The sequence below is a fragment of the Rhinopithecus roxellana genome, chromosome 15 (assembly GCF_007565055.1).
Source record: "Rhinopithecus roxellana isolate Shanxi Qingling chromosome 15, ASM756505v1, whole genome shotgun sequence".
In the NCBI taxonomy this organism is placed as follows: Eukaryota; Metazoa; Chordata; class Mammalia; order Primates; family Cercopithecidae; genus Rhinopithecus; species Rhinopithecus roxellana.
In genome coordinates this window covers 86,680,566-86,824,744 of record NC_044563.1, presented here as the reverse complement: position 1 = coordinate 86,824,744, position 144,179 = coordinate 86,680,566, and the positions used below count along the sequence as shown (strand labels likewise).

The 144,179-nt window shown below is 37.2% G+C and overlaps 3 protein-coding genes across 6 annotated transcripts; 1 reads left to right on the top strand and 2 right to left on the bottom strand.

The window, feature by feature from the left end:
- Positions 1 to 23,575: 23,575 nt before the first annotated feature.
- RBMXL2 (RBMX like 2) lies at positions 23,576 to 25,522 on the bottom strand. Its single transcript, XM_010361137.2, has one exon. The coding sequence runs from the start codon at positions 25,358 to 25,360 to the stop codon at positions 24,179 to 24,181; it is 1,182 nt and encodes a 393-aa protein (XP_010359439.1). The 5' UTR covers positions 25,361 to 25,522; the 3' UTR covers positions 23,576 to 24,178.
- A 16,764-nt stretch (positions 25,523 to 42,286) lies between these two features.
- Positions 42,287 to 94,557, bottom strand: NLRP14 (NLR family pyrin domain containing 14). Its single transcript, XM_030918828.1, has 12 exons — positions 94,287 to 94,557; positions 77,090 to 77,399; positions 76,211 to 76,279; positions 72,029 to 73,625; positions 69,185 to 69,349; positions 66,198 to 66,365; positions 56,336 to 56,506; positions 55,739 to 55,909; positions 54,109 to 54,279; positions 51,489 to 51,659; positions 43,352 to 43,522; positions 42,287 to 42,628 (listed from the first exon to the last, which is right to left on the bottom strand). Exons 2-12 carry the CDS (start codon positions 77,376 to 77,378, stop codon positions 42,493 to 42,495), a joined length of 3,279 nt encoding a protein of 1,092 aa, XP_030774688.1. The 5' UTR covers positions 77,379 to 77,399; positions 94,287 to 94,557; the 3' UTR covers positions 42,287 to 42,492.
- A 195-nt stretch (positions 94,558 to 94,752) lies between these two features.
- ZNF214 (zinc finger protein 214) lies at positions 94,753 to 116,318 on the top strand. Of its 4 annotated transcripts, none has more exons than XM_010364599.2 (5): positions 94,753 to 94,978; positions 95,353 to 95,415; positions 95,943 to 96,029; positions 113,049 to 113,195; positions 114,353 to 116,318. In XM_010364599.2, exons 4-5 carry the CDS (start codon positions 113,069 to 113,071, stop codon positions 116,044 to 116,046), a joined length of 1,821 nt encoding a protein of 606 aa, XP_010362901.2. In that variant the 5' UTR covers positions 94,753 to 94,978; positions 95,353 to 95,415; positions 95,943 to 96,029; positions 113,049 to 113,068; the 3' UTR covers positions 116,047 to 116,318. The 4 variants fall into 4 exon arrangements, with proteins under 4 accessions (XP_010362901.2, XP_030774790.1, XP_030774791.1 ...); XM_030918930.1 differs by having other exon boundaries at positions 113,034 to 113,195; XM_030918931.1 differs by lacking the exons at positions 94,753 to 94,978; positions 95,353 to 95,415; positions 95,943 to 96,029 and having other exon boundaries at positions 113,049 to 113,191.
- The last annotated feature ends 27,861 nt before the right edge of the window (positions 116,319 to 144,179 follow it).

Here is a 144,179-nt window from a genome sequence, read left to right as displayed (position 1 = left end):
AATATAAAAACTAAACTCCAGGTGCAGGGAATCAATCATACTCCACAGGTCACTGTCAGTCTGTGCAAGGCACTTCTCTTGTTATAGCTTAGTCCATTTTTTTTTCTCTTAATTTCCCATCCACCCTCCTATTCCATTTCCCTTCATGGGCACCCAGTTAAATGCATTCCATAAGGTCTTAAACATGTATATATTCATGAAAAATGGGAACATCTTATATATACTTTAGTGTTGTTTTGCAATATGCATTTTAAACTTACTTAAAGGATATTTTATTGTAGATTTCACTCTCTTATTTTTCAATCAATATTGTTTTAATTATCTTCCCATATTGCTCTGTGTATAACACATGCTTTGATTCTGAAAAGTAGGAGGATGAACCGATTTGGCAACACATTGTTTGCTGGTAGCACTAAGAATCTACTTAATATATATGACCACAAATTTAAAGTGATACCAGCCAGCAGTGTTTTGAAAATTTCCCTAACCATATTTAGCTCCCTTGGTACAGTTGTGAAGTGTGGGGAGTTAGATCTAACAGGGTTGGGGTTTTGCCAGGTGAAAAATGTCAGAGCAACAGAGAGACAAAGGAGTTACTGAAGTGATTAAGTTGAACCATAAAATGTAACCTAGGTAGGAAGGAAGTGAAGACATGAGAAAAGGAAGGTTTTATGAAAAATGGTAGGTTTAAATGAATTCCTGGTTGCAATAGAGATGGCACCTAAAAGATGAAGCATAAGGTGGTAGCTTCTTGTTTGAGAGAAAAAAGTAGGAACAGAGGTAATGGAGGGATTGCATTAAAATGCAATGACTAGTTTCAAAGTATGACAATGGGCTTACAATTTAATGTCCCCCACCCAAAATGCAGTGACATGTATTCTTTTACATTTCTCTTCATTAAACCCATGGGAGAGTCTCTTCAGTTAAGTTCCAAGGTCAGGATTGTTGGATTATAGAATATACACCTTTTTTAGAGAGAGAGAGGGCCTTACTCTGGCACTCAGGGTGGAGTGCAGTGGTGTGATCACAGCTCACTGCAGGCTCAACCTCTGAGGCTCAAGCAATTCTCCTACCTCAGCCTCCCTGGTAGCTGAGCCTACAGGTATACAACACTACACCTGGCTATTCCTTTTTTTTTTTTTTTTCTGGTAGAGACAGGGTTTCGCCATGTTACCAAGGCTGGACTCAAACTCCTGGGCTCAGTTGATCTGCCCGCCTCAGCCTCCAGAAGTGTTGGGATTTCAGATATGAGCCACCACGCCCAGCCTATACGGCCTTTTAATTTCCTCATATGCTGCCAGATTTCTCTCCAGAATAACGTACTAGTTTATATTCCCACCAGCGGAGCATAAAGGTTCTTGTTTACCACATTCGACCCCCCAATTTTTGTTAGTATAAGTATGGGTTGGCATTTCATGGTTTTCATTTGTATTTTTCTGTTTACAAGTGAAACTAAGCATCTCATCATATACTTGTTATCCATTCAGTGTTTCCTTTTTGTAAATAGCTCTCCTTTGCCCATTTCTTTCTATTTACTTTGATTTATACAGAATTCTACATATATTATAGATATTAATCCCTTGTCAACTAATTTCATAATTTAGCTGTTTACCTATTGGTCTTCAACTTACACGGTCTTAAATTTACCTTTAATTATGATATAAGACAGTGAGCTAATTCTATTTTTCTCAATAGAACAAGCCAGTTTCCCCAACAAAATCTATTGAACAATGATTTCCCTCACTGCTACTTGTATTATATGTGAAGTTACATACACACAAATCTATACCTATTTCTGGGCTTTGTACTCTGTTCCATTGTTCTTTTGTCATTCTCACCTTACTTGGCTATGTAATTGGTCTTAAAGTGTGGTAGAATGAGCTTTCCTTTTGTTCTTTTCCTATTATCTCATATATATTTTCTAATAGAAGAAAATATAGGTTAATATCCTTGTATCTTTGAAGTGGAAAAATACTTTTTAAATCAGACAATAAAGCACTGATGTCTTTCATAAAAAATAAGGATTACTTTTTAGTGAAAGTTATCACAGAAAAAGGACACAGATGAATTATCAATTGGAAGAAAATACCTGCAAAATCTAAAACTGAGACGACATTCATATATAGAGACTCTATATGTTGAGAAATATGTTTTTTCTCAAAAAATCTGCTAGATTTTTGTTCAAATTTTATTTTATGTATATGTTTACTTGAAGAAATTTGAACCTCTACAATCTTAAGTCAGTCTGTCTTTAAACATAGCATATGAAGTTTTCTTTAGATCCTCATATAGCTTTTAGTATTTAGTATTTTAGCATACAAAGTTTTCTTTAGATCTTCATGTAGCTTTAGTATTTTTCTATTTAAAGGTCTTAGAAAAACCTCATTAAGTTAGTTTCCATGTAATTTACACTTTTTGCCATTACTGTTATATTATCTCATTTTCTATTTTCTAGAAATAGTAATTGCCCATTTAGAGGAATGACATTTATTTTTATAAGTTAATATCTAGCAATTTTGCCTAATTCTCTCATTAATTCAAATACTATAGTTTTTCTGTTGGTTATCTGAGGTATTATAATGGAAATCATATTATCTTCAAGTAATGCACAGACTTACAGCAAAATAGTGACATTATACCAGGCTAATCTAACCCTAATAGCTAAACTAGAAAAGTAAAAGAAAAAACATAAACACAAACTACAGACTAATCTCAGTTATGACCACAGATGAAAAAAATATAAATCAATCTTAGAAAACTGAATCTAGTGCTACATTAAAAAATAATGCATCATGACTCCGTAGGGTTTATCTGAAGACATTTCTACATTGTTGGTTTAAAGGAAAACGTATAACCTGATTGAGAGACGTCCCATAAGCAGTTGTTAATGTTCAACAATTGAACATTGTTAACATTCCTGGTAAAAACAAACAAAAGCTCCAGTATTTTTAGTAAACTAGGAATAAAGTAAAATTCCCTTAACAAACCCCATAGTAAATAACATGCCTCATGTTAAATAGCAAAAGCAATCCCATTAAACAACAACCCCACTAATCAACTGTAAAGTTAATAAGGATTCTCATTATTACTGCTACTAATAAAAATGGGTATTTATTTATTTATTTATTTATTTATTTTGAGACAGAGCCTCACTCTGCCACCCAGGCTGGAGGGCAGTGGCAGGATCTAGCCTCACTGCAACCTCCACCTACCAGGTTCAGCAATTCTCCTGCCTCAGCCTTCCAAGTAGCTAGGATTACAGGCACATACCACCACAACCCACTAATTTTTGTATTTTTAGTAGACAGGGTTTCGCCATGTTGGCCAGACTGGTCTCAAACTCCTGGCCTCAAGTGATCCGCCCACCTTGGCCTCCCAAAGTGCTGAAATTACACGTGTAAGCCACTGTTCCTGGCTTACAAACAATATGATTGTCTCCCTAGAATATACAATACAATCAACTGAAAACTATTTGAAATTAAAAGTATTGAGTAAGTAGGTATTATGAGACATTTCTACGAAGATCAATAGCCTCCTTTATCAACCAGTAATGATAATTAGAAAAGACTGAGAGCCAAAATCATTAACTGCAGAAGGTAAATTATTCAATACCTTGGAATAAACCTTACAAGAAATGTGCAAAATCTCTATGAAGAAAGTGACTCAATTTTACCTAAGGACATAAAAGAAACTTGATTAAATGGGGAGACAAACTGCATTCTTAGATGTGAAAATCCAATATTTTAGAAATACCAGTTCATACATTTATCTATAATTTTGGTATATTCCCAATCAAAAGCTAAAATAATTTTTAAGAAACTTTACAAGCTGATTTCTGATTTTATAATACAGGGAAAACTTGACAAGACTTGAGACATAAAAAAATGGAGACAAATTTGGCTGTGAAGAGGGAGGGTCATAGGTGATAGCTAGAGAGGATGTGGAGGGTCATGAGAGTTTTAAATTTAAGAGATCTGAGCAAGTTTAAATGTTTATGGGGAAAAGTTAGTCAAAGGGGAGAAGCTGAAATAAAAAAAAAAAAAATTCCTAAATATCTGCTAAATACCTGAGGGGCATAGTAAATCCCAGAATAAAATTATAACAAAATGAACATTTATTGAAAGACAGTTTCAGGGTATACAAAATTTTTGCTTAGGATGGCATCACCAACATAATAGTTTAACACCTACATTCAATCCTTTCCAAATTGCCATTGAAAGGGCCAAAGGATTATAATGAATGGGGCGGGAAATCAATCAGTGAGCAGACTATGGAAAGTTGTATTTTACATGTCAGCTACATTGAGCATATATCAAAAAATATAATGAATACACGGAAGTAAAAAGGAACACCAAACTATAATACCGTTCATGAAGCAGGAAAGCCTGTCTGGGAATAAGTGGAAATCAATGCCAAGATAACTCCTAATTAATCAAAGCTGGCTCCATAGTCATCTTTGCTGTGCCTTTATCTGATGCTGAAGGGAGGGCTAGGACATTTTCAGGAAAAGAGGCCCACTGAAATACTACTGGAGAGAATAACCTGGCTCCCAGGAAGGAGAAAACAACAGCTAATTCCACTGCCTGCAACATCCTAGCTAATCAGAGGTCTTGAGTCTGTCCATGTGACCATTTCACTGCTATTATAATCAGCATTTGAGAAAGCCAGCACACTAAACATATCTACAACCAAGGACTCTCACAGAGTCTGCTTCATTCCCCTGCCACCTCCACAAGAGCAGGTGCTGGTATCCACAGCTGAGAGACCTGACGACAGATCACATCATAGGACTCTTTGCAGACACTCCCCTAGTAGCAGCCCAGAGCCTGGTAGCTCTGCTGGGTGGCAAGACCCAGAAGAGCAATAACAATCACTGCAGTCTGGCCCTTAGGAAACCCCATCCCTAGGGAAAAGGGGAGAGCACCAAATCAAGGGATCACCCCATGGGACAAAAGAATCTGAACGGCAAGCCTTGAATTGCAGACCCTTTCACTGAAATAGTCTGCCCAAATGAGAAGGAACCAGAAAAGTAATTCTGGTAATATGACAAAACAGAGTTCTATAACACCCCCAAAAGATCACACTACCTCCCCAGCAATGGATCCAAATCGAGAAGAAATCTCTGAATTGTCAAAGAATTCAGAAGGCTGATTAGTAAGCTACTTAAGGAGATACCAAAGAAAGGTAAAACTTACATAAAGAAATTTAAAAAATTAAGATATGAATGAGAAATTCTTCAGAGAAATAGATATCATAAAGAAAAAACAATCACAACTCCTAGTAATAAAATATACACTTAGAGAAATACAAAATGCACTGGAGAGTTTCCACAATAGGCTAGAACAAGTAGAAGAAAGAAGTTCAGAGCTGGAAGACAAGGCTTTCAAATTAACCCAATCAGAAAAAGACAAAGAAAAAAATAATTTTAAAAATGAACAAACCCTCCAAGAAATCTGAGATTATGTTTAATGGCCAGATCTAAGAATAATTGGTGCTCCTGAGGAAGAAGAGAAATCTAAAACTTTAGAAAACGTATTTGAGGGAATAACTGAGATAAACTTCCCTGAACTTGCTAGAGATCTAGACATCCAAATACAAGAAGCTCAAAGAATATCTGAGAAAATTATGACAAAAAGATCATCACCTAGACACAAAGTCATCAAGTAAAGTCAAGACAAAGGAAAGAATCTTAAGAGCTGTGAGACAAAAGCATCAGGTAAACCTATCAGATTAACAGTCTATTTCTCAGCAGAAACCTTACAAGCCAGAGGGATTGGGGTCCTATCTTTTGCCTCCTGAAACGAAATAATTGTCAGCCAAGAACTGTGTATCCAGTAAAACTAACAGAATTAGTCCAATAGAAAAATATCACAATCCTAAATATATGTGCACCTAACACTGGAACTCCCAGATTTATAAAACAATTACTATTAGACCTATAAAATGAGATTGAAAGCAACATAATAATAGTGGCGGAGTTTGATCCTCCACTGACAGCACTAGACAAGTCATCAAGGCAGAAAGTCAACACAAAAACAATGGACTTAAACTGTACCCTAAAACAAAAGGACTTAACAGATAAATCCTGCTGGCAAAATTGGCTAGCCATAAGTAGAAAGCTGAAACTGGATCTTTTCCTTACTCCTTATATGAAAATTAATTCAAGATGGATTAGAAACTTAAATGTTAGACCTAAAACCATAAAAACCCTAGAAGAAAACCTAGGTAATACCATTCAGGACATAGGCATGGGCAAGGACTTCATGTCTAAAACACCAAAAACAATGGCAACAAAAGCCATAATTGACAGATGTGATCTAATTAAACTAAAGAGCTTCTGCACAGCAAAAGAAACTACCATCAGAGTGAACAGGCAACCTACAGAATGAGAGAAAATTTTTGCAATCTACTCATCTGACAAAGGGCTAATATCCAGAACCTATAAAGAACTCAATCAAATTTACAAGAAAAAAAAAACAACCCCATCAAAAAGTGGGGAAAGGATATGAACAGACATTTCTCAAAAGAAGACATTCACACAGCCAACAGACACATGAAAAAATGCTCATCATCACTGGCCATCAGAGAAATGCAAATCAAAACCACAATGAGATACCATCTCACACCAGTTAGAATGGCAATCATTAAAAAATCAGGAAACAACAGGTGCTGGAGAGGATGTGGAGAAATAGGATCACTTCTACACTGTTGGTGGGATTGTAAACTAGTTCAACCATTGTGGAAAACACTGTGGCTATTCCTCAAGGATCTAGAGCTAGAGATACCATTTGACCCAGCCATCCCATTACTGGGGATATACCCAAAGGATTCTAAGTCATGCTGCTATAAAGACACATGTACATGCATGTTTACTGCGGCACAATTCACAATAGCAAAGACTTGGAATCAACCCAAATGTCCATCAGTGACAGACTGGATGAAGAAAATGTGGCACATATACACCATGGAATACTATGCAGCCATAGAGAAGGATGAGTTCATGTCCTTTGTAGGGACATGGATGCAGCTGGAAACCATCATTCTCAGCAAACTATCGCAAGAACAGAAGACCAAATACCGCATGTTCTCATTCATAGGTGGGAATTGAACAATGAGATCACTTGGACACAGGAAGGGGAACATCACACACTGGGGCCTATTGTGGGGAAGGGGTAGGGGGGAGGGATAGCATTAGGAGATATACCTAATGTAAATAATGAGTTAGTGGGTGCAGCACACCAACATGGCACATGTATACATATGTAACAAACCTGCACGTTGTGCACATGTACCCTAGAACTTAAAGTATATAAATAAAAAAGAAATAACAAAGATGAGACCAGAACTAAATGAAACTGAAACAAAAGCAGCAATACATATATATATGAATGAAACAAAATGTTGTTTCTTTGAAAAGATAAAATTGATAGACTATTTAGACTATTAGTGAGATTAACCAAAAAGGAAGAGAAGATACAAATAAGCTCAATTAGAAACAAAATGGAAGATATTACAACCAATACCACAGAAATACAAAAGATCATTAAACCAGAAAATCTAGAGGAGATGGATAAATTCCTGGAAATATACATCCCTCCTAGATTAAATCAGGAAGAAACAGAAACTCTGAACAGACTGATAACAAGTAGTGAGATTGAAACAGTAATAAAAAAAATTGCCAACAAAAAAAGTCAAGGATCATATGGATTCATAGCTGAATTCTTTCAGACATTCAAAGAAGAATTGGTACCAATCTTACTGAAACTACTCCAAAAGATACAGAAATGGGGAATCCTCACTAAATCATTTTATGTAGCCAGTACCACCCTAATACCAAAACCAGGAAAGGACATAGTAAAAAAAAAAGAAAGAAAGAAAACTACAGAGTAATATCCCCAGTGAACATATATGCAAAAATTCTCAACAAAATACTAGCTAACCGAATCCAACAGCATGTCAAAAAGATAATCCACCATGATCAAGTGGGTTTCACACAAGGGATGCAGGGATGGTTTAACATCCTCAAGTCAATGAATGTCATACACAACATAAACAGAATTAAAAACAAAAATTACATGATCATCTTAATAGACACAGAAAAAGCATTTTACAAAATCCTGTATCCCTTTGTGACTAAAACCTTCAAAAATCAACATAGAAGAGACATACCTTAATGTAATCAAAGCCATCTATGACAAACCCACAGCCAACATTATACTGAATGAGGAAAAGTTGAAAGCATTGCTTCTGAGAACTGGAACAAGACAAGGATGCTCACTTTCACCACCCTAGCTAGAACAATTAGACAAGAGAAAGAAATAAAGGCCATCCAAATTGGTAAAGAGGAAGTCAAACTGTTGCTGTCCGCTGATGATATAATAACATACCTAGAAAACCCTAAAGACTCATGCAAAAAGCTCCTAGACCTGATAAATGAATTCAGTAAAATTTCAAAATAAAAAATCAATGTACACAAATTGGTAGTACTGCTATCCACCAACAATGACCAAGCTGAGAATCAAATCAAGAACTCAATCCCTTTTACAACAGCTGCAAAAAAAATAAAATAAAATACTTAGGAATATACCTAACAAAGAAGGTAACAGATCTCTGTAAGAAAAACTACAAAACACTGCTGAAAGAAATCACTGATGACACAAACAAATGGAAACACATACATTCCATGCTCATAGATGGGCAGAATCAATATTGTGAAAATGATCATATCGCCAAAAGCAATCTACCAATTCAATGAAACTCCCATCCAAATACCATCATCATTCTTCACAGAACTAGAAATAAACAATCCTGAAATTCATATGGAACCTAAAAAGAGCCCACTTAGTCAATCAAGACTAAGCAAAAAGAACAATTCTGGAGGCATCACATTACTCAACTTGAAACTACAAGGCTATAATTAACCAAACATCATGGTACTGGTATAAAAACAGACATGTATCCCTGATGGACATTTGGGTTGGTTCCAAGGTTTTGTTATTGTGAATAGTGCTGCAAAATCATACGTGTACATGTGTGTTTATAGTAGCATGATTTATAATCCTTTGGGTATATGCCCAGTAATGGGATGGCTGGGTCAAATGGTATTTCTTGTTCTAGATCCTTGAGGAATCGCCACACAGTCTTCCACAATGGTTGAACGAGTTTACAGTCCCACCAACAGTGTAAAAGTGAACAATGAGAACACTTGGACACAGGATGGGGAACATCACACACTGGGACCTGTCGGGGGTAGCATTAGGAGATATACCTAATGTAAATTACAAGTTAATGGATGCAGCACACCAACATGGCACATGTACACATATGTAACAAACCTGCACATTGTGCACATGCACCCTAGAACTTAAAGTATAATAAAACAAATTAAAAAAAAAAAACAGGCATGTAGACCAATGGAACAGAATAGAGAACCCAGAAATAAAGTCAAACACTTATAGCTAACTAACCTTCAACAAAACAAACAAAAACATTAAGTGGGGAAAGGATACCTAATTCAACAAATGATACTGGAATAATTAGCAAGCCACATGTAGAATAATGAAACTGGATCCTCATCTCTCACCTTATATAAAAATCAACTCAAGATGGATGAAGTACTTAAATCTAAGACCTGAAACCATACAAATTCTAGAAGATAACAGGGGAAAAACTCTCTGGACATTGGCTTAGGCAAAGAGAAATGACCAAGAACCCAAAAGTAAATATAACAAAAACAAAAATAAATACATGGAACCTAATTAAACTAAAAAGCTTCTACACAGAAAAACAGATAATCAGTAGAGAGAACAGACAACCCAGAGTGGGAGAAAATATTCGCAAACTATGCATCTGACAAAGGATTAATATCCAGAATCCACAAGGAGCTCAAACAAATCAGCAAGAAAAACAACAATCTCATCAAAAAGTGGTCAAAGAATATGAATAGACAATTCTCAAAAGAAGATATGCAAATGGCCAACAAACATGAAAAAATGCTCAACATTACTAATTAGCAGAGAAATGCAAATTAAAATCACAGTGAGATACAACCTTACACCTGCAAAAACGGCCATAATTTAAAAAAAAAAAAAAAGATGTTGGCATGGATGTGGTGAAAAGGGAACACTTTTACACTACTGGTGGTAATGTAAAGTAGTACAACCAACCACTACGGAAAATAGTATGGAGATTCCTTAAAGAACTAAAAGTAGAACTACCATTCAATCCAGCAATCCCACTACTGGGTATCTACCCAGAGGAAAACAAATCATTATATGAAAAAGACACTTTATATACACATGCACATGCATGTTTATAGCAGCAAAATTTGTAATTGCAAAAATATGCAACCAGCCTAAATGTCCATCAACCAAATAAATGAAGAAAATGTGGTATATCTATGTCTGTCTGTGTGTGTGTGTGTGTGTGTATAACTGCATTTGCAGTAACCTGGATGGAGTTGGAGACCATTATTCTAAGCGAAGTATTAGGTTGGTGCAAAAGTAATTATGGTTTTCCATTGAAAATGAGGCAAAAACCACAATTACCTTTACACCAACTTAAATAACTCAAAAATGGAAAACAAAATATGGTACGTTCTTACTTATCAGTGGGACTAAGCTATGAGGACACAAAAGCATTAGAATATGACCAAGAACGCAAAAGTAAATGCAACAAAAACAAAAATAAATACATGGGACCTAATTAAGCTAAAAAGCTTCTGCACAGGAAAACAGATAATCAGTAGAGAGAACAGACAATCCACAGAGTGGGAGAAAATCTTCGCAAAAAAATATAATGAACTTTGGGGCCTCCGGGGGAAGGGCGGATGGGGGTGAGTGATAAAAGACTACACATTGGGTACAGTGTACCCTGCTCGTGTGACAGGTACACCAAAATCTCGAAAATGACCACTAAAGAACTCATCTATGTAACCAGAAACCACCTACTCCCCCAAAAACTATTGAACTAAATTTTTTTAAAAGTCAAAAAATAACAGATGTTGGTGAGATTGCAGAGAAAGGGGGATGCTTATACACCAATCAATTAACTTAGGGGAAATTACATTATCCAAAAAGTGTGGGCTTAAGAATATTTGGACCCACCCAATCTGCTCTGGAGACATTTCATAAAAACTCAAAAGACTGAACAAAAGACATAACAAAAAATGTTAAATGTATCAAAGATATGCCAAAATAGTAAGAAATTATCAGGTCAATATGTAAGTGAAGGAACTTTTGATAGGAGAGCATGTGCCAAGTCCTCTGAACTTTAACAGTAGTTTCCAAGGCTTGTTGTAGCTTGGAAGACAGAAGACCAAATCCAAGGTACACATTGGTGAGGATTCTGAAAGGAGACCTTCCTCTCATAGAGCTGGGAATCCAAAGAGCTGTGCCCTCAGTGTAAGAGCAAGACAGACATAAACTGCTTCACCTACTCACACAGCCTGGGGATTGCTTTGGCACTGAGCTGAACATTCACTAAACGGATTGGTAAGCGAACATGTGATGATATCAAGGGCTGGAAAGGGGGTGAAACAATAGATAGTTACAGCTAGGTGAATGGTATATTGAAATTATCACATTTGGAAAGCAGTTTAGCATTACTTAGCAATCACTCTAGGTACAGAAATGATGTACCTAGGCATTGTTGAGAGTGGCATTGTTTATAACTGTCCCAAACTAGAAATGATGCTGACATGTACAACCATAAAATGGAAAAATAAATTGTGTTATAGTCATGCAATGGAATACCAGATAGCAACAAAAATTTAAAAAAAAATTTTAAATTTTTAAAAAATCATTCAAAAAATAAATATCCCAAATAAAGTACTGATGTAAAGAAAAGGCATAAAAGCATACATAATTCCTTTCACATAAAATTATAAAATTCAGCAAAACTATATCATATTATTTAAGAATATAACTAGGTTATTAAAAAATAAAGAAAAGTAAGAACATGATTTTACAAAAGTCAGGAAAGTGGTTACTTCCAGGAGGGAGAGGAGTTACATTTGGGGAGAGGCAATGAAGAACTTCTTGTGTGCTGGCTTGATCTAGTTAGTGATTACACATGTGTTCACTTTACAGCTTTACTGTAAAGTGTACAAATAATTTTATGCTCTTGTATGCAGGTATGATACATCTTTCAATAAACATTAAATAGAAAACTAAGACAAAATAAATACTACTACTAGGATGAAGACGACAGTGGAGAAGGAGGAAGAAAAGGAGGAAAGATGAGGACACATAGCTCTCTAACTTGAATTGTCACAGTAATTGTGGAATCCTAGCTTTTGAGCACCAAGAGAATGTTCTCTGTGTTCGCTGCTTTTAGTGCTACAGTTTTAATTTTCCTTAAAGGCTTCTAGAATTTCTAAAATGGCAATGTAAACTTTGAGGAAATCTAAAATGTCTCCTTCTGTCAGTGTTTCAAGTATTTGAAAGGAACCAACACAGTCTCTGAAAAAGCCACCTTGATTTCCCACTGATAAAACAGAGACATCCCTCAGTAGATATAATGGAAAATAAAAAAAGATAATTGAACTATAAAAATGCTCAGCACTGAAAAAGAGCGATCAAGCTGAGAAATCCCAGCAATGTTTCACCCTCTGGCCACCCCAAGTAAACTGACTTGTTTCCTTGAAAGAAAAAATCATTGAAAAATCTACAATTCACACACTCAAAAAGATTTGGGGGGACATTATGATTTATGAAACTAAAATAGAAAATTATGAAAAAAGCACAATATGAGATCAGGAAATATTTTTTTCAAGATTTGAAAAGCATAGTAGCTGAATTATTTTAATGGAGTCAGCAAACAAGATTTGTCAGGAGAAAAAAATGAGATAATGAACTAGATATAGATACATTTTAATGAAAAACTAAACCTCAAGAGAAATAACTCGATATCACCCAATATAGACTTAACTGAGAATAGAAAATGTTAGCAACATGGAGGACAAATCAAGAACATGGAATATGCATGCAAAGAGCATCCCCAAAAGAGAAACCAACAGAAGAAAAGCAAAATCGATGAAATAAAAGACAAACACACCTGAAACTAAAAGACTGCTTGAATTTTGGGGGTGAAATGTCTAACTTTACTTGAAAGCAAATATACTTTTTAAGAGGGCATATTTTCATAAAAGTTGTGCATGTTAAGGATTAAAAAAATAAGTTCTCAGTAAAAAGAAAAGGTGAAAGAAAAAATAGTGTCCTCCTGGCCTCAGATTTCTGTTCCATAACAAAAAAACAAAACAAAACAAAACAAAAAAAAAAAACAATGCCAGTTTAGAATTGGCTAAAGAATCTTAAAAACAACAGACATACAGTATGAACATTTTCTATTTGATCAAGCACACATTCATTAGGAAATCCGCTGAAAGATATTATCAACTCAGAAATCTACCAATCACATTTCCATTCTTAAAAGTTATTACTGGTTACTTAAAAGTTACTACTTCAGCCAACTACAAAATCAACTGTTAACATTTTAACTTTATAAAAGGGAAGATGGTATTAAAACAATTGGTAGTAAGTATTGAAAACAAAATTTAATCTATGTAATTTTAAAATATCCAAATGGAATTGAATGTAATTTATCACTATTTTTGGCAGAGCATCTACAACATAAATTGTAAAAGTTTCAAATCCCAACGACTTCATTCAAAACTGCCAAAGGGAGATGGGAAAAAACTAGGAAACTGATACATTATAGTTTTCCTTTTAAAATATGGGGTGGGGGGCAAAAATACTTTCATTCTTGACATTGAAAGCATAGGTCCTTCCTCATTTTAAAAAGTTAAATGTAAATAATCATGTTGTCAGCAGATATATTTTAATATTATTTCTTCCTTTACTTCTCTTTGTAACTTGCTTTTATCCATTTTCTGACATTCTAGATCAATTGTAAATTTCTCATTTCCTACTTCAGATTCCTTCTTACTATTAAAATTTCTGTCAGCTGATACCTTGAGATTGATACATTTTGTCATATTCTATATTTGGTTTACCAAGAGTCTGTATCAAAAGTGGATATTGAATTTTTATTAATATTTCATGGGCATCTATGGAGATGCTCATGTGAGTTTTTTGGTCTACCAATATAAATTATTAATAAGTTTTAGAAAACTACATTCCTATTTGTTCATGATATTATTTAATATGTTGTGTGATTCAACTCTTACTATTATTTAGAATATTTTCTTACCTATATTCATGGGTAAAAAGTATTTATAATTTTCATGTTTTCATATCTGCCAGGTTTTGATGGCAAGTTTATACTGGCTTATAAAATGAACTTAAATTTTGTCTATATTTTAAAATATACTTCAGTGAGTTATATAGCAGGAAAATTATTTTATTTTACTTATTTGCAATCTAACCAAAATAAGCATGCTTTCAGAGAATTCTTTCACAGATTTAAAATTGCTTACATGGTTATTACCCTATTTATATATCCTACTTATCCTTGAGTCAATTTCTATGAATTATATTTTTCTATCAAAATTTCTATTTTTATGGAAATCAGGGAGGAGGAACTCAGGCAGAGCTTGGCTGATAACTGTAGCTGAGGATACAGAGATAACAGTTCAGAAGGGAAGAAAGGTGCTACCATTCGCAGGCCAGAGTAACAGAGAAAAGAGGCTTCACTAAGAAAAAACTCCAGACATCTCCAGAGGGTCCACCTAGAATATTTAGCCAAGTATTGATTCATGCAAATGTGTGAGGAGGCTATCTGAGGCTGGGGAAAGAGCAATCCAAAATGATTAGGAGGCACAGTACCTGACCCTCACATAGGGCCAAGAATAGTGCTTGTTGCCATAGTACTGGATTAGCCCTTGATTGAGTACTGCTCCACTGCTATTTTTAATTTGATAGTTATTGTTCTGGTTAGCCAGTACTTATATCCTTAGGAGCTGAGGACTGGTTAATTGCATCTCTTCTGGACATCTAGAAACATTTATAAAATCAAATGAGTGTTTCACAAAAGCACACCCCTCCCACAAGGATCCCAAATCTAGCTTTGTTGCTAATCCTTCCTAAAACAAATGAAGCACAGAGGAGTTAATCCAAATATATTAGTTATATGTGGACTGCTTACTCCATTGGAAATAATAAAAGTAAATAAAGCAGTGTTATTACTGAGGCCATAAAATCCATTCAGTGAAAACTAATATTACTGAGCAATTTTAGTATATCAAACATTCAAATATATTTATGACTTCCTTAAATCAGAGAAATGGTGTTTCTTCAACACTTCTAAAAAGAAATTTTTCAATTCAACGTTAAGTATTTTTGCAGTTCTACTGTCAAATATATTTCACTGGACATAAAAGAGAAAACATGTAACAGTTTATCCAGATCCTACTTCACTTCTGCCTTCTTTTCAGGTTCACTTGTAGTCTTCAATTTTGCTCCTATTCCAAAGCAGAAGTGTAATTTCTGCTTCCAGGATGAAGTGTTCTCATTTGTACTCATATGTGAGTTGGACTGCAATTTCTAGTTAGTGTTTTTCTTCCTCACGAGTCTGGGAAATAAATCCTCAAAGACAGAGATCATAATTAGTGTCTCATATTTGCATTTCTACCCTCCAGAACCATACTCAGCCAGCAGTATATACTGATCTGTACTAAATGAGTGAACAGAAGGCTGAGGACAGTGTCAAGCACTTAGCAGTTCCCTGTCATGAGCCTCTTCATTCCGCCTCAATGGGTGAACATTTTCGTGGAAACCAGTAAGCATCTGAAAAGTGGAACTGCATTTCCAGGCTGTCTAAATACCCAGAGTGATTACTTTCCCAAGAACATTTCCCCTAATTGAAAATATAAACATTATGGTTTGTTTTCCCAGATCCCTGATTTTCATAGGGACAAACATAATTGTAGCAACTGTAGAAGGTTTAGAATCTCATTCAAATACAGAATAAGGTCTACAAGAAAAGGCTTATAACAATTAAATTTCCAGATATAATGGAAGGCTAAAACCATATACACTGTCTATGTATTTGTGGCCACATAATAAGATAAAACACAAATGATAATAAGAACGTTATGATGATTAAGTTCCTCAGCATAAATTTGAGACTAGAGGTAAAGTCCTATTATGTATAATTTTCTGGTGTTACTGATAAAGATAGCTGATGGATAAAACAGAAAACAGTATCATCTTGTAATGGGGAAATCAGGACATCTTTCAGTTTACAATCTCATACCAGATAGGAGTCAATGAGTTGCTGCCTGTGAGGTAGTTGAAGGATTCAGGTGAGGGCATGATTAAACTGGGGAATGGAACACTGAGAATGTTTTCACCTCAAGTTATATCCTGACAACTGTCACTAGAAAGCAGCCATTATGAAGGAAGTATGCCCCAATATTCTGACAAAGCTGAGCTTAACTCTGGATTTGATACCAAACAACACTATAGACTTTTTTTTTTTTTTTAAAAAGCATACATATCTGTTCCATTCAAGATTCATTGTGAATCTTGAATTCTTAATTCAAAACAACTGTCAAGTTAAACGATCATATGCTAACTGTAAGGAAGCTAATGGTCAAAATAATTAAGAATCGTCAGTACCCAGCAAAGAACAACACAGCAAATACCCAGGATGTCCTCATGTCCTACCCATGTATCTTTTCCATGGAGGAAGTATGAAGTGGGAGTTATAAAAAGATATTAACATATTGGATGAAACTAGATCTTGTGTGGGCTTTATCTTTAAGTAATCTATATGCTAATTTTTAATGTATTTCTGCTTCTCATTACATATTTTTCTGTAATATGCATGCTTATTAAATAGAGAGTGAATACTCCTCATTTATAAATTTTTCCTAAGACTTTAGGCTGAGAACTGAGCTACTTCGATTGATATCAAAAAAGAGAGATCTGAGCTTTCATGCTATGGCTCACCTGGCACAGGTAACTTCGAGGCAGTATAACCTAGTGTGTAAAACCTTAGGCTCTAGAGGTCAGTTAATCAGATTATAGTTATTATTCTACCAAATTTCTATTTCTGTAATCTTGGTCATGTTACTTAATTTCTTTAGGCTTCAGTTTCCTCACCTGTAATGTGGCTATAAGAATGATATCTACTTCATAGAGTTGTTAAGAAGACCAAATGACGTAAATTATCTTGCAGGTAACAGCAGTGATACCTGCTGAGAGGAATCACTCAAAGATATTAGTTATTTCTATGACTATTATTAGAACCAGAAAGGTAACTTAGAGAACAGATATGTAAAAATTATTTTAACTTCTCTCAACCTCTAATTTTTAAATTTGAAGAATACTAGGCTAACAGACTAAATGACTGCATAATTTTCACTAATAGTCTATTCTTTATTCTAATTATACCAACTACTTTTTTCACTGTACAGCCTCTTTATAGCAATGCTTCAATGTGAATTTAGACTTTAAATGTGTTAAGAAATAAAATACATTAACATTGTAATCTATAGATTGAATTGATCTGTACTAAATGAGTGAACAGAAGGCTGAGGACAACGCCAAGTACAAAGTGGTTCCCTGTCATGAGCCTCTTCATTCCTCCTCAATAGGTGAACATTTTCGTGAATACCAGTAAGCATCTGAAAAGTGGAACTGCATTTCCAGGCTATCTAAATGCCCAGAGTGATTATTTTCCCAAGAACATTTCCTCCTAATTGAAAATATAAAAACGGTTTCTTTTTCCAGATCTCTGATATAATCTCTATATTATATAACAAAGCCCCACAAAACCTCTATTTTATTCAATATTTTAGTATCTTTTTTTTTTTCTTTTTATTTTAAACAGACAGGGTCTTGCTCTGTTGCCCAGAGAGTACAGCGGCACAATCATGACTCGCTGCAGCCTTGAACTCCTGGGCTCAAGGCATCCTCCTTCCACCGTAGCCTCCAATGTTCTAGTATCTTCTTAAAACTTGTATTGCACATTTCCTCCATGTTATAAACAAGCATGGGATGGCACTCCCTTAGTTAGATTATGCCATATGACAAAAAAGATTGTGTTGGTATGGTATATAAGAACTGCATTAGCAGATTGGACAGAGAGACTCTCTTGCTGCCTTTGAAGAAATAAACTGCCATATTGTGAAAGGATCTGTGAGAGGAGCACATGGCAAGGAATTGTGGGAGGTCCCTAGGAGCTGGTGGCAAGGAATTGTGGGAGGTCCCTAGGAACTGACAGCAGCTCCATTGCTGAAAACCAGCAAGTCCTATAACCACATGATAATGAATATATGATAAATTATTCATATATATAATAAATGAATAAACTTTGAGGCTTATTTAGATGTAAACACAATTTTAATCTTTAGGTAATAAAATTTATCAATATATAACTTGTGATACCTCCTTTACTGTTGAGTTTAGAAAAATTTTCCAAAACTCAATTATATCAAAACACAAATAGATCTTCTTCTAAACTTTTTATTGTTTCTATTTTTTACATTTAAAAAGTTAATCTGGCTGGGTGCAGTGGCTCACACCTGTAATCTCAGCACTTTGGGAGGCTGAAGCAGGCAGATCACGAGCCTGACCAACATGATGATACCCCGTCTCTACTAAAAATACAAAAATTAGCCAGGTGTGGTGGCACACGTCTGTAATTCAAGCTATTCAGGAGACAGGCAGGAGAACTGCTTGAACCCGGGAGGCGAAGGTTGCAGACAACCGAGATCACACCACCACACTCCAGCCTGGGTGACAGAGCAAAACTCCATCCCCCCCCCCAAAAAAGCACATTAATCCACAATTTTGCAAGATGAAGAGTTCTATGGAAGGATGGTAGTGATGGCAGCACAACCATGTGAATGTGCTTAATGCCACTAAACTTGTGCACTTAAAAATGGCTAAGATAGTAAATTTTGTTGTATTTTACCACATTTTAAAAAAAGTTTAAATTCTGTCTAAAAAAAGTTAATCCACCTGGAACTCATTTTGGTGTATGATGACCAAAATCATTAGGACTTTTTTCCAAAGTGGTTAGCCAATTAAATCAGCATCAGTTATTGAATTACTTTTCCCACCAATTTGAATGCTTATATATACTTGGATATACTTCTGCCCTTTTCAACTGTACATAATGTGCAGTATCTGATTATATGGGGATTTCCAGTTAAAAGCATAAGCAGCACCTCGCCTAAATCCACAGACCCTGGAGTCCAAGTTCCAGGGAGCAGGTTCAAGGAAGGAAACATAAAGCGCCAATCCTTGAGCTTTTGGTGACATCTAGTGGACTGTTATCATACGGTAACTTCTGTTCAGTGTCAGGAAGCACGTTTTCCTCCACTCAGCCACTTAATCAACTAGGGCAATTTTAAATACAAAACAAACAAACAAACAAAAAAAAAATGCAAGCCTTAGTATGTTTAGGATGGCTCTCTCCCTCCAGGCTTTTCTTCCGTCCATCTCTCAGGTGCCAAACTGCAGCTCAGATAATTACTCCCATCTTCAGAAGTTTCAATAGTTTCCATGTAGATTAGCAGAGATGGGATATAAAATCAACAAGATGAGGACACTCCTAAAATTAATTACAAATAGAAACACATGAACCTAGCTGCATTTAAAGCAGATAACATACACATACTAAAGAGGAGTTTCCCTGTTTCATGGAAAATCTTGAAATTTCACAACCTCTGGAAAGCCTTCTCCTAATCAGAATTAATTGGTTTGCTTAGTACATTGCTCACGCCTATTTGATAACATTCCTTGCTCTGTTTTGCATTTTAGGTAGTTTATGCAGAAAAATGTTACCCACACTAAACTCTGAGTGCCTGACGGATAAAGAGTGTCTGATTCATTTCAGATTCAAACAACCCTGATGCCTTTAAAAGCGACTTTCTCTGTGAACTTGGCTCTGAGACTTTAAAGGGGGTATCAGTAGTTATTCCCGGGGCATTAATCCAGCCAATCCTTGTCTTTTTGCCAACTTCTTCATTTTATCTGTTTTTTTTTTCTTACTAGTTTGACCTTGAACTGATCTCATATTATTTGCCTCTCTTATTTGTTAATTCACATTTTATGTTTCTCATTTTTCCTCTCCTGCAAATCAACCTCAAGATACGCTCTCTTAAATTTGTGTCTGTTACTAATTCATCTGCATTCCTTCACCTTTATTTATATAGCACAAACTCCCAGCAAAAAACTACTTTGATGTGAAAAGAGAATAGCTATAAGAAAATCAGTTTCCATTCATTGAGGGTTACTATGTGCTTCATGCTTTTTATATATTATCTCATTTAATTTTCATAGAAATTTAGCTCTTATATGTCCTTCACACCTTAGTTCAATTATCACTTAAGGATGCATTCTCTGGGTGTCCTACACTATAGTGGTCCCCAACCTTTTTGGCAGTTTTGTGGAAGACAACTTTTCCACGGACCAGGGAATATGGAGGAGATGGGTTTTCAGGAGTAATCGGAGAAAAGTACATGATAGAAAATATAAAGGTTTTTCACTGAGATACAAATTCCTTACATTTTACTCAGTGGGTGAGTTCTGGAAAACATGTGATAAGCTCTCTCTCTCTCTCATCACTATGAAAGTGATTATAAAGAGTTCTCAATTGACAAGACCTCTGGCATATTTTCCTACAAAGACAGCTCTAATAAATTAATTTCCAGTAAATACTGAGACTGTTGTATTATGAAAGCTCTACAACCTTTGTATGCTATAATCTCTTAAATTAACTCATTGAACTCCAGTGAGCCTTTATTTTCCTAATGTTAATACTTTGTTTTTATTAATAGTTTCAATATTCAGGAGATTACTCTTCAGAAACAGCTTATTTGTTGATTGGAAAATGTTTTTCATCGCTATTACACTTCAAAACAGACGACAGAGGGAAAAATTGCACCTTCCTCTAAGATCTGGTTCTCAGGTATTGCAGGTTCTACCCTTGAGATTATGGTAAACGAGCTGTGGGCACAGTCCAGAATAGAAAGGTTTTAAAAACTCATTAGAATAGAATAAGGCATCACCCATATTGATGAAAGAACAAAGCCAGGAGAAATAATGATTGCCAAGAGTGTTGCAGCTGAGTTTCAGCATATTAATAACAAATGTTTTTCAGTAGTTACATGCTTGGTGGTATGCTAAACTCTATTTTTTAATATTAAAATTTGTATTATAAAATATTTTGAACTTACAGAATAAGAGATGTCAATGTACAGATGACAGAAATTTAAGATGTTAAACTTGTCAGTTTTGCTTAAGAGCCATCACTTTTAAAGACATAAAACATTGAGCTAAAGTCCACTCCTCATCCCATCTTTTTCCTTTCCTCTTAACTCTAAATATCCTGACTTTTCATGCTATCATTCAAATTCTATTTTGTTTTTTCCTATACCCGTATTTATGCAATTTGCCTTTTCCACCAAATATTAATAATTTGATATTTACCCACAATGATACATGTAGACCTGGCTGATTAATATTGGCTTCTACCCTGAGCTTCATCATAAGAGTAAATCTCAGTTGATCCACTCCAGGTAGACTATTTTTGTTGTAAACATTCAAAGAGTGCCTTACTGACCAATCTTGTGCATATCTCCTTGTGAACATGCGCAAATTTCTCTAAGTCCATTCCTTGAAATGGAATTTCTGGGTCGTAAAGTATGCACCCTCCAACTTTACTAGGCATTACTAAAAGTATTTCCAAAATGATTGTATCAATTTACATCTATCAAAAATATAAGTCCTTTGTCCATTTTTTTCTTGGTATTTTTTTCTTCTTACTGATTTTTAAGCATTCTTTTGGAAGTCATTACAATGTAAATACATTCTTCCAATTTATGGCTTGAAATTTCACTTTGTTAATCGTCACTTTTATCATTAAAATACCTTAACAATAATGTGGAAAATGTTATCAATACTTTCCTTCTAAGTTTGTGCTTTTTGTCTTAAAATGGAATTCTCGACCCCAATGTGGTGAACACATTTCTTCATCTTCTTCTAGGTGTTTAAAAATTTCCTCTTCACATTTAAATCTTCAAACCATCTGAAATGTATTTTTGTGTATGCTGTTATGGAATCTCAGTTTATCTTTTAACAGATAGTCTTTTTTTTTGGTTTTTTTTTTTTTTAGAAGTTCATTTTGCCACCAATGACTTTTTAAAAATTACCTCTGTTGTATAATGTGACAGAAGTGGACTCATTTCTAAGATCACAGTTTTGGTCTATTGGTCTATCCTTGTTTGCTGATACCATACCATTAAATTGCTAGAGCTTTGTAATAAGTCTTGGTATCTGTAGGATGAGTCCTTCCTAACAACTGTTCATCTGAATTGATTTGGCTTTTCTTGTTGTTTATTCCACCATGCAAATTTGAGGATTAGCTATCTCTCCCAGTAGTGTCTCTTTTCTAAATACTTGTTTCTTAATAATTTGTTGGTGGTGAAATGAAGCTATTGATATTTTTTGTGGTTGGTTTACCAAATCTTTTATTATTCCATCATCGATCAACACAAATAAACGGTGTTATTAGGCAAGAGGGGAGGTGAGCTGTGTGAAAGAAATCATGAAGTGACTTCATTTAAAGTTGTATTGTTTTCCAAATTAATTTGATGAGGTTGAGAATAGTCATAATAAAGTCTTCCCAACCATGAGCATATCAATCTCTTATAGTTCTTCTTTTATGTCCTTTAATAACGATTTTTTCATAAAGATCTTTTTGCTAGATTAATTCCTGGATCATATTTTAGCTATTTCTTGCATTTGATCTTCTGAGCCACTAGTGTGTCCTCTCCTTTTATGCACCTACTTTATTATTTTGTCAAAAAAATCATGTTTTTAAAAGTTGTGTGTGTGTTGCATTCAGATCCCTTTAAGTACTTTTTGTTATTGTTCCCTTATCTGTTTCCTCCAGCAACTATTACACTGAACATGGGTCATACTCCTTAACCCGATTCTTCTTTCTCTTGTTGCTACAGTCCCTTGACTGTACAATTACCTTTCTCACAGATAAATTGGGGAATCCACAGGTGCTGAATGGAAAATATGTTTAAGAGGAAACTTACGTTCCTCCTGACATACCTTGGAGAAAGACCCTAATCTTTTTCGGTTGAAGCCCTTCTCCGTACCTTAGAACTAGGAGACAACCCATCCAACCCCTCGCCTTTTGTGGACAGGAAAACCAGCCCCTTCATGCCAGTTTGAGATCCTCTGAGGTTGAAACGCCAAGCACTTTCAGGGATTCTCTGACCTTTGCTCCCGAGCTCTGAAGCTGCTCACTTTTGATTCCTCCACCCCTAAGGGAAGAAGCTCAATCCTCTCCACAGGACTCAGGGGCTGGCTCTAGAGCCAAAGGCAAGTAGCTTGGAGTTAGGAATGGAAGCCATTATGGTCCCCAAATCCACCACTGGTTTATTTTCTACGTTTCTTAATTTGTTGGTGGTGAAAATGAACGCTATCAATTGAAGGATTTTGGGTTTGCTTGTTTTGTAGCTTTGTGGTTGGTTGGCCAAACCTTTCATATAGTATTCCACTATTGTTCAAAACATAAATAGTACTTTTGGGAGTGAGGGGACAGGTGATCCTGTAGATTCCCAAAGAAAAGGCAAAAAGGCAAAACATGGCCAACATTATCCATTTACTTTTCAGATTTACTGAGTGAATATAATTTTCTTTACATAAACATTTGATCTAAATCACTTTTGTTGTTGTTGTTGCTGGTTGTTTGGTTTTTAATACTGGAAACAGAGATTCAGTTTGAAAGATACCCTGAAATCTTAAGAGTAGCATACACCAATCCCTCCCACTCTCCACCCAAAATCTAGTTGGTTGAAATGAGCAGAATGATCCATTTTTCCATTTTAGGTGAGCAGATGTTTATGAAAGATCTTAGGACTGTTTGCCTCATTTATCAGGAAAATTTACAAGGGAAGAAGCCATGAATCGAATTTCTACTTGTAAATATAAGAAGACTAGTACTCAGGTTCATATACTTTTAACATGACCTTGTTGAAAGAAACGTTAACAATTCCAAAACTAAATTAAACGAATTTTAAGTTTTTTTTCTCCCAAAAGCATAAAAATGGAGACGATCTTAACAGGGAATTCTTAAAAGGTAAAAACAACTCTTCCTTGTACTAGTCCTTGGGTAGTTACCATACAACAGGTTCTTCTTTTTGTTAGTTTCTTTGAAAAGGGATTTTTGGTCCCAAGTCTGTTCCTGCTTAGTATCTGCTCTGGCCTCCTCCTCTCTCCATGCGGCCTCCTAGACGGCCTCCGCCCCTAGGCACCCTGCAGCCCGACCGGCTGTAAGAATCACGCCGGGGAGGGCAGCCCCTTTCCATGGACAGAGACAGCCCACGATCTGGTCTGCCCACCCGGTCTCGGCCCCTCGAGTAGCGGTCGCTCCGACCATAACTGCTGCTGTAACTGTCGCGGCCGCCGCTGTAGGCATCTGGTGAGCAGCCCCGGTACTCCTCGTAGCGGCCTCCTCCTCCGTAAGATGGCGGTGTCCCCCGTCCTGGGGCGCCGCCGCGCAGGTCTCCGTAGCTCTCAAAGGGCTCTCGGTAGGAACCTCTGCTGGGATGATCCCCGTAGTCACGGTCGCGACACCCGTAGCCGTCTCGGTCGCCGTAGCCTCTCAAGGGACAGTCGTCCCGGACACTGGAGTGGCTGTATTCGCGGTGGGTGTACTCTCTGGGCGAGGAGGCAAAACCCCGGGGTTCGCGGTAGTCTCGGCTCGAGTAGCTGTCTCTAGACGAGTAGCCCTCATCCCGCGGGCCCAGGTACGGGTCGCGGCGCGGGGGCGGCGGCTCTCGGCGAGGTGGGCCTGAGTAGCCGTCTCTCCCCCGCAGGGCCAGGGCCCTCCCGCGCATTCCACCGCCGCTGCTGCGGGCCGGACCCGACGGCGCGGCCCTCTTCGGGGGTGGGCCGGCCCTGCGCGGCGGCGGCGGCCCGCGCTTCATGGGCATCGGGGCCCTGGAGGGCCGCAGGTCGAAATCTCCCGCGTAGCCGCCGTCGTCATCGGGCCCGCCCCGGGAGGGGGAACGCCGCGGGCCGCCGCCACCCCCGCGGGTTCCGCGCAGGAACCTCGGGCGACCGCGGCTGCGGGGAGGCGGCGGGCCCCGCCGGCTGCTCTCGAACGCCGGTTTGGTGGCCTGGGCCACCTTGATGGCCTTACCATCCAGGGACTTGCCGTTCATGTCTCTGGCGGCGGCCTTGGCGTCTGCGGGGCTTTCGAAGGTGACGAACGCGAAGCCCCTCGACTTGTTGGTTTCTCGGTCTTTCATCAGAAGCACCTCGACGATGCGGCCATACTTGCCAAACTCGGCTTCGAGGGCTTTCTCGTCGGTTTCGAGGTTGAGGCCTCCAATGAACAGCTTCCCCGGGCGATCCGCTTCAACCATGTCTGCCGGTGGAACGGTCGGTCAGTGGCGGTGGAAGGCGATGAGGCGGCGCCAGTAGAGGCCTTCGAGCTCGCTCGTCGAGGGCGGCTCCTACCGGTCTGGCGGCGCGTAGTGGCTGAGTCCCTGGAACCGCTGCCTTAGCCCGCTGCAGGGCGCGCCCCTACTGCCTGTGATTGGTCGGCTGTCTCCGGAGGGCAGATTCGCCGTCGGGAAAGTCGGCAGTTTTGTGTCTCCTTTTTAGTCTTTAACTTCCTATTCACCTGACCCGGGCTTAACGGCTTTCATTAAAGCCTCCTGAAAGCTCAGGGAAAAGCCGTTAGGTGGAAAAAATTTTTTTCTTTTACTTTTAATGAGAACAATTATAATGATCCCAAACCTAAGCTACTCAAACCATTTTCAAACAGAAAAAAAAGTATGAATTTTAATTATTACTAAAATTATTAAGTTAAAAATCATTTTTCAGTTATTGAAAAATAGAGTAATAACAGTTTACAAGTTTAAATTTTATCTCACTGATCTTTTAAAAATAATCAGCTTTTAGCCGTTTTCGATCCTGTTTTGATTTTATTTGGTGCTATTGTCTTTATTCTTTCTACATTTACTGGATTTATTGTTTATATTATTCTCTTCTAATTTTTTAAATAAGGCACTTAGCACATTAAGAGTTTAAAAAATATTTCTTCTAATTGTTATATTTAAGGTTAAAACTTATTCTCTATGCACTGGTTAATATTATACCTTGAGCAGTTATATATGTTGTTTTCACTGTTGTTCAGTTCCTAATATTTTCTCATTTTTATTATTTCCTTTTTGGACCATGTATTAAAGAAGTATGTTTGTAAATTTTCAAACATATGTACCTGTTGGTTATTTTTTAATATGTTCAGTACGATATCCATTGTTTTTGAGACTTGCTTTGTGACCTAATATAGTGTAATTAATGTTCCATATATACTGAGCAGAAAGTGTATTCTCTAAATGTTTGACAAAGTTCTTTCTTATTTTGTGATATTTAAATCTTTCCTTTTCTAACTTATTTTTTATTTGATAGAATTGGCAAACACTAGCACTGTCTTAAAATTTACCATAATTGTGGATTTGTAAATTTCTCTTTGTTTTTATGTCTGGTTTTTCCTTCATGTAATTTAAGGTTATATTTTGAGATATATAAAAAATGAGAATTGCTACGTATTCTGGTGAATACCTTTTTTATGTAATGATCCTCATTATTCGTAAAAATCTTTTTTCCTTAGTCCATTTTGTGTGACGCTTATATCTTTCAGTACCTTTGCGATTTCTTCCTAAATCTTTGCTATCAGCCATGCCTTTCCCTCTTCCTTTTTTCCATCTTTCACGCCTTTTCTTGTAGTAAGTGATTTGTCTTTGTTTCTTTTTCCTCTACTATGGAAGAAGTTATGCCTTCTATTTCTACTTTTTTGAATGACTCCCCTTAATGTTTTTATTGACTGCTAATTTAAAAATGCTGTCTATAAATTTGCTTATAAAATCAATTTACTTTATAAGTAAATACTTTATAAGTTACTGCTTGATTAACTTTTACATATGTGTATATCCATGTAACCATGACCCACATTAAAATCTATAACATTTCCATCACTCCAGATGGTTCACTTGCGCCACTTATTAATCAAACCTGAGATATGCTCTCCTGGAACAATAAGACCAGATATCCACACCAAGGTGTGCAGCAGGAAAAAGGAGGGCATTTATTTGCAGGGCTCCAAGCAAGGAAGACCAGGCAGCTACTCTTAAATTCTGACCTCCCTGATGGCTTACAGGTAAAGATTTTTAAAGGAAAATGTAAATTTCAGGAAAACAGAAGTTACAGGCAAAATCATAAGTCAATACATGGAGGTTACACATTGGTATTGGCTCAAAAGAGAGATATCTCTTGAAGTGGGGGGGCTTACAGGTCATAGGTAGATTCAAAGATTTTCTGATTTGCAGTTGGTGAAGGAAGACAATTTGCAATCAGCAGAAGAGAATGAGCTTTGGCTCCTAAGTGTGACTCCATCCAGGCCCCTCAGGAAGATATTTAGAACAAAGAATGATTGTCAGAGTTTAGTCCTCAGTTCCCTCTTATCTGAGGTCTAACTGCCTGTGGAATTGTTTGGTGGGATCTGGGTTTCTGAAAGACAACTCAAGGACATATGTTAAGACATTATATTTAGTGTCTATAGGGGAACAAAAAATCTCCTGACTCTAACTTCTATGGTTATTGTTTTAGGTTCCTATTACTTTCTTGCTTATTAATTTCCTTATTCATTTAAGAAATGTGATGAAGTTCCTTCACTTCATTCCTCAGGGCTAGCTAGGTGCATGGAATTTCCCTTAAAGGAACTCCAGATTTTCCTTTATTTCCATATTTGTGGGGGAGGGGTTGCACAGGCCCCTAAAACAGGGTCTCTGCTCTGCAAAAAAATGATAGGATCAAGATCAAAGTTGGGGCAAAAATTGGAATGCTTACATGGGCTTTATGTGAGATGATTGTGTCTCTTTTACCTGAATGTATTTTGGGAATGGATATTGTGTCTGACTGGGGAATGCTTCCCTACCTAGTGTTATAAAACACAAGGCATATAAATTCCACCTTTAAGCAATATTGATTATATTTGCTAAATAGGAAGGAACAAGATTGTTCAAGCCCACACAGTGCAGAATAAAACCTGAAGTGCTAGGATGCACAAATTCTGTGTACAATGGACCCGTGTGGAGGGTAGATTAGGGCTTGTGGCAAAAGCCTGGAGGGCCTCCAACCAACAACTACAGGGACTTTGAAGTGGAGAATTTACATCTGAGTCGATTACTAGCTCAATTTCAGACATTAATTGAAACTGCCTCATGACTGAAGAAAATGTAATAATCTTATTATCTTATATAAATTAGGATAGTTATTGTCAAAAGCACAAAAAGAATAAGTGTTGGTAAGGATGTGGAGAAATTAGAAACCCTGTGTAGTGCTGGTGGGAATATAAAATGGTACAGCCACTATTAAAAATAGTATGACAGTTCTTCAAGAAATTAGGAATAGAATTACCATAGGATTCAACAACCCTATTTGTGGATATATAACCAAAAGATTTGAAAGCAGGTTCTTAGATATTTGTACACCCACACGTGTAGCAACAGTATTCACAATAGCCAAGTGTGAGCAATGAAAGTGTCCATTGACAGATTAATTAATTTAAAAATGTAGCATAGTCAGCCCTCCATATCTGTGGGTTCCGCATTTATGGATTCAACCACCTGAGGATCAAAAATATTTCACAAAACACTGTGTATGTACTGAACATATACAGACTTCATTTTCTTGTCACTGTTTCATAAACGATACCTTGTAAAAACATTTCTATAGCATTTACATTGTATTAGGTATTATCAGTAATCCAAAGATGATTTAAAGTATATGGGAGAATATGTCCAGGTTATATGCAAATACTACATCATTTTATATCAGGGACTTAGCACCCCTGGATTTTGGTTTCCTTGGTGGTCCTGGAACCAATTCCCCATACATACCAAGAAACTATTCTATATACACATAATGAAATATTATTTAGCCTTAAGGAAGGAAATTCTGACATATACTACAACATGGATGAACCTTAAGGACATTATGCCCTGGAAGCTCTCCAAAGCCAGCCTTTTCGGGATTTTTATGGAGGCTTCATGACACAGACACAACTGATTAAGTCAATCTATAGCTCATTTCCCCTGCCTGGAGGATGGGGTGTGAGGCTGAAAATTATCCATCTCTAATCATGGCTTGGTATTTCTGGTGACCAGTGGCCATCCCAAAGCTATCCAGGAGCCCGCCAAGAGTCACCTCAATAAAACAAAGGGTACTCATATCTCCCAGGAAGTTCCAAAGGTTTTAAGACCTCTGTGTCAGTAACTGTGAGCAGAAACAAAACATATTTCTTATGTCACAATAGGAATACACCACTAGGGGAGCAGGTAGATTCTTTTCCCCAGGACTGACTTTGGAATATTGTGAGGAGGTGTCAGATTCTGTACTATGGATAGTACCCTGTGAATAGTTCTCAAATGACCAGCAGAAGGTTGTTTGGTTTATAAATAGCAGTTTCAAGGTAAATGGACAGCACCCTATTTGGAAGACCACCTCTATGTTTGAAGAACATAAAAACAAACCAGTTTGATGGGAAACATTATGTGTTACTTTCCTTATAGTGATGGAAGAATTGAACAAAGATAAAAATCCCCTGCTTGAGTTTTTACTGCTTTGTGGATGGTGGCCAGTGGCCTGACCATATGGCCACACAGAAAGCAATGGAAAACTGCCTATTAAAGGCATACCCATAGGAAAACCAGCAAGGGAATTTGGGGAGGAGTGCATTAAGGTAGAACACATTGATACCCAACAGAAGAATACATTTGTAGGTTCAGCAGGTGACTTCAATCGACCAGTAGATATCCCAGTATGCTTGCTTGAAGTGGCCACCTGGGTCCATGAAATGAGGGGACACTGGGGGCCTGCAGCAATGTAGAGATGGATTAACTCTAGACATATTCCTCTTGCGCCTCTGAAGCACAAAATACCACTAAAAACTGTTTTGTCTTCCAAAAATAGGAGACAGACACTGCAGATGGCTGTGTGTCAACAGTTCCTGGGAGAAGACCTTGAACAAGCTGGTAGGTGGGATTGATGCTGGCTATGAGTGGGTCTTGACAGGAATAGACACTGGACTTGGCTTTCCTTACCCAGTGATAGATGCAAATGTTCAGAGAACAGTCAAAGAATCAGAATATAAGATATTGCATCAATTTGTACTACCAAGTAACATTTCTTCAGACTGAGAAGCACCTTTCACAATCTATAATTTCAAGAATGGGCAGAGAGATATTTTCCTCAGAGTAATATAATAATTCAATAGAGAATTGGAATGGGCATTTGAAACATTGGTTGCCTAAAATGGGAGAATATAAAAGCATGAAGAGCTGGCTTACACGCCTTTGCAAATGTGTGCTCACACTCAACAAGGAGACAAGAGTCTCCTAGATTCCTGGTTTTCTGGTAGATCAGCAGGATAGGGAGTGGGAGAAGATGCTGGTGTGACTATGCAATTTTTCCCACAGGAAAGGTGACTGATGACTATACTTTCTTCCCCATGTCACCTTAACTTTCTTTTTCCTACTTCATGGCCACAGGCTCAAGGCTGCAACTGCAAGTGCTGAAGGCAGTGATGATTCCTAAACAATAAAGTATAGCTGCATTCTAAACTTTATGTCAGAATTCCTATGGGCCTGATAGGGCAGATTGTGCCTTCACCTCATCTAGAAATAATGGGATTGACTGTGAACGCAATTATATTGTCTAATGGTAAAAATAGCCCATTTATATAATTATTTAACACTACCTATATGAATGGTAGTGGGCTGATGGAGAGGTACTTACTAGATTAGTATTGCTGCCTGCAATTAGACCAGCACAGTGGTTGAACCTAATGTCCCTTCCAAAGGTGGAAAATTTTGTATAAATGGAGAGAAGGAGAAATAGTAGATGAGGATAATGCAACAAATAAATGGGTTCTGTAATGAGGGAAACTCAGTATACTTTAACACCTTGAAAGAGGCTCAGAGCAAAAGATGTTATTATCTTTTACTCAGTTATATCTGATGCCTCGAAGGGTGAAACCATCTATTGCTGACACCACTCCTGCTATTAGAACTAGGCAGGATCAAATGAAACCCTGCAAACTGGAGTGACCTCATCCCAGGAGACATTTTCATGAAATATGATAATAGACTGAACTAATTATTAAGGACTGAATGGGACTCTACTAGTATGCCAGCATTTTTTGACTTTTTATTTTTTAGTTACATCTACCATAATGTAATATTGTTTTACACTTGCATTGTTGGTAAAAATGATAATACCAATATCGATAGTCAAATGAATTGGAAAAAATGAGTTAAAAGCCTCCTATTCCTATACCACACTCCTTCCTCAAAATGTTGCTCAGACAGGCGATCCTTTTGCTATAAAGAATCCATGGTCAAAGACCAAGGGGTATCCTGTGATATAATAAAAATATATATATTTGGTCTTTGTCCCGGTTCGTGGTACAGAGCTTCTAAAACCCTTGGAGACTCCTGAGTGGTAGGACTGTCTTTTGTTATCCATAAAGAGCCCCTTTGACCATAACTGAGTTTATGCTAATGAGGTGATTTACAGTCGGGGCCCTGGATTACTGTAGGATGGGGGCTGTTCACCAGAGAAACGAACTCTGTGAATGGAGGGTCAGAACTTTAGCCCTACCTCCCACCCTGACTTCTAGAGAGAGGAGAGGCGCTAGAGGTTGTGTTTAATCACTGATGGCTAATCATTTAATCAGTTATATCTATATAATGAGATCTCATACAAAAACTCCAAGCAGTGGGATTTAGGGAATTTTTAGGTTGATAAACGCATGGATGTGCTGGGAGGGTGGCATGACACAGAGAACATGGAAACTGTACACTTTTCCCCCTTCCCTGCCTTATGTACCTCCTCATCTGGATGTTCCCTCCTATGCTTTATAATAAACTGTAATCACAAGTGTATAGAGCACCCTTGACATAACTAACTCCATCTTAGAAAAAGACTCCACTTTATATTTCATAGGACACTTTGCCAACAAGGATGTTTTGTTTAATAAGCAAATTAAAAAAATAAAGATGGCATCCAATCACATAAAGACACAAACAAGAACTCTTCCACTATCAGTTCTCATCAAAGGACAATGTGACTATAAAAGATTAGCCCTTCAGCAGCTCAAAATGGCCATCTTGGGTGATACTATCTTGCAGTCAAAGACTCTGCCTTGGGTTGGGCATGGTGGCTCACGCCTGTAATCCCAGCACTTTGGGAGGCTGAGGCGGGTGGATCACCTGAGGCTGGGAGTTCGAGACCAGCCTGACCAACATGGAGAAACCCCGTCTCTACTAAAAATACAAAATTAGCTGGGCGTGGTGGCACATGCCTATAATCCCAGCTACCAGGGAGGCTGAGGCAGGAGAATCACTTGAACCTGGGAGGCAGAGGTTGTGGTGATCCAAGATCATGCCATTGTACTCCAGCCTGGGCAACAAGAGTGAAATTCCGTGTCAAAAAAAAAAAAAAAAGACTCTGCCTTGCAAGACCAACAGACCACCCAGACCACTTGGCTCAGACCAGGACTCTGTCTTCTTCACTTTCCCTGGACTGATTCATTAACCATATCTCCTATCTGACAGAGCAGGAGCATCACCATCTTGGACAAGGCCCTAATTCTAAAGTTCACCTTAAAAAAAAAAAAAAAAAAAAAAAAAAAAAAAAGCCTAAATCCAAAGGGCATCAGCCTAATGGCTAAGGTCAGCATGACCATAAACCACAAATAACATCTCCAACCAGAAACATTTCAAACTCCTCCCCAACCAAAGACATGCTAGCCCCTAGAAGATCCCTCTGACTAGGAAGATTCCAGCCTTGAGATAACCCCCCTCCGGGCCAGAAAGATTTCTGCCCCAAGACAACCTCCCCTCCTCCCTGAGAGATTCCAACACCGCCATAAACTTCTCCACACACATAAACATTCCAAGCTTGTGATAAGCCCCCTCATCCTAAAACCAATATATACTCTTAGTCTGTAAGAGAAAGTGCTCCTGACCACAATCGGCCAGGAGCACCTTTCATGTTTTAACTAAAGAAAATCTGTCTTTGACTGCCAAGCCATATTTCATGTTTCTTTCCTCTTTAACTCTTACATTTCTCTTTTTCCTCTTGGTGATAAATATTATTTTGCTTTTGTGAAATGTTTAACATATAACATTTAAATATTGGTTAAGCACACTACTATGTATGGTTTGCCATATTGACTGACTTGTGGAGTGACTTGAACCTGTGTGACCATAGCTCTGGCTAGGGAGTAAACAGGAAGTGCTATGGAGAATTGTCTCCGTGGAACTCCAGGTGGCATTTGTGATTGAAATAGCATCAATAAAAGTCTGACATTGTGGAAAGACACACACATGCATGGACCTGGTCATTTCTAACCTTGCATTGCTCATGACAAAATGTATAGTACTTTCTTGAGTTCTGTGAATGGTTCTAGTGAATTATTGAATCTGAGGGGATTGTAGGAGCCCCCAAGTTGGCTGGGAGACTACTGTAGTAATCAAGGGTAGATAGTATATCATTTTCCAACAGCAATTCTTAATTTTCCAACACCAACCATATGTCCTACAATTCTATTCTGACACTAAGTACCAGGAATTAGTGCAGACCTACACTTTAAGGGTTTAGTCCCAATAAGGCTGCCCTCACTTCAGATGCCAGCTGCAAATGGGGCCCCCAGGATACCTAAACAGTTGCCAAGTTGTTAGATACAGTAAGAAATTCTTCTTCAAAGGTTTAGCTTGCTGAAGTTTCCTTGTCCTTTGTTCCCTGCTTTCAAAGCCAGACTTCCTTACTCTCTGTGTTCCCCCTTCCCTGGTAAACAACCTTCCTGCCAGTCCTATTCTATAGAGCCCACGTTCCACATCTGCTACCCATGCTATGAATTACCCCTCCCATCGCAATGGCTTCTCACACTGACACTGATCTTCCTGCCTTCCCACCAGTGTAACTGCATTCCTGCACTTTTCAAATTAGCCAACTGGGTTCAGCTTAGATTGTGGGGTCCAACCCTAGCCAATAGGGGAAAGACACAGAAACAGAAGTTGCATTAGAGATAATAAAAACCCCTGCTTTCCTTTGTTCTATGTGCTCTCACCCTTGCTCTATACATGAGATACACCCTTCTGCAGAAGTAAATTTGCCTTGCTGAGAGACCCTTTGTCCTTTGTCTCAGTGCTAGTTCTTTGTGGCACTGAGCATTTGCTTCCAACACAAGTCAGCTGCAATGAAGAGGTTCTAACATATATGGGCTTCATAAATTCTAACACCCATGGTCTAGACCGCTTATTTTGAAAAATTGAATAATAATTTAATGTATACTTATAAATACTTGAAATTGCAAAAATATAATTGATGAATATTTTATGTGTTTACACACTGTTCTCTGTGTGACCATGACAAAGAATGACTATTTTTTATTCCTTTTACAACTAATGGCAGAGAATTGTGGTAGATATGAATGATGAGTGAAGGTGTGAATATCGGTGAACAAAGAAGAGTACACCAAAGGAACGAGAACCAGGCAAAGAGGGGGCATTCTCTACCGAGTATCTTAGTGGCTACATTGGCCTCAGTATCCTCCAAGAGAGTAACTGGAACAGGTAACTCTAGATGGGAATTTAGGGGGCAGAGAAGCTCCAAGATGAGGAAGATAAATGTATCCACCATAGAGAAAGAGGAATCACCTTCCCCTGGCCTCCCCCCAGAAAATCTGCATAGGGGTATGTCCTGACAAGGAAAAGTTGGAGAATGCAAAGAATTGTCTTGCAAATCCCTATCTCCTCAGGGTATAAGTCCCTAAGACAATTAAAGGAGACTCTTTCCAACTAGAAAGGTCAGGGAAATTTCCCTGCAGCAGAACCAAGTGCCTATGGCCTGGGACCCTTACTTTGTTTCCACTGTCTTCAGGGATTGAGTTCTGGTTCAATGGTCCAGACATGTGGAGCAACCCCATGGCTCTATACCACCCCACAATTCTTCAGTAGTAGGGAGGGGGACTCCCAATTTGGATACCTACTAGTTTTTAAAAGTTTTAATCTATTTTTTTTTTTGAGATGGAGTTTCACTCATCACCCAGGCTGGAGTGCAATGATGCGATCTTGGCTCACTGCAGCCTCTGCTTCCCGGGTTCAAGCAATTCTCCTGCTTCAGCCTCCCAAGTAGCTGGGATTACAAGCACCCACCACCATGCCTGGCTAACTTTTGTATTTTTAGTAGAGACAGGGTTTCACCATGCTAGCCAGGGTGGTCTCAAATACCTGACTTCAGGTGATCCACTTGCCTCGGCCTCCCAAAGTTCTGGGATTACAGGTGTGACCCACCATGCCCAGCCCTCTAATTTCTTTAAAATGTAATTTAATCACTCTTTCCTTTTTTTTTTTTTTTTTTTTTTTTTTTTTTTTGACAGTCTCACTCTTTTGCCCAGGCTGGAGTGCAGTGGCATGATCTCGGCTCACTGCAAGCTCCACCTCCTGGGTTCACACCATTCTCCTGCCTCAGCCTCCTGAGTAGCTGGGACTACAGATGCCCAACACCATGCCCGGCTAATTTTTTGTATTTTTAGTAGAGACAGGGTTTCACTGTGTTAGCCAGGATGGTCTCGATCTCCTGACCTCGTGATCTGCCTGCCTCAGCCTCCCAAAGTGCTGGGATTACAGGCGTGAGACACCACGCCTAGCCTAATTCAATTTTTAAACTTAATTTAATCTATTTTTTAAATTGTGGTAAAAACGCACATAAAATTTTCCATCTCATTTTTAGATGTATAGTCCAGTAAAGTACATTCACGTTGTTGTGCAAACACTCTAGAACTCTTTGTCTTGCAAAACTGAAACTCTATACCCATTAAACAACCCGTGTCCCCCCACCCCACCTCCAGACCCTGGCAACCACCATTCTTTTGTCTCTATGAATGTGACTACTGGGCACCCCCTCTGATATGGTTTAGCTGTGTCCCCACCCAAATCTCATCTTGAATTCTCACATGTTGTGGGAGGGACCCAGTGGGAGGTAACTGAATCACGTAGTCAGGTCTCTCCCATGCTATTCTCATGATAGTGAATAAGTCTCACAAGATCCAATGGTTTTAGAAAGAGGAGCTTTCCTGCACAAGCTCTCTTTTCTTTTCTGTAGCCATGTGAGACATGCCTTTCACCTTCTGCCATGATTGTGAGGCTTCCCCAGCCACATGGAACTGTAAGTCCATTAAACTTCTTTCTTTTGTAAATTGCTCAGTTTCAGGCACATCTTTATCAGCAGCGTGAAAACCGACTAATACACCCTCATTTATTCAAACAGTATGAACCAAAAGAGTGGTTGACTTTTAATTCACATATATTTATGTTACTTCAATGAATGGTAAGCATCCACTTTTCGGGAATTCATTTCTGTCTTTAGGAGAGTGGCTTCAGAGACTGGGACCTCGGCTCAGATTGGCGAAATTGCTCCCTGTGGGCAAGGAACTGAGAACTAAAAGGAGGAATGCTAGTGGTTGTGGGCTCTTGGCGCTGTCCAGCGTCCTGCTTTCTCTGGTGATGGAGAGCAGAATTGGGGTCACCTCCTTTCCAGCTGCATCCATGCCCCTACCAGGTGCCCCGCACTGAGTTTTGAGGGAGTCTGGCTCAGGGACACAGAAGGAGGAGTGGAAGGTCTGGGCCTGAGAGCCGATTCATCACACACAATTAAAGAAATGTAAAAAGACAACCAGAAACGTGGGGCACCCTGGGACAGAATCCCAGGACTTCCACCGGATGCGATTCTAGGGAGTCTCCAGAGAGCTAGGTGTCTCAGGCAGTGACTTCCCAGGCTGCTGGAGTCTGCGGGGCTTCCCATGATAACCAGATCACCTACTTCACCGAGTTGCTGGGAAGCTGGAAAATAATACAAGTGTTCCCTGGAAGAGTAGGATGGTTTTGCTTCTATTCATTCTTCATTCATTCATTCTTGAATCATAGCCCACATGTGCAAGAAGACACTGTGCTGTAGGCTGGAATAAAACAGTGAAGAAAAGGCCCATAGTTTCTGTTCTCATAGAACTTACATTGTGATGAGGGAGATAAGCGATGGGAAATAAAATAATTACATATCTGTGATAGTGGTAGAAAAAAAAAGAAACACGGTGCTTTGGTAGGAAAGGGGAGGGGGAGATGATGATATATAAGATGGAGTGTTCAACCTCTCTGAGGAGGTGACATTTCAACTGCTGTTTAAGGGATCATCCAGAGCCAGCTCTGTAAGGAGCAGGAAGAGGAGCTGAGTGGCCAGAGAGGATCAGCTATGCAAAGGGAAATTAATAGCCTTAATGCTTATAATAAAAGAGAGAAGGCTGGAAATCAGAAGAATCCAACTTAAGAAGTTAGTATATTAACAGAATAAATTTAAAGACAGCAGAAATAATGCAATAACAATTCACAAAATATTAAAAAGAAAACAAAGATAAAACATAAAGAATAAAAAAACTAAAGTTAGTTTTGAATATTTGCTTTTTTGACAATCCAATTCGACTCTGTTTACAATTGCAAACCCTTTCTTCCCCAGAGCTGATTTTAGCATGAGGGGAATGACTTGCCTGATGCACAAATTTAAGGAGATACAAAAAAAACTTAGTAATCAAAAGAAATACTGTTTTTGGAGATAAAAGTTAATGCAAAAATATCCATAATGATCAAAATATCAAAATTTTCATTTGACTTATTCTAACCATCACCACTGTTCTACAGCAGTGACACTGTTGTAGAACCCCAAAATTTAAGTTCATATATCTGATGTGCAGTAAGTAAAACACTGACACATCAGCACTTAGGAGCAGAGAAAAGTTTATTCAATTTGGCTAAAGTGAGAGGGCAGGAGAGATGAGTTCTCAAATCTGACCTGCCTTTGAACATAACTGTGGGCTTTTATGAGTAAGGTAGATGTGCAGGAGGGGAGATCCCCGATGATCAAAGCTATCTGCATCTCTAGGGTGATCAAACTTCTGGATGCCATCAAGGAGGTCTGCATGACCTAAGGATCGTTGTTCTTTAAAAGAAAAATGAGTTCATTAATCCTGCTGGTTGCCCCCAGAATTTAGGATATGAAGTTAAACAATTACTAGTGACTATATTCTCTCAAAATGACTCTATACTCCATGCTTGCTTGCATGGAGGAAGAAAAGAACAAAGACATAGTAAAATGAACACACAATGACTTTTATAACATAGGCTCAGTTATACCACCAGGCATGTTTTTAACATTTAAGTGCTAAGGCTTCTAAGTGTATTGCTATTAATTTAAGATAAACATTCCTCATGTTATGAAACTACCCCACAAAGAGATTGAATTTTATTACACACCTTTTCAACATAAATTGAGGTAACTGGTTTTTCTGCACCATCCAATTAATGTGATAAATTATAATATTCCTAACATCAGCCCACTCTTGCACTTCTAAGTCACATGAATCATAGTATATTTTAATTAAATGTTGAAATGTTTAAAAATTTTAATACTGGGTCTTTGCATAGTCATAAGTGACATTCATCTTTACATTTCTTGATAGTGTCATTAGGCTTGAGAAATAATAAAATCCAAAGCCCCCAACTGACTGAATGAACTCCCAGTTGGCCAAAGGAACCCTGGAAAAACCTCAGAAGCTGAGTTCCCATTCATGTCAGGAGAGATGGGAGGTCAGACACACCACATTATTCCCTTCCCTTAGCTAACATTAGGCTTTCTTCCCTACAGTTTAAACAGAAACCAGCCCTTTCAAAAGACTCCACACTGATAATGTCAATGACTAGTTTATCTTCCCAGGTACAACAAAAAGACATAGATTAATTATTCCTTCACTCCTGAGACATCTGCTTCCTGTATTCCTTTTTTCTTCAAATGTTTACCTTATATGAAATGTAGATTTACTGGGCACTAAAGTCTGAAAACTATATAATCATTAATCTCACTGCCACATCCCCCTTTTAAAGGAAAATATATAAATACTAAACCTTTTGAGACCTTCTAAAGAAAAAACAGCCACAGATGCACCTGTGACCCCTATTTTTCCCAGATTCATTCTCAAGCTGGCTCAATAAATCCTGAAGATTTGAGACTTATGCCTCAATCACTCATTTTGGTTGTCAGGCTCTATTATCAATAGTTTTCATCTTTAAAAAATCAATTAGAAAAGCTGTCTTCCTCTATAATGCCCTGAAATGGTTTCAGAAATATAAGAATTTTCCTTTTTCTGACAGTCTGGTAGAAATTATCTTAAGAAACATTTACCTTTGTTGGAATTTTCTTTGGGCAGCTTGGAAATCCTGTTGTCTGTGAAGGATGAGATGGTGACTACAGCCCAAGGCTATCATGTGAAAGAAGTCACCACTTTGGTGTATACTTTCTTTTCTGTGTTTGGTATAATAGCGCCGGTTAGCTTTCTCTAACTAGCAAGACTGTCCTCACTGGGAATCAATCTCAGTAAAGCCACCTCTCTATGTATCACCTATGCCAAATGTCAGCAGCAGTATTACTGTTCTGTGTGGATATCAGCACCAGTAACATTACTTGCAAATTTTTATGAAAACCATTTGCCCCCTCTGACTGCCAAGGTCTATTCTCCAGTCCTCCACATTGACCCATGGGATATTATACAGTGTGATTTCCTGGCCCCTTTCAAGGCACACAGGTTCCAAAACGTTGGGAATATTTGAAGCAATAAGTGTTTTTGTATGCTAATGAGATGGCTGGAGGCTCCTGGATAGTCTCAGGATGGGGGCTGGTTGCTAGGAGAACCAACCATGTGATTAAAGGGTTGGAACCTTCAGCACTCCCCATCCCGACCTCCAAAGAAGCAAGGGGGTGCTGAAGGTTGAGTTTATGACAATGGCCAGTGACTTAATCAATCATGCCTACCTAATGAAGCTTCCACAAAAAGATGGGATTCAGAGAGCTCCCTGGTTGCTAAACACATCCATGTGCTGAGAAGGTGGCACAAGCCAAATGCACAGGGATAGAACCTTCCGAACCTCGCCCTATGTGTCTCTTTCATATGGCTGTTCATTTGTATCATTTGAAATATTCTCTTATAATAAATGGGTAAACATAAGTAAAGTATCTCCCTGAGGTTTGTGAGCCATCCTAGCAAATTATGGAACCCAGGGAAAAGAGAGTTGTGGGAACCCTGACTTATGACCAGTTTGTCAGAAGTACAGGTCACAACCTGGAACTTGCAATTGGTACTTCAAATAGGGCAGAGTCTTGTGGGACTGAGATCCTCACCTGTGGGACATGATGCTACCTCCAGGATGATAATGTCAGAATGGAATTGAATTATAGGATACCCAGCTGGTGTTGGAAAATTGCTTGGTGTGGTAAAAACCCACATATTTTGGTGATCAGAACTGTGCAGGAATTGACAGTGTTATCAAAGAAAAAGTGTTGGTTTTTGCCTTACAATAAGCTAAGAGGCTTTATTTTCTCCCACAGACAAGGAGAAAAACATTAAGTTTGTGGTGAACTAAGGAAGGCCACAAATTCTTTGACACTACTCCCATCAACAATTGATTGCCCTAGAATCTGAGCTGGCCTGTACTACTTTCACCAATAGAGGATTATGGAAGTGACTTTATGCCAGTTCTGGGCCTAGCTTTTAAAATAACTGACAGCTTCCTCTTGGCCCTTTCAAATCCTGAATCCCTACCCTGCAGAAACCACATGGAGAGGTCCTAAGACTAGAGGCAATGTTAGAGTAGGTAGTTAGACAGATATGAGAGCAGGGCAGGAGAGAGGCCCCCCAGGAATGCCAAGCAATTTTTGAGCCATAGTCAAGCAATCATAAACCTTTTCCTCTGAGATAATGAACAGGACAAGGGAGGGTCCCCAGAAATGTCTGGCTTTCATCAGGTGAAGGACAGATGAGCATAAAACTATCCCTCTGAGACAGTAAGTGGCCACAACTGCCACCAGGAGGGAAAGGAGTCCTGCAACAGATAGAAAACATCTGGAGCCAGCGAACCACAATCCCTGATAAAGTTTCAAGTGTGTGCAAAGGGGAGCAAGATGGTGGACTTTGACCTGTATATGACCTCCCTGTATATGACCAGTAAGGAAAAGTCATCCCAAAGGAGCATGCATACAACTTCAGTAAACACACTGTGCACGGGACCCCTCACAAGTGCTGGCAGGCCACTGCACACGGGTAATCAAGCAACAACCTGCCCAAGGGAGGGATCAGCAGGGGAGAAGAGCCTGGAAGATGAGTCAATGTATAAAGTCTCAAACCAAGGATCAAGAGAGACACTTGAATCTCTCAAGTGGCCTGCTTGATTTCTTTAAAGTGTACTTTGCCTTCTTTAATAAACTTTGCTTCTGCTTTAAACCTACTTCTGCCTCTCAGTTGAATTCTTTCCTCTGAGGGGGCAAGGACCAAAACTGCTAAGAACCACTAGACTTCTGGCTGATAACAGGAAGAGGGGTCTGGCTCAACCCAGCCTTTCAGCCCTCCCTGCCAAGGCAGCAGACGTATAAAAGTTATCTAGGACCTCCAGAGCAATCTGATTGCCAGGTGAATACCACCAAGGGACCCCAAGTGATACCTTATGGAGTATAAGAAATGCTCAGCTGGGCCCTTTCTGAATTCCAATCCAAGTTATGAGATTTAATAAAATCATTATTGTTTTAAGCCACCAAGTTTTGGGATAGTTTGTTACACAACCAATAAATAGCCAGAACAGTCTTTCACACACAAAAAATTTTTATTGTGTCATGTTTTTGCCAAATGAAAGAATCTGTTTCTAGCTCTAGCCCAAATAACCTTATAATCCCTTAAAGGAAATTAATCCTCCTTATCTTTACAATAAGCTATAGAAAGTGTTCATTGTAGAAGTAGACTCCCATTTCTACTGAAATTAGTTATTCTCAACTATTAGTATACTTAATAATTTGCCTGGGAAATTATCAAAATGCTGGTTTCCAAGGACCCTTACCCAGACATTCTGATTTGGTAAGTCTAGTGTGGGGTTCAGGAATCTCCATTTTAAGACAGATACCCAAGTGATCTTGACACTGGTGATCCTAAGAACACACATGGAGACACATTTTAATAAAAGGTGCCAGAGACAGAGACAGTGGGGCTGTGAACTAAGCCATGTCAGTGAAAGTAAGGAAAAAATGAGGCATTTTAACTGATCTTCCCTGTCCGCGTCCTCCAACCTCATATCCAGGCTTCCCTTATCTGCATTCTTAAGCTCTGTATCCAATTAAAAACATATTATACTTTTCAGAGAGTTTTATGCTTTTTATTTTAGTCTCTCAACCACTGTGTGAAGTATAACAGACATTTTACAGAGAAGTGGGTATCTGACAGCTGCCAAGTACACAATTTCTGGGCATAGAGTATCTGAAGTTAAGCACCCAAGTCTGGGTATGTATCTATGTATGTATGTATTTATATTTATATTTTTAAAGGAATGTCAGTTTCTTCAAATCAGAAACACCGCCACCAAGACCCATCTTCTTCATTATGATAGTTACAATCCGGCTTAATGATTAAGTGTGGATTGCTAACTCCCACAGCTTCCAGCAGCTTCTGGGCTTCCTCATCAAATGCCTCTTTGCACAACCTGAGAAAACAAGGGAACATCTCTTTTCCTGCATTCAATTTCCCTACAGCCCTCCACTTTCTCTGTAAAGGATTCATTTCAGGAGAAAAAAAAAAACTGTTCTGTTAAAATAGAGAGAGAACATTATAACATGGGTGAGGAGTGGGGAAGAGAACTGAGAGAGATATAGTGAGGGAGATACAGCAGTTGAAGGAAGATAGGAGAAATTAACAGAAGAGAAAGAGAAACCAATTAAAATTAAAAAGGATCCTCCAAGAGCCTTTTCCTATCCAAGCAAAATTAATACTACTACTGATAATAATAATGAAAACAACTAACACATTTATTGTTTATTGTTATGCTAGGCACCATTCTAAGTACTTGGTCTATATTGACTCAGATGCTCATAATAACCTTACAGGTTGATTTTATCATTTCACCCATTTTACTGATAAGCAAATCAAAACAAAGAGCAATGGAGGACTAGCCTTAATTAAACATTTAGTAAGTGGTAGGGACAGAATTCAAACTCATCTAGGCTGGTTCCAGGGTGCTCAATATTCAACTACTGTGCTATATTGTGTCTCTCAAAATTCAGTGTTCTATGAGAGAAAAACAAATAAGTGTCTAGAAAATACACAAGGATACATAATTAGGTTGATTCTGAGACCTGTAGTAAATGAGTGGCTCCCCAAATCTCTCATTACAGGAAATGCTCCCCCTGAGAAACCAATGGAGACTTACCCTAGAACTTGTAGTTTACACTTAGGAGACTTCAAGACTTTATATAACTTCGTAATTCCTTCATACCCTAAGGTATTCTGTGTCAGATTCATTTTTATCAGGCTTTGGTTGCAGATAAGAGCAGAGGAGAGATCTTGACAGCAGAGAGATGTCAAACCACAGTATTCCAACCTGTAGAGAAGAGAGACAAAAGACAAAAATGAATTTATTCGATGACACAACAAAGCCCACAAGAGATCTGTGAACTCAGAATGGAGGATAATTCCAGAAACTTTAAAAAATTAGCACAGTATAAATTCAAGGACTATAAATACCTACAATATTCATTATTACCAGATGTTTCCAGGCTGAACTTATCCCTTCCAAAATCATGAATTACAAATTCATAATTATTAAGGAATAAATAAAACATGCACTCACGTTACAAAAATACTATGAAGAAGTTGAATCCTTGAACATCACTAAAAATACATCACTGCAACTAGATATAGGAATTTTGGTAGTGAGTGTTTAAAAAGCAAGGAATAGGCCAGGCATGATGGCTCATGCTTGTAATCCCAGCATTTTGGGAGGCTGAGGCAGGCAGATCACCTGGGGTCAGGAGTTCGACAAGGCCAACATGGTGAAGCCTCGTCTCTACTAAAGATACAAAAAGTAGCTGGGTGTGGTGGTATGAACTTGTAATCCCAGCTGCTTGGGAAGCTGAGGGAGGAGAGTTGCTTGAACCCAGGAGGTGGAGGTTGCAGTGAGCTAAGATCGCACCACTGCACTCCAGCCTGAGCTAGAGTGAGACTCAGTATCAAAAAAATAAAATAAAATAAAATAAGCAAGAAATATAATAAGGTCTCTAGCATCATGCCATTGATGCAAATAAAAATGCAATTCTATGGCATATTTTGAATACATTAGGTCAGCTGCCTATAGGTGGGAAAGGAAATGGCTAATTGAGATAAATTAACCAACCCACCTATCCATCAGTCAAGGGCCTCTGCACAAGCTGATAATAGTATATACATGAACTGAGGAAGCATGTCAAACTCAGCCTTCTGCACCTAACATTCTCCTAAACAATTTGAATCTAATTTTTACCTTATGCTTACCTGGCCATTGAACAACTGAGTGCCTATGTAGATGCTGAGCATACAAAACTTTTTTTTGTTAAGTGATAACATTTATGTGATGAAGAGATGGTCCCACTAATTACGAGACAGGATATGTAAATATCACACAAAATCTTCCTTAGTGGAAAAAGCATCATAAAACATAAAGTGTTATCATGAATTCATCAGGAAATATAATCATTTTATATTTTCAGTCACAAATTACAGTCTCAAAATATAGAAGACAGAAACGAACAGAACTGCAAAGTGAAAGACTCAAATCTAGAATTTTAATGAAAATTTTAACATTTTTCACAGTAACTGAGTTATCTGGGAAAAAGGTCATTAAAATTTAGATAGTTTAAACAGAATTAATAATCTTAATCAACTGATACAGAATACTGCAACTGCCCGGGCACAGTAGCTGGCACCTGTAATCCCAGCACTTTGGGAGGCCAAGGAAACAGAGTAGCTTGAGGCCAGAAATTCAAGACCAGCTTGGGTGACAGAGTAAGACCTCATCACTCCGCCCCCGCCCCCCACACCGGCCAAAAAAAGAAAAAAAAAATAGCCAGACATGACAGAAAAACCCCCTGTACTTAGAAAAACTAAAAACTAAATTAGAAATAACAATTTTTCATGTTCTTAAGTATGTTTAAAAAGTCGTATAGCAAATGACAACAAACTTCAAAGAACTGTACTCATGCACATTATGTTCTCAGACAACAATTTTACAGACTGAATATAAAAAGAAAAGCCTCGGCCGGGCACGGTGGCTCAAGCCTGTAATCCCAGCACTTTGGGAGGCCGAGACGGGCGGATCAGGAGGTCAGGAGATCGAGACCATCCTGGCTAACACGGTGAAACCCCATCTCTACTAAAAAAAAAATACAGAAAACTAGCCGGGCGAGGTGGCGGATGCCTGTAGTCCCAGCTACTCGGGAGGCTGAGGCAGGAGAATGGCGTAAACTGGGGAGGCGGAGCTTGCAGTGAGCTGAGATCCGGCCACTGCACTCCAGCCTGGGCGACAGAGCGAGACTCCGTCTCAAAAAAAAAAAAAAAAAGAAAACCCTCATGTTTGAAAATTAAGGAGTATGTCTAAAAATAACCTGTTAGTTGAAGAAAAAAGTTCTAGGGAAGTTTACAAATATTGTGGACTCAAAAATAACAAAAATACTGCATAAAATATCAAAATTTTATGATTAAGTTAATGCAGTCATTTGAAGGGAAGTTGTAACCTTAAATATCTTTGTTGGAGAAGAAGAAAGGGATTATGTATGTCTAAGCATCCAACTCAAGAATTTAGCAAATGGTAAAATAAACCCAACAAAAGTACAAGAAAAAATAAGATAAAAACAGAAATTAATGAAACAGAATGTAGATGTACAACAGAGTGGATCAATGTGTTCTTTGAATACAAAAATAAAGAAAGGGTCAAATTCAATATCAGAAATGAGAAAAAACATATCACTATAGATGATTAAGAAGTTAAGCAAATAATAAAATATTAGATGCTTGCCAATAAGTTTTAAAATTTAGATGAAATAGATAAAATCAACAATATATACTTAACAAAAGTACTCCATGAGAAAGAGAAAACCTAATTATTTAAAAAATTGAATCAGAAGTCAAAAATCCTACACACAAAGAAACTCCAGGTTAGACAGCTTTACCAGAAATTTTTACAAAATTCAAGGAAGAAGTAATTCCAATCTTACAAAAATCCTCTCAGGAAACTAAAAAATAAGGAACACTCCTGAACTCATGAAAATACGGTAATTTTGATGCAAAAACTTGATGAAGACTGCAAAAGAAATTATAACCTATGTCCATTATGAACAAAATGGTTAAGTGCTGTCAGTAATATTAACATTAATAAATTACACAATGTACATAGGAGGTATGTCCAAGTTGGTTTGATTCCAAAAATGCAAAGTTCATATAATGCATACATCAATGTGATTTATCACATTTGACAAAATTTTTCAGGGCTAAGCAACTTCAGCAAAGTCTCAGGATACAAAATCAATGTGCAAAAATCACAAGCATTCCTATACACCAATAACAGAGAGCCAAATCATGAGTGAACTCCCATTCACAATTGCTACAAAGAGAATAAAATACCTAGGAATACAACTTACAAGGGATATGAAGGACCTCTTCAAGGAGAACTACAAACCACTGCTCAAGGAAATAATAGATGACACAAACCAATGGAAAAACATTCCATGCTTATGGATAGGAAGAAAGAATATCATGAAAATGGCCATACTGCTCAAAGTAATTAATGGATTCAGTGCTATCCCCATCAAGTTACCATCAACTTTCTTCACAGAATTAGAAAAAACTACTTTACATTTCATGTGGAACCAAAAAAGAGCCCGTATAGTCAAGATGATCTTAAGCAAAAAGAACAAAGCTGGAGCCATCATGCTACCTGACTTCAAACTATACTACAAGGCTACAGTAACCAAAACAGCAAGGTACTGGTACCAAAACAGATATATAGACCAATGGAACAGAACAGAGGCCTCAGAAATATCACCACACACGTACAACAATCTGATCTTTGACAAATCTGACAACAACAAGCAATGGGGAAAGGATTCCCTATTAAATAAATGGTGTTGGGAAAACTGGCTCTGGACCCCTTCCTTACACATTATACAAAAATTAACTCAAGATGGATTAAAGACTTAAACGTAAAACCTAAAAACATCAAAATCCTACAAGAAAATCTAGGCAATCCATTCAGAACATAGGCATGGACAAAGACTTCAGGACTAAAACACGAAAAGCAATGGCAACAAAAGCCAAAATTGACAAATGGGATCTAATTAAACTAAAGAGCTTCTGTACAGCAAAAGAAACTGTCATCAGAGTGAACAGGCAACCTGCATAATGGGAGAAAGTTTATGCAATCTATCCATCTGACAAAGGGCTAATATTCAGAATCTACAAGGAATTTAAACAAATTGACAAGAAAAAAAAAATCCCATAAAAAAGTGGGCAAAGGATATGAACAGATATTTCTTAAAAGAAGACATTTATGTGACCAACAAACATATGAAAAAAAGCTCATTTTCACTGGCCATTAGAGAAATGCAAATCAAAACCACAGTGAGATACCATCTCATGCCAGTTAGAATGGTGATCATTAAAAAGTCAGGAAACAAAAGACATTGGAGAGGATGTGGAGAAACAGGAACACTTTTACACTGTTGGTCAGAGTGTAAATTTGTTCAACCACTGTGGAAGACAGTGTAGCGATTCCTCAATCATCTAGAACCAGAAATAACATTTGATCCAGCAATCCCATTACTGGGTATACACCCAAAGGATTAGAAATCATTCTACTGTAAAGACACATGCACACATACGTTTATTGCAGCACTATTCACAATATCCAAAACTTGGAACCAACTCAAATGTCCACCAATGATAGACTGGATAAAGGAAATGTGGCACATATACACCATGGAATACTATGCAGCCATAGAAAAGGATGAGTTAATGTCCTTTGCAGGGACGTGGATGAAGCTGGAAACCATCATTCTCAGCAAACTAACACAGGAACAGAAAATCCAACATCCCATCTTCTCACTTGTAAGTGGGAGTTCAACAATGAGACCACATGGATACATGGAGGGGAACATCACACAACAGGGCCTGTTGGGGGATGAGAGGCTAGGGGAGGGATAGCATTAGGAGAAATACCTAATATAGATGATGGGTGCAGCAAACCACCATGACACGTGTATACCTATGTAACAAACCTGCACAAATTCTGCACATGTATCCCAGAACTGAAAGTATAATTTAAAAAAAGAAAAAGAATACTCCTAGCAAACTAGGTGTAGAAGACAATTTCCTTAAATTGATAAATTGGTGAACCACTGAAATTGTGCTTTAAACATTGGGAACAACATATGAAAGTTCATTATCCCCAGACATGTTAACATTATATCACATATATTAACAGCTACTAAGGCATGTAAAAAAGGAAAAAAAGAATATAAGAACAGAAAAGGAAAAAATAACTACATTGTATTATTCCTAAATTATGTGATTGTATACCTAAAAAATACAAAAGTATCTACAAATTACAACTAGAATAAGCAAGAGAATGTGGCAGGCTTTGGATAAGAAACCAACTTTAAAAAAAATCCTATGTTTCTATGTATAAACACAATGAAAAAAATAACTAAAACAATCATTTACAACAGCATGAAATAGAGCAAGCACTTTGGAATAAAGTTAATCAGTAACAGAATACAAGACCACTCAAGAAAAAATTACTAAGCTTTATTGACAGACCTAAATAAATGAGATATGTCTTTTTGGTGTATCAGGAGACTCACTGATAGAATAAATGCAATTCGATTCAAGACACCAACATATAGGTAGGTTGGGGGGCAGTACATATGTATGTAACTTGATAAGTTGATATTTCCAATTTATTTGCCAATGTAAAGGGGAAGGAGAGCCAAAATTCTCTTTAAGAAGATGGGAAGACTTGCTGTAGTGGGTATCAGGGCTTATTATGGAGCTATATTAATTAAGACAGCATTGTTAGAACTGGGAATTACAAACAGGTCAGTGGAAGAGAAAACAGAACCCAGGAACAGATCCATGCACCAATGAAAATGTGGTTTATAACAAAGATGTCCCTACCAAGCAGAGGGGAGAAAAATTTCAATACTTTTTGCTGGGGAAAAAAATGAGTATATAGGAAAATTATAAAATAGAATGTTACATCTACCTATATTTTTAAAAGGTAGATTAGAGGCTGCAAAGCTTCATAATTTGCCTTTGATATTTCAGAGATAATAATAGAATTGGAATATAATGTATAAGATATAATGGGTTTCTGTAAATATTGTAAAGATGTTTTTCTCTCTCTCCCATTTGTATGATTCCTCCAGACCGAAGGTCTCCATGCAAGTAAAGGATAATTGGAGAATAGATGAAGTTCTAGCCACTAGGATGGGACAAACTGATTTCATTGGTGTAGGGGAAGAGCAGCAACAATATTTGGAATGGAACACCTTAGAACCTGGAGGTGTGGTGAGTGAGGAGAACAATTCATGCTCTATTTTTTCTCCTAGATCCAAAACTTCGGCCTGGCAAAATAATTATGTGGTCCATGGAGTCTACGCAGCAACTGCAGCTGGCAGACTGACCCACAGCCTGGTTTGTTATGCCTGTCTACACACTATGGAAACAGAAAATCTAATGTAGACATAGCAGGTCCTGAATTGCTTTGCTCTGCCTGATGCCATCAATAGCAGCCTCCTAATATGGAGCCTTATCATATGTATACAAATACAATCACGAGCACAACCTTGTTTCAATTTGATACAAATCTGCAAGCTTCTCTTGATGCCAGAACAGCCTTGGAATATACCATGTATGAGAATAAGGCAGCTACAACTACCAGTGAGACTGCTCACCTAGCTTAATCAAACTAATGCAATGGCTAACCAAATAAAATATAACAGTAAATCCAAAATTAGAGTGACCTCTACTCCTTTCAGTTACATGTTTGCTTGTGGGGAAGAGTGGACTGCTAACTGTCTCTTTACTGGGGAGGAGGACTGCTTTTGGCCCATCTTTATTTATTTATTGCCAGTGACATCAAAGAATGGCAGGTCATTTTAGACTCCCTTGTATGGGTTCTAATGCATAAAAGACCTAGTCCTTCCTGGAACTTACTCAGTTGACTAAGTCAGACCCCTGTGGGAATGTTTGAAATCAATACTACACATTGGCCTCATCCCATGCTTGGAGTTTTGTTATTAGCGGCCTTAATTAAATGGTAGATGAGATTAATTGAACAGATTTGGTCCCAATCTCTGTTAATCAGAGTGGCCAGTGGAGTAGCATATTTATGTGAAAATTCACCAGAAGCCAAGATTTTACTGTGTAGAAACAAGGGGTAGACATTTTGGGGAGATATTCTTCCATAGGTCTTTCTCTCCCCTACATGTTTGTTAACAAAAATAGAAGGCCCTGACAACTCTTTACCTGGGCCATTTTCCAGGGTTGCGTTTGTAATGAGCAACCTTGAGGGACAAAGAGCAGGCTTATTACTGCCTCCCGTAAAATCCCGGGTCTCTCAATCTCTATCTGGACCCTCTTCCATCTGGACCCTCTTCATCAGCCCTGTGAGACTTGGGGGACAAAAGGAACTGACACAGACATGCTAATACTCATGCTTTGCTCTGCTACAAGCAATAAAGTCCTTTGTCTCTGATAAGTCTTGTGAGTTTGGTTTTGTTTTTTGGCTAGCATCCATGAAACAATAACAGGTGAATTTATTAGGTTGTAAGTAGGATAAAATTAAATCTCAGACCTAACAGTTACATCATTGTCATTGCTATTATAAAAATATATAGTCAATGGAAATATAAAAGCTTCATTTTCTTGGAAGAGCCGGGGAGATTTCTCTGGAAGACTGTTAAATTTCTAAAGGATGATACATGTCATTATGTCTGAGCTTCCCACACCAGAGCACAATTCTTGACCCTGAGGTCAATAATTCATGTTGTATAAGTGAAAATGTACTAGCCAGTATCAGTTCAAAATTAAACAAAAATCTAAATACAGAATTGAACATAAGAAATGTCCACAACACAGAATGTGATTTTATTAGATTACAAGCTCCTTAAGAACACAGTCTTTTACAGATAGAAGATAATTAGTAAAAATCTTCAATTTAATAAAAAATTAATTCAAAGACAAGTGGACTATCTGAAGAATGATAGAACATGGAAGACCCAAACCAGGTACCACCTGAATACTAAGCATCTGTCCAAGGTACTAAAGGGGACACAAAGAAATGTGAAATATGGCTTCTATAGTAAAGAACATGCAGTACATTGATCCATTTATTTGAAATTTAGATTCTTTTTTCTGAGAGTAACTTACCTTCTAGCCCCATTTAGTTTGTATCCTCTCTCCATACACTAATTATCTTCTAGCTATACTAGCTACCAAATAGGCATCATTTTCTTAATGGAAAACTATGAACTCACCCGAGTCTCTGAATGCTACAGTTTGAATATCTCAAAGCGTCACATAGAATTTTCACTCCATCATCCTGCAAATTGTTGTTCCCAAGGTCCAGGCTCCTCAGGTTTGGGTTGTATACAATAACAGAAGCCAGATCCAGACAACATGCATTAGTGAGAACACAGCCCATCAATCTGTAAGAATTACAATAGGAAAAGTGAATCCTTCCATTGTGAGGCTTAATAAGTTTCCTCCTAGGAGATACACCCAGGTATTTGAACCTCTTTTCTATCTACAATCCAGGACATACATGGGAGGGTCTAATTTATCAGTAAAAACAGATGGGATTTCTTAATGAGCAGAAGAAACCAGCAGGTAAAACTGTTGTCTTCCACAAACAGGTTGTTATCTACAGAGCTTTAAAAATCAAGGGTATAAACATTTATTTTTACCAATACTTAAAAAAAATGAATATAAGCTTTCCCAAGGAATCAATAGATCTCTGTGCTTTCAGTTTTTAATATATCTTTAAGTGAAAAAAGTTTCCTGGAATCCATCTCAAAGTATTATCTTCAGAGAAGAAAGCTACATATAAAAAGATATTTATTCCAGGTCCTTTGCGTGGTATTCAAGCGCACTCACAATCTGACCTCAAGCTTTCTCTTTCCATACTTTGTCCCCACATTATTTTCTAACCACACACATGAATTTTTCTCCAACTAAACCATATTTGTTGTTGTTTCTCTTCTATTCTCTCTCCTTTCCTTCTGTTTAGCATATCCCCACATAACAGAATCTTCATCATTTTTCTAGCCTAAAGTAACTCTGTCTCCACTGAGAAGTCCCAACCTTAATCCCTGAGACTGTTGTCATATCCTTATAACACTGTATGGAATACATTGTAATTTGCTTTATATTTATTTCCCTGTAATCAGCATTTTACGTTATTTGGGGACAAAAGCATCACCTTACTGACTTTTAGTTTCCTTAGCATCTAGTTCATACTGGTTGAAAATATTGGTTAAGAGAATTGACATGGTCTGCACAGAGGCTTTGGAAGGTAACTAAGAAAGTACAGCTTTGTTCACAGCATTGCTAAGGAGAGAAAGTTGGCTAGCAAAGACCTTGAGTATATAGGTCACTTAGAAATTGTATCTCTGTAGTTAAATGAAGACATTGGATTTAACAACATCCATTAAGTAAATCTTTGTCTTCCAGTTGAATAATGATGAACAAAATTCCAGAGAATCACAAAATAACCCATATTATCTACACTTTCCTAAAGTAAGTAAAGGTATTGATTGGACTCTACAGTGTAATTGCCTTCGTGTTTATAGTTGTCACATTAAACTATTAAACTCATTTGGAAGTTTAGTTATCATGAGTCAGTCTGGTCACGACAAATACTTCTGGGTCTACCAAAGAGCTTGACTTTACAGATCTGAAAAACTATGCTGGGGTTAGACCCTTAATCGCTCACAAAAGTTACTGGTCACTTGGAAGGCCCTGGTAGGAAAGGGAGCTGAGATTGCTAAGTGATGCCTCTGTCTTGATTCACGCTGGCCAAAGTATTTATGCAATGAAATACAAAATACCATACAGTCATTAAAATAATCAAGAAGATAATTTGAAATAAGTATTTAAATGTATTTCTTCTTTATTCTCAGCATGCACACCTTGATAAATGTATTTCTGAAATACTATCAAGTGAAAAGGAAACCCCAAATCATATCCATACAGCAATCAAAATTATGTATACACATGCAATGCATATATATGTATACTTGCTCACAGACTGAGAAAACATAATATTAATGAAAATGGTTGGAGTTTAAAAATGTGTAGGACATTGTTAAAAATCCCCTTTCCATTTATTTGAAAGTTTGCTTAATTATAACCTGAGTTTAAATATAAATCTAAAAGGAAAACTAGTAGATTACAATTTCAGCTTCATGGATAAAAGTAGAAGACATACAGTAGATTCACTAGGGCACAACCAAGGAAAGAATAAAATGGCTACTGTTCAGCAATGGATTGTAGGATGTTGTAAAAATCCCCTTCCCAATTTCTTTGGAAGTTGACCTAATTATAAACTTGAGTTTAAATACAAATCTAAGAGAAAAACTAGTAGAGAACAATTTCAGCTTCTGGATTAAAAGTAGAGGACACACAGTAGATTCACTGGGGCACAACCAAGGAAAGAATAAAATGGCTGCTGTTCAGCAGTGGAATGTAGGATGTTGTAAAAATCCCCTTCCCAATTTATTTGGAAGTCGACCTAATTATAAAACTGAGTTTAAACATAAATGTAAGAGAAAAACTAGTAGAAAACAGTTTCAGCTTCTGGATTAAAAGTAGAAGACACACAGTAGATTCACTGGGGCACAACCAAGGAAAGAATAAAATGGCCACTGTTCAGCCTGATGCCTCTGGTCCTTATTACCTGAGGAAAGTTTATTAGAATTACTATGGTAATTATTTTCAAAAATCTGATGAGCAGACTTCCCCAGCTTGTCCCAGGCAGAGGGAAAATCAGCTGTATATTCTTTTCTCTGATAGATACTCAGTTCTCAGCCTTTCTTTCAGTATCTCCCCAGACACTGTTTTTGAAACTACACAAAAGGAAAGCAACAGAAAACCTACTCCAAGTCCTGAAGATTACAGCTTGGATGCCGAAAGACATCACACAGAAGCTTCACTCCATTGTCTTGTAGCCAGTTTGATCCTAGATCCAGATGTGTCAGGCTCTTGTTGTGTAGAAGGGAAGTTGACAGATATTCACTGCTAAGTGAAGTGAAATGGCAGTGCCTCAGCCTACAGGAAGGACAATGTGAAGAAAGATGGAATTACTGCTGTACTGTCCAGAGATTTCTCTCTTTGAAAAGATTTCATGATTTGATCCCTTATCTATTTGTCAACATTCCATTTCAGATGAAACACCCTCACTGCCAGCCTGTCTCACTTGGGAAACAGATTTACATCAAATTGGGCTACAAACTAGACTCATATTCTTCAGCATTTTTCTTACAATAAATCAAATGCTAACCTCATTACATTACACATATACATAGTTCTCTACTGCAGAAGTAGCTCCATGGACTAGAAGAACAGGTAGATGGAGTAGAATAAGAGTAGTCACAATAAAGTAAGTACTCTTTGTACGTAATAGAAGCGGCATTTTCAAACAGTAAGGAAAATCCATATTATGCCATTATTGCTTTGGTACAATAGATCTGATATATGGGGAAAAATAAGTTTAAGCCTTATAACAAAATAAATTTGGAATAATTTAACATGTAAATGTTAAAAGTAAACCATAAAGAGTATGAGATGATATATGTGTATTTTTTTTAAAAAAGAAAGGTATTTCCAATTACGACAAAACTTCTTGAAGTCATGAGGCAGAATTTGACATCACAAAAATTTTTAAATTTATCTATTCTAAAAATGACCATAAAGTTAGAAATAAAGCAACATGCTAAGAAAATTGTTTGCAATATATATAAAATAATAATGTATATGTGATATTAATAACTATAATATATAACATATATAATAGAAAACATCAGGAAAAAACAGCCTATGAAGAGGAAATTCCTAAATATAAAGGATCAAAAACACTTGAAAAGATGCTCAACATTTAAATTACTTTAAAAGTTACTTTTCAACTATTTAATTAATACAGGTCAAAAGATTATAGATGTCCAATGAGGGTGTTAAAGTGCAGGTCCCTAGACTGCTGCTGGAAATATAAACAATCTATCTGGAAGGCAACTTAACCATATTTAATCAAATTAAAACCTTGGCTTATTAATTCAATGTTTAGAAAATTATCTAACAAAAATGAATAGAATAATCACAATGTGATTCAGACATACAACAGAGTGCTGTATTTCTGTTCTGAGCTCAGATTATAGAGTAGGATAGGTGGTAGGCTTTAGTTCTGAATTCATCATTTTCTTGTGAGATATTAAGTAAGGTGCATTATCTTCCTAAGGCTCACATTCCTCATCTGTAGAAGGAGGCCCCTCAAAATAGGGTGGCCAATTTGACAGCATCAGATACTATTTTGCAGAATAAGCATGTTTAACACATGATCCAGGGTAGAGTTAGGACACAATAAATGTCAATTATTAATGTCATTTTCACCTTCTTCTTCATTAAGGATAACTGGGAAAAAGCAAGGAACAGACTGTGTTCATAACATTTTACTATTTTAAACATATTTCAAAATGTACAATATGTATTGAGGATAAAACTTGAAGACACTTACACAAGGCTCTGCAGAGTACACTGTGCATGTTGCAGGGCATCACTCATAAACTTTACTCCACCATCTCCTAAGACATTGTCTGCCAAGCACAAATGTGTCAGTCTTTTATTGCTGATGAGAGCCAAAGAAAGATCCTCGCAGCCAGCCTCTGTGAGACCACAGCTTTCTAAGCTGAAAAAGAAACAGAGATGAGAAGGGATCTGTCAATTCCCAAAGCTCATGCTTCTCTTCTCCTTCACAGGGAAATCAGTGGTGCTTGTAACCCCCATATCTTGACTATAAAATTAACCTCAACAAACCTATTTAAATTACGAATTCCATTGCAGCTGTTTGCAGGATATAAAACATGGAAGGGGAGAGGGGAAGCTTAGAAAAGAATGAAAGTAAAGAACTCAATCAGAAAAAAATGATAGGTCTAAAAGTGAAGTAAAAGAGAGGGAAGTAGAGGAAGAGAAGGGGGATACATGTAGAGCTTATTCAGGATTGACAAATGAGTCAGTTAGTGTCAAGACCCAAGCAGTTCCCCCATCAGATCATAATTAAGCTACACAGAACCAAGCAAAATGACTCTATGGAAAACAAAACAGAAACACTCACGACAGTCTCTCTAGATAACACTTTGGATGTCTTAAGCCCTCACACAAAAGCTGTACTCCATCATCCAACAGATTATTGGTTGACAGATTCAGAAATATCAGGCTCTGGCTTCTGATGAGAACATTAGATATACTTAGACAACAAAATACAGTTAGGTTGCAGGATTCCAACCTGGAAAACAACACAGAAAAACAAGAATGACCATTCCTTAGAGAAGAAGTACAACCAATACCCACCAAGCCCGAAGGTAGGAAGTTTCCTGATCTTTGGGATCTTGCCTGAAAATCCAACTTCTCTACATGGAAAAAAAGTTGTTTAACTAAAGCATAAGGCTCTGACAGAGTTAAGGAGGGAAGGGAAAGAGATTGTTTATCACATTCCCACCCCCTTAATTTCCTATAAAAATATATTTGAGAGCATTCAAAAATATCTTTAAAAGGTAATCGTTTTTAGTCTGGGAGGAATTTCCTCAAACTACAACTTAGAAGATATGGCTTGAAGGATGACTGTATTCTTCTATACTCTGACTTCTGAAACAGAACAGAAATAGACAGGAAGTTGGGAGCAAAAGCTGTGTCTCCCGTGAACTCATTTATCTATGAGCCCATGTTTTCTGAGGAATCCAGTCCTTAAGAGTGAAAAACAATAAGTAAATCACAAATAAAACAAAACCATTTCTAAAGATTAAGAGAAACAGAAAAAGCACATGTAGAGAGACTCATATTTAGAGACAATTTGTGCCTTGTACATGGTTGGGAGTAATACTAACCCATTGTAATGAGCCAGGCAGCAGCAGCAGCATTTCTGATATTTGGTATTTTTCTGGGTATTCCTTTTAATCAAGGACTTACCAACTTGAGTCACTCAAGAATTGTTTCTTTTCATCAAAATCAGGGTATATAGAGGAAGGGACAGGAGAAGCTTCCTCCTAAGCCCAGAATTAGATCTTAATAGAAGACCTAGAACATAGCCTAAGGCTGAAAAAGCTCAGCTTGCCCAAAACCACAATTACTTTTGCACCAACCCATAACTAATAATCGCCTTAAGTTAAAAACAGGCAATAGTACTTGGAAGTTTCTGGACATAAAGGTACAGAAAGAAAAATGAAAGAAAATATATCCCACTTATGAAGCAAAAATGGTACCGAAAACATTTTTAAAAGTTTCTAACTGTAGATACAAATATTAAATAGTTGGTAGTTCATTTTCTGTTATCCTTCCCATGAGTTATGAGTTTCTTGAGATTTTTTTTTTTTTGTATTAGTGCTAATAGAATTTCAGCTATGGGACTGCCTAACTCTTTATGTATGAAATCTTAGCCTCATTAAAACAAAATGTTCCCTCTTTCCCCTGCAGCTGCAAAGAAAAGCAGAGAGTATTACAAATCAGAAAATCTTTTATAAGGATAATTTTGTTTTATTATAATAATTAAATGTTATAAGAGACCTGGACTTTAGAAATTATTGCTATGCCTTGTGAAAACAACCCTTACCTACTATTAAGTCTGTACTTTTTATCAGTTGTCTTACTTTGTGTCACTGGTGTAATATTCACATTGATATTTCTGAATTCCTAAATTTTACAAATATTGAAAAGATTTTTTCAAATCAGAAAAAAATCATTAACACTCTCCTCTCACATATATAAAGTAATAAAAAATATAACTCTTTCCTAATTTTCTAGTTTGGAGGTTTTTTCTCACCTGTATTAATATGTAACATCAATCACCAGTGATTCAATCAAAAGGGAAGCCAAAAGCTGAGGATTATGGCTCCAAACTGACCCCTAAATATAAACCACCAAAACGGGAGACAAATTAGCTTATCACTTATATTTAGGTTCTTCTTAGGAGCCTGCACAACTTCCTCTTAATAGTGCTACCAGAATGACACCTTAGCTAAAAATTTCCAAAGCCCAAAGCTCCTTAAAAGTAAGCAAGTTATGAATGTTTTTGTTGTCCTTATTGCTTGCTGTCTGTAGCACTGACCGGCTGTTATTGGGTATAGGTCCGTAAGATGGTACAGATGCTGTCGACTTAGAGAACCCATGTTCCATCTACCTGGAATATGCTCTTGGTTTGAGAGTTGGTCAGGGTAGGATTTTAAATGATGCAAGACACTAGAGCTTTCTTTATGAGTTGAGACCTGTTGGAGTAAGTTCTCCTGTCCTGCTAGCAAACAAGAATCAGAAAACTGCCATTACCTGAAAAGGGGGCCACTCCTCAGTAAAGAGGAACTGCTACTCCTGAAGATGAACTCCCAGGAACTCAGAGACGCTGTGTAAATGTATTTTTCCCTTCTGAAAATGTTTGCTGTGTAATTTCCAGGTTGCTCAAGAACTTCATAATTTATTTTTGTTTTTTGAGTATGAGATTATTTTTCTGATATATATTAGAAATTAAGAGATAACAGGAGAGTTGTTGCTGAAGCTATATGGTTTCAGGACCTGTTTGTTTCTAAGGATCAATATAAATGTACTGCAGGTGACAGAGGAATGATATTTCCAAGAGAAGGAGCATTTCCACTAACAGGATAGGCTTCATGGGCCTGTTCTAAATCAAGGTGAATCATTAGATAAACTGATTGGCTCTGTAATTTGAGATTTTGATTTTACCACAATGAGAAATAAAAATACAACATGCAGAGATAAACCTACACATCTACAGTGGAGTCATTTTTGACAAAGGTGCCAAGAACATACATGGCAGAAAGGACAGTCTCTAGTAAATGGTGCTGGGAAAACTGGATATTCATATGTAAAAGAAGGAAACTAGACTATCTATCGACATATACAAAAATCAAACCAAAATAGATTGAAGACTTCAATCTAAGACTTCAAACTATTTAACTATTAAAATTAAACATAGGGGAAATGCTCCAGGACATTGGATTGGTCAATGATTTCTTAAGTAATACCCCACAAGCAGAGGCAACCAAAGCAAAAATGGACAAATGGGATAATATCAAGTTAAAAAGCTTCTGCACAGCAAAAGAAACAACCAACAAAGTGAACGGACAACCCACAAAATGGAAGAAAATATGTGCAAACTACCCATTTGACAAGGGGTTAATAACGAGAATATATTATATAAGGAGCTCAAACAACACTACAGGAAAAAAATCTAATTATCCAATTAAAAATGCACAAAAGATCTGAATCGACATTTCTCAAAAGAAGACATACAAATGGCATATGCGAAGGTGCTCACCATCATTAATCATCAGAGAAATGTAAATCAAAACTACAATGAGAAATTACCTCACTCCAGTAAAAATGACCTATCCAAAAGTCAGTCAATAACAAATACTGGTGAGGTTGTGGAGAAAAGGGAACCCTCTTACACTATTAGTAGCAGTGCAAATTAACACAGCTATTAAGGAGAACAATTTGGAGGTTCCTCAAAAAAAAAAAAAAAAAAAAAAAAAAAAAAAAAAAAACTAGAGCTACCGTATGATCCAACAATTCCACTGTGGAGTATATACCCAAAAGAAAGAAAATCAGTGTATTGAAGAGATATCTCCACTCCCATGTTTACTGCAGCACTATTCACAATAGCCAAGATTTGGAAGCAACCTAAATGTCCATCAAAAGGTGAATGGATAAAGAAAATGTGGTACATATACACAATGGAGTACTATTCAGCCATAAAAAAAGAATGAGATGCTGTCATTTGCAACAACGTGGATAGAACTGAAGATCATTATATTAAGCAAAATAAGCCAGGCACAGAAAGACAAACTTTCCATGTTCTTATTTGTGGGAGTGAAAAATGAAAATAATTGAACTCATGGAGACAGAGAGTAGAAGGGTGGTTATCAGAGGCTAGGAAGGGTAGTGGGGGAAAGAGGGGAAGAGGGGATGGTTAATGGGCACAAAAAATAGTTAGAAATAATGAATAAGACTGAGTATTTGCTAGGACAACAGGGTGACTATAGTAAAAAATAATTGTACATTTTAAAATAACTAAAAGAGTATACTTGGATTATTTAATACAAAGGATAAATGCTTGAGGTGATAGATACCCCATTTACCTTGATGTGATTATTATGCATTGCATCCTTGTATCAAAATATTGCATGTAACCCATAAGTATACACACCTACTATGTATCTACAAAAATTGAAAATACAAAAGTGAAAGTAAAAAAATGCAAAATCCTCTCAGAAGAAAATACAAATGATGGCTTTTGAGATCACAAAAGGTTCTATATTTAATGAGAAATCTAAATTAAAGCATTTCCTAAGTATCCTACAATTCTCCTGTATACATATTACTTACACTAATATTTTAAAGTATATATATATATATATTGCTATATATGTATATATTGCTATATATATTGCTATATATATATATAGCAATATATATATATATGTATATAGCAAGGGCTATAGATATAGATATAGATATAGATATGAGTTAAATGAATGACCAGCATCTTTATAAACCAGAAACTTATAAATCTGGGAATCAGCCAAGATTATAAATATTTTATACTATCTGGGTCAAGTTTTGAGGTATCACATTATTTGGCTATATTGTTAGTTATCAACAGTGGTTATATTATTCCTAATATTAACTTAAATACAATTTCCAAACTTGCTGATTTTGAAATGTTGAAGTAATATAGTATTTTAAAGATTAGTTCACAGTTTATCTAAATGTTTCTAAAGAGGTTTAATTTCAAAGTGGGAAAATAAATTTCAGTCTTACCACACAATTTGTTCTTTATATTAAAATAAAGACAGCAAAAATCAATATATTGCCTTATAATCCATATTATCTCTGTTCAAAAAGTTATGGTCTCAACCTTTAAAGGATATTTCACTTAAACTTTATTTGGTATGATTATGAAGCTGTGTATACCTATATATCATGGTTTATTAATGAATAAAAGAAACACTTTGAATGGAGAAGACTGGTAGTTTAATCTCTGCTTGCTGGGTAGTCTGCCCAGGTGGCAGAACCTCTGTTTTAAAGTGTGTATTCTCATTTCTCCAAATTCTGTTTACATTTATGACTCATTAGACACTTCATGATTATAAACAATTGTAATGAGTCACAAAGGTTCCTCACTCCTGAAGAAGCAAAAATTTCTATTGGTCCATATGCTATCTACCTGTTAAGTAATATTTCACTCTAGTTGATAATGAGACACAGCTGTGGATATTTGCCATTCTCAGGCAAGTTCCTCTTAGCCAGCTTATTTTTTTTTCTTTCTTCCTTCTTTTTGACATTTTTTAACACAGAGTCTTGCTCTGTTGCCCAGACTGGAGTGCAGTGGTGCCATCTTGGCTCACTACAACTTCCGCCTCCCAGGTTTCAAGGAATTCTCTTGTCTCAGCCTCCTGAGTAGCTGGGATTACAGGTGTGCATCATCATGACTGGCTAGTTTTTATAGTTTTAGTAGAGATGGGGTTTTGCCATGTTGGCCAGGCTGGTCTTGAACTCCTGGCCTCAAGTGATCCAAAGTGGCCAGCCTCCCAAAATGCTGGGATTACAGGCATGAGACCCCACACCTGGCCTTATCTAACTATTCTAGATGTCCCCCTTCTGAAATATTAGTCTTCTAATTCAAAGTATATGAAGATATAAAGAGTGCTCTGCATTTATATGCCATTTTGGTACCCTTCAGGTGGCTGTGCTGTGGAAGCAACAATCATTCCCTTACCTTGCTTATGAAGCCCCAGTGGCAGAGCATATGCAAACTAAGAAGAGATTCTGGTCACAATCAGAAATTATTGGACTATGCCAAAGTTTCTGTTTTTGTTTTTGGCCTCTCCTTGCTCAGCAAATTTTAAAAACTCACCTTAAAACATATTTTAAGACGCATTATAAGGCCTATACTGTGGAAAAATCTATCAAGACAAAGAGAATAGATCTTTCTCCTCTTCTTGAGGGAAGCCTTTGGTAAATATTGTAGTAAGGTATTCTCACGAAAATTAGTGATTATGGGTCAGGTGCGGTGGCTCACACCTGTAATCCCAGCACTTCGAGAGGCCAAGGCAGGCAGATCACAAGGTCAGGAGATTGAGACCATCCTGGCCAACATGATGAAACCCCATCTCTACTAAAAATACAAAAATTAGCCGGGCATGGTGGCGTGGGCCTGTAGTCCCAGCTACTCAGGAAGCTGAGGCAGGAGAATCGCTTGAACCCAGGAGGCAGAGGTGGAGGCTGCAGTGAGCAGAGATCGCACCACTGCACTCCAGCCTGGGTGACAGAACGAGACTCTGTCTCAAAAAAAAGAAAGAAGAAAATTAGCGATTATGTATCCTTTCAGTATGTTCATGTACAGGGGCTCATGTGAGCAATTTAAAGTTTTAAAAGATATTTTATTTATAAATTAGCCAAGTTCTAATAATAACTGGGGATCATATGTTGCAAGACAGGCTGGCAAAGTCCTACTGATGTATCAACACTACTGATGTATCAACACTACTGATGTATCAACACTACTTATATCATCTAGAAACAGAGAGAGTATAACACCAAAATGCAATTCTAGAAACTTGTGCATGGTCTATACACAAACCAAACTAATGAGGACATTCATACTACCTGTGACTCTTATAACATGAGATATGAAGCAAACAGAAAACTGGACCTTCTCCCACAGGAAATGTTAATAAGACCACTGATTACTCCTCAGTGGCCACCCACACTGGCGGAACATGCAGTCCCACATAATGGAGTATTAGATTATTACAAAGCTCTGATGACTTTTGCCAAAGCATTGTATTCACTGTTGCAAGGAGCCCTACTAGTTGACTCAGAAAGATGATTTTCTATTTGAAATCCTGGCAACCTGGTCTGTATCAAGGCTTACCAGCAGACAACCTTACTCAAACCTCAAATGGAAGGGATCTTATCAAATCCCACTGGTCTGTCAAGCGCCAAGCTTTTTTTTGTCTTGGATCCACAGCTCCCACTGTAAGAAAACATCTTTCCTCTTTTCCTCAATTTAACAGCTTTTTGCTACTAATACATTTTATTTTTAGACATAGGAATCAGTGACATACTTCTCACCTGAGTTTCAGACCAGAGATGTAGATTACAGAAAATTCCTCATAATATCTTAAAACTACTTAGTAGGTAAAACCTTTACTCTGACCTGCCCTGCTAACAACTGAACTCAATCTATGTTTGAGAATTATCCAACGACTTTCCAGATGTGCTGTAAGTGAATTCCATCTTACAAAAACTGATAAGAGTTTTAAAAATGTCAAAGAAAGTCTTATTCCAGACTTCACTTACTTTTCCTACACCTGGATTGTAATTTGCTTCCTACAAATACAGATCTACTTTGGCCCTTCATGCATCAAGCTTCAGTCTTGGCCACCTTGAACTGAGTCCAGGGCTTATAAAAACTTCTAATGTAAAACTTACTGTAACTATTTGTTTTGTCTGGTTTTGTCAGAAACCTATTTCATTGCCTTTCATTGGAAAATAAAATCTTTCTTAAAACCTGTCACACAATGTGGAGAACAGTATGATTGCTAATCCTCTCGCTTTCATCAGCCAAAGAAGAGTCACCACTAAGATCAATAGTGTGTGGTAGCCAGCAAGCACCTCGAAAGAGAACCATTTCCACGCTGTTCTTTCTCAGCCTTCTGGGCTGGTCACTGAGTTGCAGTTCTAAATTGAAGGGGAGTCACCATCAAAAATCAAATAAAAGTGAGTCTGTCCCCGCACTGCCCCCAATTACTTAAAGAACATCCCCCAGTGTGTTGTTTTCTATGAGAATTCAAAGATACAACAAATCTATTCCAGCACTTAAATATTAGAGGTGTTAAATGTTTTTTTTTTTTTTTTTTTTTTTTATTATACTTTAAGTTCTAGGGTACATGTGCATAATGTGCAGGTTTGTTACATATGTATACTTATGCCATGTTGGTGTGCTGCACCCATCAACTCGTCAGCACCCATCAATTCATCATTTATATCATGTATAACTCCCCAATGCAATCCCTCCCTCCTCCCCCCTCCCCCCTCCCCATGATAGGCCCCAGTGCGTGATGTTCCCCTTCCCGAGTCCATGTGATCTCATTGTTCAGTTCCCACCTATGAGTGAGAACATGCGGTGTTTGGTTTTCTGTTCTTGTGATAGTTTGCTAAGAATGATGGTTTCCAGCTGCATCCATGTCCCTACAAAGGACGCAAACTCATCCTTTTTTATGGCTGCATAGTATTCCATGGTGTATATGTGCCACATTTTCTTAATCCAGTCTGTCACAGATGGACATTTGGGTTGATTCCAAGTCTTTGCTATTGTGAATAGTGCCGCAATAAACATACGTGTGCATGTGTCTTTGTAGTAGAATAATTTATAATCCTTTGGGTATATACCCAGTAGTGGGATGGCTGGGTCATATGGTACATCTAGTTCTAGATCCTTGAGGAATTGCCATTACAATTGCTTCAAAGAGAATAAAATACCTAGGAATCCAGCTTACAAGGGATGTAAAGGACCTCTTCAAGGAGAACTACAAACCACTGCTCAGTGAAATCAAAGAGGACACAAACAAATGGAAGAACATACCATGCTTATGGATAGGAAGAATCAATATCGTGAAAATGGCCATACTGCCCAAGGTTATTTATAGATTCAATGCCATCCCCATCAAGCTACCAATGAGTTTCTTCACAGAATTGGAAAAAACTGCTTTAAAGTTCATATGGAACCAAAAAAGAGCCCGCATTGCCAAGACAATCCTAAGTCAAGAGGACAAAGCTGGAGGCGTCACGCTACCTGACTTCAAACTATACTACAAGGCTACAGTAACCAAAACAGCATGGTACTGGTACCAAAACAGAGCTATAGACCAATGGAACAGAACAGAGTCCTCAGAAATAATACCACACATCTACAACCATCTGATCTTTGACAAACCTGAGAGAAACAAGAAATGGGGAAAGGATTCCCTATTTAATAAATGGTGCTGGGAAAATTGGCTAGCCATAAGTAGAAAGCTGAAACTGGATCCTTTCCTTACCCCTTATACGAAGATTAATTCAAGATGGATTAGAGACTTAAATGTTAGACCTAATACCATAAAAACCCTAGAAGAAAATCTAGGTAGTACCATTCAGGACATAGGCATGGGCAAGGACTTCATGTCTAAAACACCAAAAGCAACGGCAGCAAAAGCCAAAATTGACAAATGGGATCTAATTAAACTAAAGAGCTTTTGCACAGCAAAAGAAACTACCATCAGAGTGAACAGGCAACCTACAGAATGGGAGAAAATTTTTGCAACCTACTCATCTGACAAAGGGCTAATATCCAGAATCTACAAAGAACTCAAACAAATATACAAGAAAAAAACAAACAACCCCATCAAAAAGTGGGGAAAGGATATGAACAGACATTTCTCAAAAGAAGATATTCATACAGCCAACAGACACATGAAAAAATGCTCATCGTCACTCGCCATCAGAGAAATACAAATCAAAACCACAATGAGATACCATCTCACACCAGTTAGAATGGCAATCATTAAGAAGTCAGGAAACAACAGGTGTTGGAGAGGATGTGGAGAAATAGGAACACTTTTACACTGTTGGTGGGATTGTAAACTAGTTAAATGTTTATAAATTCTGAATCTGCTCTTATTCCCTCCACCAGCAGATTTAGGAGACACAGAGAACCACACAATGAGAAATCTTCCTGGGGAGATTGGAGGAGTGAAAGTCCTACCAGAACAAAATCAGCTTGATTCCACTGATGCTTGCTACCCCATATCATGAAAGTAGATTTAAGCCAGTCCTATAAATAGCAAATCCAGGATATAAGAGTCTACTTGGATAGATAAAAACCTCAATTATAAAAACAAAACAAGAGAAAACAACTCAAAGCTTACCTGAGAGTCTGTAGTTTACACTCTGGGTGTTTCAAGGCTTCACATAATGACTTTACTCCATTATCCCCTATATCACTCCCTTTTAGGTCAAGATGCATCAGATTCTGGTTATGAATCAAAGAAGTAGAGATATCCTGACAACCATCAGGGAAAGTGATACATTTCAACCTTCAGAAGAAAAATTTGCAGGAGGTATTACAAAATCATTTCTCTCCTTGGTTACAGGATCTCTTTCTTTTCAATCTAATTCTTGGATATTACATGAATATTCTTTTATCTTATTTTCATCTAAAACAATTGGGTTATAACTTCAATTTCTATTTATGTCTTGATAATTGACACTTCCAAGTATTTTTTACCTTAAGGGAAAAGAAGGTGATAACATCATGAAAAGCAGAAGAGGAGCCTCTTAAACTTGTAATCCCAGGAATGACTATCAAAAATTATCAGGGCCATTCCAAGTACTAAAATAACATTAATTCACAATAGCCAAATCTTTAAATAATCCAAGGTTAATTCACAATTAGCATCAACTGTTTGATGTGCAGTAATAACAAAACACTGTTGCAAAACATACTGTGTCATCTTGGGGACTTTGCTAGTTGTAGGAGGCAGGTGTACAGAGGCAGCCCAAGCAAAATAATGAAGTTAAATCTGCCAATTTTTGTCCTACTTTCTACCTGCTAACTCAGTCAATGTCAGATATTTCTGATTCTTCTATAGTGTCTCTGCTAGTCCCCAATGCCCTTCTTTGTAACACCACCTTTCCTCCCTTCTGCCCACCACCCACCCTCCACCCTCACTCCCCTCACCCCAGGCAAGTACACACAGGAAAATAAGGATTTTACCCATTTACAGCACTAACCATCCTCATCTAGTAAAAGTGCCTAAGGCACTCAGTAAATATAAATGGCACCATCTCATTTATTAGGGAAAAGGGACCACAGTAAGACCACATTAAGGTGGCAGACTGAGAACAGTCATCATGGCATCCTCCCACTGATGCAACCCTGCCATTCTAAGAAAGGAAGTCAATTAACCCAGAAGGGATTGGCTATTGTGAAGATCTTAATTGATGACATCCTGTGAAGGGACAATATGGGGTAAATGTGTAGGGATGAGTGGAAAGGACTTCCAGGAACCCCTTAATCATAAAATACATCTAGTTGCCTTACTACATCTATATGGAATAACAGACCTATTCTAGATGCTTGAAATCCAATGTCAGAACTCACTAAAAATACTGAGATTGGGAGGAAAATATTTGGTGAGAAGCCTGTCCCCACCCCCTGCCCAAAATAACATCTATTTTTAGTACTAATGGAAACAAAGATCTATCATTTGTTCAGCATTCAGTTCATACTAAACGACAAATGTAACTTGCACACATTTACAGGCACAAAATACAGAGGAGATTAGGATCAGTTTCAGCTCCTAGTGGAGTCCTTACAGAAAAGGGTAAGAGACATGTGAACATTCAACATTTTAAAGTGATTGAGTATCTAGAATCAAATTAAGATAAAATTTTAAAAAGACTGACAGCAGCAAATGTTGGCAAAGATTATCCTTATTCTTAATAGGTTAAAAACTGGAAACCGCCAGGGGTCTATTAATAAGAGAATGAATAAACAAATTATAGTATTGTTATACAATGGAATACTAATCAGCAGTAAAAAAGAAACTACTGAAAGTTGCAACAACATGGATAAATTTTAGAAGACCTTTTGTTGAGCACAAGAAGATGGATATGGCCAGGTGTGGTGACTCATGCCTGTAATCCCAGCACTTTGGGAGGCCAAGGTGGGTAGATCATTGAGGTCAGAAGTTTGAGACCAGCTTGGCCAAGACGGTGAAACCCCATCTCTACTAAAAATACAAAAATTAGCCAGGTGTGGTGGCACGTGCCTGTAGTCCCACCTGCTTGGGAGGCTGAGGCAGGAGAATGGCTTGAACCTGGGAGGCGGAGGTTGCAGTGAGCTGAGATTGCACCACTACACTCCAGCCTGGCAACAGAGCAAGACTGTCACAAAAAAAAAAAAAAAAAAGAGAGAGAGAAAAGAAAAAGAAAGAAGATAAATTAAAAAAAAAATACATACTGTGGAATCAATCAAAATGATTCCAAAAAGACACAAAACTGATCTCTGGTGACAGAGATTAGAAAATGATTGTCTCTGGAACTGGATGGGGTGAGAAAATTGAACAGAAAGGGATAGGCTGGGCATCGCGGCTCATGTCTGTAATCCCAGCGCTTTAGGAGGCTGAGGCAGGAGGATCTCCTCAGCCCAGAAGTTTCAGACCAGCCTGGGCAACACAGTGAGATCCTATTTCTATGAAATAAAATTTAAAAAAAATAGCCTGGCATGGTGGTATATGCCTGTAATCCCAGTTACTTGGGAGGCTGAGGTGACAGGATTGCTTGAGCCCAGGAGTTCCAGCTGTGATGGCATTGTTGCATTCCAGCCTGGGCAACAGAGTAAGATCCTGTCTCAAGAAAAAAAAAGAAAAGGGGTATAAGGGAACTTTCTGAGATAAATGAAAATATTTTCTATCGTTTTGGATGTGTTGATTACAAAGATGTTTACATTTGTCAAAACTCAACAAACTGAACATTATTTCTGCACTTTATTAAATGCAAATTTTTCCTCAACAGAAAAAAATTTAAGAAGATAGTAAGTTCCAGAACATGTCCTTGAAAGTGCATTGGTGACCTGCCTAGAATGTTTTAGCTCTGTGCTCTTCACTTAGAAAGTTCCTAATCACGCCTGAAAAACCCATGTAAACAGCTCCTATGCCCTGTGGAATCACTCTGAGAACAAGTTAGTAATGATCTCATGTCCCCAGAGGATTCCATTGTTCCTGTTTGAGTATTTTACACAGTGGCTTGTAAGTATTTGTTAGCACTGGCTTCCCCTAACGAGTATGAGTGGAAGGTGAAACACAGAAAGAAATTAGAATTACTCCATTAAATTTTCTCATACCAGACTTACAGTAGCTTTTGTAGTTTACAGTTTGGGTGCCTTAGTTCTTGATGCAGGATATTCATTGCTGATTTATCAAGGTTGCTATGGTACAGGTCCAGTTCTCTCAAATGTTCATTTGTATGAAGCACAGAACAGAGATCTTGCCACCAGTGAGTAATGCTATCACCATCCCTTTGCATAAATAATTGAAAAAAGAAAAACAATGCTGATTTTATTTCAGCCTAGGCAACTCTCAGAAGATAGTATTGGGGTAAAAGTAAGTGTATTTTGGAAAGGCAAGAGCATACAGTGCAGCTCCACCGTGGGCACAGTCCACAAGGAAGTCTTCCTCTGGGCACTCTAGAGGCCTTGTTTGTCCAATAGCTCTCCCACTTCCCATCCACTCCCCTCAACACACACAAAATAAAAACCAGAGAGGCTTTACTTTAGATGAAGCAAATCAGGAGGGATAAGAGAGAAGTATTCAAATACTTGAAGAGCCAATATCAAAAAGAAAAATAAAATTTGGCCACAAAGAATATGATTAGGATTAGTGGGTAGACATTAGGTGTAAAGTGGTATAGATTAAAAACCACAAGCCTGAGGCCCAGGTCTACCACTTACTAGCCATATTATTTTAAGAGAGTTGCATCAATTCTTTAAGTTACAAGTTTTCATCATCTATAAAATGGAAATGTTGTCTCCTTTCACAGAGTTGTGGAAATTTAATAGTGCATTTTAAAGGGTACACAAAAGCACACTGTAAACTTTAAATACTTTATGATTTAATTATTAGAAATATTATCAATAAACTCATGAACAAATAAAGGGTAATACAACAGGGGACAACCTGGTGATTATAAGCTCAACAATGGAGCAGCTCTGAGTCCCAATTCAGCTCTGCCACTCACTGAACTGAGTTATTCTGGAAAATTTACTAACCCATGAGAGCCTCAGCTTCATCATCTTGATAAATGAAGATAACAGTATCTATATTTTAGGATTTACTGTGAAGATTCAGTAAGGCAATATATAGAAAATGCTTAGCAAATATCTCATGCTATAAGTGTTCCTAGTAATCAGTAACTGTTATATACATATATGTGTATATATTAAATATTATATTAAAATATATAAAAGTCTAGTATGTTGCCTTATATATAATAGCTACTCAATAAATATTCATTCCCATATCTTAAATTGGAATGAATGACAATTCATAGTGATGTTCTATATCACTTGAGGTCTTAAATTTATAAAAACAAGATAATAAATTATTCATTCAAGCATTCAAGTGTTTCCTCTGTGCGAACACTAGATAAAATGGTGAACCAAACAGAGCTCCTGCTCTCATAAAGCTTACAATGTAGTTATATTATAGAAGAGACTACAGCTTTTCTTTCAAAACTTTGGGTTCTCTGGCTCCTTATTTTAGCAACAATGCCAACTCTAGTACTGGATAACTCTACAACATAGGTAAGGAAAGCTAGCAGGAGAACTGGCAATCTAGTGGCCAGAATACTGTTCTAACATTTACTATTAGGCATAAAAGATGTTTTAATGCCCTGTTAAATCACATATTCTTTAAACAGAACTCTGAAGTCAGAATTAAGAAAATTGACTGAAGATTACTCACAATTTTCCAAGGTAGGTAAAGGTCATAGCATCAGGGCCCACAATTTCTACTCCCACAGTTTGCAAATAAATGAAATGTATGCTCTAATAAGAAAGGAGTGCTTCTGAATTGTATATAATGGTACTGAAACAGCTTGGATAAAGTTAGCAAACCAAGAAATTACAATCCGATGTGTGAATTCAGTCAAGTTATATGCCTTCTTGGTACCACAATTTTGTCCTAAGTAAAATGGAAATAATAGCACCTACCTAATAGGACTATCAGAAGACTAAATGAGATCAAGGACTTAGAAGACTGTCAGGTTATGTGACAAGCACTCAGCAACTTAATTATTATTTGATGTGTGCTCAAATCAAGAAATTTTCTAGGTATATGTCTCTGAGTTTTGTAATCTTAAAAATACATAGAGATGGTTGCCAACAACATTAAATTGGATATTATGTTAAATATCCAATTCACTATACAACTATATAGCACATGGGAAGTCCTCAATTAACTTCATATACATCTGGGAATGAATTCCATAGTTCAATTCTTTCCTCAGATTTAGACAGGTAGTCAGAAAAGGCAACTTGAGAAAGGAGGTAGAGTAGAATATACATAAAACACTTAAGGTTCATTTCTTTTTTCAAAAATGTTTATTTAGCACCTACTCTTTCTTACTAACCTCCAGTGTCTTCAGATAGGCATTAAAGGGCTGAGACCTTTCACAAACTACAAAACAAAGGCCAAAATTGTCTGGGCAATGGGGAAAGTAAGCTAGGTCAGTAGAGTGCAGAGGAATGTAATACAGAGAAATAACCTGTGTTTACCAGGTTCAGAAGGAAATTTCTGGTCCCTTATTATTCTGGATGACATTATCTTTAGAAATTAAACATACTTATTATCATGGATGCAAGTTTGTGCCATGCCACATTCCTCCTTGAAGACTGAAGTGCTCATTCCCCCTGAGTTGTTGGGATTGTCAACAATTGAGAGTCCTCAGCCCAGTCCCTCTCCTGGTATTGCCTTCAGGCCAAAAAAGCCATCTCAGGAAAGTTTTTGCCCACTCCTCACCAGTAGCCATGATTGGTCAATAAGGGGTTTAAATGCTTAGCCTCCCTGCCTCAAGATGGGACAACTCTGAAGGGTTATCTCAGCTCTGGGACTTCAGCTAAATAACTCCTCCCTCTGACAAAATCTACTTCTTCTCTGCCTTACAGGGCACTTCCAGGGAATGGCCCTAATACACTTACCAAGTGTTAGTTGGGAGGCTTGTTTTCAATGTCTTCTTCTCAAATACCGTAGTTACAGACAGCCTGATGGTCCGCAAACACCGGCAGTGCTTAAGGCAGAAGGAAGATACAAGCAAATGTATTTTCTCACAAATATTAATGGCAACCTTTGGGAAATATCTCATTGCCTGGCTTATAAATGCTTTATCTTGAGTCTCATACAGATAGTGAAACAACTCCAGAAACCCCAGCTGTGATGGAGAATAGTCACTGTTTCCTAATACTTCCATACACTGAAGTAACTTTGATTTTATCTTCAGTGACATTTTACAGTTAAAAGTCCTCTCCAGTTGTTTTACTCGATCTTCATTCAAAAGGCCAAACAAAAAGCACTTCATCTGTCTCAGTTGGGGGTCTTTATAACTTGTGCTTTGAAGTAATGACTTCAAGTCTTCAAAAGGCTGGCAGGAAGGGTTCCCAGCTTCCCAATTGCCTTTCAACATATAGAACATAGCTGCAAAAAACTCCTGAACATGAAGGTGGGTGAACACATAGCAGTTTTCATACTCTGTGTCCTTTTGAATAATATTGCTGCCCAGAAAACTTGAGACATCAGATTTAGTTAACCCAAACCTTCTGAGATTTTCTCTGTAAAACACGTAAGTCATAGTCCATATTCCTTTGGCAGCGACATGGCATAGCCTTCTCAGCTGGACTTGGTTGGGTAGTCTAGGAGAGCATCCATCTACTGGTGTGAACAAGCTAGAAATATAGGAGGTAAACAGAGCCGTGGTTGTTTGGCAGGTCGATGTGACATCACCACCCTTCTCCATTTGCTGCTTCAGACAAGTACAAGTGGCCCAGCACACTAGGGGGACTTGGCACATGCTAAACAGCATCTCATTGCTTTTTAGTGAACTAAATGCTTTCATGGCCCACCTCTTATCTTCAAAAAACTGGTAAATATACTCCTCTCTTGCACCCTCAGACATTCCTGGTAGCTCTACATAACGGTGATTCTTCAACAACTGCTTTAGTCTCTTAGAAGTTGTGAGTCTTGTTGTCACCAATAAGGATGCCTCAGGGAGCATCACTTTCCTTAACAAACTACTCATGAGGAAGGACACTGGGTGTTCTTGGGTCCAGTCTTCGCACAGTGCAAACTCAGGTTCTTCAAAGGCAAAGTTCAGTTCATCAAAACTGTCAATAATAAACAGGAGGCTACTTGGCTGGGATATGATCCCTTCAATGGGGCCTTCTGTGGTGGGCCAGTCCTTTGATATCAATTGGGCAAAGCTTCTCTCTTTCAGCTGGTTAATTTCTCTCCCATTGAGATAAAAAACATACATAAACCTCTGCTGGTAGAGATTGCCCTCTGCCCAATCTAACATTGCCTTTCTCACCAAGGTTGTTTTCCCAACTCCAGCAGCTCCCTGAAGCACCACGGTCTGTGGCTGTTCACCAGTTTTGACATCTACATCAAACAAGTATTCCAACAGTTTTCTATCTTTCTCCGCAATTCCATGATGGAAATCTTCAGGCTTTCCAGCCAAAGACTTCTTGTCCCAAGTGATGCAAAATTTTTCCTTTATTCTAATTCTGTATTCTGTTCCATCACCTAAGTCAGAATGGCAAAGGTAAAAACAAAACAAAAACAAAAACAAAAAAAACACATAATCAAAACAAATTCTATGAAATGTAATGTCAAGAATACCAAACTTGCAGTTAGGAACAAGAAAGAATGTAGGCTGAAATCAGAGCTGGTTTTGATTTTTTAAAAATAATATAAATCAAATAAAAATTTTCCTATAGATTTAAAACCTGTATTATATACTGTAATAAAAACCAGAATTGATGCAGAAAAATTAATTTGTGATGGGAAATAAAACCAGATATACTTTAGAAATATGTTTTTCTTCATTGTACTTTTCCTTCTACAGAGAAAAAAGATGACAGACGTGGAGAACAGAAGTGTCATCCAGATAAAAAAAGAGTAGAGGCAACCATTAGCAATAATAGGAAAGACCCCAAGACAGATCTGAATCTACAGATCAAAATAATTTTCTTTGTACAAGTAAAAAGTTAATAGAAATAAACATTGAATCATGGCTCAAATAATATTTTGAAAAAAAGAAAAACATCCTAAGTGAAATAGAATGAAAATATAATTAATCTTTACCTGTTTCAGTGTGATCTCTCTTTCAGATCTCTATTAAAAATATAGGATCTCGGGGAAGACCTCTCTGAACCTCATCACTAGAGTACTTCCCCTTTTTATATATTCTCAAAACAGTATATTTTTCATTCACAGTACATGTCACTAGCTATAATTACTTTATTGTTTAAATAAATGATGCACTTGGCTGGCGGCTTCATCATTGCATGTTCAGTGTCTAACACATCTCCTTGCACATAAGAAGTCTCAAATACATTTGTGCAATAAAAAATGAGAGAATACAATCATATAATTGAGTACTTTATAACTTTTGAATAAGGTATAATTATAGGTACTAATATCCCCCCAAATAATAACAAGAAAAGATATGAAGTTTCTAGGAATTATGTACAATATGATCCTCTCCTGGAAATAAAATGAACAAACTTTATGTATCTGAAAACCTATACCATATACACCAATATATTAATACTGATTATTTCTGAATAGTAAGACTGGGGATGGGGAGTGGGAAAGAGAAACTCACTTTATGTACTTTTAAAGCATTTGAATCTTTTTTTAAAAATAGCTCATTTTGCTTACATGAAGTTTAAAAACAAAGATAAAACATAAACAAATGATAATTTAAAAATTCCAAAAAGCAAAACTAATGATTGGCTAGGCAGAGAGAAGAAAAACACTCTTTACCCAAAACTAAAACCTACCATGAAACTATAGTAATTCAAACAGTATGTTGGTACACTCACAGAGAAAATAATCAGTAAATCATTGCTGTACTTCTTATTTTCTATTTTGTACTTACAGTATTTTCCAAAGTTCCTATAATGAATAGTTTACTTTTATCACAATTTCCAAATAATAATTTGAAGACATTTATTAGCTATCTGTGTGCAATTATCTGCACATAAGAGGGAAATAGCCATTAGGTTTGAAATAATAATAAAAAAAATTATTAGCCCATGAGTTTTTTTCTCATACCACAAAGATAAACTTCTTTATATTGAATCAGAAATGAAAGTCACAGTGGGAAGTTATATTCAAGTTCATTTAATATAACAAGCAATTTTTATATTTTAGTGCTTGGGATGAAGTTTTCAATTATTTCTTGAATGAAATAATGTGGCTTGTTAGAATGTGGCTGGGTTAAGAATAAAGGTTTCTCACTTGATCTAATTTTCTTTCTACTGTAATTCCATTTATATAAATTGGAATTAAATTGTGTAGAATTCAAAACCAAGTAGGGAAATGGTGTTAATAAGCCAGTGGTCTGAAATCCCCAACCTTTTGGGCACCAGGGGCCAGTTTCATGGAAGACAATTTTTCCGTGGATGTAGGGGGCAGGGGTGAATCAGGATGATTCAATTGCATTACATTTATCATTAGATTCTCATAAGGAGCATACAACCTAAATCCCTTGAATGCACAATTTACAATAGGGTTTGTGCTCCTATGAGACTCTAATGCAGCTGCTGATTTGACGGGAGGCAGAGCTCAGGTGGTAAGGCTCGCTTGGCCTACCATTCACCTCCTGCTATGTGACCTGGTTCCTGCGGGGCCGCCGACCAGTAGGGGTCTGTGGCCTAGGAGCTGGGGACCCCTGTGTTAACTATGACTGAGAAGACTCAGTTCTAGACATGAGTTTTTATATGAACCAGTTGGTCACCACTCCTAGAATTTAATTACAGTACCATCTTTAAAGAAAGTAGGTGTGACAAATGAAAAGTTTCCTGCCAACTCAGTGACTTTTAGTACATAAAATATAAACATTAATATACCTTCGTGCATCAGCCCTTCTTTTAGCAGGCATTCTAAACACTGTTCTCTTGAGGACCTGAATTAACAAGGCCCTGATTCTGACTTTGGCCAGAGAGTGTTTTGCTAATTCTTTTTAGGGGACATTCAGGGAACAGGTGGGGTATTAGAAGAAGTTAACAAGATTTGAACAAAAGTCCTCTGGGAGATAAATCCCCATCCTGTATCAAAACTTTGAATGCCTCCCAAATCTGATGAAAGGCCTAACTACTCACCCAGCACTGCCTCCTGGTCTTGTGTCTCTCCAACTTTGGCATCATCTGGTCCTATACTCTGGGCTGACCCTGCAACAGGTTCCAAAAGGATCATGATATTTAATGAAAACAAAGTGAGCTTTCACGATGGCTAGAACAAAGGTCAACATTCTCATCAGTGGTCCAATTCTATGACTATCTGAGTTTAAGAAAACTAAAGCTGCCAGAGCCTCAGACTCCATAAGCTTAGCTGAGAGAAGAAGCAATGTGATACAGACAACACTGAAGTAGGAGACCTCTTGCCATGGCCCCCACCCTGTAGCTCCAGGGCAAATAGTGTAGTGTAAGCCTCAGTTTCCTGAGATACACACACACACACACACACACACACACACACACACACACACACACACACACATATATAAAGCCTTGTATATGAGTAAGGAATTCTAGATGTCTATAATATTTCATACCTGAGAATGACTATAAATACTGGCTTGGATTATGTCCAATAATAATTTTCAGCCCATTCCTCATATTTCAGCAAATACATTAAATCATATTTGATTTCTCAAAATGTTGCCTAACTTATAACTTGTAGTTTAGGTGAAGGCACTTTATGGGACAATTCCTATCACTCAATTCCTTTGATCATTTCAACTGGTACAAGATGGATGAATTGCCCCCAATTAAGGAGCTAGGCTGAGTAACAGTACTCAAAACCCATCTGCCTTTCCTTCCTCAAATAATCCAACAAGCTCCCCATACACAAGACCACCATGGAGCTTATGTCCCCCATCATGGTTTAATCCCTAAATCCCTCTTACAGAAACATTCCATTGGACTCCAGGAAACACTTCCTTCCTGCCCAGCCCCAGATCTGCCCCTAGCATCACTCACAGTTGATCTCTTCTTTTGCTCTCTGACACAGATCCTTCAGGTTCATCTTGCCAAAGATTTTGAGAGTTACACTCCAGGCTTTCTCTCCTGGATAATATTTCTTCATCAAATTGGCCAGGTCATCCCGCCTGGCCTTCTTCACTTCATTCCAGGGTATCAGGCCATGCTCAGGTTCCATGGTCTCCTTTAGGAATAACTTGAATGTATTTAATTCCTCTTTGTTTAGCTCCTCCAAATACAATAGCAGCCCAAAATCAGGAAAGAAGGAAGATGATGATGAATCTGCCATCTTGTCCAAATATTCAGGCCTCTGTGGGGGAAACAAATAACCAAAAGCACATGGAATAAATGGGACACATGAAAAAGATTTGAAAATGAAATACTTATATAGATTAATTTAACAAACATTTGCAGAAGCCCACTGTATTAGGCTTGGTACTGACCTAGTGTCCTCTGTAATACATCTTCTTTCACAAAGCATTCCTCTAATATAGACCACTATACTGTATATTTATTCCATCTTCTTAGGATTTATTCCCAGTCCTACCACTTATGAGTGATATAAATAAAGGTAATTCCTCTCTTTGAACCTCAATTTACTCTTCTACTAAGTGGAGATAACAGAGCCAACCTCTAATTTTAGTGTGGATCAAATAAGGTAGGGTTCATATATCACTTGGCACAGAACTGGCTCTTCCTAAACATTGCTAACTGTCCTTCCTCATCCCTTCTATCCCCCACCAACATCTAATATACATCTCAGTCCATAAAACATTGTTATTGCTCCCCTGCCAACACATTATTATTCATCAAACACATGCAATAGAATATGCTACCATCTACCTCTTCTTGTCATATCATCTCTGGTCATAAATCCATACATAATTATTAATAGTCTTTCCTAGCACACAAGCTCCTTTTGTATACTTTTCCCAACACCACAGCTATTCTAGGTGAGTTCAGTGTTAAAGCTCATCCAAAACATCCTCATCTCATGTCTTTGACATCAACTCCCATGACCTTACTGCTCTCCAGCAGTTTACTCTGATGCTCTCACCCCAGGCTTTATCAATGACTACTCAAACTTTTAAATTGCAAACTCCTATAACCCATTTTCTATTAATATCTTCCAGTTAATTGAGTGGTTTCATGCCCTTACTCGGTGACAGTTCTTCAAACACCACCAAATCCTTTTGAGCCCTGTGTTTTCCCCTCATCAGCCATCTTAAGGGCCTTATTCAATTTCTTATTCAACATGGGTGCTCCAGTTAATCACTTAATCCATACTCTCCAAAGCACCATCAAGTTTTCTTAATCTCTTTTGGTGATTTGCCTGAAGAGATAGAGCTAGTAAGTGGTGCTGGAACTCAACTTAGATCTTTCACTAAAATTCCTGCCTTTTCCAGTCTTTCATAATGTCTCCCCCGATTCTTGCTAATATGATTGGAAAAGAAACATGGATGGGGGAAATAAAAGTAGATAGAAGGAGGAGTTTTCCTTTTAAACAGAAGGTGAATTATCTCCAAACTTATATAGTAAATCTGGATTTTATCCTACAGTAATTGGTGAGCTATCAGCTGTTTTAAGGTTGTTTGTTTAACTACATGGTACAAACATTCTAGATTACAGATAAATCTGACAAAAACAAGTCCTATAGTAATTTTTTAAAAAGCAAAAAGGAAAAGATTTGAGGAAACTTCAAAAAAGAACTCTGAAATTTCTCCAGTACATACAGAATATGGTAGGTGAGGGAAAGCAAGGCACAGAACACATCTTCTACTTCCTGTCTAGAAATCTACAGATATCACTGCATGTGGGTTCATTTTTATCTTTGTCTTTCCTGTAACAAATGAGGGGAGCTCTCTTCCCTTTTCTATAGCTTATTTCTCCACCTCTTATCTAAATCTCATAAGCAATTGTTCCCAAAGGGATTTAATCCATTAGAAATCTATCTTCTTGATCTTCAACTTCTCCCTGTCCACTAAGTCCTACTTATTAGTACTTAAATGCGCCCAAATTTAACTTAGTCTTTTACAAACTTTCCCTTTACTCCAAATCCCTTTCATCTTCATAGTCAAACTCCTTCAGTCTTCTATACTCTATCACCTATTATACCTCCTCAGTCCACTGTGATAGAACTTTTGCCACCACAATTCCACTGAAATAACTCATACCAATAACTTCCCTGTTACGAAATTCAAGGGGCATTTTGGGATTCAATTTTCCCATCTGTAAGCAGGAGTAGTAACAAGAGTACCCATCTCTGCAAGAACTGAAAAAGCTAATGCATGCACCTAACTTTAACAAGGTGCCATATGTTAATAATACTATTTTAACAAAGCCTTACATCTTGATATTTACTTGCCTCTTTGCTGTCGCAATCCCACACTTTTTTTGTTTTCCTCCTCCTTTCTGGGTGTCCCTTTGAGCCGAGATCTATACGAGTCTGAATCCTATTAGCTTTCTACTATATGATATCTACAATCATAATAGAGTACAATATACTGTAGTCTCCTTCCCAAGGGTTTTATGCTGTTCTTGAAGAAATTTGTTTTGTTTTGTTTTTACCTCTTTAGAAAAAGAACACACGTTTGGCACTGTTTCTCTTATAGGAAGGCATTCATTCATTCAAAAATGCCCTGAACTAAAATGGGAACCCATGGTCTACAAGGATTTCAATTTGCAAATTGATGTAAATTTTTGCCTATAACAAAGCATATTTGTTCAAAATAATTAGCTCATATTAATGACTATATTTGTGAGGACGTAGTGTGTATAGGTTCTTTATAAAAATTTTCTCTAGACTTTAAAACAGACCTGAATGTTTGATTTTATCCACATTTACAGATACAGAGTCTCAGAAATTAAGAAACTTGCCCAGGTCATAGAGTTGACAAATGGCCTATCATACTACAAAGCTCACTCTCTTTCTACTACATAGCATTGCCTTTTAATTTCACTTCAGTTTCCTAGGCACTGGAAATTCAGAGTTATACAAAATCTGTGTGGCCATGCTCTGTGAGAGCAGACCCTGTGCTGAACACGACTGGAAGAGGAAGACCTCTAAATACAGTATGACTATCACTTGGGTCTGAGTAGTTCTAGGAGAACACAAAGGGACAAGGGATTCTCACCTAGAGAGGGTAGAAATATGGAGGTCTCAGTGAAGTAAGATTTGACCTAGGAAGTCGGGTGTTTCCACCATTTTCATACAGTCTGGATTGATTTCCTTTCTCGGTCGCTCTAACTAAATCTCCTATAGCAGTTTCCCAACCTCAGTAATACTGAAATTTTAGGCTGGATACTTCCTTGGGGGACACTATATGTGCATTATATGATGTTGAGCAGCATTCATGGCTTCTACCTGTTCGATGCCAATTAGAACCCTGGATCTTCTACAGTTGTGACAAACAAGAAATGTCTCTATATATTGACAAATGACCCCAGGGCAGCAAACTGCCCCACAGTTGAAAAAAATTCAAGAGTCTAACCACTACTGCTAAGTGTACAACTTCTTTTTTTTTGGAGATGGAGTCTCGCTTTGTCACCCAGGCTGGAGTGTAGTGGTGGATCTCTGCTCACTACAACCTCTGCCTTCCCTCCTGGGTTCAAGCAATTCTCATGCCTCAGCCTCCCAAATAACTTGGACTTCAGGTGCCTGCCACCATGCCTGGCTAAATTTAATTAATTTATTTATTTATTTATTTATTTATTTATTTATTTATTTATTTTTGGGTTTTTAGTAGAGACAGGGTTTCACCATGTTGGCCACGCTGGTCTCCAACTCCTAACCTCAAGTGATCTGCCCACCTAGGCCTCCCAAAGTGCTGGGATTACAGTGACAGGCATGAACCATGGTGCCTGGCCTAAATGTACAAATGATTTAATTATGTCATAATAATTAAATCAAAGAAAAAGAGTAGACAGCCAAGAAAATACATTCTCATTGGATTTCAATATATCATAGAAGAGATACCATAACTGGGAGGAAAGAATTCAGTGTCGTTCATTAGGACAACTTGTAAACCATTTTGACAAGAATTAATTAGTATCCTCTTAAATCATCCCAGATATAATTATATCTGGAAAGCATCATTAATACTTCAAACCAGGGAGGAGAAAACAGCAAAGAACATTCATCACAACTTAGGAAGGATGGGACTTACCAGTTTGGACACAATAAGGGAACTGACCAAGAACCACGATGAATATTTGAAGACATATTGTTAACTATGCTGAAATTAAAACCTCTTGTCCTTAAAATTCAAACACAAATGGCCAACCAAAAACAGCAAAATGTTTACAGGGAATATGGCAAATAAGCAGCTGAAGTGTAAATTAATAAAACCACTTTAAAACTGTTTGTCTTAACTACTGAAATTGGAGATGTCCACCCAGGCCCAAATTTTGGCTTCTAACCCGTACTATTTGCCAGTAAAAGGAATCAGGGATCCTCTGAGAAACTGCTGATTCTAGGGCTAGGATAGGGAATAGATACGATGAGCTTACAACATCTCATAGTGCCAGAAATAAGGAAAGGAAAATAATGGGGTATGCAAAGAGACTGAAGATACAACCAGAAAGAGTTCCCAATGGCCAAAATAAACAACAGTATTGGATTATAGCCCAAAGTACAAAGCAAGTATCCATGAGTCCATACAGATATAGATAAATGTCCCAATATATGAGAGAAAAGAGACAAATCTCTCTGAGAGAAGATTTCCAAATACTTTATGTAGGATATGCTCCCCTCCAGGAAGTGGCTCTTAACCCAACTGCACCCCACCTTCCAGAGCATTGAGTGTGCTTATTGATTTCCTCAAAGAGAGGAGTATGGGAGTAGGTGGGGAGAGTGGAGAAACTTTTTAGTGAGAAGCCTGACAAACACTCTCCCAAGATCAAGACTACTATTATCAGCCATAAGTCACTGTGATAGTATGTACTATTGACACTGTGGATGGCATGTTATCATGTGATATTCCTTCCCCAAACCCAGCATCCTAGTCTAGCCATAAGAAAAAATTAAAGTGAGGGACAAGCTACAAATTACCAGACTAGTACTTCTCAGATCAAGGTCATCAGAAAACAAGGAAAGACTGAGAACCTTTCACAGACCAGAGGAATCTACAGAGACAAAATGACTAAATGTAATATTCAGGAATAGAAAAAGAACAATATGGAAAAATTAGTGAAATTCAAATTAAGTGCAACTTAATTGCCTTATTGTCTTCATTGTGATAAATATACCATTGTAATGCAAGATATTAAAAATTGGGGAAATTGGGTGACAGGTATACAAGAAATTTCTGTAACTCTAATAAATACTATTCTAAAATGGTTATTCCTTAAAACTGGAAATATACATACACTATGAAATAGCAATTAAAGTTCTTAGAAAACATCCAATAGAAATATGTGTGTAGGTATAGCAGGAGATATGCAATAACTATAACAGCACTGCTTGTAATCCCTAAGCACTTGAAAAGACCCAAGAGTTCATCTGTAGTAGAACCAATCAATACACTGTGGTGAATTCATACAACAAAATCCTAAACAGCAAAGAAAATATATTATTGCAGCTATATGCCACTAGAATAAATCTCATAATTAGTGAAAGAAGCCAAATCAAACAAGATTATGAAGTAGCTATCATAAAAGTCAGTTTCCTAATACCCCTGTGGAGATGAGGTGGAGGGGGATGAAGGGGGCCTTAGGTCCTGGTAATTAATGTACTATTCCTTGACCTGCTGATGGTTTACATGAGTGATCACTTGGTAATCATTTACTAAGGTGCTTGCTTATACTTAGTGCAGTCTTTTATGAATTACAGTTCACATTAAAATATTGTTTTAAAAAGGTTCATATCCCTAAAATGACATGATACAAATAGATCAGAACAGCAATAAGGCAAATTTATTGTGAATAGCCTATTCATAGAAGGGGGAAAAAAGCAAAAAGCAAATGGCTAACAAGTATTTCAGAAAATTTTCAAACTTAAGCATTTAGCACAACTAATGCAAACCAGGAAACAGCCCTTCTCAAAGTTCAAAATGATAAAAATAAGCTTTAAAAAACAGTACCATATAAAAGTAAGGCGTTAATATGTTATTGCTACACTCTTGAAAAACTGCATGTCTGCATGTCTACTGAGAATTTTACAAACATGCATGAGTTTTCAAGCAGTATCTTCTTTGGTAAATTATCCACTGGGAAAAAAAAAATCCTAAATACAGAAAAGAAAGTTTTGTGCATAAGAGTATTTGTTTAGAATAGTAAATAATTGTCAGTAAGGATTCAATTATAATAAATGTATAAAAATATAGCACACACTTGATTTTTTTAGTCATTAAAATGACCTCATCATAGAGCAAAACAGATGGCAGTTATATGAAGATTACAACTAAGCAAACAAAACCTCTACATAAAAAAAAGTACTTAAAATAATTGTCACAAATTGTCCTAACTCAAAACACAACAGAGTTTAGGACAATTTGTGACAATTATCTTTCATCAGAATACATTCCTTAAATAAGTGGAGAAATAAAAAGGTAAAAAAGCAATATCCATTTGTCAAATTCCAAAGAGTTAAAGAAATGAATGCCTGGCATCTGTACTTGAATTTGGCGTGTTAGCAATAATTGCTAACTTGCATAGAGAGAGCAATTTTGGGTCACTGCTGGAGTGGAGGGAGTAGGGGTGCTAAAGCACTAAAGCACTGTAGGCTAGAGGATGACCAACGCAGGGAGCAAGCATGTGCTACCTTACTAATATTTCTTGAACTTTGCTAGGGAGAGGTGGAGAGACAGATACTGATAAACCTGGAGCACCAGCCAGAGCAACTGGTGCACCTGCAGAGCAGTTTTTAGGCGGTTTGTTTCGTTTTCAGTAGGGAGACGGGCTAGGAGGAGACCCAGAGTGAATGAAAGACGGCAGAACACAGGTGGCGGGAATAGCTTCAGACTGAAGGACGAACACCTGCTCCTGGGTAGCGAGGCGAGGGACTTGCCTGTATTCGTCAAGCCTGGTGAAAGTGGGACTATTCATATCGTTTTAATCCAGGAGATTCTAGAAGCGGGCACCACAGGCAGTGCCTGCCAAATTCCAGGAGAGTTGGCAGGCATTCATTTCTTTATCTCTTTGGAATTTGACAAATGGATACAGGCCACACTAGGTCTCCAGCCAAAGGCTACTTGCAGGTGACCGTGGACTCGCACCCTCAAGGTCGCTTTTCCACTCTGGTCGTGTCCGGCGCCATGCCCAAAAGTGTCCCACCCTGGGATGTCCTGGCAACTCATCCTCTTGGGCCCTAAGTCCATATTCCTTTCATTTTCCACGCAGAATGTGGGCGCTGGATGGACTCACACAGAACCCAACTTCCCATTTTAGAGAGGACAAAGTACGCATCCAGAGAAGAGGAGAGTCATTCCATACCTCGGTCTCACCAGGCGTCGGTGTCAAAGGGTAAAAGCGTCGAAAGCCAGGCTTCAGAGGACAGGAAAGTATCAACAGGCACTTGTTGTTCCACGACAAAGGGGAACGCACTCTGGCCCTTAATGCCTCATCTCCCTCCTCCCCTGCGAGAGGAGCAAACCCTTTAAGAGGGCTGCGGACCAGCCTGGGTGGTTGGACCCCACCGCCTGAGCTAGCGAATCTCTCTTCCCATTGGCTGGAGGGCCAAGGGAGCGCTGCTCCCACTCTCCACCTCTATGCTCTTCCGCATTTACCGCAGAAGATTCAGTGTTCAATATAGAATCCTCTGCTCTCAGCAAACCTGTGGACGCACGTCCTTCCTCCTTGCCTTCCAGATGTGGGGAAGAGGAAGTCGGGGAATTGAACCCTAGCTTTGAAGGACCTTTCCCAGACTGGCTGACTCCCAATAAGCAGTGTCCCTTTATTTGTCCATCTAATATCCGTACAATTATTGAGCATCTTATTTGTGCCTGTCAGTTTTCTGGGCCCTGTCTAGCAGTGAATAAAATATCCAAATTCTTGCTCATCTACCCCTCATCCGTTGAAGGGGCGCAGATAATCAATTGTAGTATACTAGGTGGTGATCATAGCTGTGGAGAAAATCAGAGTGGGGCAAGGAATACAGCGCTGGGGGTGAGAAGTGGGGGATGGGTCCTATTTCTCTTTGAATAGGAAGAGAAGACACTACTACGGTGATGTTTGCAGAATGTGAAAGTGTGAGCAATGCAGATATCTGGGCGATCGAGCATTCCAGGAGGAAGAAATAGCAAGTGCAGAGACCCTCAGTTAAGAGCCTACTCGACATATTTAAGGAACATCTGAGTCAAATTGACCACAGTAGTCACCAAGGCTCTGTGTTGATTTATGGATAGTGCAATTTCATTCAAATCCCACATGACTAGAACTGTTCTAAGATGAATTCGTGGCCTTGGCCCCTGAAGACAGTCTTAGAAGCTAATAGATCTAGGAGCTTCAGGATTGAGAATTGCCTCTCAGATGAGAAACCTCTGGATAGCATGGGTAAATGGATGCTCTATTTGGATGGCTTCCTTTTTCTAAGGATTACCCATTTGGGACAAGTTTTCATATTCATATAGCAACAAGATTTGGGTGATTTATCCTTATTGAAGGTAGCATTTCTCCAGCTGGACTCTTCATGGAGAACTTCAAGCTTTATTGACAAAGGAAGAGCCAGTATTCGTTGGCATTAAGAAAATATGCACTCTAGGCAACTGATACTAAGGACTCAGGCATGCTAGTTAGCAAGATGGGTCCAACAACGTCAATAACAGCCAGAAATCAGAGGTTTAGATTATAAAGATTCATATAAAAACTACCTCAAAAGGATAGCCAAGTGTAGGGTGAGAGAAAAGGCAAACTCTTTTTAGTTTGGTTCCAACATACTATGTTAAATTGCTATGATATGCTAACGTGCTGAATATTACATTCACGAATATGTACATCTTAAGAGAAACTACACATTCTAGAAGGTTTGGTTTTGAAATTGTTTCTAACATGCACAGAAAACCATGAAATAGAACATTTTTGCTGTCCCATGAAGGATATCTGTATAAATGTTCATACTGTTATTATCTTGTTCTATTTTTGTTTCGGAAGGACGTGCGCCCACAGGTTTGCTGAGCACAGAGGATCCTATATTGAACACTGTATCTTCTGCGGTAAATGTGTGGAAGAGGATAGAGGCGTTTATATGTAAACTTATATTTGGAAGTGTTATTTCTTCAGAGGGATCTTATAAGAAATCTGGACTTTTGAAATTATTGCAATGCCTTGTGAAAGTGATCTTTAATAGTAAAAGGTCTGCAAATATGAGTGACTGTAGTACTTGTTCATTCGTTGCTCTTAATATACTTTAAGTGACATCTCTGTGTTGTAAAAAGGTAAAAGTGCTTGTAATATTTCTTTGTCAAATTGAAAGAACTTGTCACTTTGCTTCTCTATCACAAGCATAAAGGTAAAATAAAAGTGGTAGTATTCCATTTTTACTAAGAGTTTGAGAGATTGCCTTATAGGCCCCTAGTTTTTTCCTGTCTGTACTTACATCAATCCCTCCCAATAAACAATACACATTGAACATATCAATTCTCTGGTATGTATCCTTTTACATTTTTTCTTCATGCTGCATAATTAAATTAACAGTCATATACACAAATACAATGAGTAACAAAATTTGAATTACTCTTTTGTTTGTATTTTTACTCTCACCCAATAAATAATTTTACTTATTTATTTACTAGCTATTGATCTTTCCTTACTCCACACCTCCCCACCTAGAGAATGGATCCATAAAAGATAAAGATTTTTATTTATTTCATTCTGTTTTTTATTCTCAGCACTTAAAGCAGTGAATGAATCAATCAACAGCACCTCATTAATGAAAGAAGAGAGTAAAGTGAAAATAAGAATGGCAAGTTTAAGAAATAACAATTAGTCCAGAATGGCTAACATGGGATAAGGCAGCAAAATAGTGGAATATGAATCAGAAAAATAGGGGGTAAATGAGAAAGGTAAGAAGAGAGATATCATGTAGTGCCCTATAGGCCACTGTAATACCTTGGCTTTCACTCTGAGTAAACTAGGAAGCCAACTGAGGGTTTGGGGCAAAGTGAATAATAACTATTATGTTTTAAGATAATCATCCTGGTTCTATATGAAGTATCCTGGAGTAGAGCAATGACAGAAGCAAGCAGACCAATTAAGAGGCTATTATAATAATCCAGATGAGAGAAAATGATGGCTAGGGTGAAGCTGGTAGCAGTCGTGGTGGTGAAAGCAGTCATATTCTGAGTATTTAAGATAGAATTGCAAAGATTTGCTGACAGAACAGATTGGGAGGTAAGAGAAAGGAAAGGGGTCAAAGGGAAATCTAAGATATTGACTTGGGAATTTGGAAGAGAGATTGAGAAGATTGTAAAAAAATAAAAAAGCAAGTTTGTGAGGCATTTCAGGAGTACATTTTTGGTAAATTTGGGATGCCTATTAAACATTGAAGTCAAATTGACAAGGAAGGAGTTTGGAATTAGAATTCAAAGTCTGAGGAGGAGATATAAACTATAAGTCACTAGCTGATAGGTGGAATTTAAAGCCATGGAAGATCATTCAGGGAGTGAGAATAGAACATTCAAAGACTGATCCCTGAGGAATCACTCTACTGTTTAGAAGTCACAGAGGGAGCAGACCTGGGAGGCGGCAATAAAATTGTTTTCAAAAAAGCATGGAAAATAACATCTGGAGAGGAAAACCTGAAGAGTATGCTATCTAAAACTCCAAGTGAAGAAAATGTTTCAAGGTAGAGAGATTAGCTGTACCAAATGCCTGAAATCAATTGTGCCAAATTCTGCTGATAGAACAAGATGAGACTGAAAACTAACCATTGAATTTAGCAACATTGAGACCATCAGTGATATTGAAAAGAGCAGTTTCAGTGAGACGGTAGGGTGAAACCCTAATTGAAGTAAGGCCAAAAAAGACTGGAAGGAGAAAAAATGGAAGACAATAGACTACTTTCTAAGATGTTTGGCTCAAAAGGAAGGACAGAAATGATACAGTAGCTGAGGGAGAAGTGGGCCTGCTATAGACTAAATGTGTCCTCCCAAATTCATACGCTGAAACCTAATCCGCAATCTGATGGTATTAGGAGGTGGAGACTTTGGGACATGATTGGGTTGTGAGGGCAGAGCCTTCATGAATGGAACTGGTGCCCTTATGAAAGAGGTTCCAGAAAGCTCCCTGGTCCCTTCTGCCATGTGAGGTCTCCACAAGAAGACAGCCATAAATGAACCGGGAAGTAGGCCCTCACTAAACTGAATCTGTTAGTGCCTTGATCTTGGACTTCCAACCCCCAGAACTGTGAGCAATAAGTTTCTGTTGTTGTCAACCATCTAGTTTATGGTATTTTGTTATAACAGCCCACACTAACTAAAACAGGGCCATAGAAAATTTTATTGTTTTGTTTTGGAGAAATGACAGCATACGTGATAATGGGAAGGATATATTATAGAGGGAAAAATTGACATTGCAAGGGAGGGGAATTACTGGAGTTAGGTCATGTGAGTAAGAATGGATGGAAACTAGTGACTACATGAACAGGCTTCTAGCTGAAAAGGGGCACTGATGCAGGTAGGTGTGTGATGCATTGTGTGGATGGGCAAGGGTATGGAAGTTCTCTTTGCTTATGTTCTCAGAGCAATTAAAAACACATTCAACAGTTGAGGAGAAGATGGCAAAACTCATACTCAGTTTTGAAAATGTTCTATGGACACAAAATATACTATCAATTCTAGGGTTATAAGGTTTCTATATATACCTTTGAAATTCAGATTATTAATTACACTATTCAAACTGTGCATGACTTTATTTTATTGTATCCTAGTTCTAATTCTAAAACACATATATTGAATTTCCCCATAGAACTGTATTTTTTAAATCAAGTACTCAAATTTATGCATTTTTGCTCTATGTATTTAGCGGGTTTGATGGCATTATACTTCTTCATAAATTGTACCTTTTATCAAAATATTTATTTAGTTCTTAAATTAAATAGCTCTTTATTTAGTTCTTAAATTAACTTTCGATTATTTGAAATTTTTGCTCATTTGCCTGGTATCTTTTTTACTCACTTCACAGATGTTTCTTGAAAACAGCATATGGTTGGATTTTTTTACTTGAGTGATTCTGAGAGTTTCTTTCTATTGAAAAACTCAGTCCATTCACATTTAGTACAATGACTAATAATTTATTGCATTCTTTATACATGCAACTTTTGGTTTATTATTTACTTTATATCATGGCTTTCTCTGTTTCCTTGTCTATAATTTTTTGTGGGGTATTTCTATTTTGGGTTTGTTATCTGTTTGGAGTACTTCCTTGAATTGTTAACTCAGGGGACATCTGAGTGATACAGGCTCTGAATTCTTGAAAATCCTTAAACCTTTCTTTCACTACATTAGGGAGAGATGATATTTTGGCTGATATATTGAAGCCCCTTTAGCCTACTAGTCTATACTGCTATTGAACATTTTTTTAGCTTCCAACATTACAAAAGAGATGTCCAATGTCATTTTTATTTTTAGATAACTTATCTTTTTAACCTAAAAGCTTTTCTCTTTATCCTTACAGTATAGAAATTATACCTTTTTATGTCTAGTGGGTCTTTATTCACTAATCCAGACTGAAATGTAGTGAGTTATTTGGTCTACATTCATGCCTTCTCAAAAATTTTCAACACAAAGGCATTTTCTATTATTCTGTTAGTCATTTGTTTCTTCACTTTTATAAACTTCTCTTTCCTTTTTCTTTCTCTTTCCTTTCCCTTCTTTTTCTTTTTCTTCTCCTTTCCTCTTTCTCTTTCTTCCTCCCTCTTTCCTTCCTTCCTTCCTCCCTCCCTCCCTCCCTCCCTCCCTCCCTCCCTCCCTTCTTTCTTGCTCTTCTTTCTTTCTTTCTGTCATTCTTTCTTTTCCTTTCTTTCTTTTCTTTCTTTCCTCTTCTTTCTTTCTTTCTTTCTTTCTTTCCTTTCTTTCTTTCCTTCTTTCTTTTTCTTTTCTTCTTTCTTTCTTTCTTTCTTTCTTTCTTTCTTTCTTTCTTCTTTCTTTCTTTCTTTTCTTTCTCTCTCTTTCTTTCTTTTCTTTCTCTCTCTTTCTTTCTTTCTAAACTTTTGTGTCTGCATATCAGGTCTTATAGATCTACTATTTAAGCCTATGATCTTTTTTCATGATTTCCATCTCTATCTTTTCCCTCTTCTATGCTTTCAGGTATTTCTTTAACCAAATCATAAAGGATACATTTTGGCTCAAAAAGTGACCATTTTTCCTCCTCCAACTCAGTTGCTAACATGCTTGATTAGAAAAAATTAGACTTTTTTCACATTTTACTCACATATTTTTCTCATTCAAATGTACAAATGTTCTAAGGTTATTAGAGATATTTATAAAAATACAGTGTAACATAGACTTGCATGCATGCACATACACACACACTCATGAAAGATTTGTGACAGATATGGATACAAAGCAGCAGGGGTAAGAAAGGAGGTCCACAATACCCACACAGATTCCAGAGACCTCTCTCAGTCACAAGGTTGTGCTTTATGGCCAGCAAGTGAACCACTAAGATATTTTGATTTCAGGGAAGCCACAGCTCATTCAAATAGGGGTCTTTTATACTACAACTGTCATGTAGCTGAAACCAGGCTATGGGACCAGGTTCAATAGCAGAAACCAAGATAGCATAACAGAAACCAGATGCAAACCATTCATCAATACATTTTCTATAAACAATATTGGCAAGCTGTTACAGATTTCCCTCTTGGTATTTTTTAGAAAACTACATTAGCACAAAACTGCATTAATTCTTATGTAGTATATTCTATTCTGGTTTGGTCAAGGATCAATACCATGGCTCCAGGGATCCCTGGAAATATTTGTAGGATTTCAATATACCATTTGAGACTTACAATGAAATTATACACTGTGAATTAGAATTTTTCATCAGGCTTGGAAAATTATAAATCATTATTTCTTCACATATTGATCTTTGCTCACTTTATCTTTTCTGAGACTTTAATTGTGTATGTTAGATATTTTCATTGTGTTCCCTATGTTTCTGATATGGTATGGATATTTGTTACCACCGAAATCTCCTGTTGAAATGTAATCCCTAACATTGGAGGTGGGGCCTGGTAGGTGGTATCTGGGTCATGGGGGTGGGTCCCTCATGGCTTGGTAATGTCCTTGTGATAGTGAGTTCTCATGATATCTGCTTAAGTGTGTGGAACCTCCCTCCCTACTCTCTCTTGCTCCTTCTCCCATCATGTGAGACATGCCCACAGCACCTTCACCTTCCATCATGATTGTAAGCTTCTTGAAGCCTCCCCAAAAGCCAAGCAGATGCAAGCACCATGCTACCTGTAAAACTTGCAGAACTGTGAGCTAATTCAACCTGTTTTCTTTATAAATTATCTAGTCTCAAGTTATTTATTTATACAATGCAAGAATGGCCTAATACAATTTATGTTCTTTTCTTCTCTGTACTTTAGCTTGGAGATTTTTATACATAAATATAAATAAAATAGATTCATATATTTATATATGAATCTATTTTATATATAAATGTTTATATATTTATATTTTATATGTAAAAATAGATATATATATAAAATAAAAATTTTATAGTACAAATATTTTTATATAAAAATGTTTTTAAATAAAAAATCTCCAAGCTAAACATATGAAATATATATTTTATATGTAATATAATTAAAATTATATGTAATATATTATACATGTAATATAATTATATATGTAATATAATTAAAATTATATATTTAAAATTTTATAAATTTATATAATTTAATTTTATAAATATACTTTATAAATCTTAAAATATCTATTTTAAGATTATATATATAAAATTGAAATTTAAACATGTATTTAACATTTTATATGTGTATATAAAATTTTATCTTCTCATTTAGGTATCTGTATTCTTTCCTCTTTTTCTCTGGTTGATCTGATCTGCTGTCATACACATCTATTACATTTTCAATTTTATTTTTATTCATAAAATTTAAATTTGATTTTCAATTAAAATTCCTGATCCTGTCAACTCTTCTCCATTACTGAACATATTAATCACAATTAAGTTTAAATATATATTTGTTAGCTCAATAATTTAGTCATCCATGAATTTGTTTCTATTGTCTTTTTTTCTGCCCTTATAATTTTTGGTTGAATTATCAGACATTGTATATGAAACATTGTAGTAGTTCTGAATGATAACATTCCTCCTGAGAGAGTTCCTCTCATAGGCAGTTAGAGAGGGGGCAGATAATAACAATCCAGTCAGGTATGGAGCTGACTCAAAGTTGAATTGTAGCTCCATCTCTATTTATTGCCAGTTTGCTTCTATACTTATTCTTTTGCTCTCCAGGAATTCTAGTTGGGTAACTCTTTCTTGGTGGGTTTCGAACCATAATTCTTATTTCCTCTGATCTGTGATGAGACCTCTGAAAATTTTCTGTGCACTTCAACAGTTTTCTTCTTATCTTCTTTCCCTGTTCATCTTAAGAATTCTGCTAATGTCTGAAGAGAAAACCACCAGGTTTTAGGTTGGCTGCTTAAAGATTCCCTTTTCATCAGGGTTTGGCCCCTACATTCCTTGCTGTCTTGTCAGACTTGACTCTAATTTGTGTTCTTAGTTATGTGACATTGACCAAAATTATGGAAAATTCTATGCCCTCAAGCATAGAATTCTTAGATTCTTCAATTATTTGCTATGAAGAATCTGCAACATCTTGGACTAGGAACTTGCGCGATACCTCTCTTCCCATGCAAGGCAGTTTCTTCACTCCTCCCCTGGGTACATCTCTAGGCATCTGGTGACTGCTCCCAGGACCCCCATCAAAGATGGTGCTTTGGGTCTCCACATGTTCAAGCCAGGGAGGGTCCATGACCAATGATTTTCAAAATGTAGCTTCCAGAGTCATAAAAAAATGCAGATGCTCATTGTGTGGTGGATGGAGGCAGATAGGCTCTGGGCTGCCCACCCCTGCTAAACCCCAAACTGTAACTGGGTAGAATTCATTCCTAAAAGTCTTGTGTATGCTATACTTGGTGATCTTCGCTATTCATATTGGCCTCTACCCTTTAGTAGGTATATTTCTTCAGATACATATCTTGTTTCTCTGAAAACTGGATCCTCTTAGCTTTTTTTTTCTTTTAATTTTGATTAGTTCATTGAGGTTCAGGTTCTCAGGTTGGAAGCAGTGTGGCAGAACAGCCCCCTTCCAGTGTTCCTTCTTACTGGTCAGTGTCTCTGCATTCAGTAATTCAACTATCAATTGTAGCTCTTTAAATAGGTTGCAATTTACAGGTGAAAATACTTAAGGGCGAGCAGTTAAACAACCTGCTCAACACCACCTAGTGGATAACAATGATTGATAGCTTTTAACGTCAGTTTCGTCAGACAACAAAGCCCACATTTTAAAAATGCTATGCTATACTCTCTGAATGCTCAAACCAGGGAGGGTCCACGCCCAATAATTTTCAAAACGTGGTCTCCAGAGTCATAAAAAATGCAGGTGTTTATTGTGTGGTGAATTCAAGCAGATAGGCGCTGGGCCACCCATCCCTGCTAAACATCAAACTGTAAACATACAGTTCACATAGTACTTCCTATGTGCCAGGGGCTGGTTTAAGCATTTAAATTACACTAACTCATTTCAATCTAACAAGTCTGTGAAATAGTTACTATTATTATCGGCTATCAATATTACGCCTATTAAGCTGATGCTTAAAGGTTAGGTAGTCCAGCCAAGATCTCATAAGTGGTGTTGCCAGATTAGAATCCAAGGAGTCCCTTGCTTTTAATGACTATCCTACCAAAAGTTCCTTGCCTAATAAAATGTTTGAATATTACTAATCAAGCCCAAGTTTGAGGGACAGGGCCCAAAGATGTGAAAATATTTTCCTAATATAACACACTCGGGTAAATAACAGAGCAGGCTCTTGCAACTCTGTGGTCCCAGGACACTGAGGAGGGGCTCCTTTTCATGGCTTCATTTCAGCTCCACTGTGCATTTCCCTTCTCTGCCTGGAGTCTCCAGAGGAGCCTGGGATTTGGCAGGAAGGCAGGAGGGAGGAAAGCCTCACTGGACCAGGAACGAAGAGGGTCTCTGGCAACAATAGGACGGAATTTGAAAAGCTCTAACTTCGAGTTTAGAGCGATGCCAGGGCCAGTCGGGTGCCCATTCCGCCGAGGGCGCGGGACAGCGAGGACAACTACGGCTTGCCAACCAAAGGCGACCTGCCAGCGTTTCCTCGGGGTGGGTCGCGGCGGTGAGGGTCACAGAATTCTCCGAAGCCAGTCGCTCCGTTTCCAGCCACGCCCCCTTTCCCGGGGCCCTAAATTCTTCGGTAGTACTCCTATTCTATTAATGCCGGTGCGTCCTCGCCTCATTCCGCGAGCGCCCGCAGCCCGCGAGCGCCCGCAGCCCGCCCGCAACCCAGCGCGCGAGCGCCCTGCTCTCCTGCGCCGGAATGCCAGCTGCCAAAGGTCGGGAGGCGCGGGATTCTTCTGGCCAATCAGGAGTCACGTTCCACCGCGCTGTCTCTTCCCGCCCCGCCCCTCCCGTATCCACGGAAACACGGCAAGTGTCTACTCCAAGACCTAGGACTTCCGTTTCGGTCCAGCCGGGCTGCGGCCATTGTTTGTGTGGACTGAATGTTTTGGCCATCACGGTCCACTCTCACAGGCTCCGTTAAGTGACGTGAACTCTTGGGAGGACTGAGCCAGAAGCGGACAGGGCAAGACGAGCTGTGTTTGAAGGAAGAGGGGCAGAAAATCGAGGGTCAGGGACTGAAAAGCGACTCCGGTTTAGAAACCCCGGAGACACCGGTGTAGGTGGGTACATCACGGCTTCTCTCCCACGTTAAGACTGAACAAAGGCAAGTAGAGGAGGGCAGAAGCAGCTTGGTCCCTGGGGTATGGGTGCCCGGCGTTCGGTGCTGGGGCAGAGTTCTGGCCGGGGATCTGGATAAGCAACGGAGGCCGCGCGCGTCTTCACTGCAGGGGCAGAGGACCCCCGGATCTGTGGCCAAGACCTGGAGATCCCGCTCCTAGAGAACCGTTTGTGTGTCTGGTTCTCTGGTGCTTACACTTGGGCAGCCCGTGACGCGTTGGGGGAGCCCAAACCTGTCCTGCTCTTAGGGCACGCATGAAACGTTTTTTCCCTAGAGAATAAGGGCTCTTAACTAATTGCTTATCATTTTGCCCAGGAACCTACCTGTGATCAGCAAGGAAGGACTGGGTTGGCAAAGGCTCATGCCCCCATTTTACAGGTAAGGAAACTGAGACCTTGAAGATCTAGAAGTTTGGTCCTCTTTAAAGTTCTATAAGTGCTTGATGACAGAGTTGAGACTGATCAGGACCTGGGAGCTCCAGTTCTGGGATACTTCTCTAAGACTGCGGGTACCTTTCTGATAGTAAATCCAGTATTCCTGTTTAGCAAGTAGGGGAGGACAACGGAATGATTTTCTCCTTAAACTGAACAAAATAAGAAAAATACCTTGAAAATAGATACTATTTAAGTTTGCTAGTGCTTTTCTATTACTATTAGTAGTAGTAGTAGTAATCTCAATAAATGAGTTGTATCTTTTGAAGTTTCTAGAGGGTTGCAAATAAATTTCAAGGTGCCAGTGTTCATAGCTCTCCTTTCTGGTCGTTGAAAGGAAACAAGAACATTCATAGGCTTCTTTTTGACCTCTGGCTAGGAGATTTGTGCATCGTACCCAGTTAGTATATGGGGAATTTAATGAGTTTGGGAATTTAAAGTCAAACCGGGTTTTCAATCCCCCTTCCTCCTCAGCTCAGCCATCTCAGCACTACCCTTCCCGAGAAGAGGAACACAAAGGAGGAAGGAATGTACACTGTTTTCCTCATAGTCTGATCCCAGGTGAGGATGATTGTCCCTGCATTCTTCATGGATGGTGGAGGTAGTGGAAGTGGCAATGAGGATGGATGGATGACTGGACAGAAAATGTTCCTCGCTTGCCTGATAAATTTTTAAGCATGCAGACTTGACCCTGCCCCAACCCAGTGTCTTTTCCCAACGTTTACTCATTCATTCATTCAGTCACTCAAGTCTACTTTATAATTCATGCTGTTCTTGGTGTTCTGAGATAAAGAAATAAATGTCATGGCCAGGCACAGTGGCTCATGCCTGTAATCCCAGCACTTTGGGAGGCCAAGGTGGGTGGATCACTTGAGGTCAGGAGTTTGAGACCAGCCTGGCCAACATAGTGAAACCTCGTCTTTATTATAAATATGAAAATTAGCCAGGCATTGTGGTGGGCACCTGTAATCCCAGCTACTTAGGAGGCTGAAGCAGGAGAATTGCTTGAACCCGGGAGGCTGAAGTTGCAGTGAGCCAGGATGGCGCCACTGAACTCCAGCCTGGGCGACAGAGGAAGACTCCCTTTCAAAAAAAAAAAAAGTCTTAACATTGAGGGGAACAAATTGTGTGAGATTAATAATAATTTCTGAAGTTATCCACATTAAACAGTGCCAGAATGAGTGGCACTTAAAACACAGCAACAGAAACTCAGATTTGAACAATTATGAGTAGGAAGATATCATTCTAAATAGGAAAGCCATCATTTAGTCTCAAGTACAATTTGAGGGAACAAATAAGGAAACCAGGCTAGTGACAAGGAAATGTAACATGAATGTATAAAGCCACATTGTGGAGGGCAATTAATGTTTAAATTTGTTATTTATTCTTGTGCATCTCTTCACATGAACCATATTGACAGATAGCCATTGTTGACCTCTGGGTATATTTACTTGTAGTCTTTTATCTAATACTTACCGTATATACATACTCACTTGTCTGTACAAATACTGATATGTATGTATACATGTTCATTTGTACATGTATGTACACATGTACAAATGTGAACATATAGGTCTATGCACCCATATGCACACATGTATATAAAAAGATTAGTGTATATAAAATATTAAATTAAACAATTTGAGTCATGACAAATAGGCTTCATGAGGGAAGGAAATGTTCCCAGTATATAGAATTGTATTGTGCATATACTAAGCACTCAGTAAATATTTATTCAATGTATGAATAGCTGTTATTTGTATACATTTTTCACTTAACATATAATGAGCATTTTTCCAAGCATGCTTTGGTAACATGAGTTTTAATGACTATATAGTGTTCCATTCTAGGTATATACTATGCTTTATTTAACTTTGCTTTCTTTCTTTTTTTTGAGACGGAGTCTCGCTGTGTCACCCAGGCTGGAATGCAGTGGCGTGATCTTGGCTCACTGCAACCTCAGCCTCCCTGGTTCAAGCAATTCTCCTGCTTCAGCCTCCCAAGTAGCTAGGACTACAGGTGCACGCTGCCACACCCAGCTAATTTTTTTATATTTTTAGTAGAGACGGGGTTTCACCATGTTGCCCAGACTGGTCTCGAACTCCTAAGCTCAAGCAATCTGCCCACCTTGGCCTCCCATTAAGTTTGCTTTTTATTGGGGAAAATTTAAGTATTTCCCAATATTTTGTTGTTATAAATATCTTATAATACTTAATGTAATTTGTTAAGTATATGTCTTTTTATATTCTTAAGATATACTCTGAGAAATAGGAAAACAGAATCAAAGGAGATAAGCATGTTTTAGGCTTTTGAAAAACTCACGTTCTCTTTTAGAAATGTTACATGAACTTGAACTCCTACAACCATTTGATTAATGATTCTATCTTACTGAGCCTTTGCCAGCATTAAGTATTAATTTTTAAATTTTGCCTTGATTTGCATCCTTTTAATCCTCAGTAGGGTTGACTTTTTTACATATATTCATTGACTCTTTATATTCCTTCTTTGATGAATCGCCTTTTGATATACGTCACTGTTTTCCTACTGAAGTTTTTGTTTCCATTTGACAGTAGATATTCTGTGTGTAAAACATATAAATCATTTGTCATATGTTATAAATATTTCTCCTAGTTTATCATTTGCCTTTTACTTTAAGGACTTGTTTATATAAGTTTTAAATTTGCACAAAATGAAATCTTATTTCTTTTACTTATATGGTTTTGTGCTTAGAAATCTCCTCTTCACTTCCAAATTTAATATGTAATTGCTTTAATTTTCCTGTTTATTGTGTTAAGTATTTTAAACTTTTAATTTTTAAATCTATCAAGAATTTATTTTGATGTGAGAAATGACAGAATTTAAACATTCTTTTTACTTCCTAGTTATTTAATTTTTCTGCTAACATTTATCTTCTCTACTGACTATGGTGCTACCTTTTCATATACAAAATTACACATATACATATGTATATAAAGATTACTTTTGAGGCTGTCTTATTTTCTGGACCCTCTTCTCAATTCTTATACCTGGTATCAGAATGTTTTTATTGTTGTCCTTTATATGTAGTGCATTTAATAGGCAATGAAGAAGAATGTAGCCTTTCTTTTTCACTCAGTGAAGATAAGAAGGAGAGAGGATGACTTTTTCCACAGAATAATATTCTGATGATTTCCATTTTGGACAAAAAGATGTAAAAGGAACATATATATAATAAGTTTTCAATAATAAGTATACTTTAATCTTTCATTATATTTAATCAGTATAGCACCTTGGTCATAGTACAGGCTCTACATCTACTACCTAAGCTTATTTCATGTCTATCACTTCTTAGTACTGTGAACTAGATTGAATCACTTAGCCAGTCTTTTATCTTTATATTGGAGAAATAACAGCTACTGTGTAGGGCTGTTAAGAATGTTAAACAAGGTCACACATGTAAAAATAACTTACAACAGTGCTGGACATGAAGAACTCACTAATAATTGATTGTGTTAAGTTAGCTATTATTTGAACTATAATGCATATCTGATATAATTTTTTTAGTTACAAAGACATAAGAACTGAGACAGAGAATCAAGCTTAATTTTTTTTTCTGCCATATGTCATCATTTATTCCAACATCATTAATTGAATAAGCTATCGTTCCCCCACAAATTTGATATAACCTTTGTCATGTGTAAAATGCACTGTTGTAGTCGTGTCCATTTCTGGATTTGTACCCGTTTCCATTGATCTTCTCTACTTCTATGTCAAGTCATGTTATGAATTACAGAGTCCTTGTTAAAGTTTTAGTATGCCATTGAATTAGCCTTTCCTCATTATTCCACTTTCAAAATGGTTTTCTTTCAAAAGCATTTGAAAATCAGTTTGTTACAGCTCCTCCACCCCCACATCAAAATCAAGATTAATATCTTGATTAAACCTGCTTGAAAACAGAGATAAGTTTAGTTAGAACAAAATTATATTTATTTCTCCTAAGATTGAGCAGAGTCGTCTTGTTTTTTCAACTGTTTTGTGTGTGTGTGTGTTTTTTGTTTTTTTTTGGTTTTTTTTGAGTCGTCTTGCTCTGTTACCCAGGCTGGAGTGCAGTGGCACACTCTTGGCTCACTGCAACCTTTGTCTCCCGGGTTCAAGTGATTCTCATGCCTCAGCCTCCCAAGTAGCTGGGATTACAGGTGTGAGCTGCCACGTCTGGCTAATTTTTGTATTTTTAGTAGAGACAAGGTTTTACCATGTTGGCCAGGCTAGTCTCGAACTCCTGACTTCAAGTGATCCGGCCCGCCTTGGCCTCCCAAAGTGCTGGGATTACAGGCATGAGCCACCGCGCCCACCCCAACCCTATTTTTAGCCCTCAAATTCTAAGACTATCTTTATATAGGTTCTGAGTATTTTTGGTAAATTTATTTTTAGGAATTTATATTCTTATTGCTATTATACTTTTCACTTAGGCAGAGCTTACAGTGAGCTGAGATCATGCCACTGCACTCCAGCCTGGGCGACAGAGCGAGACTCCATCTCAAAATATATATATATATATATATATATATATATATAATTTATATGTCTGAACTCTTTTTCTATACTCTTAAATTTTATGTAATTTGAACTTTATTGATGTATTTCATATAAGCAAAAGAATATATGAAAACATATGTACAATTTAAAATATAATAACATGGATATCCACCATTGAACTCAGCATATACTGTTTTTTCTTTTTAAGACAGACTGTTTGCTTTCTCTCCCACCCTGGAGTGCAGTAGCATGATCTCAGCACACTGCAACCTCCACCTCCCGGGTATATATATATATATTTTTTTTCTGTGACAGGGTTTCCCCATGTTGGCCAGACTGATCTCGAACTCCTGGCCTCAAGTGACCTGCCTGCCTCAGCCTCCCAAAGGGCTGAGATTATAGGCATGAGCCATCATGCCCAGCCTAAATCAGCATATACTTTTAAAAGCCCCCTGATGACTCCAAAATTTATTTCCCACCCCTTTCCTAAAGGGGCAGCCACTATCTTAAATGTTGTTATGCTTTAGTTTTTTTTTTTTTTTTTTTTTCTGTGCTTTTAACAACATCTACATTTCTAAACACAATTGTTTAGTTTTGCATATTTTTGAACATTATATAAATGGAATCACTGTATGTATTCTTCCATGAATGGCTTCTTTTGCATAATGTTAACTTTTACAGTGCATTGATGTTGATTCACGTAGTTGTTCATTTTCATAGCTGTGTACTGTTTCATAGTAGGAATAACTTACCTATTTTGTTGTTGACTTTTTGGATTTTTTTTAGTTTTTTGCTGTTACAGCATTTATTATGCTGTAACTGTTCTTGTACAGATCTTTTGGTATACACGTGTAATCACTAGTTTATAATTCTAGTAGCAGAATTTCTGGGATCATGAATTCCCTTATAATTGCCATTAGTTTTCAGCTGATTTTCTTGGCTCTCTCAGATGTGCAGTCATATCCTCTACAGTTAATTTTGTCTAATTGCATTATCATGTAGTTTCACAGTAGTTTAAAAATTGTGGATTTGCAGTATCCTTGTCAAGTTTCCAGTTTTAACGAGAATGACTTTAATGTTTTACCTTTGCGTTTAAGATATGTTTGTATGTCTTTTGCTTTGTTTTGTTTTGCATGCTTTGTCTGTAGTTTTAAATGAAGGATGCATGTTGAATTTTAAGAAGTATACTTTTTGGCATCCATTAAAATAATCATATGGCTTTTCTTATTTGATGTTATTATAAAAGTTTAAAGTTAATTACTTTCCTAATTTGAGCCTTCCTTTACTTTCTGGAATAAACTACCACTAAAAACTACATGCTATAATATGCTTTGGTATTATAACAGATTGAGTTCCAAAGATGGCCTTACTTATTGTTGGGGTGATCAGACCCAACACCAGGTCATGGGGGTGGCAAAGTCTGGCGGAGTGAAAGGATTGAGAAAGAGACAGTGAGGGAGAAAAAGGTGGGACACCAGGGGATCATCACTATTGTATGGAGGCTGAGAAGGCCCCAAGCTCTGGGAGCCCACGCTATTTATTGGTAATCCAACAGAGAAACAGGTGGTGAGAATGTGGAGGTCAAAAGGACATGTTGCATTAAGCACATGATTTACAGCAGCGATGGCTTAGCATTTATATGGAACATGTTCTGCTGCTTGAGATAATGGGAATAGGAGCCTAGGAGGGCTAGAAGCAAGGAGCCAGCAAGTCTAGACACGTTCCAAAGGATATTTTGCAAGCCCTGCCTCAGTTTCCCTCCCAACACTCAGCTTTTTCCCAACACTTATAATTTATGCTATTTTTCATGCTCTTCTTACAATGTGACTGACATTGTTTCCACTGAAAGGTGGGGTCTGGGTCCCACCCCTCTCAAATATAGTCATGGCTTGTGATTGCCTCATCAGTGGAGTACAGCAGAAGTGATAGGATGTGACCTCCAAGGCTAAGTCATGAAAATAATGTAGCTTTTGCTTGACTTTCTTTAGGGAAACTTGCACCATGTTGACAGATAGCCCCCACCACTTGAAAGAACCACTTGGAGAGAAACAGATCTCTCATCAACATTTAGACCAGCCTGCCAGCCATGTGAGTTAGCCACCCTGGAACTGAATCCTTCTCAGTCAAGCCTTTTGATGACTGCAGATCTAACCAACAACCCAACAATCTTGTGAGATCCAAACCAGAACTGCCTAGCTAAGCCACTCCTGAATTTCTGACCCAGAAAAAAACATAAGAAATAGTAAATAATTATTGCTGTTTTAAGCTACTAAATGTTGAAGCAATTATTTATATGGTAGTAGATTATGAATTCAAGTGCTGCTGGATTTTACTGGCCTTATATTTCACTTTATTTCTGATGTCTTGAATAGTTTTTCAAGTTTCTGATGCCTTGAACAGTTTTTGATGCCTTGGAATGATTTCATAGCATCAGATAATCTATTCTTTGAAACTTTGAAAGAATTTATTTGAGAAAACTTTTGTTCCAGTTATTTTTAAAGATTGTAGTTGCCATTTCCCTAACCTTATTTTTTTTTTTTTCTATTTGTGCTCCTTTTTCCCCCTTTGATTAACTAGCTTGTGATTTATCTACTTTGTTATTAATATTTTTCCTTTCAAAGGACTGGCTCTTGGATTCATTTAACAGTGGTAAATGTTTTCAAATTCTATCTTTTTTTCATTAATTTTATAGTTTTCCCCTTAACATTTCAGTGCTTACTTGATCTTGTGTCCCCATTGTATATGGTATTAAGTTGGAATCCAGTTTTATTTAACTCATATAGTTAATCAGTTTTCATAATGCTATCTGGTAAATAATCCATACTTCTGTCTTTGATTTTTAATGCCACCTCTATTGTTAATATGTTTTTGTAGATAAAGAAGCACATTGGTTAGTCTCTGAGCCCTCTACTCTGTTCTACTGGTCTGTTTGTCTGTTCTGACTTTACTACTATAGTTTTGGTGATATGTCAGTATCTGGTAGTCTTCCCGTTTGGTTTACTTGTCTTTACCAACTTATTTCCTTTGTCAATTTTAAGGAACAGAAGTCTATTCTGTTCCTCAGAATAGCCATCTGGAAATTTGACTGGAATGTATTGAATTTAAGTTACTGCATCCAAGAACATGGAAGCATGCTTCTCCTTTTATTTAGATAATCTTTCTTCTTTATTGGAATGTGAAAGTTTTCTTCAAAGAATTCTTTGTATTCTTGGTTAAGATGGGTTTTTTTTTTTTTTCTTTTTTTTTCTGGTGTGAATGGTATCTTACTTTCTAGTAGTTGATTGCTGAGTCAGTTAAACTATTTCTTTATTGTATCTGATAGTTTTGCTGAACTCTCTTAATTTATAGTTTACTGTATACTCTTTTTCTAGGTAGATGGCCATAACTATGCAAATAATGACATTTTATATTTTTGCTTCTAATCCTTATACCTCTTAGTTCTTTTTCTTATAGTATGTGCCAGAATCTCTAGTGCTATGTTGAAAGCAGCAGTGATGGTGGTCATTCTTGTTACCATTGTAAAGGGAATATATGTGAAGTTTCTCCATTAAGCTTAAAGTTCTTGATATTTAACCTTTGCCACTGTAGGGAGTTTATTTTTTTCCTCTAGTTTGCTAAAAGTGTTTTTAAGAGAATATATGGGTGTTGTACTTCCTGAACTTTATATCACATGATTTTTCTGCATCAGTTGAGATTATCATGGATTTATTCTGATTTCTATTAATACAGTGAATTATGTTAATAGATTTTTCTCATGTTGAACGATCCTTGCATTCCTATAATAAACTGATCATGATGCATATATTTGATATATTACTGAATTTAATTAGCTGATATTTTATTTAGGATTTTTGTCTATTTACAAAATTTACAAATGTGCCCATAATTTAATTTTATTTGTATCATTCTTATCTGGCCTTGGAATCCAAGATTACACTAGCTACATAAAATAAGTTGGCAATTTTCACTCTCTACTTTTGAAAACAATATATTGTAATAGTAATTAAGTTAATTACATGTTTGCTAGAACTCAACTATAAAGCTCTTAGAGCTTTGGGATTAGGGAGAGGGAAGAGTGTGGCTGCCATTTTAATTTAGTACTTATTAGTCTATATAATTTTTTATTAGTCTTTCATCTATTTTGCCATTTTATTATTTCCCTTTTTGTACTTTACTGGGAGTTGATCCCTTTAGGTACATATTTAGGTGTATTTGCCTGTAGCTGATAAATATCCTTATATATATAGTTCACAACACCTTGGCATCATTGAAAAATCTTATGTCTAAAGTTATTTCCTAATTTTGCCCTGTATTTTTTTCATAACCGTCTTATTAGAAATCTGACTTTCATTGATCTGACATTAAATTTTTTTTTTTTTTTTTTTTTTTTTTTTTTTTTTTTTTGAGACGGAGTCTCGCTCTGTCGCCCGGGCTGGAGTGCAGTGGCCGGATCTCAGCTCACTGCAAGCTCCGCCTCCCGGGTTCACGCCATTCTCCTGCCTCAGCCTCCTGAGTAGCTGGGACTACAGGCGCCCGCCACCTCGCCCGGCTAGTTTTTTGTATTTTTTTAGTAGAGACGGGGTTTCACCGTGTTAGCCAGGATGGTCTCGATCTCCTGACCTTGTGATCCGCCCGTCTCGGCCTCCCAAAGTGCTGGGATTACAGGCTTGAGCCACCGCGCCCGGCCCTGACATTAAATTTTTAAGAACATCTTTTGGCTTTATGCATTTTCTCAATCATTTATTTGTTTCTTATATCTTTGACATCCACTTTATTCTTCTTTTTTGAAGTTTGATTTTTTTTTTTTTTTTAAATGGGAGATGGTTTCTCTTTTTTACACTCCTGAGCTGAATGCTTTATTTCTAGACTTTTTTTTAACTTTTATTTTAGGATTAGGGGTATATATACAGCTTTGTTATATAGATAAATTGTGAGTCATGGGTGTTTGACATTCAAATTATTTTGTCAACCAGGTAAAGCATAGTACCAGATAGGTAGTTTTTTGATCCTCGCCCTCCTCTCACCCACTACCTTCAAGTAGGCCCTAATATCTGTTGCTCCCTTCTTTGTGGCCATGTGTTCTCAATATTTAGCTCCAACATATAAGTGAGAACATGCAGTATTTGGTTTTCTGTTTCTGCATTAGTTCACTTAGGATAATGGCCTGCAGCTCCATTCATGTTGCTGCAAAGGACATCCATGTTGCTGCAAAGGACATCATTTTGTTCTTTTTTAATGCCTGTGTAGTATTCCATGGTATATGTGTACCACATTTTCTTTATCCAGTCTATTTTTAATGGGCATTTAGGTTGATTCCATGTCTTCGCTATTGTGAATAGTGCTGAAATGAACATACACATGCTTATTGTCTTTATGGTAGAACAATTTATATTCCTTTGGGCATATACCCAGTAATAGGATTGCTGTATGGTAATTCTGTTTTAAGTTCTTTGAGAAATCACCACACTGCTTTTCACAATGACTGAACTAATTTACATTCCCACCATCAGCATATTTAACTATTCCCTTTCCTCTGCTATCTTGTCAGCATCTTACTATTTTTTGAATTTTTAATAATAGCCATCTGACTGGTATGAGATGGTATCTCACTGTGGTTTTGATTTGCCTTTATCTGATAATTAGTGATATTGAGCATTTTTTTCACATGCTTGTTGACTGCATGTATGTCTTCTTTTGAAAAGTATTTATGTCCTTTGCCTACTTTTTAATGGGGTTGTTTTTTGTTTGTTGATTTGTTTAAATTCTTTATTGATTCTAGACTTTGGATCTTCGTCAGATGCATAGTTTGCAAATATTTTCTCCCATTCTGTACGTTGTCTGTTTACTCTGTTGATAATTTCTTTTGCTGTGCAGAAGCTCTTTACTTTAATTAGGTCCCATTTGTCAATTTTTGTTTTTGTTACAGTTGCTTTTGGTGTCTTCATCATGAAATCTTTGCCAAGTCCTGTGTCCAGAATGGTATCCCCTAGGTTATCTTTCAGGGTTTTTACAGTTTTAGGTTTTCATGTAAGCCTTCAAACCATGTCAAATTGATTTTTGTATACTGTGTAAGGAAGGGGTCTAGTTTCAATCTTCTACATATGGCTAGCCAGTTATCCCAGCGCCATTCATTGAATAGGAATCCTTTCCCATTGCTTGTTTTTGTCAACTTTGTTGAAGATCAGATGGTGGTAGGTGTGAGGCATTTTTTTCCGGGCTCTATATTCTGTTCCATTGGTGTATGTGTCTGTTTTTATATGAGTACCCTGCTATTTTGGTTACTGCAGCTTTGTAGTTTGAACTCCGGTAACGTGATGCCTCCAGCTTTGTTCATTTTGCTTAGGGTTGCCTTGGTTATTTGGGCTCCTTTTGGGTTCCATGTGAATTTTAAAATAGTTTTTTTTTTTCTAATTCAGTGAAGAATGTCATTGGTAGTTTGATAGAAGTATCATTGAATCTGTATACTGCTTCAGTATGGCCATTTTGATTATGTTGATTTTATCCATGAACATGGAATGTTTTTCCATTTGTTTGTGTCATCTCTGATTTCTTTGAGCAGTGCTTTGTAATTCTTGTTGTAGAGATCTTTTATGTCCCTGGTTAGCAGTATGCATAGATATTTTATTCTTTTTGTGGCTATTGTAAATGGGATTGCATTCTTGATTTGGCTCTCAGCTTGGATGTTATTGGTGTATAGAAATGCTGCTGTATTTTGTATATCGGTTTTGTATCCTGAAACTTTCCTGAAGTTGTTTATTAGCTAAAGGAGCTTTGGGGCAGAGACTCTGGGATTTTCTAGGTATAGAATCATATCATCTGCAAACAGAGATAGTTTGACTTCATATCTTTTTATTTGGATACCTTTTATTTCTTTCTTTTGCCTGATTGCTCTGGCTAGGACTTCCAGTACTGTGTTGAATGGGAGTGGTGAGAGTGGGCATTCTTGTCTTTTTCTGGTTCTCAAGGTAAATACTTTGAGCCTTCACCTATTCAGTATAATATTAGTTTAGCTGGGTTTTTTAAAAATATATTTATTTATTCATTTATTTAAGACAGCGTCTCACTCTGTCTTGCGGGCCGGAGTGCAGTGGTACAATCACAGCTTATTGCAGCCTCAACCTCCCAGACTCAATCACTCCTCCTACCTCAACTTCCTGAGTAGCTGGGACTACAGGTGTGTGCCACCATGCCTGGCTAATTTTTGTATTTTTTGTAGAGATGGGGTTTCTCCATATTGCCCAGGGTGGTCTCAAACTCCTGGGCTTGAGCATTCTGCCCAAAGTGCTGGGATTACAGGTGTGTGCCACTTTGCTCAGCTGCTCTAGCCATTTTTGTTTCCTTCAGGTATTTCATTTGGATCTTGCACATTTTTTGTGTAATTATTGTCATTATTATGTTTAGATTTTTAGGAAAAAGAATATTAAGAATTGTTATTTTTTGCTTTTAAATTCAAAGATTACTTAATAATTTAGTATGTTACTTGGGTTTCAGAAGTGTGGACTTTTAAAATTCTATTGTTAATAATTTCAAATTTTATTACATTGTAGCTAGAGAATGTATTCTGTATTATATTGATGCTTTGGAATTTATCATGATTTATTTTATGGACTAATACATGGTCTATCTTATAGTGCTATGTATTCATGAAAATAATGTGTATTTTGTATTTTGGTGGTGCAGAGTTCAACACAGATAAAATAACTGAAGCTTATTATTTGTAGTGTTTAGTCTTCATATTATTAGTGTTTTTTTGTTTGCTTGCTATAATTTTTTGAGAGGGACATATTAATATCTATCATTACAACTAATGGTATATGTATTTCCCCTCACATTTGTGACACTTGTCGTTTGGTACGTTTTGAAATTTTATTTGTGGATGCAATTTATTTTGGGTATTTTTTCTTACTGTTCATATAAAAAAAATTTTTGTCCCTTATGGTATTTTTGCCATAAATTTTACTCATCTGAAATTAAGTTTGCTATTTCAGCTTGCTTTTGATTCATATTTTTGTAATCTTTTTCTATCCTTGTATTTTTAAATGTTTTTCTTTTTAGTGTATCTCTTCTAAACCACATGCTAAATCTTATTTTTTAATCTATGGGTCTTTTAATCTGTAAGATTAAATTATTTAAATTTATTATAATAATTATTATATTATTTTGCCATCTTTTCTTATTTTCTGTTTTCCCATGGAGCAAGTTGTCTTCTGTTTTTATTTTGTTTTTCATAGATTCCATTTTGGTTCTTAATGATGGTTGTGCTTAACTTAAAATCCACAATGACTTTTATTTACCCCTACTGACTTTTTAAATGTATTAATATCTAACTTAAAACCCACAATGACTTTTATTTGCCCCTAGTGACTTTTTAAATGTATTAATATCTAGGTCATATTTTTAGTAAGACATGGACTTTAACACACTCTTATGTCCTTCTCTTTCTCCCCTCATGTTTGTATTGTCAAGAATTGTAGTTCAGATATGTAGGCATTGACATACTTTCTATGTCTCCTTTTTTCTTTGTTTGCTCTCCTATATTTTTTGTTAGTTTTGTTTTATGATAACAATAAACTTTACCAAGGTACTTGATCACCTTTCTTGTCATATTTCATGCAGCCTTTCCTGAATTTGTTTCTCTTCTTAATTGACTTATTAGAAAAATAGGTAAGTGTATATGTTTAAAATATATTTAGGTTACTTATTAAAATAATAGAAACTATGTGTGAAATTGAAATCTATATAGATGAAAAGGTGGTGATGAGAAGAAATTTAAGCATAAAACTGTCAGTCAATCTAAGAGACAGGAAAGGAAGAATTAAAAACAATATGTTAGAAATAAGTCTATATTAGTAATCACAATAAATAAACATGGATAATAAAATAACTGAATCATACTGATTGAGTGAAAAACAGAAATCTTGCTCTGTGCTCTTTACAAGAGACCTATTTAATTTCACAATAAAAGGTCAATCATGTTAAACAGGTTAAGATCCATCAAGCAGATGTATTAAGCATGAACTAATATATAGCTAAGCATCCATTTCAAATTGTATAAGCAAAATCTGACAATATTAAAAGAAGGAATCAAAACTCCAGATGTATAGAGAATGATTTTAACTGACCTTTCTTGGAAAGGACCTTAAAGAAAACTAATAATCAGAGCTATGTGCATAGATGAGAAGACAAAAGAGATATCAAGTTTATATAATATTGTTGGAGGGTTACTTATATACCAAAAAAGGAGTGGAAAATTACCAACTCCTGGGAGAAATACTACATCCTAGTTCGTCAAGGAAATGGAACAAGAATGAACCTGGACACTTGTTGTGCCAGAAAGTAAGGAAAGCTCTCAAACACCAAAAATGGTCATATTACAAACCTAGGAGCCAACCTGAAGGGATTCCTACTAGTCTGAGATGAGAGAATCTTGCACATCTAAAAGAAAAATGATTGCAATTTAATTGCAACCCATCCACTATGTAAGAATCAGTGAGTATGAAAACATTGAGAAGCAAAATAATACAAATCTCATTGGTCATAGTTGGTGATTGCTTTGCCCCATCTCATTACTCTGAAAATTGATTTTTAAAAGTCAGTAAGTTTGGGAGATAATCAAGTATTTTATCTTATCTTTTTCATTAGGATTACATTTCAGGATAACCAGAAAATTTGTAATGGCAAGTTTTTCATTATAGAAGAATTATAGCATATGTATGCACAAGGAATGGTAGAATTACAGAATTAGACAACCAATTTGTAAAACCTAATGAAATCACAAATCCAGGAAATGATCATCATTTATTGCTAAAACTTTTAATGAAAGGTTTAAGAGAATCTTGGAATGCAAGGACTGGGCTGACAGCACCTGAAGCCATTGTTCAGTTTAGCTAACTAAAATGTATTATAGGAAGTATATACGCAGGTATTCTTGTCAGAAAAAATGAACCGTAGTCTAATCAAGTCTCTGGAACAAAAGAACCAGCTAACAGGAAGTGAATAAAGAACTTAAACGCCACAAGAAAACAATTAGCCAGATCATTTTTAATCCTTCAGAATTCATTAGTTTGGAGTATATCTCTTATAAGCAGTATGCCACTTTATTTTAAAACTCAATTTTAGTATCCTTTTCTCTATCAATAGGCTTACTTGTCATCTTAGTTTATTGTTTATATAATTCTTTTTTCTGTTTAGATTGATTGTACTTGCTAATATTGAATATAGGTGTCTTGCTTTTATTGTTCCATTGGGGAAAATATTTGTAAATTTGTTGTTGTTGTTGTTGTTGTTGTTGTTGTTGTTGTTGTTGTTGAGACGGAGTCTCGCTCTGTCGCCCAGGCTGGAGTGCAGTGGCCAGATCTCAGCTCACTGCAAGCTCTGCCTCCCGGGTTTATGCCATTCTCCTGCCTCAGCCTCCCGAGTAGCTGGGACTACAGGCGCCCGCCACCTCGTCCGGCTAGTTTTTTTTTTTTTTTTTTTTTTTTTTTTTTTGAATTTTTAGTAGAGACGGGGTTTCACCGTGTTAGCCAGGATGGTCTCGATCTCCTGACCTCGTGATCCGCCCGTCTCGGCCTCCCAAAGTGCTGGGATTACAGGCTTGAGCCACCGCGCCCGGCCATTTGTAACATTTAAAAAAATATTTTCAAGGGACATTTTATAGTATTTTTTAGTAAACTGAAATACAGATGCCTGACAATTTCACTTCTAGAAGTTTGTCATACAGAAATATATCTATTTATCATATAGAAATATTTGTATTTATCATATAGACATTATCATACAGAAATATTATTACAATAGAACTAATTATATATTTAAGAGAATTCTTTTGCTATATGTTGTAGCCAAGAAACTGGAAGTGATCTTAATGTCCATTAATATGTGAACAGTTAAGTCTTGGACATCAATAAAATGAAATGCTACATAAGTTTTACAAATAATATTAGTTATCTATTATTGCAAAACAAATTATTTAATACTTAAAACAGCAAACATTATCTTACCCAGTTTCTGAGGGTGAGGAATCTGAAAGAAGCAAAGCTGTCTCAAGGTCTCTCATGAAGTTGCAGTGAAGCTGTCAGCAGGGACTGCAGTCATCTGAAGGCTGCACTGTGGTTGGAGGATCCACTTCTAAGATAGTTTACTCACATGGCTGGCAAGATGTCTCATTTCTCAGTGAAAGCAGAAGGTCCCAATTCCTCACCACAGGTCTGCTTAGGTTTTCTCATGACATAGCATATAGCTTTTCCCAGAGCTAGTGATCCTAGAGAGAGCAAGAAAGAAGCTGCAGTGACTTTTATGACCCAGCCTCCAAAGTTGCATACCACTACTTCCTTATCCACTTTATTTCCTATTCATCAGAAGTTACTCACTAAGTTCAGCCCATATTCAAGGGGTGGGGAATTAGGCTTCACTTCTTGAAAGGAAAGGATCAAATAATTTATGGGCATGTTTAAAAATTACCGTAAATTTATGGGCATGTTTAAAAATTACCGTAAATAAGATAGGTCTACCTGTACTGAAGTGGGAAGTTGTACACTATGTATTAAATGAAAAAAAGAAAATTGCAGAATGATCGTGTCTTTATTAAGGAAAAAAATCAGTGAAGTATGAATGTGTGTTGTGTATACATGGAAGAAGTTTAGAAAAAACACAGTGAAAACTGGTTATAGTGGTTATTTCTTAAATTATTTGGGGGAAGGTAGGCTTTTAATTTTTACTTATATAATTTCAATGTTTTAAATATTTATGAACTTATTTTCAGTAAAAGAAATTAGACTCTTAATTGCTAATATGTTTTTAAAATAAATATTTAATTTTTTAAAAAAAATAACAAATCCAATAACTACAGATTGAGTTTTATTTTTATTTTACTTTTTATAAAATTAGAGATCAGTGAGTCCATTTATTTTCTAGACAGATAAAACTTTCACAGTTTTCACTCCTGTAGTTTGAGTTTCTGAGCATCCCAAATTTCTTTTCTTTTTTTAATTTATATATTTAAAGTGGATTCATTATATTTAAAATTTATTAAATCTATTTTATAAACATTAAAAATAGGCCACTAGATATTTAAATATATGGCTCTGAATGTTCTCATTCTTGAGTTCTTATTTGTGGTTAATGTTTTGTTGTTTAGACATGTATTTTCATGTAGTTTATTTGGAAAATAGTAGTTTGGTTGCATATTTTTTACCCTTGAATATTTCAGTACATCTTTCCTTTACCCTTCATTAACACATTATGACAGTATATGCAAATCTCAACTGAAACACTTCATCAAACGTTTTTAATTTATCTCACTTTTATTTAATAGGTAGTGCTGGGTTTAAAAACCTCTATGATGTAACTACATAATCTTGTACAAGTAACTTAGTCTTGCTAAACGTTAGTTTGCGTATTCATTTAGTGTGAATAATAATACCTTATTGGATTGTTCTGAGAGTAAATGAGATAACATAGCCCTATTCATAAACGTTCAATAAGATTTAGCTACAGCTAAGATGGTGCTGCTGCTGCTGATGATAGTATTTGGCTTTCCTTCCATTTTATTGTAAACTCCTTAAAAGTATCTGTTTCCTTTATTCTTAGTAGGTACTCAATATTTTAAATTGAAATTTAGAATTGAGAATGTGTGATCAAATAGATACAATGAAAAATTTAAAAAGAAATAAAAAGGATTTGCCACATAACCAATTTATGATCTGTTCTTTCCACTAAAAGAATTACTTTAGGCAGTTTTAATACATATATTTATCTCTTCTCCATTCTAAAATGCATAATAGTAGTAGAAAGCTACCTACAACATGGGATTTCTGTGAGGAGTAACTGAAATATAGGTAAAAAACTTAGTAGTTAGTAGACAAGTGCTGTATAGGTGTTTCTTTTGATAGTGATGATGTTTCATGATTGGATATATTATTTAACTATTTGACTACTATTGTTATACCTCTCCTTACCTTTCTTGGTTTTCTTCTTTGTTGAAGTTCTTTTTGGCTTGCCACTTATGTTAATCTGCTAAATGTCTTTATCTTTGTCTATCTTCTCACTTAGATTTCTTTTTCCTAGAAAGCCTGATCTTTGACCAGATGGCAGTAACGTTTGAAGATGTCACTATTATTTTTACTTGGGAAGAGTGGAAATTCCTGGATTCTTCTCAAAAAAGGCTCTACAGGGAGGTCATGTGGGAGAACTACACAAATGTCATGTCAGTAGGTAAAGTTATCCCACCTCATAAGAAATAGTCAGAGTTTCTTCTAGGAGCAGTTTTGTTGAGTATTTTGTTTTTTTTATCTGGGTGTTATATTGAGGTGTTGGAAGAGATAGTCTCAAAAATGTTTCTTAAATCAGGTCACAAATAGAAGATAAAGCAAGACAGATTCCAGGACACTTAGGTTGTATCATTAATAGATACTTGTGATTATTAGTTTTAGTTATTTTCTGCATTGCCCTTAAAACACATATCTCCATATGTAGTCAATTTTGTGTGGTCCTAAATTTTTTCTCTCTTCATGCTATTTGTATATGTTAGCTTTTGTTGTATAACATACTGTGCCAGACTTAGTGGCTTAAAAACAAACTTTATTATTTTTTATGATTCTCATTGACTGGATAGATCTTTTATCATGGAGAGATTTGGTTGTGGCTGACTGGTCTAAGATTAAGCTGCCTGGCCTGACTCACACGTGGGGCAGTTGGCTCAGTATCAGTGGAGGTAGTGGGAATGTGTTGGTCACATATCTCTCTTCAAACAAGCCAACCCAAGCACACTTACATGGTGGGGGTCACAGGATTTTCAAAAGCATCGAGAGAGGGGAGGGACTTTTCAAGTCTCTGCTTGTGTGACTTTTGTTATTTTCCCAGTTAACAACGCAAGTTGTGTAGCCAAGCATAGAGAGAGTGTGGAAGGAGAATACCAAAGGTGTAGGTAAAGTAGTGAGTTAATGTAGTCATTTTTTCTCAATCTACCATGCTATTCTAGAACAGAAAAATAGGAACAATATATTTTGTTTCTTATAATAATATCCAAAATAAAGTAATCTAATTATATCTCAGTCTTTAAGACTATTTCCATGAAGCAGTTGGCATTATTCTCATTTCTAACAGTGCCTGGTAAATAGAAGTTAAATCTTTCTAACAGTGCCTGTTCAAAATATGCTTGTGGAATGAATAAATAAGTGAATGAATGAATACATACGTGAATGAACAAAACAAATGAATTTCAGACCCAAATGGAGCAGCCAGAGTCATAAACCTCCTTTCCTACCCCCACCCACACATATATTCCTATCATTTAAAGATCATTGATTTAGATAATTGGAAATTTTTCAACACAACTTTTATCTCATTATGGGATTATCTTATTTTTCTAGAAAACTGGAATGAGAGCTACAAATCCCAAGAAGAAAAATTCAGATACTTAGAATATGAAAATTTTTCCTGCTGGCAAGGCTGGTGGAATGCTGGTGCTCAGATGTGTGAGAATCAGAACTATGGGGAAACTGTTCAAGGGAAAGATTCCAAAGACCTAACACAGCAAGATCGCTCCCAGTGTCAGAAATGGTTAATACTTTCCACACAAGTACCAGGGTGTGGGAACTATGAACTGACTTTTGAAAGCAAAAATCGCAGGAACTTAAAATATAAAAATTTTATACCTTGGCAGTCATTAGAAACAAAAACCACCCAAGACTATGGTAGAGAAATCTACATGAGTGGTTCACATGGTTTTCAAGGGGGCAGATACCATCTTGGCATATCCAGGAAAACCCTCTCCATGGAAAAAGAACAGAAGCTCATAGTTCAGCATTCTTATATCCCAGTGGAGGAAGCCCTTCCACAGTACGTTGGGGTGATATGTCAGAAAGACCTACTGAAAGATTCAATGGAAGAAAACTACTGTGGATGTAATAAATGTAAAGAAATTTATTGTTGGAACTCACGGTGTATTTTCCACAAGAGAAATCAACCTGGAGAAAACCTCTGTCAATGTTCCATCCATAAAGCATGCTTCTCTCAGATATCAGCCTTGTATAGACATCCAAGAATCCACATAGGTAAGAAGCTGTATGGATATGATGAAGTTGACAGTAACTTTCATCAGAGCTCAGGAGTTCACTTTCATCAGAGAGTTCACATAGGGGAGGTACCTTACAGCTGTAATGCATATGGTAAGAGCTTCAGCCGGATCTCTAGTCTTCACAATCATCAAAGAGTTCACACAGAAGAGAAATTCTATAAAATTGAGTGTGATAAAGACCTCAGTAGGAATTCATTACTTCACATTCACCAGAGACTTCACATAGGAGAGAAGCCTTTTAAGTGCAATCAGTGTGGTAAGAGTTTTAATCGGAGTTCAGTACTTCATGTTCATCAGAGAGTCCACACAGGAGAAAAACCATATAAGTGTGATGAGTGTGGTAAGAGCTTCAGCCAGAGCTCAAATCTTCGAATTCATCAGTTAGTACACACAGGAGAGAAGTCTTATAAATGTGAAGACTGTGGTAAGGGCTTTACCCAACGCTCAAATCTTCAAATTCATCAGAGAGTGCATACAGGAGAGAAACCTTATAAATGTGATGACTGTGGGAAGGACTTTAGTCACAGCTCAGATCTTCGCATTCATCAGAGAGTCCATACAGGGGAGAAACCCTATTCTTGTCCTGAATGTGGGAAGAGCTTCAGTAAGAGTTCAAAGCTTCACACTCATCAAAGAGTACATACTGGAGAGAAACCCTACAAATGTGAAGAGTGTGGCAAGGGATTCAGTCAGCGTTCACATCTTCTCATTCATCACAGAGTCCATACAGGAGAAAAGCCCTATAAATGTGATGATTGTGGAAAGGGTTTTAGTCACAGTTCTAATCTTCACATTCATCAGAGGATCCATACAGGAGCGAAACCTTACCAATGTGCTAAGTGTGGTAAAGGTTTCAGTCATAGCTCAGCTCTTCGAATTCATCAAAAAGTCCACACAGGAGAGAAACCTTATAAATGCCATGAATATTATAAGGGATTTGATCATAATTCACATCTTCACAATAATCATAGAAGAAGAAACTTATAAATGTTGTTCATTTAGTTAACAGCTTCAATCAAAGTTTACCTAACCTTTAAACCCTAAAGTGCTGCTGATAAGGAAATCTTATAAATAACAGAAGTAATCCCAAGCAACATTTATAGTTTCCCCTATCTCCCACTAAGAATTATTTGCTTCAAAAGGAGATCTTTAGAAAAATCCCTATATATTTAAAATTATTGTGTATTTTTCTTTACCTACTATAAATATAATGCAGTCATAAAATATATTAAACATTTAAGGAGAAAACTCTTCATTCTGTTTCATTCTAGTCTTTTTTTCTGTGCATTTTAGTGTGCGTGAAATTATATTGTGTGTTCAACTTTGTATTTTCACTGACTTCAAAACACTTAAATTTTGGTTTGAATTGAAACTGGCTGGCCATCTGTTAAACAACATCTCTTAACTCCCCTAAAAAGTCCCTAGGAAGTAACAGAAAAGATGGAAACACACAGAACTTAAAACTCAGTTTTGGCCAGTAGAATTCAGTTGTTTATGGACAAAAGCCACCTAATAAAAGATAGGAAAGCATTGTACGACCTTGTGTCTGAGACAGTGTTCTTTGAGTTGTTATCTCTGTCAACCAGAAAACCCAGGGACTGTCCTTCTGTTGCAGGGGTGCTTCACTTTGAGGTGACCACAGTGCACTCTTATCCCTTCCCTTTCCTGGTTTTCCATGCTTAATAATAGGTTCAGATACCATATAACAAGAAGTACAGAATTTTCTCTAAGTAAGGTATGAAGGGTATGGACAAAAGTGCTAGAAATGGAAGATACTCTATTGGTTCAGAATTGGAGATCCAAGCAGTATAATTTTATTTAATCTCAGTAGAACGGAGTGGTAATAGAGAAATATCTGCAAGGACAGCATTGAACTCAGAACTCTGTGCAACGATGAACCCTGAAGCTAATTATGTAAGAAGAGAGTTTGGCCATTAGGTCAGAATAAAGTTAGTAGGAATACACAGTCCTAATTATTGATATACAAATAAGCAATACCAAGAGAAAAAAAAATGGGCATATTTAGGAAAATTGGAATTGCAATACTGAAGAAAATAATATCATCCTAAAGACTTGGAAACGTATTGCCCTGAAAATTAGCTGCTGCAGGCTTCAGAGGAAATTTCCAAAAATGTTGCTGTCCTCAGTGGCATAACAGAGAACCTGAACTCAATAAAACTAGAGTAGAAAAACACAAGTAGACAAGAGTCTCTAAAGTAAAAAGAGAAATAGGTACAACAAAGAAGGACTTCAGGGAGCTCTGAAATGCTGTATCAAAATAAATGCAATAAAAAGTAAAATTAACACTGAAGACTATAAAATAATTGATAGTTAATGGATAAACTTGATCTGATCTTAAATGTATCTGAAAAGGATAATGAGATGAAAATTAAGAAAAGACAGATAGGAATATCAGAGGATAGACGTGTAGTATGAGAATTATAGGTTTCTCTAAGGAAGGTGAAAGAACATTTGGCATAGAATCAATGATCAAAGACATTAAGAAACTTCTTCTGAGTTAAAAGTATACGGTCGAGGGGGGTGTGGAGCAAGATGGCCGAATAGGAATAGCTCCAGTCTCCAACACCCAGCGCGAGTGACACAGAAGACCGGTGATTTCTGCATTTTCAACTGAGGTACTGGGGTCATCTCACTGGGGAGTGCCAGACAATCGGTGCTGGTCAGCTGCTGCAGCCGGACCAGCGAGAGCTGAAGCAGGGCGAGGCATCGCCTCACCTGGGAAGCTCAAGGGGGAAGGGAATCCCTTTTCCTATCCAGGGAAACTGAGACACACAACACCTGGAAAATCGGGTAACTCCCACCCCAATACTGCGCTTTAAGCAAACTGGCACACCAGGAGAATATATCTCACACCTGGCCGGGAGGGTCCCACACCCACGGAGCCACCCTCATTGCTAACACAGCAGTCTGCGGCGATCTAACCCCAAGGCAGCAGCGAGGCTGGGGGAGGGGCGCCTGCCACTGCTGAGGCTTAAGTAGGTAAACAAAGCTGCTGGGAAGCTCGAACTGGGTGGAGCTCACAGCAGCTCAAGGAAACCTGCCTGTCTCTGTAGACTCCACCTCTGGGGACAGGGCACAGCTAAAAAACAACAGGGGAAGCAGCAGAGGCCTATGCAGACGCGAACGACTGTCTGACAGCTTTGAAGAGAGCAGTGGATCTCCCCACACGGAGGTTGAGATCTGAGAAGGGACAGACTGCCTGCTCAAGTGGATCCCTGACCCCTGAGTAGCCTAACTGGGAGACATCCTCCACTAGGGGCAGTCTGACACCCCACACCTCACAGGGTGGAGTACACCCCTGAGAGGAAGCTTCCAAAGTAAGAATCAGACAGGTACACTCGCTGTTCATCAATATTCTATCTTCGGCAACCTCTGCTGCTGATACCCAGGCAAACGGTCTGGAGTGGACCTCAAGCAATCTCCAACAGACCTATAGCTGAGGGTCCTGACTGTCAGAAGGAAAACTATCAAGCAGGAAGGACACCTATACCAAAACCCCATCAGTACGTCACCATCATCAAAGACCAGAGACAGATAAAACGACAAAGATGGGGAAAAAGCAGGGCAGAAAAGCTGGAAATTCAAAAAATAAGAGCGCATCTCCCCCTGCAAAGGAGCGCAGCCCATCGCCAGCAACGGATCAAAGCTGGTCAGAGAATGACTTTGACGAGATGAGAGAAGAAGGCTTCAGTCCATCAAACTTCTCAGAGCTAAAGGAGGAATTACGTACCCAGCGCAAAGAAACTAAAAATCTTGAAAAAAGAGTGGAAGAATTGACAGCTAGACTAATTAATGCAGAGAAGGTCATAGACGAAATGACAGAGATGAAAACCATGACACGAGAAATACGTGACAAATGCACAAGCTTCAGTAACCGACTCGATCAACTGGAAGAAAGAGTATCAGTGATTGAGGATCAAATGAATGAAATGAAGCGAGAAGAGAAACCAAAAGAAAAAAGAAGAAAAAGAAATGAACAAAGCCTGCAAGAAGTATGGGATTATGTAAAAAGACCAAATCTACGTCTGATTGGGGTGCCTGAAAGTGAGTGGGAAAATGGAACCAAGTTGGAAAACACTCTTCAGGATATCATCCAGGAGAACTTCCCCAACCTAGTAGGGCAGGCCAACATTCAAATTCAGGAAATACAGAGAATACCATAAAGATACTCCTCGAGAAGAGCAACTCCAAGACACATAATTGCCAGATTCACCAAAGTTGAAATGAAGGAAAAAATCTTAAGGGCAGCCAGAGAGAAAGGTCGGGTTACCCACAAAGGGAAGCCCATCAGACTAACAGCAGATCTCTCGGCAGAAACTCTACAAGCCAGAAGAGAGTGGGGGCCAATATTCAACGTTCTTAAAGAAAATAATTTTAAACCCAGAATTTCATATCCAGCCAAACTAAGTTTCATAAGTGAAGGAGAAATAAAATCCTTTGCAGATAAGCAAATGCTTAGAGATTTTATCACCACCAGGCCTGCCTTACAAGAGACCCTGAAGGAAGCCCTAAACATGGAAAGGAACAACCGGTACCAGCCATCGCAAAAACATGCCAAAATGTAAAGACCATTGAGGCTAGGAAGAAACTGCATCAACTAACGAGCAAAATAACCAGTTAATATCATAATGGCAGGATCAAGTTCACACATAACAATATTAACCTGAAATGTAAATGTACTTAATGCTCCAATTAAAAGACACAGACTGGCAAACTGGATAAAGAGTCAAGACCCATCAGTCTGCTGCATTCAGGAGACCCATCTCACATGCAGAGACATACATAGGTTCAAAATAAAGGGATGGAGGAAGATCTACCAAGCAAATGAAGAACAAAAAAAAGCAGGGGTTGCAATACTAGTCTCTGATAAAACAGACTTTAAACCATCAAAGATCAAAAGAGACAAAGAAGGCCATTACACAATGGTAAAGGGATCAGTTCAACAGGAAGAGCTAACTCTCCTAAATATATATGCACCCAATACAGGAGCACCCAGATTCATAAAGCAAGTCCTTAGAGACTTACAAAGAGACTTAGACTCTCATACAATAATAATGGGAGATTTCAACACTCCACTCTCAATATTAGACAGATCAACAAGACAGAAAGTTAACAAGGATATCCAGGAATTGAACTCATCTCTGCAGCAAGCGGACCTAATAGACATCTATACAACTCTCCACCCCAAATCAACAGAATATACATTCTTCTCAGCACCACATCGCACTTATTCCAAAATTGACCACATAATTGGAAGTAAAGCACTCCTTAGCAAATGTAAAAGAACAGAAATTATAACAAACTGTCTCTCAGACCACAGTGCAATCAAACTAGAACTCAGGACTAAGAAACTCAATCAAAAATGCTCAACTACATGGAAACTGAACAACCTGCTCCTGAATGACTACTGGGTACATAACAAAATGAAGGCAGAAATAAAGATGTTCTTTGAAACCAATGAGAACAAAGATACAACATACCAGAATCTCTGGGATACATTTAAAGCAGTGTGTAGAGGGAAATTTATAGCACTAAATGCCCACAAGAGAAAGCTGGAAAGATCTAAAATTGACACTCTAACATCACAATTAAAAGAACTAGAGAGGCAAGAGCAAACACATTCGAATGCTAGCAGAAAGCAAGAAATAACGAAAGAGCAGAACTGAAGGAGATAGAGACACAAAAAACCCTCCAAAAAATCAATGAATCCAGGAGTTGGTTTTTTGAAAAGATCAACAAAATTGACAGACCGCTAGCAAGACTAATAAAGAAGAAAAGAAAGGAATCAAATAGACGCAATAAAAAATGATAAAGGGGATATCACCACCGACCCCACAGAAATACAAACTACCATCAGAGAATACTATAAACACCTCTACGCAAATCAACTAGAAAATCTAGAAGAAATGGATAATTTCCTGGACACTTACACTCTCCCAAGACTAAACCAGGAAGAAGTGGAATCCCTGAATAGACCAATAGCAGGCTCTGAAATTGAGGCAACAATCACTAGCTTACCCAGCAAAAAATGTCCAGGACCAGATGGATTCACAGCTGAATTCTACCAGAGGTACAAGGAGGAGCTGGTACCATTCCTTCTGAAACTATTCAAATCAATAGAAAAAGAGGGAATCCTCCCTAACTCATTTTATGAGGCCAACATCATCCTGATACCAAAGCCTGGCAGAGACACAACAAAAAAAGAGAATTTTAGACCAATATCCCTGATGAACATCGATGCAAAAATCCTCAATAAAATACTGGCAAACCGGATTCAGCAGCACATCAAAAAGCTTATCCATCATGATAAAGTGGGCTTCATCCCTGGGATGCAAGGCTGGTTCAACATTTGCAAATCAATAAACGTAATCCAGCATATAAACAGAACCAAAGACAAGGACCACATGATTATCTCAATAGATGCAGAAAAGGCTTTTGACAAAATTCAACAGCCCTTCATGCTAAAAACTCTCAATAAATTCGGTACTGATGGAACGTACCTCAAAATAATAAGAGCTACTTATGACAAACCCACAGCCAATATCATACTGAATGGGCAAAAACTGGAAAAATTCCCTTTGAAAACTGGCACAAGACAGGGATGCCCTCTTCACCACTCCTATTCAACATAGTGTTGGAAGTTTTGGCTAGGGCAATCAGGCAAGAGAAAGAAATCAAGGGTATTCAGTTAGGAAAAGAAGAAGTCAAATTGTCCCTGTTTGCAGACTACATGATTGTATATTTAGAAAACCCCATTGTCTCAGCCCAGAATCTCCTTAAGCTGATAAGTAACTTCAGCAACGTCTCAGGATACAAAATTAATGTGCAAAAATCACAAGCATTCTTATACACCAGTAACAGACAAACAGAGAGCCAAATCATGAATGAACTTCCATTCACAATTGCTTCAAAGAGAATAAAATACCTGGGAATCCAACTTACAAGGGATGTAAAGGACCTCTTCAAGGAGAACTACAAACCACTACTCAGTGAAATAAAAGAGGACACAAACAAATGGAAGAACATACCATGCTCATGGATAGGAAGAATCAATATCGTGAAAATGGCCATACTGCCCAAGGTTATTTATAGATTCAATGCCATCCCCATCAAGCTACCAATGAGTTTCTTCACAGAATTGGAAAAAACTGCTTTAAAGTTCATATGGAACCAAAAAAGACCCCGCATTGCCAAGACAATCCTAAGTCAAAAGGACAAAGCTGGATGCATCACACTACCTGACTTCAAAGTATACTACAAGGCTACAGTAACCAAAACAGCATGGTATTGGTACCAAAACAGAGCTATAGACCAATGGAACAGAACAGAGTCCTCAGAAATAATACCACACATCTACAGCCATCTGATCTTTGACAAACCTGTGAGAAACAAGAAATGGGGGAAGGATTCCCTATTTAATAAATGGTGCTGGGAAAATTGGCTAGCCATAAGTAGAAAGCTGAAATGGGATCCTTTCCTTACTCCTTATACGAAAATTAATTCAAGATGGATTAGACACTTAAGTGTTCAACCTAATACCATAAAAACCCTAGAAGAAAACCTAGGTAGTACCATTCAGGACATAGGCATGGGCAAGGACTTCATGTCTAAAACACCAAAAGCAATGGCAGCAAAAGCCAAAATTGACAAAGGGGATCTAATTAAACTAAAGAGCTCTGCACAGCAAAGGAAACTACCATCAGAGTGAACAGACAACCTACAGAATGGGAGAAAATTTTTGCAATCTACTCATCTGACAAAGGGATTAATATACAGAATCTACAAAGTACTCAAACAAATATACAAGAAAAAAACAAACAACCCCATCAAAAAGTGGGCAAAGGATATGAACAGACATTTCTCAAAAGAAGACATCCATACAGCCAACAGACACATGAAAAAATGCTCATCATCACTGGCTGTCAGAGAAATGCAAATCAAAACCACAATGAGATACAATCTCACACCAGTTAGAATGGCAATCATTAAAAAATCAGGAAACAACAGGTGTTGGAGAGGATGTGGAGAAATAGGAACACTTTTACACTGTTGGTGGGATTGTAAACTAGTTCAACCATTATGGAAAACAGTATGGCGATTCCTCAAGGATCTAGAACTAGATGTACCATATGACCCAGCCATCCCACTACTGGGTATATACCCAAAGGATTATAAATTATTCTACTACAAAGACACATGCACACGTATGTTTATTGCGGCACTATTCACAATAGCAAAGACTTGGAATCAACCCAAATGTCCATCTGTGACAGACTGGATTAAGAAAATGTGGCACATATACACCATGGAATACTATGCAGCCATAAGAAAGGATGAGTTTGCGTCCTTTGTAGGGACATGGGTGCAGCTGGAAACCATCATTCTTAGCAAACTATCACAAGAAGAGAAAACCAAACACCGCATGTTCTCACTCATAGGTGGGAACTGAACAATGAGATCACTTGGACTCGGGAAGGGGAACATCACACACTGGGGCCTATCATGGGGAGGGGGAAGGGGGGAGGGATTACATTGGGGAGTTATACATGATATCAATGATGAATTGATGGGTGCTGACGAGTTGATGGGTGCAGCACACCAACATGGCACAAGTATAAATATGTAACAAACCTGCACGTTATGCACATGTACCCTAGAACTTGAAGTATAATAAAAATAAATAAATAAATAAATAAATAAATAAATAAATAAATAAAGTATACGGTCACTAAATTTTAGGCAAAACCAGTATTAAAGCAACCTTAGAAACATCTTAAAATAAGCAATTAAAAGCATGCAGAAAGAAAAATTCTGGTTATCTGTAAAACCAAAAAGGGGGGGTGGATACAGACCTCTGCAACAGTAACCCAGAAGGCAATGGAACAGCACCTTCAGAATTTTGAGATTTGGAAAGTTTATTATCACCAAACAGTTTTATAACAAAAGTGTCTTTCATATGTGCAGGAAACAAATATTTTTGATAAGCAAGAAAACAGTGTAGCATACATGTGCCTTAAAGAGTTTGTGAATGTGGAAATCATGGTATAAAAAGACTAGTAATAAGCACTGAAATCAATTAAACATGCAGTTGTCTGAATAGTTTCCACAACTTCAAAAAATTAAAGAAAATTTATAAATGCTGAGTGTAAAATATACAAATGCCGAGTCTGGGTAGGAGAGTAAAGTCAGGACACCCAGTTCATATAAGCAAAGAATAATTGTTTTAGTATAAGGGTGGGTGTCCCAAATATTGCATGGGACTTACACTAAAATTTCATACATTTGAAATTCAAATTTAACTGGTCATTTCTGTTTTTATTTGCTACATCCAGCAACCAGAGAGAGAGCATAAGTGCCACATTTCTGATCTTAAATAGCAGGGACTCATAATAATATTTTCTTTTTGACTGACAATATAAGAAAGGTCTTTTTTTTTTCAAACCTAAAATTACGACTTAAAAAAGTTCATATAGCTTTCAAAATGGGAGAAGATAAAAGCACAAATTATTCAGTCTCTATAGCAATGACTACCAAAACAATCCCCAAGAAGATGGCCTAAAATATTAAAATAAATGGATCAAGATGATTAAAGCTGAATGTATCAAAATATATTCAATGCTTCATTTTAAAATGTTGAAAACACTGGGTTAAAAATTTCTAATTATGTGCTATAACAGATGAAAATGCAATATTGCTTAAATGTGAGACCAGGTGAAGGTTTATTAGACAAACATAAAGGAGTACCTACAGTATGTTTTTAAAGGTTAAAAATGCACTAAGTTAAACTCATTAAGTTGGGTAAAAATATAAAATCATTAGTTTTCTAAACTCTTGTATAATTCAGAAAATATAATGGTCAAAAAAATCTGGTTTTTAATAATTTAAAGAGGAACAAATAAAAATGCAGCATGAAAATAATAAGGGGAAATATAAAAGAGGACTTGACTAGAGAAGTCTTAATTTTCCTTAAGGGAATGTTCCTAATTTATATATTTATTTCAGATCTCATGAAAATTCCAATGAATTTGAGATAATGATGTTCCAGTCTTTTAAGGAAAATAGACATTGGAGAAGAGCAAAGATAACTATAAGAAAGATTAATGATATTGCCCTAACATATAATAAATTGTATATTGGTATATGAAGTTGTAATAATGGAGAATTGTATATTTGAAAAAAAAGGATTCTAAGTCACTAAATAGTTTAGAAATATACCAGTGTGTGGATTATATATGTATATTTTAACATATAGTGCATATGCTTATAGAGTTTACACAAGATAAAGATCTGTGAATAGGAGGATTATTCAGTAAATAGTGCTGAGATCATTATTTAACACTTTAATAAGACTTTCATTTCATGATCTATATCAGAATAAAACATCGATTGAATACAAGTTTTTAAGCTGTATTGCATGGACCTCCATGTGGTTTCATGAAGACTAGTATCTTCAAAAGCAAAAGAACTGCAAGTTTAGCACATTTTATCTCTTCATATGCAAAAGTAACTTAAGATTTTATTTTTATAAAGGAGGTTCTACTATAAAATATTTAAAATTCTCTAGAGTGGATTTTTAAACACTCAGAAAAAATACATAATTTGACCACATAGAAATTTTTAAACTGTGGGTGAAAAACATGTAAGTCAGAAAAAAATAGGAGAAATATTTGCCATGATTATGACAGTATGAACTCTTTTTAATTAAATGGACACCTATTTTAAAATGTTGACAACATAAACGGATTAAAGCAATGAAGTATCACTTTTATTAATAAAAATGACAATAGCAATTTTCAGCAAGAGTATGGAGTGATGTATACTTATGTTGAGGGTAAATTGATAACGACTTTTTGGAAAAACAATTTGGCCAATCCTGAGCCTTAAAATTGCTGTTACTCTTTGCTACAGTAATTCTATAGGAATATGTTCTATGGAAGTAGAGTTTCATACTGTTAGGGGGCTTGTAAAGAACAGAGATCCACTCAAGTGATCTCATGTAAAGAACAGGGTGATACAACATCACATGGTGGAATCTCATATGCACATACACAGATCCCAGGATGTTATCTCACTAAAAGAAGTGAAGGAACAAGTGAGCCATGGAGCTCTCCACGGAAAAAGAATTCCTTATAGAGGGTTGAGCAAGTGCAAAGGGTCTGAGGCTAGGAATGGACCTGGAATGTACTGCAGCACTGTAAGGGAGGAGAAAAATAGGGAATGAAGTTAAAGGTAATAGGGGCCCTTGTAAGTAATTGTAAAGGCATTGTCTTTTATTCTAAGTGATGTAAAAAGTCACTGGAGGGTTTTAAGTGATATAATCTAACAAATTTAAACAGGCTCATTCTGAATGCTGTAAGAATTGACAAAGTAAAGGCTAGAGCCAAAGCAGGGATTCCAATTAGGAGATATTGCAGTTACCCCTAAAAGAGATAAAGTGTCAACATAGTGTTAACAGTGGAGGTGACAGAAATAATCAAATTTTGGATATATTTTGACCATGATGAATATATCAGAAATTAATTTTAAAACTGGACTTTTTAAGTAGTATTTTAATAGGTAAAAAGGAGGCCAAAATCCTTTACTACTTTACAGACAGGAAGAATTGCTTGTAAAATCTTACAGTTGAACACAGTGTTTTAGGGACAGTGAAATCAGTCTGTCTAGATTAATGTTTTAAGATTAAAACATTAACCTCAAATATCAATGTTGAGGTTTAAGCTACTCTTAAGGGACTAGAGAGTTTTGTTTTTCATCTGGATAATATAAAGTTCAAGTTGTGCCATGGGAATAGTCATGCCCAACTTTGGGGAGTCAGGGTAGGCTTTCCAGAGAGAGGTTCTCATCTTAGTCCAGAATAAATTGCAATAACCTGAGGGGGTGGACAAGGAGGAGTTAAAAGTGTTTCAAGCAAAGTGAGAAAAATGCAGTTTTAGGAATAAATACAGTCTAGTGGTTAAGAGTAAGGCTTCTTGAGCTGAGATCAGTTTTCGGGAAGACAAGGTATATTTCTACCTAATGTCAACAAACATAATATTTGACTCAGTGTGAACGGGGAGGAATACAGACTCTCATCGGCAATTCTGGTGAGAAAAGTATCAGAGTCAGGAAGATCCTGTCAGAAATTCCTATCAAATTGAATGATTAAATCCTAATATCTATTGAATATTAATATGGGGTATGCAGAGGCTGAAAAACTATGATCCAGTCAAAAAGGCAATGCTATGGTATGTTTCTGTTTCTGTCTAATCAGGCCCTAAAATTTGGAATACAGACCACAATCACTGCACCCATAAGATATCCTTCGTTGAACTTTAAAATTAATTGTCAGATGAATTAGAACTCTAACATTCTTTAAAATAGTTTCCTGGTGAACAGTGACAGCACAGTGGCTGAAGGATTCAAAAGGCTCACTGGGGTTTCACCCAGAATCTGTCCTTTACTGATGGGTATGGGATTGGGATAATCTTTTGACCTCTGTGAGCTTAAACAGCCTCAGCTATAAAATACAATGTTGAAATAAAATGAGTCTTAAGGCTACTGCCCAATTTATCTTTTCTCTAAAATAGTGCCTATTCACATAATAAAGTGTTAATTTTCACAGCACACTGATTCTCAGAAGTCTTAAAAGTTTAATGTCATTAAAATTTCACAACTGCTTTGAGAAAGGTGCGACAAGGCACATTCTACAGTCAAGAGAAATTGTGGCATAGAAAAGTTCATGATTCACCAGAGGGTGAGGTTCCTACGAGTTTCTTATCACAACATTTTTGTCAGTGGATCAATACATAATTTGGCTTTAGTAATTAATATGTGATATTAGTATTTATTAATAAACATTAATATATCACAATATATAACATATAAAATATATATAACATTTATTATATTGATTTGTTAATATTGAACTCACAAGACAACAGCACTATAATGCCTGAAGGTAGCTTCTCTTTCACATGTATTTTTTTCTAAGGTACATCACAGCCCTCTTGTACTTAAGAACATTAAACAGCACCTTAGCACTATACTTGGGACCATTTTAAAAAGCAAAAATCAACAAAAAGCACAAAAATCCTAAAACAGCACTAAATGTATTGTGAAAAGTATGCTTTTTATGATAGGAGAGCTAAAACAAGAAGATACATCATTGCTTTGTTCAACCTCAGCTGGTCACATGCACCTTGGGAAACTTGAAATTTGCTCTGCTCTGCACCTGTGTACAAATGACTGGGGAAAGCACTACAAGTATTGAATTTGGTTATAAATAAATTGTAGTGAACAGGTGAATTTACAAATATGAAATCCATTAGTAATGAGGTTAAACTATATAAAATCTAGGCAAGCCAATCAAACATAAAAGCATAAGAAGAACAAAAAATAGGATAAGGAAGAAAATGTAATCACAGAACACTGCTTGTCTCCATTTGGACAATATGGCATAGTCATAAAAATGTTATCACTGAAAATAAACAAAAAATTGATATAAACTATATTAGTAGGATCAGGGAAGGGGAAGTGAGAGGGAGTATGAAAACACCAAATTTCCATCTCCCATAATAGAAAAAAATCAGAAGGGAGTACCTAAAATTGTCAATCTTACTACATAAGCATAGTGCAGTATTTAGAAATAGGTAGGTAGATACAAAAAGAATCAGCTCAAAGTGATTCCTCTGAGGATCAGAGGCTAAAATGAAGTAGGAAATACTGTTGCCAGAAAAAGAGATCCCAATCCAGACCTTAAGAGAGAACTCTTGGGTCTAAGCAGGAAGGAATTCAAGGTGAATTGCAGAGTACAGTGATAAGAGAATTTGTTGAAAGCTACGCAGATACAGAGTAGGGTGTCCTCAGAAAGGAAATGGAGGAATGTGCCTTCTTTGTTTTAAACTCTTCTTGTATAGGGGTCTTATCTACGTAAAAGCTATTATGTCTATGTGGGGGTAGGCTGACAGCATGACAAAATTTAGTACTTTGTTGTTTTTAAAAAGTTTTCTTTGGCATTTTAGTGCATAAGTACATTAAAGCATGACTATATCTTAAAAGCATACATTGTTATGTGATATTAGGACATCTGGACATTCTGCCATCATAGGAGTTTATTCTTGCAAGCATTAACTGCTTCCTTAGCCAAAAACATGTTATGACTATGCATTGTGACTGGCAAGGAATGTGCCTTGCTAGTTTTGAGATGGAGTTGATTTAAAAATAGTATTACCATAGCTCTCCTGTGCTCCTGTTTACTTAACAATAATGTGACTAGTCAGAACCTTAATCTGGGTCAGATGTCCCAGAATGAAAGCATACATAGTTGGATGACTAGTTCAGACCTCAGAGCTGGTACATGTTATTAGAAATGTGTTCATTGTAGAAGCTGAAAGAAAAGTCCCAATGGTTGATTCTATGGGCCCCTTGGTGAGGAACAGCTTTCTCACAGCATGTGACATAATTCTGTGGCACAGCAAAATCTGTCAGTCCTGTCCTCGAAATCTAATATAGCTGAGTATTTTTCCCTCTAAGGACAATTTACACATTTTATTTATACTTTACTGTTAGTGTAAAAAGGTTGATTTAAGACAAAGTTGATATCCTGTCATATTACTTATAGCATGTTTATCCTATTGATAGTTGCGGAAGCATCACAGATTCTTTGACCATTATTAGCAGTCTTGGCTCTTGAAATACAACTTTGACAATATATTAATTATGCCACTTTGCTAACACTGATGTTTTGATTATCTATTGCCATTTTACATAACAGCAACCATTTTATTTGCTCACAATTGTGAAGGCTAGGCTGAGCTGAGCTACTTGGTTCTGCTGGTCTTGCCAGTGTGCATTCATGTGATTGCATTAAGGAACAAGCTGGGCTGTGCTTTTTCTCTCTCCGTGTAGTTTCAGGACTTCTCCCTCTTCACATAATTTCTACATGGCATTTCCAGCAGAATTCCTGGATTCTGCCTGGGTTTCTCAGGGATCCTAGAGCTCAAGAGCAGAAACTTCTAGTCCTTCATGAAATTTAGGTCCAAACTATCACTTCTGCCATATTCTATTAGAGAAAAAGAGTCACAGGACCACCCTAGATTCACAGGAAGGGGACTACACAATGTTATGAACACCAAGAGGCGGTTCATGGGGAGATGCCAGTAGAGCCAGTGGCATGCTGACAAATTGACAGGTAACTAGTTGTAGTAATAATAAGCTTGCTCTGGCTAACCAGTCAATCTAAGAGACTATATTGGAAATTAAAAGTGGTATTAAAATATTAGCACATGAGGAGTTACAATTAATCCTACCGAAAGTCAGGGGCAAAGTAGAATTTGAACACAAAATCATGAAAATATGAACCATGCAATGAAAATACGAGAATTCTAGAAGTGTAGAAGTCATAAAGATTCTAAAGCATTGTTTAGTTTACTTACAAAAGTTGAACTGAGATGAGATACTGACAGCACAGAGGGAAAAGGAAGGCTGAGCCTGAGCTCTTAAGGAGGAAGTAAAAAAGCAGTTGTGAGTGTGTAGGGGTGACTTGGAGCTTGGTGGCCGTAAGTGCAGGAGGCCTGAGGGGCTCTAGGGTAGGGCCCTCGTCCACTGCAGCAGGAGGGGGAGCACTGGAGTACCAGCCCCAAGGGTGTGTGCTTCCCTAGCCCCAACCCTGCCATGGGCAGTGTCCTAGAGGAGCCAGAGGCAGGGAGGGTGTCCAGACCTTGGGCCTGTACACTGGCTGATGCTGTACATCCTGGAGGGACGCAGGGAGGCTGGGGGAAAGTGGAACCGCAGATAACAAGGACCCATCCATTTCGACCATGAAGAAATGCAGGCAAAGAAACAGTAAACTGTTGTCCAGAACTCTACTATGATTATTATAAGGTTTGCGACCTGAGACTCTATGCCCTTTCCCACAGGCCAGGCAGCTTGTCCAGGATTAAAGTCAGGGCGTTGATGAAAACACTCTTCTCACATGGTGAGAGGCTGGAAAGCTTTGAAAAGGAGTGTATAATTTTGGTATGGATATCAAGTGTGATGCTATCCTGATTTCTTGCCTATGCCTACATATTTTGCCAATTTCCATAATGCCTTCTCCAGTCACTGGCTTGTGATTCTTTTTCATAAACAAGCTCTTATAATTGTTGCTTGATTCTCATTTTTCCTGGTCTGCTGAATTTTTGCAGGTGTGTCACACTAATTTAAATAATTTTGGTTTTATAATGTGAATATATACCTGGTAGGAACAAATATATTCTCATCACCTTTCTTTTTCAAAGTCCACTGTGTGTGTGTGTGTGTGTGTGTGTGTGTGTGTGTGTTGGGGATCTGCAATTGACAAATTAGAATTAGGTAATATCCACCTAATAGCTGTTCATATATAAAGACAACAGAAAGACATTCTTAAAAATTTTTGAAAGATAGTATTCCATTGTATACTGAACATTAATTTTCCTTTAAAAAACAGATAATACATTAATGTGGCTGTAAATACAAAAGATACAGAGGTTGTAAGGTGTAAGTCTCCCTCTCACTTCTATCTCTCACCTACCCAGTACCTATCTCTGGAGGCAGCCATTTTTTTCTGGTATCTAATGAATTCTTTCAAAGCATTTTTAATACACGCATGAGCAAATACATATGCATATCTATCTTTTTTAAATAAAAATAGTAGCGTATTCTATACACAGTTCTGTGTATAATACTTTAACAGATGAGGTTTTTCACCATTTTTTTTTTGAGTTTGCCACTGGAAAGATTTCCCTTCACCATTGTTCTTTAAGGCTATCCTTGAGTGAGGCTGAGGTACAGCAGCAGTATGATTTTGGCTCCAACATACTGTTAATGAAGTAATCCATGGGCTTGCTGCCTGATACACATGGAGACCAATACCATGGCACAAACTTTCAAAAATAGAAAAAGCTTTATTGCAACTTGACCTGCAAGGAGACAGGAAGAAAGGCTCAAATCTGTCTCCCTGAGCTAGGGGCAGGGTTGGGTTTTATAAGCATAGGGCAATGAAGCATGATCTGATTGGATCTTGCAATAAGGTAGTGCTGGGAGGCATTATCTGATTGGATCCTGCCATGGAGGTGATGCCAGAGCTCAATTTGATTTGATCCTGAGTTATGACATACAGTGTCTGCTTCTTAATTCAGTTTCTGCTCCTAGGTCTGAGCATTTAGATTCACCCTATGGTTGCAGGTTTGGTTCATCTGGGCATACTCAGGTTACATGACCGGAGGGTCCATGGGAATTGAAAAATAACTCACAACCTTGTTACATAAAAGTTGAACCAGATTTGTCTGGTGCAATTGCAATATTGAGCCAATTCTTCTGTGACCTAGGCCAGTGTTTTCACTTCCTCTGTCAGCTGGTCACAGGAAACTACCTTTAGGGCCATGGATACAAGTTTATGAAGAGCCAAGAGTGCAGCAGAGCTAGGGAACATGAGTCTGGGCCACCTATTCATGAAATTTTAGGCCTCTGAATCAATCTCAAACATACCATTTCCCTCCTATGATGGACTGCTATAGTACCTATCCAATTTTATAACTTGGTTGATCTGACAATACCCAGCTGATGGGTGGGTGTGGTGACCTAGTCATTTGATGTTCTAGGTAGGTGTTCAGTCTCCACTAGGGCCTAGTAGTATGTCAGAAGCTTTTATTCAAAGGGTGAATAGTTATCTTCTCCAGAAAGAATGGCCTTGCTCCAGTGCCCATGTCTACTTCTTTTACAGAGAGGTGTAAACATGGCTAGAAAGAAGTAGGTTTGGGAAAGTGGGATGTTTGATCAGAGTGCTGATGTTTTTTCCCAGAGGTCAATTGTATTAGCTTGGTGCAAAAGTTTTTACTATTATTTTTAATGGTAAAAACTGCAATGACTTTTGCACCAATTTTTTTTTTTTTTTTTTTTTTTTTTTTTTTTTTTTTTTTTTTTTTTTTTTTTTTTTTTTGAGACTGATCTCACTCTGTCACCCAGGCTGTAGTGCATTGGCACGATCTGGGCTCACTGCAACCTCTGCCTCCCGACTTCAAGCAATTCTCCTACCTAAGCCTCCCGAGTATCTGGGGATTATAGGCACCTGCCACCATGCCTGGCTAATTTTTGTATTTTTAGTAGAGATGGGGTTTCACCATGTTGGCCAGGCTGGTCTCAAATTCCTGACCTTATGATCTGCCCGCCTTGACCTCCCAAAGTGCTGAGATTGCAAGCATCAGCCACCACACCCTAGATTCTTAAGAGGATTCTAGGATCACATAGCTCAGGTAAAGTTCAAAATTATCAACACGTTGTATTTATTCGGTTATTATGAGTGTTTTGTAGTGAAAACATCTTTAGCATATCTCATATTCCATTTTACCACAAACCCCAGGAACCCTAATGATTCTGTGTTTGAGTCATCTCTAGTTCAACTCTGATGGGGAGGCTGAAGAAAAAACACAGGCCAATTTAGTTCTGTCTTGTTTGCTTTATCTGGGATTTGGTGTGATAGGACACCTAAGTCTTGCCCTCAACCTGTTCACTTTTGAGGGTAGAGAGATGGTCGTTGTTAGCGTTTTGGAGGAAGGCATTGTATGTCAGTTCTACATATAAGAGCTGGTTTCCCCTCTTGGTGCCTGGATAGAAAGCTGCCAAAAAGGCTTTATTATACGCTGTTTAAAATTCAGAATTTAGGAGATAATAAAGGGAAAATCAGTTACATTAAGGTCTAGTAAAAGAGCTGATTACAGAGCCCTTTTCTGATGTTCATCATACTCTAATCCAGATACAAATGAGAGTGGCTTACTTTGCCAAGATGTGATTGATTTATTTAGTCAAGCTGAGTCTGCTGTCCCCATCTTCTACTGCAGTGCTTAGTGCTCCTCATTCTGCCTCCTTCTGTGTGTTCTCCCTATCGATGTGAGGAAGTCATGGGTATAATTCTCTACAAGGTAATTGAACAGATTATGCATTGGTTATGATCATGAATTGCTGTTGCTCCAAATTTTTACTTAACATTTAATCTGACAAGATTCGGTCTCCTACAGAATGTTCTTAGATATAATTGATAGGTAAGGTTTTTCTTTTTCTTTCTTTTTTTTTTTTTTTTTTTGAGACGGAGTCTTGCTCTTTCGCCCAGGCTGGCCTGCAGTGGAGCGATCTCGGCTCACTGCAAGCTCCGCCTCCTGGTTCACGCATTCTCTTGCCTCAGCCTCCCGAGTAGCTGGGACTACAGGCGCCCGCCACCACGCCTGGCTGATTTTTTGTATTTTTAGTTGAGACGGGGTTTCACCGTGTCAGCCAGGATGCTCTCGATCTCCTGACCTCATGATCCACCCGCCTTGGCCTCCCAAAGTGCTGGGATTACAGGCGTGAACCACCGCGCCCAGCCGATAAGTGAAGTTTTAAAAGTGATCAATCTGGAGCTGTAAGGCATGCTCTGATTATAATTACTTTTCTTTTTCTTTCTTTCTTTTTTTTTTTTTTTTTTTTTTTCAGTTCTCCCACTCTCCTAAGAAGAAGAAACGGCCAAATCCCAGGTAAGGCCCTCCTCCCTCCATGCTGAAATGCCATGTAATTTGTCAGAGGTGGCGTTGGTGTAATTTGAAAGAAGGCATATTGTGATATGTCAAGGTTTATAGTAGAAGAACAATTGACTGGTTACTAGAGACTACAATGGATGTTATTACTTTGGTGAGTGCTTTATCATCTACCTGCATCTTTGCATTTTCAGAAACTTGACTGTGACTAGTTTCTCTGAGTTAATAAGCTGCAGGGCAACTGGCTCATTCTAAACGAATTCTTGAAAAGATCACAAAAAATAGATATACATACCAGATGCATAAGTGTGGATTTCTTTTTATTTCTTTTGCTTTTATCTTTTTTCAACTTTTATTTTACAGTCAGGGGGTACATGCGCAAGTTTGTTACAAATGTATATTACACGATGCTGAAGTTTGGAGCACAAATTAATCTGTCATCCAGTTAGTGAGTATAGTACCCAAAGGTAGTTTATTTCAACTCTTCCCACTCCTTTCCTCCTACCTCTTGTATTCCCTAGTGTCTATATTTCCCATTTTTATGATCATATGTACCCAATGTTTAGCTCCGTGTTATAAATGAGAACAAGTGGTATTTGGTTTTCTGTTTCTGTGTTATTTTGCTTAGGTAATGGTTTCCGGCTGTGTCATGTTGCTGTGAAAGACATAATATCATTCTTTTTTATGGCTTCATATTATTCCTTGGTAAATATGTACATTTTCTTTATATAATCCACCATTGATGGTCACCATGTCTTTGCTATTGTGAATAGTTCTGCTATGAACATATTGGTGCATGTGTCTTTTTGGTAAAATGATTTATTTTCCTTTGTGTATGTACCCAGAAGTTGTATTGCTGGGTCAAATGGTAGTTCAACCCTCATTTATTTGAGAAATCTCCAAACTGCTCTCCACGGTTGGCTGAACTAGTTTATATCCCCACAAACAATGTATAATTATTCCCTTTTCTCTGCAGGGAAACAGAGAAACAGATGCTGCGTCACCAACATCTGTTATTTTTCTGACTTTTTAACAAAAGTCATTTTTACTGGTGTAAGATGGTATCCCGTTGGGGTTTTGATTTGCATTTTTCTGATAATTAGTGATGATGAGCATTTTTTCATATATTTGTTGACTGCTTGTTTATCTTCTTTTGAAAAGTGTCTGTTCATGTCCTTTGCTCATTTTTTAATAGGGTTTTTGTTTGTTAAGTTCCTTATAGATTCTGGGTATTAGACCTTTGTTGGATGCATAGTTTACAAATATTTTCTACCATTCTCTAGATTGTTTACTCCTTTGATGATCACTCTTGTTGTGCAGAAACTCTTTAGTTATTAGGTTCCACTTGTCAATTTTGGGTTTTGTTGCAAGAGGGCTTAGCCATAAATTATTTCCCAAGGCCAATATCAAGAAAGGTATTTCCTAGGTTTTCATCTAGGATTTTTGTAGTTTGAGGTTTTATATTTAAGTGTTTAATACATCTTGAGTTAGTTTTGGTTTATAGTGTTAGGTAGGGGTCTAGTTTCATTTTTTTTTTTTTTTTTTTTTTTGCGTATGGCAAGCCAGTTATCCCAGCATCATTTATTGAATAGGGAGTTTTTTCACCATTGTTTATTGTTGTTGACTTTGTCAAAGATAAGATGGTTGTGGGTGTGTGGCTTTATTTCTGGATTCTCTATTCTGTTCTATTGGTCTATGTGTCTGTTTTTATACCAGAATCATGCTATTTTGGTTACTGTAGCATTGTAGTATATAGTTTGAAGTTGGGTAATGTGATGCCTCTGGCTTTGTTCTTTTTTACTTAGGATTGCTTTGGATATTCGAGCTCTTTTTTGGTTCCATTAATTTTAGAATAGTTTTTTCTAATTCTGTGAAAAATTATGTTGAGAGTTTGATAGGAAAAGTGTTGAATTGTGAATTGCTTTGGGCAGTATGGCCATTTAAATGATATTGATTCTTCCAATACATGAGCATGGGACATTTTTCTTTTTGTGTCATCTTTGATTTCTTTTAACAGTGTTTTGTAACTCTCCTTGTAGAGATTCTTCACCTCCTTGGCTATCTGTATTATTAGGTATTTTATTCTTTTTGAGGCTACTGTAAATGGTATTGCATTCTTGATTTGGCTCTCAGCTTAAATGTTATTGGTGTATAGAAATGCTACCGATTTCTGTACATTGATTTTGTATCCTGAAACTGCTGAAATTGTTTATAAGCTCTAGGAGCCTTTTTACAGAGTCTTTAGTGTTTTCTAAGCATAGAATCATATCCTCAGTGAAGAGAGATAGCTGGACTTATTTTCCTATTTGGATGCATTTCTTTCTTACCTGATCGCTCCAGCTAGGACTTCCAGTACTAAGTTGAACAGGAGTGGTGAGAGTGGCCATCTTTGTCTTGTTCTAGTTATCAAGGGGAATGTTTCTAGATTTTGCCTGTTTAGTATAATGTTGGCTGTGGGTTTGTCATAGATGGCTCTTATTATTTTGAGGTATGTTCCTTAGGTGCCTAGTGTGTTAGGGCTTTTTATCATGAAGGGACATTGGATGTTATCAGAAGCTTTTTATGTAAATATTGAGATATTTTTCCTTTTATGTTTTTGTGATGAATCACATTTATTAACCTGCATATGTTGAATCAACCTTTCATTCCAGGAATAAAGCCTACTTCATCATGGTGAATTATCTTTTTGATATGCTGCTGGATTTGGTTTGTTAGTATTTTGTTGAGAATTTTTTTGTCTATGTTCATCAGGGACATTGGTCTGAAGTTTTCTTTTCTCATTGTGCCTTTGCCAGTTTTGGTCTCAGGGTGATGCTACCTTTAGAGAATGAGTTATGGAGGAGCCCCACTCCTCAATTTTTTGGAATGGTTTCAGTAGGATTGATACTATGTCTTCTTTGTACATTTGGTGGAATTCGGCTGTTAATCCATCTGGACCAGTGCAGTTTTTTGGTTGGTAGGGTTTTTATCACTGATTCAATTTTGGAACCTATTACTGGTCTGTTCTCTTTTTAACTATTTTTTACTTCAATAAGAGAATGGAATCATACCATATACAATAAATTTCACCTTCCTTTTTCCCCATAAAAGTAAATCATGGGCAGATTGTCAGTAAATTTAGATTTATCACATATTTCAATATATGCACAATATGACTTAGTCTCTTACTGATAAATATTTGACCTAATTCCATATTGTTATTACAACCAAGGCTGTGGCAAATATCTTCATGCATATATTGAATAAAGGAGGTCGTATACACATTTAAAATGTTAAAGGACAGCCAGGCATGGTGGCTCACACCAGTAATCCCAGCACTTTAGGAGGCCGAGGTGGGCGGATCACTTGAAGTCAGGAGTTCAAGACCAGCCTGGCCAGCATGGTAAAACCCCATCTCTACTAAAAACACAAAAAATTAGCTGAGCGTGGTGGTGGGTGCCTATAATCCCAGCTACTCAGGAGGCTGAGGCAGGAGAATCACTTGAACCCGGGAGGTGGAGGTTGCAGTTAGCTGAAATGGTGCCGTTACACTCCAGCCTGGGCAACAAGAGTGAAACTCCATCTTAAATAATAATAACAATAACAATAATAATAATAATAATAAAAATAATGGACATTGTCAAATTATCTTCCTGAAATATTTTACCACTTCATACCACCAGAGTTTGACAGTATGTTAATTTTTATATCCTTTTACCAATACTGAGTACTATCACATGTTTTAGGCTTTTAGTCTCATAAGAGAAAAAATGCTGTATTGGTGTTAAACTTTATAATTCTTTAAATATTAGATAAGCCTATCACCTTTATATGTATTTAACATTCATTTGGACATTTTCTATAGCATTTTGGATTATATCCTTTGCCAGATTTCTACTTGATGCTTTGTCTTTTCCTTATTTTTCCTTATTTTTATCAGCATTTTATGTTAGAGATATTAGCACTTAATTTGCCATAGGTAGTGGAACGATTTCTCCCAGTTTAATTTGGTTTTGTTCATATTTTCTAATATATAAAAGCTTTAACAGGTTTAAAACAATGTCTCTGGGTTTGCTATTTCCACTTCACAATATTTTTAAAAAGATATATCTATGTTCTTTTAGTTTTTAAAAATTATTTTAGTTCTCATATTTAAAACTTTGATACATTTAGAATTTATAATCTTATAAAAAGTAAACTAAGATCAGTTTAATTTCATTTTTCAAATGACTTGCTGATTTTGATAGATTACTTAATACCCAGGAATGAAAAGGAAAACTGAAACTATTTGTACACTTAGTTTATTAAACTAAAATGTTTAATAATTCAAACATTGAAAACTAATTTTTCTAGAGCACTGACTTATTAAAACTTTGATTGAAGTATTTTAAACAATTGCAAGTGAATTTAGTATTGTAGAGCCTTCTGAATCACTTCCAAACTATTAAATATCAAACTGGTATTCATAATGATTCCAGAACATTGCTATAGTTATACCTAAACCTGTTCTAAAATAACATATGTTTACTTCATTTATTATTTTAATTTTTATGTAATTGCTGTAGCAAAATAAGCTATATTTTAATTTTTCTTGGAGTTTTAGTATTATTTTGATTTCTTCTAATGACTGCAGTAATTTTAACAGAGCAAACACAAAAGGCATACATACATAGCTTCTGAGATTTGTTATTAACTGATTGATTCTTGACAAAGGAACTTAATGCTTCTTCCAAAATAATATAATCCTGAACCACCGATCATTGGGCTGAACTTCATTTTTAGCATTTACATTTTTTGTGTGTGTGTGTGCTTGTTGCTTTTTACTGTTAACGATTGACATAATTTTCTAGGTTACATTTCAGGAAGTTGGTTGAAAAACAAAATAAAATAAATAAACTTTTAAAAAATACATTTTATATCTGTAAGTCTATCACATTTATAGCTGTCATGTAGGTTTTATTTTCTTGCCCCGCTATCCCCAGTCCTCTCAGCAATACATTTTAAAATTATTTTCTTAGTCAATACTTAATAAGTCATTGTATGTCATTATATTTTGACTTAGTCTGTTAATAACATTTAAAAGCAACAAATTTTTATTAGTATTTTATTATAATTAATAGAGCTACCTGTTAGGAGATGAAGAATCAATTCGGCTGAGTTACTTCTCCTCTTTAGGACATTTAAACATGCTACTTAACCTCCTTCTTCTACTTGGATGTTATGTGGAAATCACAGCACTGATTACGCATTACTGTTCCTAAAATAGTTCCTCCTTTTAATTGCACTATTTGGCTGATTCACAGTATTTGTCTTTCCTGCTCACACAGACAGAAAGAGCAAGTACTTATAAACAGATATAAGTAACAGAAGAAACACAATGTCCACATAGATAAACTCTTCTTTTTTTTATATTTTTTTTATTATTATACTTTAAGTTCTAGGGTACAAGTGCATAACGTGCAGGTTTGTTACATATGTATACTTGTGCCATGTTGGTGTGCTACACCCATCAACTCGTCAGCACCCATCAAGTCGTCATTTACATCAGGTATAACTCCCAATGCAATCCCTCCCCCCTCCCCCCTCCCCATGATAGGCCCCGGTGTGTGATGTTCCCCTTCCAGAATCCAAGTGATCTCATTGTTCAGTTCCCACCTATGAGTGAGAACATGCGGTGTTTGGTTTTCTCTTCTTGTGATAGTTTGCTAAGAATGATGGTTTCCAGCTGCATCCATGTCCCTACAAAGGACACAAACTCATCCTTTTCTATGGCTGCATAGTATTCCATGGTGTATATGTGCCACATTTTCTTAATCCAGTCTGTCACTGATGGACATTTGGGTTGATTCCAAGTCTTTGCTATTGTGAACAGTGCTGCAATAAACATACGTGTGTATGTGTCCTTATAGCAGCATGATTTATAATCCTTTGGGTATATACCCAGTAGTGGGATGGCTGGGTCATATGCTACATCTAGTTCTAGATCCTTGAGGAGTTGCCATACTGTTTTCCATAATGGTTGAACTAGTTTACAATCCCACCAACAGTGTAAAAGTGTTCCTATTTCTCCACATTCTCTCCAACACCTGTTGTTTCCTGACTTCTTAATGATTGCCATTCTAACTGGTGTGAGATGGTATCTCATTGTGGTTTTGATTTGCATTTCTCTGATGGCGAGTGATGATGAGCATTTTTTCATGTGTCTCTTGGCTGTATGGATGTCTTCTTTAGAGAAGAGTCTGTTCATATCCTTTGCCCACTTTTTGATGGGGTTGTTCTTTTCTTGTAAATTTGAGTTCTTTGTAGATTCTGGATATTAGCCCTTTGTCAGATGAGTAGATTGCAAAAATTTTCTCCCATTCTGTAGGTTGTCTGTTCACTCTGATGGTACTTTCTTTTGCTGTGCAGAAGCTCTTTAGTTTAATTAATTCCATTTGTCAATTTTGGTTTTGCTGCCGTTGCTTTTGGTGTTTTAGACAGAAGTCCTTGCCCATGCCTATGTCCTGAATGGTACAACCTAGGTTTTCTTCTAGGGTTTTTATGGGATTAGGTCTAACATTTAAGTCTCTAATCCATCTTGAATTAATTTTCGTATAAGGGGTAAGGAAAGGATCCCGTTTCAGCTTTCTACTTATGGCTAGCCAATTTTCCCAGCACCATTTATTAAATAGGGAATCCTTTCCCCATTTCTTTTTTCTCTCAGGTTTGTCAAAGATCAGATGGCTGTAGATGGGTGGTATTATTTCTGAGGACTCTGTTCTGTTCCATTGGTCTATATCTCTGTTTTGGTACCAGTACCATGCTGTTTTGGTTACTGTAGCCTTGTAGTATAGTTTGAAGTCAGGTAGCATGATGCCTCCAGCTTTGTTCTTTTGTCTTATGATTCTCTTGGAAATGTGGGCTCTTTTTTGGTTCCATATGAACTTTAAAGCAGTTTTTTCCAATTCTGTGAAGAAACTCATTGGTAGCTTGATGGGGATGGCATTGAATCTATAAATAACCTTGGGCAGTATGGCCATTTTCACGATATTGATTCTTCCTATTCATGAGCATGGTATGTTCTTCCATTTGTTTGTGTCCTCTTTGATTTCACTGAGCAGTGGTTTGTAGTTCTCCTTGAAGAGGTCGTTTATATCCCTTGTAAGTTGGATTCCCAGGTATTTTATTCTCTTTGAAGCAATTGTGAATGGAAGTTCATTCCTGATTTGGCTCTCTGTTTGTCTGTTACTGGTGTATAAGAATGCTTGTGATTTTTGCACATTAATTTTGTATCCTGAGACTTTGCTGAAGTTGCTTATCAGCTTAAGGAGATTTTGGGCTGAGACAGTGGGGTTTTCTAAATGTAGAATCATGTCATCTACAAACAGGGACAATTTGACTTCTTCTTTTCCTAACTGAATACCCTTTATTTCTTTCTCTTGCCTGGTTTCCCTAGCCAGAACTTCCAACACTATGTTGAATAGGAGTGGTGAAGAGGGCATCCCTGTCTTGTGCCAGTTTTCAAAGGGAATTTTTCCAGTTTTTGCCCATTCAGTATGATATTGGCTGTGGGTTTGTCATAAATAGCTCTTATTATTTTGAGGTACGTTCCATCAGTACCGAATTTATTGAGAGTTTTTAGCATGAAGGGCTGTTGAATTTTGTCAAAAGCCTTTTCTGCATCTATTGAGATAATCATGTGGTCCTTGTCTTTGGTTCTGTTTATATGCTGGATTACGTTTATTGATTTGTGAATGTAGAACCAGCCTTGCATCCCAGGGATGAAGCCCACTTGATCATGGTGGATAAGCTTTTTGATGTGCTGCTGAATCCGGTTTGCCAGTATTTTATTGAGGATTTTTGCATTGATGTTCATCAGGGATATTGGTCTAAAATTCTCTTTTTTTGTTGTGTCTCTGCCAGGCTTTGGTATCAGGATGATGTTGGCCTCATAAAATGAGTTAGGGAGGATTCCCTCTTTTTCTATTGATTGGAATAGTTTCAGAAGGAATGATACCAGCTCTTTCTTGTACCTCCGGTAGAATTCAGCTGTGAATCCATCTGGTCCTGGACTTTTTTTGGATGGTAGGCTATTAATTATTGCCTCAATTTCAGAGCCTGATATTGGTGTATTTAGGGATTCAGCTTCTGCTTGGTTTAGTCTTGGAAGAGTGTAAGTGTCCAGGAAATTATCCATTTCTTCTAAATTTTCTAGTTTATTTGCGTAGAGGTGTTTATAGTATTCTCTGATGGTAGTTTGTATTTCTGTGGGGTCGGTGGTGATATCCCCTTTATCATTTTTTATTGCGTCTATTTGATTCCTCTCTTTTCTTCTTTATTAGTCTTGCTAGTGGTCTGTCAATTTTGTTGATCTTTTCAAAAAACCAACTCCTGGATTCATTGATTTTTTGGAGGGTTTTTTGTGTCTCTATCTCCTTCAGTTCTGCTCTGAACTTCGTTATTTCTTGCTTTCTGGTAGCATTCGAATGTGTTTGCTCTTTCCTCTCTAGTTCTTTTAATTGTGATGTTAGAGTGTCAATTTTAGATCTTTCCAGCTTTCTCTTGTGGGCATTTAGTGCTATAAATTTCCCTCTACACACTGCTTTAAATGTGTCCCAGAGATTCTGGTATGTTGTATCTTTGTTCTCATTGGTTTCAAAGAACATCTTTATTTCTGCCTTAATTTTGTTATGTACCCAGTAGTCATTCAGGAGCAGATTGTTCAGTGTCCATGTAGTTGAGCGGTTTTGATTGAGTTTCTTAGTCCTGAGTTCTAGTTTGATTGCACTGTGGTCTGAGAGACAGTTTGTTATAATTTCTGTTCTTTTACATTTGCTGAGGAGTGCTTTACTTCCAATTATGTGGTCAATTTTGGAATAAGTGCGATGTGGTGCTGAGAAGAATGTATATTCTGTTGATTTGGGGTGCATTTTTTTGTTCTCCATTTGCTTGGTAGATCTTCCTCCATCCCTTTATTTTGAGCCTATGTATGTCTCTGCATGTGAGATGGGTCTCCTGAATACAGCAGACTGATGGGTCTTGACTCTTTATCCAGTTTGCCAGTCTGTGTCTTTTAATTGGAGCATTTAGTCCATTTACATTTAATGTTAATATTGTTATGTGTGAACTTGATCCTGCCATTATGATATTAACTGGTTACTTTGCTCATTAGTTGATGCAGTTTCTTCCTAGCCTCGATGGTCTTTACATTTTGGCATGTTTTTGCAATGGCTGGTACCGGTTGTTCCTTTCCATGTTTAGTGGTTCCTTCAGGGTCTCTTGTAAGGCAGGCCTGGTGGTGACAAAATCTCTAAGCATTTGCTTATCTGTAAAGGATTTTATTTCTCCTTCACTGATGAAACTTAGTTCGGCTGGATATGAAATTCTGGGTTTAAAATTATTTTCTTTAAGAACATTGCATATTGGCCCCCACTCTCTTCTGGCTTGTAGAGTTTCTGCCGAGAGATCTGCTGTTAGTCTGATGGGCTTCCCTTTGTGGGTAACCCGACCTTTCTCTCTGGCTGCCCTTAAGATTTTTTCCTTCATTTCAACTTTGGTGAATCTGGCAATTATGTGTCTTGGAGTTGCTCTTCTCGAGGAGTATCTTTGTGGCGTTCTCTGTATTTCCTGAATTTGAAT

Excerpts from the sequence above, each read along its gene's own strand:
- ZNF214 (XM_010364599.2), top strand. The coding sequence starts at position 113,069 with ATGGCAGTAACGTTTGAAGATGTCACTATTATTTTTACTTGGGAAGAG. Across the intron at positions 113,196-114,352 it reads CACAAATGTCATGTCAGTAG|AAAACTGGAATGAGAGCTAC; the intron begins GTAAAGTTATCC and ends TTATTTTTCTAG.
- NLRP14 (XM_030918828.1), bottom strand. The coding sequence starts at position 77,378 with ATGGCAGATTCATCATCATCTTCCTTCTTTCCTGATTTTGGGCTGCTA. Across the intron at positions 73,626-76,210 it reads AGACCAGGAGGCAGTGCTGG|GTGATGGAACAGAATACAGA; the intron begins GTGAGTAGTTAG and ends ATTCTGACTTAG. Across the intron at positions 43,523-51,488 it reads TGTAGCATTCAGAGACTCGG|GTTGGAATACTGTGGTTTGA; the intron begins GTGAGTTCATAG and ends TCTTCTCTACAG.
- RBMXL2 (XM_010361137.2), bottom strand. The coding sequence starts at position 25,360 with ATGGTTGAAGCGGATCGCCCGGGGAAGCTGTTCATTGGAGGCCTCAAC.